At 50.3% G+C, this 144,179-nt stretch overlaps 1 long non-coding RNA gene across 3 annotated transcripts; it reads left to right on the forward strand.

Moving 5' to 3' along the window:
• The first annotated feature begins 980 nt into the window (after nucleotides 1–980).
• Nucleotides 981–60,524, forward strand: LOC143442316 (uncharacterized). Of its 3 annotated transcripts, XR_013110379.1 has the most exons (8): nucleotides 981–1,127; nucleotides 1,387–1,424; nucleotides 16,831–17,367; nucleotides 46,537–46,713; nucleotides 54,799–58,349; nucleotides 58,444–58,630; nucleotides 59,317–59,497; nucleotides 59,594–60,524. It is a non-coding gene; the product is annotated as an uncharacterized LOC143442316 (long non-coding RNA). The 3 variants fall into 3 exon arrangements; XR_013110378.1 differs by having other exon boundaries at nucleotides 59,317–60,524; XR_013110380.1 differs by lacking the exons at nucleotides 981–1,127; nucleotides 1,387–1,424; nucleotides 16,831–17,367; nucleotides 46,537–46,713 and adding an exon at nucleotides 42,346–42,402 and having other exon boundaries at nucleotides 59,317–60,524.
• The last annotated feature ends 83,655 nt before the right edge of the window (nucleotides 60,525–144,179 follow it).

The following is a 144,179-nucleotide window of genomic DNA, read 5'->3' on the forward strand; positions in this document are numbered from 1 at the left end:
AGTAGGTGTGCTGATCTTAGACCTGCCAATCACTCATTTCAGTAAAGTTTTAAAAATCGGTTGACTGGCTGGAGCTGTGGCTCGGAAGGTGAAGAGATTGCCACCCCAGTAGAAGGCCCAAGTTTGAGTCCCAGCACCCAGGAAATAAGCCAGATGTCATCGTGTGTTCCAGTTTCCTTTCTCTTGCTGCAATAAATCCATGACCAAAAGCTACTTGGTGAGGAAAGGGTTAGCTTCAACTCATAAATCACAGCCCACCATTGAGGGAAGTCAAGGCAGGAGCCTGGAGCAGAAGCTACGAAAGAATGCTGCTTACTGGCTTGCTCCTTGTGGCTTGTTTAAGTAACTCTGTTATGCAGCCAGGACTTCTTGCCTAGGGATGGTGCCGCCCACAGTGGGCTAGAACCTCCTCCTACATCAATCAGCAGTTAAAGGAAACGCCTGGCAGATGTGACCACAGGCCAGTATGATGGAGGTAACTCAGTTGAGATTCACCCTTCCCAGATGACTCTGTTTGTGTCAAGATGACAGTTGATGCTAACCATGACATGGTGGCATGTGCGTGTGGTCTCAGCATTGAGGGTGTGAAGCCAGGAAGATCCCTGGGGCTTGCCGGCCAGCCAGCCTAGCTTAATTAATGATGTCCAGATCACCTGCCTTAAAAAAAAAAACAGAAACAAAAAACAAAAAACAAAACAAAACAAAAAACCCAACAACAACAACAACAACAAAAACCAAGGTTGAGACCAGGCAGAGTGGAATAAATTTTTTTAATTCTAGCACTTGGGAGACAGAGGCAGGCAGATAGATGTCTATGAGTTCAAGGCCAGCCTGGTTTACATAGTGAGCTCCAGGCTAGCCAAGGCTACACAGAGAAACCCTGTCTTAAAAAACTAAATACAACAACCCCTCCCCTCCTGGAAAAAAAGGCCAAACAATGTTGAAGGTCTTTGAGAGGTGGATCCCTGGCCTCCTGCACCTGCACACATAAGCAGAAGCCTCACACACATCAGTGCAGATGTCATGACAGGTCGTGGATGCTTCCATCTGGATTTTTATTCTTTTGCTTTCTAGACCTGCCTTTTAATGGAGTCCAGTCTGGCCACCAATGCCCAGCTAACCACGAGGTGAGTTTCTTCTGGTAGCTATGGCAGCAGCTTCAGGACCAGGGGACTGCTTACCCCCTAGGGGACACAGAGACTGCCAGGGGACCCATTACACATCTGGCTGCTACTGCTGGTGCTGGTCTGGTTGTGAGGCTGGCCCCAGCTGAGTGATCCTTGGGGTTGGGCTGTTACATTGACATGATGCTGTTCACAGACTGGGTGTCACTTAGTTTGAATGACAGCCCCTGGAGCTCAGCTTTGCCACATGTTCTCTGTGCAGGTGGAGGAGATGTGGTCGCTCATGAAGACAGGGAACAGGTGAGCCTCCTGTGCGTCCTGGCTGAGTATCTCTCAGAGTGATGTGTGGCCTTGGTCCTTTCTGCCCTGAAGACTTAGGGAGATGTTTGCCCACAGTTTTACCCCCAGACCTCCTCTTCCCGGGTCCCAACCTAAGTCCCCAGATGTAAGCAGGACAGTGTGGGAATGTGGCTGCAGCCATAACGAGTTTATTCCTGAGGTCAGCAGTGTAAATAGTAGAAAAATGTATTTCCTGTTCCAAGTCAAATAAGCAAGTGGCAGCCAGTTGGCCAGGGGCCACCAGTGGGATTTCAGCCATGCATGTGCCCTGCCGTTGGCTGGGGAGGAAGCAGCAGAGGTACCTGGCACAGCCTCATCTTCTTGCTAATGGTAGACTTCTGCTAATGGAAGCCCCTAGTGTCTACTCAGTGGGTCCTGCTGGAATCATGAGGGGCAGTGGTGCATAGGGCTACCGGGGTGTGCCACCAGGGTTGGCTGGACCAGCTGACAAGCACACTGGCTCCTGGTGCGGACCTCACTGTGTGATTGGTGATCAGGAGACACTGATAACCAGGGAATGCATGGAAGGGAGCGGGTGGCCTCTCCGTGGAAGAGACTAGATGCTCACATCAGCCATCGATGTGTGGAGCCACTGTCTGCTACTTGGGGTTCTTTGGCAAAAGTAAAAACTTCCAGTTGGGATAATCCAGCAGATGGCTGGGCTGCCTTATGCAAACTGTGTGCAACGTCTAAGTGGTGTCCTCGTAGGTAGGTGGATACTTTCTCTGTAGTATGTGGGTCTGTATTTCTCCCCCTCCTCCCCTTCTTCCTCTCTCTCCTTTTCTTTTTTCTTCTCTTTTCCTTTCTTTTGCTTATTTATTTACTTATTTATATTTTAAAGACAGGGTCTCATGTGTCTCAAGCTGGCCTCAAACTCACTAGGTAGCTGAGGGGGTCAAACTCAGGGATTCAGGAATGCTGGGCATGTACTCTTAACTGCAGCCGGGTACCCAGCCTTCCCCTCACTCCTTTGCAGGGATATGTCCGCTGCTAAGAGGGGAGGGGTGCTTCGTGCCTTCACAGCCGGCAAGCCTCAGTGGACCCCTTTGGCCACCTGTTTGTCATCTTTCCAATGATGCCTTAGTGGTTCCTCTCACTGAAGAAATCCACCCATGCTCCCTTCTCTTCTTCTGCCCTCCAGCCCTCACGTGGCCTCTGGAAGAGCCTCACTCAGTCTGGCTGGTCCTTGTTTTCTGGTCTGCATGCTTTTGTTAGGGGCAGGTTTGGTTCTCTGTTGTAGCTGTGGCATGGCCTCTGACTAAAGGGGGGAGCTCAATTGGTCACTGTTACATGTGTGGCAGAGTGGCACACAGTGGGCAGACTTTATACTCTTGATGACAACCTTCTTCCAGCCCTAAAATCCCTTTGAATGAAGTCCAGGGACGGATCTCTCTGTCTTGAATATGGTTCGCCGAGCTGTTTTATCGAGAGCACTCGCCATTGGGCAGGTGGGAGGCGGAAGTCGCGCCATCTTTAAGACACAGCACATCGCAGGTCTCCACAGTTCACCGAGCTGTTTTATGGAGAGCACTCTCCTCCTGTAGGGCAGGAGACCTACTTCCTTCCTTTAGCATTGTTTGTTCATGGACTAAAAGCAAGGAGGGAGGCTGGGCTGAGGTGGTGTATACCTTTAATTCCAGCACTCAGGAGGCAGAAGCAGGCAGATCTCTGTGAGTTCAAGGCCAGCCTGGTCTACAGAGTAAGTTCCAGTATAGCCAGGGCTACATAGAGAAACCCTGTCTCAAAACAACAACAACAACAACAACAACAACAACAACAACATCCCACCCAAACAAACAAAACCAAAAAATAAAAAATAAAAACAAAAGTAAAAATAGAAAAATACAAAAAGTGCTGAGAGGATGGGCTGACTGAGTTGACAGGTCATGACTGGAGTTCCTGTGGAAGCCAAGTAGAACATTGGGGTTCACTCTCAATGTGGGAGCCGGTGATTCAGGTTGCTGAGGCAGAGCAGGGGTGAACACTTGGAACAGATCTCAGGGGACCCCCTCTAGTGACTCTTGGGTATAGTGACAGAGTCCTTTCTCCTGTGTGAGCATGTGTCCCCTCTGGGTCTTGGGCCCCACTTCCTGCTGAGCAGAGGCCTACACTTGTCAATTGAGCCAAAGATGTGACCTGGGACTGAAGACACTGCAGTTTATGGGCCTGACTGGGCCCATGGTCGAGGGATCCTTACCCACCTTTCTCTCCTCTGTGGGCAGGACATAACTTCCCATGGCTGCCAGGCCACCCTCCTCCTCAGCCTCTTTCGAATCCCACCTGGCTCTTGCCTCAGTTTCCCACATCTGCGTGGTGGAACCTGGACAGCATTCTTCTCTACAACCTTCTCCCTGGCACCCACACACCACTGTCTTGGGCCCGAGAACCCACAAACCTTTGGACTCAGTCACCATTTTTGGTGAAAGATGTCCGTTATGTGAGCAACATAGGAACCTGTCTGACATTGTCGTGGGGTTACTAAAGGAGACAAACACCATTTGTCCCTTGTTCTCTGATAAAAAGACACAATCCTCTATCACCTGAGATCTGTGGTGTAGGGTGATTGAAGCTGTGTTCAGCTCACTTCTCCACTGTCTCCTCCCCTCCCCCTCCTGTTTCTGTCTGTGTCACCCTGCCTCGTGCTCAGCACTAAGATGCTGCTAAGGTCGGGGCTCCTGCAGAGGGGCTGGGTACCAATGTTATACACAGGGACCGTGGACACTGCTGGCTGTGGTCCTCCCTCCCTCTGCTAGTCCAGGCTGGTCATGGGCTTTGCTAAGGGAGCAGCAGCTCAGACGTGGACTGGACACGGGGCCTCCTGGGTTCCCAATTCCCAGCTCTTCTGGTGGTAACATGGTATTCTCAAAGCTGTGTGGCTCCAAGCCATGGGCCATTTCATTGTAGAGCTCACAGAATCATGTCCACTGCTCAACAGCTCTGTCTCCCTCACACCCCCACCCTGGGCTCCTTGCCACACTGGGGCAGCCCATACTTCTAGGCCATGGGGGAGCATCGTTCCAAGCCATGACCAGGGAGCGACACAGACATGATCTCCCTGTCTGGCATCTCCTGACCCTGGAGGAATCTGCCTGGAGGACAGACGTCGGCAGCTGCTGCTGGACTATGTTCTCAGCTGGAGCGGGGGGCAGCTGAGAGGTTGCATGAGTCTGCCGACCGACCGACCGACCGGGCTAGGATTTGAAGTCTTTAGATGCTCAGCTTCCACGAGCATCCAAGAATCCAGGATACAGATCCCGTGGAGGGTGATAAGTCTGTGGGCTCCCAGTCACTCACTCCATCTGGAGTTGTGTGGAACTTCTGGTGTCTGGGAACGGAGCTGAAGTGCCTGAGCTACCCGGGGGAGTCCACATGGGATCAGGAGGAGAGGCTGGCATGGAAGGACAATGGTGACCTGCCCAGTAACATTGGCTGGCTGTGGCTTCTGCACAGTCTGATTTAATCCTCTAGGGCAGCGGTTCTCAATCTTTCTAATGTTACATACTTTTAATACATACAGTTTCTTATGTTGTGGTGATCCCCAACCATAAAATTATTTTTGTTGCTACTTCATAACTGTAATTTTGCTACTGTTACCAATTGTAATGTGAATATCTGTGTTTTCCCATGGTCTTAGGTGACCCCTGTGAAAGGGTTGTTGCCACTCTAGAGAAAGTTACTCTAACCTAAAGCCTGGAGGTGTCTTGTCTGAGGGCCTTCAGGGAACAGGGGCCTGTCGCACATCTGGCCAGTCTCTGGCCAAGCTTCCCCCTTCACACAGATACTCTGTTCTCCACTCAGCTCTCTCTGCTCCCCCCAGGCCGGTGATGAATTGAAAATCCTATTAAGGTTAAATTAATGGGCTTTTCTTGTGGGGCAGCGGGCTGGAACGAGGCTGTGTTTGTGTCTGTGTGGCAGAAACCGAGGACTGGGTGGTAGACCAGGCTTTCCAGGGCTCCCTGCCTCTGTGAAGAAGCGCCTCATCCTCACTGAGTGGCCTTTTATCTGGGAAGGGGCAGAAGTGCTATGAACCTTGGAATTAAAATCTGTTGGGGCTTGGGACAAAGCTTGAGCTCAGAGACCATACCACACCTCCCCCGGCCATGGGATTAGTCCATGGGAAGGCCTGGAGCCTGGTGGTTGGTTCAGGTCTGTGACCCCCCCCCCCATCCCACCCTGGAGGCCAGGGGATGTATATCCCTACAGGGGAGCTTTGTGCTTTTCTAGGTGGTGGGAAGGGTCAGGCCTGGTGACAATGTGTTGTGGAGCTGGCATGGGGGAAGGGGTTCTAGAGACTTCTCTCCCTGTATCCCACCCAGACAGCAGTTCTAGAATTGTATAGTCTCTCTGTGTTTATGAGGTACCTGCTCTGGCCAGCTCCACGTAGTTTCTGGGGACTGAGCTGTGACGAAAGGGGGCCTCAGTCTAGTTAATAGAAGGCCGATGTTATGGCTGCCCTGTTGGGTGTGGATGGATAAGTGCTGAGATCAGGAGGAAACTGGCAGGAGAGATGGTCAGGGAAGGCCCCCTGGAGGAAGTGGCACTTCCCTGGAGGAAGCCATGCAGAGATGGAGCTGGGCAGAGAGAAAGGCAAGTTAAAGCGTGGGGACCAGAGTAGGAGGAGGGTGAGGGGTCTACAGGGAGAAAGAAAAGAGGCAGGAAGCTACCTCAAGTGGATCTGATTTTCTTCAGCTCTTAGGTAAACATTGTTGTTTTGGTGTGTGTGTGTGTGTGTGTGTGTGTGTGTGTGTGTGTGTGTAGTGCTGATACAGGGTCCCACTGCGTAGCTCCGGCTAGATCCAACCTTGCGATCTGTATTAGCATCCGAGTTTGGGGATGGTAGGCATGTGTCTCCACACCCAGCTAGGGAGCTTTATTTTACGGCTCCATTTCACAGTTCAGAAGACAGGGCCCAGTGAGGGACAGAACCGTGCGGTGAGCTAGAGGCTGGGGACCAGAGCCGGGTCTCTTAATGCTCAGTTCACCTGTGAAGACGGTTATTGATCCTCAGTCCCGACTAGGCTGTTGTTAAGCATTTTATAGTTGTTTTTGGAGACAGGGTCTTACATAGTCCAAGATGGCCGTAAACTCTATGTAGCCAAGTCCGGCCTCAAACTTGCCATCCTGCTCCTACCTCCCAAGAGGTAGGATTACAGGCATGCATGGACCACCATGCCCTGCGGTTACTTAGCCTTTTATATAAATTGATGATGAGCCGGGCGGTGGTGGCGCACGCCTTTAATCCCAGCACTTGGGAGGCAGAGGCAGGCGGATTTCTGAGTTCGAGGCCAGCCTGGTCTACAGAGTGAGTTCCAGGACAGCCAGGGCTACACAGAGAAACCCTGTCTCGAAAAAAAAAAAAATTGATGATGAGATTGTGTATTATCTAACCAATCTCATTACATTGATTGATTGATTGATTGATTGATTGAACGAGTTAGTGATTGTGTGTACACACATGCACACATGTGTGTCACTGTGTGTGTGTGTGCGACAGTCAGAGGACATTTCGAGGGAGACAGCTCTCTCCATTCACTGCGTGGGTTTGAGGGATTAAATATGGGCCACCAAGCTTGGTGGAAGGTATCTTTACTTGCTGAGCCATCTTGCCAGCCCTGAGGTGGTAGATTCTTTGTGTGTACACCTAGAGAGGACTTGTGGACCCACTACACAAAAGTTGAGGCTGGGATACCTTGCAGAAGACACTGGTGGTGGCTGGGCTGGGCTGGGCTGGGCTGGAGCACTCGATGCCTGAGGACTGAGCACCTCTTGTGTCATGCCAGACAATTGGGATTCCCAGTATAGACAATGGGTTCAAGTGCCAGGGGAACAAGGAGCTCAGGCCAGCAGCACGCATCTCTCCAGGGTCCAGAGGCCTATGGGTAAATTCATCTCCTCAAGCAGGGAGAGGAAGAAGCTATCTTGTCACAGAATTCATGCCCAACGGCAGCCCCTTTGCTGGGTTGCAGGAGAGGCTGAGGATTAGATACAAGACTACCTTGGGGCTAGCCTTCCATATTTCCCCACCTCTCTGAACTGTCTCCGATGCTGTTTCTGGCTCCTGCTACCCTGTGTACTTGTGGGAATGTCAGTGGCAGGGAAGGACAAGGGGCCTGACAGGTGCTGTGTCCACCTCTGGCCCTGCTCTGGCCTGGCTCACACACAATGCTTGTGCTAGCTGAGAGGCCTGACTTCCGGATGGGGATCAGGCACTGAGTGGGTAGAGAGAAGGAGGTTGGAGAGCAGAACTGGAAGGCTCAGCTGAGATGGAGTGAAAGGCAGGACAACTGGAACCCCGATGAAGACAGGAGGGGACAGCCACACTAGATCTAACTTGCAGGGAGGCCTTGAGGCCAGAAGGAAGCAGACACCGGAGGATGGGTGTGGTGGCAGGGGGACCTGCTCACTAAACTTTTCCATAAGACATAGGTGTGGACAGGAAACAGTGAGGTTGGCTGGCAGGAAGGACTTGGGAAGTGTGAGAGTGGGGATGCTCACAGGCAGGAGAGTACAGCAGGCTGAGGCTGAGGGGTGAGCCACAGGTAGGGAGACTGGAGGGAGGCACAGGTCAGGGTCAGAGCATGGGCTTCCAGGTCTGGCTCTCTGATTCCCTAGGGTAGGGAGAGTAGCCTAGAGTCCTCCTGTACCCACAGAGATCCAGTGCCAGGGTGACTAGAAGGTCCCGGGAGCAAGGTGGATGCCTGAGTCTTGGAGCCATTGGCTTCTGTAATTTCATTTTATTGTTGATGTTGCTGTATATGTGATGTATTAACCTCTCTCTCTCTCTCTCTGTGTGTGTGTGTGTGTGTGTGTGTGGATGTGTGGATGTGTGGATGTGTGGATGTGTGGATGTGTGCATGCACCCTTGTGTGCAGATGTGGAGGCCAGAGAGGTCGGTATAGAATTCTTCCCCACTTATCTTAGTTTTTAAGGCAGGGTCTCTCACTGACCCTGGAGTTGATGATTGGGCAAGGCTGGCCAGCCATCATGAGCAGGCTGGCAGCAGTCTGACTCTGTCTTCCCAGCTCTCCGGTCACAGGTGCGGGCATTGCCACACTAGATTTTATGTGGGTCGATCGGAACTCAGACCCTTCTGCTCTTGTCTGTGTGCATGTTGTAGTGGCTCTCACGTGGACTGTGCCTCTGTCATTTGATGGTGGACCTACCTTTCTTGTCTTGTGTTACTGACAAGCTTCCAACTGCTCCTTTCTCTCCTGTGTTGTTAAAACCCCATCTCCAAACACTGCCCGCACCCGATGGCTTTCCAGAGCCTGACTTCCCTCATTGAGCCTCACAAGCTGATGCTGTGTAAAACTTCCCAGGATTCCCTAGCACCGATAGGGGGAGTTTTGTGTGAGTTAACTTTTCCAGCCTCAAGTATACTACCCCGCCTCAGACCTCTGCTTTGGCCACAAGTTTCACTTTACCCCGCCTACCGTCCTTCCCATGGTGTCCTGTGGGAACTTTCCTCTGCTTTCAGATAAGGGTGTGTTCTTTTTCATTAGGGGACCTTCTTTTTGTCACTGCACCCTCATTCTCTCCAGGACATCACACAGATGTGTTTGGTGGTGCAGCTGGGGCACCTCCTGTTTAGACCGTGAGTCCAGAGCAGAGACAAAGGTCAGTCACTATTGTCTGCAAAAACCTGTCTCAAAACTATGCTCTCAGAAGGCTCTGAGTGGATGGTGATAAACCAGCCTCAGGTGCTTGGTGGAGACACCCCGGATTCGGGGACAGTTCTAGGACGAGGCAGGCTCTCAGCCTTCCTGGGAAAGGTTATTTTGGTCATGGCAAATAAGCCCCTTTGGAAAATGTGACCAGTTTCTGATCTTGGCGCCTTGACTCTCAACGCCCTCCTGCCAGCGTGTGATGGGGCCTGTTAATAAAGAGTAATTATGAATGGGATTAGAGAGCTTATGGGGACAGGTGGGGTCCCTTGTCCCACCTGCTCCCTGCCAGAGGCAAGGATGACCTCACATTGTCCCTCCCTTTTGAGATGTGCAATGGGGGCCCAGACAGGCTGCTTCCTTGGGGAGGGGTAAGAACCCTCCCAATGGTGACTTCCCACCATCCCAGGTGAAGTCCCTGGGGATCCATGGGACAGTTGCACTGCAACACACCTCTCAACCCTGTGTGACATCCTTAAACCCTGGTTAAGAAAGCAGGAAGGCAGAGGGAGGCTGGAGGGGAGGTTTCTGCCAGGCCTGTGGGAGTCTCTTGCTTCTGTTTCACAAAGAACCAATGCTTTGTGGTTGGCTCTGTAGAAATGGATCCTGGGTTTCAGCTTAGAGGCTCAGGGAGGTAAGACGAAGGGAGGTGAGAGGCAGAGGCAGGAGGATCTAGGATATCTTCTGGAAGAGCTAGGAGAGGAGAGAGGAACCCAGAGGATGAAGGAAAGAAGCCAGAACCAGGTCCATTCATCCTGTTTTCATGTGGGCAGGGAGACAGGGACCCTCTCTGTAATCCACGCTGGCCTCAGCTTGGAGGAAAGTAATTATCCCACCTAAGCCTCCTGAATGCTGGGATTGCAGGCGTGTGCTACCATGCCGCCTCATTTGTCTCTGAGACAGAAACCAGGGTGGGCCTGGTTAGGGAAAATGACAACTGTGGAAATGAAAGAATTGGGGAAAATCCTGGCATGTCTGTGTGTCAGTCTTGGGAAGGAGAAGTGGACAGAAAGAGCAAAGCAATTGGAATACACTGGGTTCGTCATTAAGAAAGAGATGCCAAATATTGTAAATTCCATGAATGGCGTAAAACACGTTAATTACAGAATCAGTAGTCACAGGGAAGAAGGAAAACATCAGGTTGCCTCCTGAGGAGCTGTGTCAAGAGGAAGCTGAATGAATATCTCTTTCCCAGCCACCAGCTGTCAGAAATTCATTCAACTAGACGAACACAAGCTTCCCACTTTCTCTGAGAAGCTCATGGCCCCAGAAGTGGAAGGGTTGTGTGGTCCGAGTCAGTGGTGGGAGCGACAAACAAGGTCTTCCCATGAAGCCAGGGGTCTGACCACGGGAGACAGGAAGCACAAGTCTCTTCAGGACGCATTGGGAATGTCAATCTGAGTGTTCTCAATAAACAAAGGAGAGAAAGCTAGTTTTGGACTAAGAGATAGTACCACACCTCAGCGATTGAGGGCCCAGAGAACTCAAGGAGGCCGAAAGCTTTTCAGTGTTTCAGCCTGGTCTAGATAGTTCCAAGACAGCCAGGGCTACACAGAGAAACCTCATCTCAAACCAAACCAAACCAAACTATCTAAGCCAAACCAAACCAAACCAAACCAAACCAAACCAAACCAAACCAAACCAAACCAAATCATCATCATCATCATCATCATCATCATCATCATCATCATCATCATCATCATCATCATCAACAACAACAACAACAACAACACCCAAACAAAACAAAACTCACAAACAAACAACCACAAAATAATCAGTTGGCGTCCTGGAAGGGGAAAAAGGAAGGTTGTACCATTGCCCTAATAAATCATTTACAACATAACAAGAAATTAACAAGACATGGAGCATTTCCCCACCATCTCCACATCAAAAAGGAAATCAAAGGCCAGGGGAGTGGCTCTGGGGTAGGGTGCTTGGGTAACATGCACAAAGGCCAGCAGAGTGTAAACTGAGCTTGGTGGACACTACAATCCCAGCACTTGGGAGGTAAAGGCAGGAGGATCAGGAGTTCAGGATCATCTTCTGCTCCATAGTGAGTTAGTGGCCAGATAGGACTACATGAGAGCCAAGGGACTCAACAAGATGTCAGAAAATAGAGCTAATCACCTCATCCTTGTCACCATCTACAGAAAACTGCCAGATCAGAGCTCAGAGGAATGCTTATGGCTTCAGGCTAGACCATTGTATTCCAGACTGGATTTCTAGCTTCTAGATGATTCTCCCACCTGTCTCCCCATAGGAATGCTGGGATGGTAGATGCACACCATCACATCTGGCCTTTTACATGGATTCTGGGCACTAAGGGTGGGTGGCCAGGCTTATGTGCCTCATGCATGTATCTGATGAGCTATTTTCCCAGCCAGTATTTATTTATTTTTAAGACAAGGTTTCATTCTAGCCTTGGCTGCTTTGAACTTGTGATCCTTCTATCTCTGCTTCTCAAATACTGGGATTACAGGTGTGTGTCACTAAGCCCAGTTATAAAGATTACTCAGAAAATGAAATGATACAATTTATCATCTAACCCAGAAAAAAAGGAGAGACTCAAGTTCATAAGAAACAACTATAGAAAAGCAATCCATTTCAGAAGAAATAAAAAAGAATTCAAGGGGCTAGGGTATAGAGGAATTTTGGTCCAGCAACATGGCTGGTTCTGGCTGGAATACAGACATGTCTTTAGTACAGATCTTTAATCCCTAACAATGTAGGTAAAAGTTAGTTTTGGGAAGGAAGCAGCCATGTTGGATAGTGAAGTCTAATTGAGGGGTAGACAAAGTGATGCACCAGAGAAAGATTTGACAGAATGAGTCAGAGATAAGAGATGCCCAACACTCACCAGAACAGCATAGGAAAGAGAGGCAACTTAAAGAGTAGGACACACACAGAGAGAGAGAGAGAGAGAGAGAGAGAGAGAGAGAGAGAGAGAGAGAGAGAGAAAGAGAGAGAGAGAGAGAGATCAGTTGAGGCAATTGAGTGCAGTGAATCAATGCAGTGGAGTTGCGTTCATGCAGTTCAGTGCAGGTCAGAAGAGGCAGCTGAAGCTAGAGAATAAGGAGCCAGATTAGAACAAATTGCCAGAGTTTGAGGCCAAGCAGAGCAATTCAGTAAGAAGCTGAGAAGACAATTTGAGTCAGTCAACTTGGAGAAGAGTTTAAGCCACAAAGGCTGAGTTGAACCAGCTAGCCAGAGTTCAGCAAGAACTAGAAAGGGTGAGTTTATTTAGCAGTAAGCCTTTGAGACAAAATTACATCAGGTGAATAGAAGATACTTTTACACTAGGGAGAGGGCACAGACATATTTGCTACTATGTAGCTACCTGGGATAAATCTGGGTAAATGTCTAATAACCTGGTAAGAGGGGCTCTAGCTGGAGTGGTGAACAAGATGGCCACAGGGCAGTGTCTGGGTGAGAGTTGGAGATAGTAGATTCAAAATTGCTCTCTCTCTCTCTCTCTCTCTCCTCCCTTTCTCCTCCCTCTCTCCCCCTCTCTGTGTACATTCACATGCACGTGTATGCATATATGCTTGCCTGTGCATGTAGATGACATAGGTCAGTGCCTAGTGTCTTCTACCAGCCTCCACTTTGCTTTCTAGTGTGTGTGTTCACATGTATGCATGGGCTGCATGTCCACATGTGTGAATGTGTATGAAGGCATCTTTTTCTATCACTTTCTGCTTAGTTTTTCTCCACCCAGGACTCACTGATGACAAGATCCTCCTATCTCAAACCCCTCATCCTTAAGTTTACAATAAACATGACTGTACTTGCCTTTACATGTGTAGCAAACACTTTACTGACTAAGCCATCTCCGATTCTCTGAAACCTGTCCTTTTGTACTTGTTGAGTTTTGTATCATGTTTGTGTGGTACTCTTAAAAACCTGGATTAATCAAGAAACTATTCATACATTTTTATTCATACATATCTTTTCTTTTTTGAGATAGAGTCTCACTTTAGCCCAGGCTGGCCTCAAACTTGCTATGTAGCTGGCCTCAAACTCCTGACCTTCCTGCCTCTACCACCCAAGGTTTAGAATTACAGGAATGTACCTCCACACCCAGCTTCTGATTAATTAATTAATTTAAAAATGATCAGGATGTCTTGGGAGTACAGGACAAGGACCAGAGTTCTGATCAACAGCACCCATGTAATGCTGGTGGGCTTAGTGGCATGCTTATAGCTCCAGTGACAATGGAAAGTGAGGAGCTCTACAGCAGGCTAGGCAGGCACCCTGGCCTTGTCAGTGAGTTCTGGGTTCAATTGAGAGACCTTACCTCAGTGATTAATGCAGAGAGCCATCGAGGAAGCCATGACAGGAATAAACATGGACCCTCTGCTCCGTGGCCCGCATACTCTCTGTGTTTTCCAAATTTATCAGGATCTGAAAAACACAGATTAAAATACTTTTGACTCACTGGCTTTTTGAAACTGATTCTTAATCCTTACCATGTGATGCTGAGGATGGTGGGAGCCCCCAAGGGCTTTGATGTGCGTGTCTTGCTGACTAACCATCTTCCCAGACTCAAACCCCACTTTTAAAAGGTTTATGTAGACCTGCATCCCAGCACTCTAGAGGCTGAGGTGTGAGATTAGAAAGTTCCAGGCCATCCTGGGATGTCGTGTGAAACCCTGTCTCAAAACACAAAACAACAACAACCGAACCCAACAACGGAACCCTGTTAGAATTCTGCTGACCATACTCTACCATGTGTAATGAGACTAGCATGTAGGCTGATTAAACAGGTACCAACTTCTGAGTGTTAGAAACTTTTGCATAAATGACATCACATGATCCTCACTAGGCCATGTAGAACTCAAGATGTCCATTCTTAAATTGCAGATGAAGACATGGTAACTTCCCTCACTGACCCAGCTAGACAGGATGGGGCTGTACTTGAACCTGGGACTATCTAAATTCTCACTGGTGCTCTGGTCTGTCACACACATGCATGTGTAAGCCATGGTGACATGTAGAGGCAAACACGTGCTGGTTTGACATGAATCTGCCCCACTGCACCTACCTGCTCACTCAGAAGGATCCACACTCTGATGCCTCCACTCCCTGAGCCTGCCTGGCTCCCAAGGCCAGAGTTAATGACTGGGCACTGAAAGCCCACGCAGCTGGCCAGGCAGAGATGAAAGACAGAGAGTGTGTGGGCCACCGAGCAGAGGGTCCAGTTACCTACTAGCGTGGCTTCCTCCCAGGTGATGGATGACCGGTAGATACTGCCTTATGGGTCAGCTCCCAAGGCCCTCTGTCCCTCAGTAAAAACATCCCTTGATGTTAGCAGCCAGGGAGGAGACTACCAGGGACAGAGGTCTCTGTGGTGCCACCTGGCTGGCTCTGTGTCTTGGCTGACTGGGAGCTGGCTGGAATTCTTATTCCCAGGGGAACCCTCACCCCCATTGCTGAGTCCTGCTGCATGGTGCTTCACACAGTCTGGCTGGTCGGTGAGGCTGGGCAGAAGGCTGACAAGTGAAGTCACAGGAAGCCAGAACCTGGGACAGGACCCTTGGGAATAGAGAAGAATCTGGAACTTGTGTTCTTGCCCCAGGTCTTTGTGTGGTGTCTTGTATAAGATCCTCTTGGTTTGAACTCAGACTTACCTTGTGACATATGACCCCTGGGGACCTCTGCCCTCCCACACTGTGTAAGACAGATCTTGAAGATTGTTGCCTTTTGTAACCTCCTTCTCCTCATGGCTTGAGTGGCCTTCATGCTTCTGAGTCCCTCCACTCCCCTGGTCCTCCTGCATCTTCTGTCCTCTCTGCTGACTGGCTCAGCTAGGGACTTGAGTTCTGGAGCTGGGATACTGGGGGCTCAGGACGTAGCATCCTCACATATCACCCAAGAGATGCTGTGCAGCTTCAACTCTCAAGTCCTGTCTCCTCATCTCTTCTGCTTTCCTTGAGGGCTGCATGGGGTTTTTACAGGCCTACTCCATAGCAGGTCTGGAAATGCAGGCCGTCAGGGCCGCACCAGCTCTGTCCATGCTATCCTGGCAGCCATACTCCATTCCCTAACTCCTGAGTAGGGCATCCACTCCAGGCCCCTGGGTGTGCAGAGCAGCAGTGGATGGACTCTGCCTGAGCCTTGAGGGACTCCTGCCCCTATCCCGTGACACTGGTAGCAGAAAGTACACAGTCTTCTGTGTGTCACCTGCCAAGGGACTAAGGAATTCTCCCAGTCCTCTCTCTCTCTCTCTCTCTCTCTCTCTCTCTCTCTCTCTCTCTCTCTCTCTGTCTCAATCTATCTATGCATCCATTTATCTGTATATCCATCCATCCATCCATCCATCCATCCATCCATCCATTCATGTCCATCTGTCTGTCCATCCATCATCTACATCATCTATCTGTCTATCTATCTATCTATCTATCTATCCAATCTCCTCTCTTTTCTTTCCTTTTCTTTCCCCTTCTCCTTCTCTGTTTGCGTTTTGAAGCCAGGTCTCATGTGGCCCCGGCTAGCCTTAAGCTCACTATGTAGCCAAAGTTAACTTTGAACTCCTGATCCTCCTGCCTCCATCCTTCAACTTCTGGGATAACAGGCTTGCATCATGCCTAGTACCATATTATCTACTCATCTACTCCTCCCCACACCTGGCCACTGCCTGGCCCAGGCCACTGTCCTTTCCTGCCTGGATGATGTGGTCACTACTCTTTTATTTCCTACATAATATTTTATTGATTATTTGGGAGTTTTCACATAATGTACTCTGATCACACTTACTTCCTAGTACTCCTGTGTCTGTCCCCCACCTTCTGAACTCCCTCCCCCCAAAGGAAAAAAAAGAAATAAAAAAGGTCGTATTTGTGTTGCCCACATACTCACTGGAGCATGGTCAGACTCCCAGTGACCAGCCCCTTGAAGAAAACTGAGTCCTTCCCCACCCGCGGCCCTGCCAGAAGCCATCAGTTGTGGAGAGCTGTACAGTATTTATGAACTTTTTATGGATTCTTTGTGAATTTTACATCATACACCCAAATCCCACTCATCTCCTCACCCCTTCATATCCACCTTCCACCCTTGCAACCCCCCCCCAAAAAAAACCCTAAACCAAAACAAAAACATATCTCTGCAGAAGCTGTGGTGTGTCACACACAGTCTACCCTTTTGTCCACATATCTTTACTTGGAAATGTTCATTGCAATGAGTCATTGGTCTGTCTGGAGGCCTCTGGCTTCTGCTATGCTCTCTGGATAGCATATGCTATCCTCTCTGGGGCTCCTCTTGAGTATCCTGCTGTTGCCGTGTGTCAGGAGATCCTGCAGCTTTGGATCTGTCTGCAGAACCAGGGCCTCCACTTGTTCCAGATGTTCATAAATGGTGTAGATGCTGTGGGCCAACTCAGAGCCCTGGACCTGTGCCTGGGTGGAAGCTGAGTTGGTCAGCCCACAAGCTTTCCTACACCCACCCCACCAGGGCCAGCTCTCCCACTTTGCCCAGGTGAGGGGCAGGGCCAGCTCTCTTGCTTCCTGCTCTATGACCTTGTCACAATTTTCATGAGTTCTCTTTGATGGCTTTCTGTCTAGGCTGTTATTTTTTTCCTTTCTTTCTTCTGGGGGATGGGATGGGGGTGGAGGTAGTGTTGTCAAAGGAACTTTCTATGATTCCCTTTCTCAACTGTGAGTCTGCAGTCATCAATACCACTGCAAAACTGTGTCCCTTGCCCTTTACAGTCAGGGGAGCACAGACCATCAACTTCCACATGGCTTCTGATGACAGCAGAGAACCATAGAAACCTTCAGCATCGGCCATGCCATGGACTTCAGCATGGTCTCCGGGGGCAGAACAGACCACCAGCATCGACACAGCCTTCTCTGCCAGCATGGGCTACAGACACTATCATGGCCCTTGGCAGCAGAGCATTAGTCCAGCCTGTGGACATCAGCGTGACTTCAGGAGGCAGCACAGACCATGGACATCCACATGGCCTTTGATGGTAACATGGATGACAGACATCAACATGCCTTTCTGTGGGATCCCAGAGATGTGATCACGTGGGAACAGACCCCCTACTTCCAGAGTTCTCTCGGGTCTGATCTAAGGTTCACAGACAAGCTGTTACTTGTCTCCCTAGACCAACACTTGGTCATTTTCATGTCTCCAGCCTTCTGTTCAACATTCAGAACCATTCTGTGCTTTCGGACATTTGGTGAGACTGAGGTATCCACGGCTGACCCAGCTCCAGCTGACTTTTTCTCTTTCGGCAACAGGTGAGTGGGCAGCCTTGTTTCCTGCTGCACGGCCTTCAGACAGTCAGATCTCTGATATTTCCCCACCTATCTGATCCCACATCCCCATGTGCTGGTTGTTGAAGGCCCTTATGCTCTTGCTGTCTGGGACTCCCATAGGGGAAGGTCATATGAACACTTTCTTGCTGTGTCCCTGAGCAAGCCTTCAGACCTTTCTGAGTCTCAGCTATCTGTAGACCAAGCTGACAATACTACAGATATACAAGGATGGAATGAACTAAAGCCATGGAGCCAGACATAGCTAAGTAGGGGTGCTGAAGATGATGACTGCCTATACCCTGAGCCCTCCTGATGGGGGTTCTTTTCTCGCTCAGTCATGAACATGCTCTCTTCTTGTCTTCTTCCTGGAGACTTGGGAGCCAGGGATGACTACCCAAGGTCCAGGCAGGTACAGCACTGGAGAAGGAGCTGAGAGTTCTACATCTTGTTCCAAAGGCAAACCGTGGCGGAGGTATTTGCTATGTCCTCTCCTATTCTCAGGATGGACAGTGGCCACCAAGCCTAGGGCTATTCTGTAAAGGACAGCTCCTGATTCCTTGTCCCTTGGCACTCAGTTTCTCTCTAAATCCAAATGTTAAAAAAGCAATTAACCTGGAGTCAGGTACTGTGCCAAGCATTTTGCATGTGAATTAGCAAGAGTCCCTGGATTTTACATTTCCCTTGTGGTATGGTAATCCATACCGCAAAACCCTGGGCTGGTTACAGCACAATCCCTAATTTACAGTAAGCACACTGAGATCCAGAGATGTTAAGGCACTTGTCTAAGGGCACACAGACCTGTGTCTCTACAGTAAGATTAGAGATGGGTTGTCTCCTTCAGCCCTGACTGGCCTTTTTCCTATTCTCACCCTTCTCTTGCCCTGTCCCTGCAGCTCTGGGTTGCAGATCCCACTGGGGCTGGGTGTAGCACACTCCGTGCAAAGAGGCTCATAGCCACGCTTATGCTCATACAAACCACTAAGCAGTTGTCTTCATTTATGTAGAACTCAGTGACTAGCCTGAGATCAGAAGAAGGTCATCTACTGGGGTGACAGCATAGGGTCTCTCTTAGTTAGGGTTTACTGCTGTGAACAGACACCATGACCAAGGCAGCTCATAAAGGACAACATTTAATTGGGGCTGGCTTACAGGTTCAGAGGTTCAGTCCATTATCATCAAGGTGGAAGCATGGCAGCATCCAGGAAGGCATGGTGCAGGAGGAGCTGAGAGTTCTACACCTTGTTCCAAAGGCAGACAGGAGAAGACTGGCTTCTAGGCAACTAGGAGAAGGCATCTCAAAGCCCACTCCTATAGTGATACACCTACTCCAACAAGGCCACACCCACCCCAACAAGGCCACACCCTCCCCAACAAGGCCACACCCACTCCAACAAGGCCACACCCACTCCAACAAGGCCACACCTACTCCAACAAGGCCACACCTCCTAATAGTGCCACTTCCTGGGCCAAGCATATTCAAACCTTCAAACCTCATAGGGCCCTTCAAACTCCCTCAGTTTACCTCTTTCTGCCCTCTCTGAATCTGTATTCTAACCATTTGTGCTTATGTCATACTGTTTGGGGTTGACTTTGGGATACACATAAAAACATTCACATACAGGAAAGTAAGCAAGCGTAGGGTCTGGTTGGATGAATGGGGGATGGATCCTGTGCTAGTGGTGCGTGCTCTGCATGAGACATCCGGCTTATGTTTGCAATTCCCCTGATGTGAGACCACGTTCTACACCATGGTCAATTCCAAGCCATCAAGAGGAAGCTTTGAGTATGGAGTTACAGGAGACATGCCCTCAGCTGCTGAGATGGAATTGCCCCTGTTCATCACTGTCTCCTGTCACCTAGCCTATAACCAGAGTGATCCAAAAGCACGGTGCACACGTACATGGGATGTCACATTCTGCTGGCCACTCAGGCCAGGCCACTGCCTCCCACCCATGTGCACACTCAGGCACACGCTTCTTGGCTCATAGTCGCTGGTGTGTCTACGAATGTCTTCTTTCACCATCTTGCTCACACATGCACACAGACATTACACAGACCACCCCCAAACGGCATGCACACCCCGTTTATCTTGCACAGACATTCTCACTAAGTCTGCACATCTCTGCTCGCTCTAGGCTGGCAGTGCATATGTTCAATTTCTCTCTCTCTCTCTCTTTCTCTCTCACACACAGTATGATGCACACACATGCACACAGTGTCTCAGCGTCACAAGTATGTGTGTCCTGGTGCACAAAGATAGATATCCATTTCCCAGAGAGGACGTATGGGGACGCCATGCACACTAGAACACAGCTTTCTCTTCTTCATTTGTGCACACTCAACACCCTGGATACCTGGGTAGCCTGCCCTCCCCCCATCCCCATATTCTCAGCAGGCATTCCTCCCACCAAAGTCTCAGCCAGTGAAGCTGCTGGGCTGGGCTAGGCTGGTGGGTGTGGTTGCTGGTGTCGGAGGAATTCCAGGCAGGCCCCTTCTGCTCCTGGCCAGTGCTAAGTGCCTTCACACAGAAAAGAGCCGTCTAGAGAGGCTTTTCCGGCTGGAGATTAATGTCACTGAAAAATGCGGGTCCCAGGCGATTAATGCAACCCTCTTTGCCACACATTATCCGAGCGCACTAAAGCCAGAGGCAGCTCACTTTTGGCATGTTTTTAACCTGCTTGGCTCAGAGTGAAAGGAGTAAAGATGAGTCAGGGGTGGAGGTGGGGGTGGGGGTGGGGGTGGGGCAGGGACCTCTTGGGCATTGGTGCCCCAGAGGTCAGGTAGGGGAAGACTAGGCCAGTAGATATGAAGGGTCCCAGCCAAGCTGATTCAAGGCTTGAGGCTGTGGTAGCAATGGTGGGTCCACCCTCTCCCAGAGCCCAGATCTTCTGGGTGTGCTGTGTCTTGAGCCATGCAGATCCAGGAGCTGTCAGACTGTGACCCTGACTCCCGGAGTAGCTGTGGGTATCCAACTGCACCTTCTGGGGCCTCCTCCCCTGCACCTGTCAAGTGTCAGCCACTCATTCTTTCCCTATGGGTGTGCAGAGGGGATGAAGTGACATCCTGTTGAGCTTCAGGGCATGAGACACAGGGTCAAGAGGGAGGCAGCTGCAGTGTGTGTGCGCACTGGTTCTATCATGTGACTTTAGCCAACTCTGATCTATCTAGAGCCTTAGCACCTTCACCTGTACAGGGTAGTAGAAGCCTCTCTCTGGCTTTCCTGGTGGACCCACATGGGTCTGGTATGGTGCCTGTTGCCATGGGGACCCAGAGATTGGCAGCAATAGTGGCCGAGGGGCTCAGCCTGCAGCAGCAGCTGCTCTGTTCCCTGGTGGCACCTGTGGGGAGGCTGGCCATGTTCCCACAGTCAGTCCCTGAAGGCAGCTGGGTGACAAGACAGAGTGACAGGAGAGAGACACACAGGGGTTTTTGCCCCCATCAGAACTGGAGGAGGGGGAGGAAGAGGGCTGGGGAGACAGCTGGGAGGGACACTGCTGAGACTCATCTTCTGTGAGAAAGGTTACAGGTCCAGCCCAGAATCAGTATGCGCATTGGTCTCCACCATCCGTTTCTCTTGGAGACTATGAAGGTTTAATCTTATCTATAAGGGAAATTGGAGCACAGAGTAGGCAAACTGCTGTGTTCAGGTCACACAGCAAAGCAGGGGTTAAGTTCCAGTTCATCTGGTGTAGGCAGTCTTGTGATGGGTCCCATGGTCAGGCAAGAGTAGTCAACATTTGAGAGGAACCTGGAAGTCACTGAAGAATGTGTCCCTCATGTTGAACAACTCAAAGCAGATCGGGCTATTTCTTATTTACAAGTATCCCAAGCACTGCCTGGGTCTGACACACGCAGGCCTGTCCCTCCCTCCAGCAGATATCCTATGGCCACTGTTGCCTCCATCTGGACACCCACTTCCTGGGTTTCGTTTCTCAGAACCCAGCCCTAGGTGGTGGGATTAGCTCTTGCTGTCCTGGTGTTTGGTAGGGCAAAAGCTGTCACTATGTGAGGTGCTGGCAACAGGAACAGTAGAGGCAGAGGCATGCCCCAGCCACAGCCCAGTCACATGACACGGTCTAGTCACTGAGCTCTTTCTGCATTTGCGGGAGAGGAGAAGCCAGATGTTGAGAGGTTGGGCTGGTACCAGCGTTCCACAAGGGGAATCTGGGCCCCCCATACTCAGGGTCACAGTGACAGTACAGATAAGGTGACCAAGTGGTCAGAGCTGGCTAGCTGAGGCTGTCAGCCACACCCAGCAAGGTGGAGTCGGTCAGGAAATAATCTTGACCCACTGCAGAGTTGCACCTGCATACCACTCTAAGGGACCTGGTGACTCGGGGAGGGAACTTTCTCTGGTGGGATCCTGTATTGAGAAGAGACCTGGAGGACAACATGGAGGACGACATGGCTATAGCCCCTACACAGGCACATTCGGGGCTGGAGAAGGTGTGCCTCAGAGACCAGTGTAGGTTGTAGCAGCCGCAGGGTCACTGGAGAGCGGTGGTGGCTATGGCAGTGACAAGGCAGGGACATGATTTCCTTTCTGAGGACCCAGCACATCGAACTTTGTACACACGGGGTGGTTTGCCCCTCTGTGCTGTCATATGAACAAATTGTCCTCCATACTTTGGGTGGGGGGACTGGGGGCAGACTCCTCATGTCTGGGATATAGTGGGTGCTCTGGGACACTTGAGAGGGCTCACAACCTTGGAACTCCTTTCTTGAGAGTTTCCCTTCCTTACCCGAGAGAAACCTGTTGGGTTATTCAGACAGTCACCCGGGAGACATCCTGTCAACCCCTGTAGCAGTAGGGAATGTCTTGAGAGCAGATCTTCCTGTTCCAGTCAGGTTTTCCATGACTACAGCTATGGCTGCCACCCTGTGTGCAGCCTAGGGAGGAAGGACCGTCCCAGAGTCCTTCCTCCTGCTCAGCTCTGTGGTCTATGGGACCCTAACCATAGAGACAATGACAATGTTGTCATTTTCCGTGGAGAAGTTAGGGATCATTTGTTGCATGGCCACAGATAACCAACTACACTCGTGTTGGAGGCAACTGCTCACATGTCCATCAACAGTGGATGGGGGTGTGGTCCTGGGGTGGGATACTATACGGTGGTGAGAAGGAATGAACTGTCTCTACAGACAACATGGCCAAAACTTACAAGTCAGTTAAGTGAAGGCGGTTGTTACTTTCAGCCCACTAAAGCAGCTATTAGCTTTGAAGTCTGGATGGAGGTCATCCTTGCCCAGGAAGAGCAGAAGGGGGTTGTAGGAACTGCTTGTGTGATTATATAATTTGTGAAAACTTGTAAGTGCTATGTTTATGATTCTATTTTGTATGTGAGACCTTAGTAGCAAGCTCAAGGAATATGCTGCATAGAACCTGGTGGACTCTTAGCTGGCTGGGACATATTTACCGGTAAAGAACTCTGACAGGGTCAGAGGTGGGACAGGAAAGACTGGGGGTGACCACATTGAGACCCCCACCTAGGGCTTTGCCTGGATTCTCCCCTCCCTGGCTCCCAGGCCTCCCAGAAGATGGGCAGAAAGAGACAAAGGCCGGGCACCTGCCTGGAGTTAGGGTCAGCTGAGGGCTTTTCCGGGGCAGCAGCGAGGGCGTGGGGAGCCTGGCCTGGCTTTGTGCTTCAGAGGTTTGCCCTAATCCCCATTCATGGGGATGAGTGTTCCCAGCAATGGACCTGGGCCTGAAAGCCTCCCAGGAGGCAGGCCCTGTTCCTCCCATGGACAGGTCAAGGTGTGTGTGTGTGTGTGTGTGTGTGTGTGTGTGTGTGTGTGCGCACGCGCGCGCGCACGCGCTTCTTAGGGCCTGGCTGCACCAAAAAGTAAAATTATTCCTAAATTTCTTTAAAAAAAATAATTATGTTTATTTATTTATGTGCGTGTGTGTGTGTGTGTGTGTGTGTGTGTGTGTGTGTGTATGTGTGTGTGTGTGTTCAATGGCATGCATATGGAGGTCAGAGGGTAATCTATGAGAATTGGTTCTCTTCTCCCACAGTGTGGGTTCCGGGGCTGGAGCTTGGGGTTCAGTTTGGTGGCAGGTGTCCTGTCTTGCCAGCCCCCTACAATGCCTTCTTTAACCTCACCATTCACAAGCTCCAGCCTCCTGGTGATTTTTCTTCCCACCTCTTCCAAGCTAATCTCTGCCTCAGGACCTTTGCACAGACTCTCTGTGTCTGATACATTTTTTCTCTGATCTTTGTACAGTGACACTTACTCGAGGGTGGTTTTGGCTCAAATGACACTCACTTCTAGAGACTCCGTGAACCACTCTGTCACATCTTCTTATGCCTTGATCTTAATTTATTGCCTTCTCCTGTCACTCACTGGAATGTGGGACACTAATGAATCAGGTCCTCAAGTGCTGAGCACCTGCTGTGCTCCCTGAGAGTGACAGAGGTTTTAATGAATGAATGGCAGATTAGCGAGGGTAGCTTCTGGAGGAAGCTTTTCTGTAAGACTTATACAACCAAGTCAGGACTATCCCTTGTTTCATGTAGAGACTATGGGGTCAAAGGGTTAATATGATCAAGACTACATCCAAGGAGGTGAGAGGGGGTGTGCATTCGCTGGCCTTGCATTTTGATCTTTTACATGAGTATTTCACTCTTAGACATGCATGGTAGGCATGAGAGGAATGTCAGAAGCTGTTTCAACCTGCCCACTGTACAAGTGTGGATACCAAGGCCTAGGAAGCAGGACAGGTGTCCCTCAAGCTGCCCGATAAGTGCCTGACCATGCTTATTGACACCATCATCATAAACTCAGGCATTGCAGACCCAAGTGACATGGGTCACTTACATGATTGCACTCCCACAGAGGAAGCAGCTCGTCCAAGCACAGAGCAAGGCTGGGATTTGAACTTGACTCTTTTGTAATCTCCATGGACTTTTCTAGAACTCTCACCCGAGGGTTGAACAACTCACCTTACAGCCCTTCCCAGGAATCTGTGGGCTGGTCCATTAGGATACAGACACACTGGTCAGAGGTCAGAGCTGGTACCAAGCTTGCCCACAGTGTGTGTGTGTGTGTGTGTGTGTGTGTGTGTGTGTGTGTACCTGTCTGTGCATGTACATGTGCCTTTGGGTATACATGTGTACACACACACACACGTGTGTGTATGTGCAAGTGTCTTGTGTATGTGATGCCACACCCTGCCACCCTGGAGAAGGTTCTAGCTGCAGGTTGTGGGGTACAGCGTGCCAACTGTGATCCCTACCTGGCCAGGAGCCACTTACCTATTCTTCCAGGTCTGTACAGGCATAGCTGCCTGTGACAGGGTTTGCTGCTTTGGCATTAGGTGAGGCTGCCCCCTCCCTGTCCCTCCCTGCTGGAGTCCTTCTAAAGCAGCTGGGGGCCAGATGCTGACTAATTCTATACAAAAGGGTGAACATTTGGAAGAATGTTGCTCTGTAAGAAAACAAATATTTAAAGACTTGAGGCCCAGCCCTGCTCACTCTCAAACCCAGGCCCACTACCTGCCAGCTGCTCGAAGGTGTGCCTTGGGGAGGCACACCTGGAAGTCCCCAGGGAAACCTGTGACCCTTAAGGAGGAGTGGAGGGCTGGTAGATCAGTCTCCTGATTCAGGACACAGAGGGGGACTGTGCAGACACCATGAACAGGGGCTTGCCAGAGGCAAAGGGGCTTGGTGAGCATAGGACAAGGTTCCCAGAGAGACTGCCTGCCTGCAAAGACTGTCCTGGGCTCATGTCCTACAAAAGATAGGGACAGAAAGCCACAGGGAGTACCAGGTGCCATGAGTTCTGCAAATAGGGCTCCACACACTTCCATGTCAACCCCGGAAGTGGGCATTCTTATCTCTACACACACTCAGGGAAACTGAGGTTCATAGGGGAGGAGCCTTATCAGACACAACACCACCCATGACAGTCAGTACTGGGATGACCCTGGACTATAGTCACAGCTTCGTGTGTGTGTGTGTGTGTGTGTGTGTGTGTGTGTGTGTGAGTGTGTGTGTGTATGTGTGTGCACGCGCATGCCCACGCACATGTACGTGTATATCCACAAGGCACGTGCGCACGTGTGTGTCCATGAGGCTGTTTTATGTGTGTGTTCATATGTATGAGCACATACGTGTGCAGGTGCATGTGGCAGTCAGAGGCCAAGATTCACTGTCCTCTATTATTTTAATTATGTAACGTTATTTACTTATGTAATATTATTTTAATATTTTTTACATGTCTTTATTGAATGTGTCTGCATGAGTCTGTGAATGCCTGTGGGTGCCAAAGCACACCTGTGGAGGTCACAGAACAACCTGTAAGAGTTGGTTCTCTCCTTCCACCGTGTGGGTCCTGGGAATCAAAGTCAGATGGTCAGGCTTGGCAGCAAGTGCTTTTATCTCCATAGCTTATGCCTTAACACCTTTGCTTGAGCAGGGTCTCTCACTGGGCCTGGAGCTTACCCATTAGGCTAAGCTGGCTGAGCAGCAAGCCCCAGAGGCTGTCCTGCGTCTTCCTTAGCAGATCTTGGATTTTAGGCACATGTCATGGTATACAGGTTTCTACTTGGGGGGCTGGGATTCACTCATCAGCTATGCTTAAACTCATCCACCCATCCATCCAATTACCTAGTTCTCCATTGTCCCTCCCCCATTCTTCCATCATTGATTTTCTCATATATCTATCAATTCACCAATCCACCTACTCACCCACCCATCCATCCACCCATCCATCTATCCATCCATCCACCCATCTACCCATCTACCCATCCATCCATCCATCCATCCATCCATCCATTCATCTACCCATCCATCCACCCATCTACCCACCCATCCACCCATCTACCCATCCATCCACCCATCTACCCATCCATCCATCCATCCATCCATCCATCCATCCATCCATCCACCCACCTATCCACCTATCCATCCATCCATCTACCTATCCATCTATCCATCCATCTGTCCATCCATCCACCCACCTATCCATCCATCTATCCATCTATCCATCCACCTATCCATCCATCCATCCATCCATCCATCCATCCATCCATTCATCTACCCATCCATCTACCCATCTACCCACCCATCCACCCATCTACCCATCCATCCACCCATCTACCCATCCATCCACCCATCCATCTATCCATCCACCCATCCATCCACCTACCTATCCATCCACCCATCCATCCACCTACCTATCCATCCACTCATCCATCCATCCATCCATCCATCCATCCATCCACCCACCCATCCACCCATCCATCTATCCATCCATCCATCCATCCACCCATCCATCTACCCATCCATCCATCCACCCATCTATTCACCTACCCATCCATCCATCTCCAATCCATCCACCTACCCATCCATCCACCCATCCATCCACCTACCCATCCATCTATCCATCTATCCATCCATTCATCCATCCATCCATCCATCCATCCATCCATCCATCCATCCACCTACCCATCCATCCACCCATCCATCCATCCATCTACCCATTCATCCATCCATCCATCTATCCATCTATCCATCCATCCATCCATCCATCCATCCATCCATCCATCCACCTACCCATCCATCCACCCATCCATCCATCTACCCATTCATCCATCCATCCATCTATCCATCCATCCATCCATCCATCCATCCATCCATCCATCCATCTATCCATCCATCCACCCACCCATCCATCTACCCACTTATCCATCCATCCATCCTCCCATCCATTTATCACCACCACCACCACTACCATAACCACCATCATCACCACTATCACCACTGTCACTACCATCACCATTGGCTTGGCCTAGACAGGATGAACAGTTCTTCCTTCCCCAAGGCCCAGTCCTAGAGTCTTGGTCAGACACGTGACAGGGAATGCTAGGTCTGCATGTGATTGCTGAAGGCCATAGTGGCATGACAGAAGGAGAACAGTTTTGGAATGGGACTGACCTGGGACCTGGTCTTGACTCTGCCTCTCCCTGCTATGTGATTCTACCTTGGCTCACTTTCCTGTGGATGGGAGAAGTACACATCTTTCTAATAGAGGAGAGAAGAGAGAAGGGAAGGGCAATGATGGATCAGAATGTGTGGAGTACTCCAGGGTCTTTGCTGGGTCCAGGCAGTCCATAACTATAGTCAGGACCACAGGATGCATGTTCTAAGCCTAGAGGAGCTAGTTCCAAGCCAGAGTCTGGTTGAGAATGAAATCTCGGGTCTTGGGCATACGTGGCAAACACTAAGCACTATTCCATCCTTAAACCAAGGGAGCCTAAAGAGTCAACTCGAAGGCCAGGGCCAGACAGTCAACCACCAGCCTCTGAGCTGTGTGCTCTTGGGGACACCCAATCTCCAGAGACTGACCTCCTCTCCATTCATAGCACCAAGGACACGATAAAGGGAAAATGGCAGGGCGGGAGAGGGCGGCGGGGTGGGGGACGGTAACAGAGAAAATCTGGGTCCTGGTGTGCACCAAGGATGAGGACGCTGTTCATTGACCACTGTGACACACTGATTTCTCTGGCCACCAGTTTTGTACTCCTTGTGCCTTTCACCATAATGAGTGGGTGGCAGTGGTGGCAGTGGTGTGTAGAAGGGGAAACTGAGGCTGCGTGTTTTGTCATTGCTGGGAATTGTCATTGCTGGAGGCTGTAATTCCAGCGAGTGACTAAGCTGGAGTCCCATGTTACCTCCCTAGCTCGGCTGAGCCCGTGGTTTGGGGCCACAGGATTACTTGCCAGGCAGTTGGCACCTATGGAGTCCCTGTCCTTCAGGGCTCACTAGGGATGCTGGCTCTATGATGGATGGATCAGAGTATCACCTGGGTTGGCCACCCAGGCCAAGGGCTGCCAAGACCCATCCCCCCAGCCTCTCCCTAGAGGCCCAAGCACTGCCTGGGCCTGCTCTCCCCTCCCCCCTCATAGCTCACATTCCTCTGTAGCTCCCCCCCAAACCCCCCCCCCCACCGCCCAAGCCTGCAAACTGGATCATCATGGTCCTACTCATGGTCTCCCCTCAGTCCTCCCAGCTCTCAGCAGTGAATTCTGGGGTACCCCTGGATCCCCATCCCTACGTGGTTTCAAACAGCTCCCTAGTCTTTCCAAGAATGTATCCAGATAACTGCATTGGGTAAGGAGGTGTGAGATCTGGATAGGATCTGAAACACAGACATGAGAGGGCCAGGAAGCCCGTGTGGGACCATTGAGGACGGCTGCCACCCAGCTGACAGGCCTCGCCAAGACTCAGCATCCTCATCTTCCAAGCGGAGCCATAATACCTGCTTCTAAAGCGGCAGTGTCCGGAGAGGTCAACATGGAGGGACTGATCTCGTGTGGTGTTTCCTAGATCTCACGAAAGAAAAGGATGCTGGGAGGGACCTTCTAGGCTGATAGGATGGCTGCGCAAAGGCAGTGGCACGGCACACAGCATCAACACCGTTGGACATAAGATGATGATGAGTTCAAAGGATCAGTGAAAAGGAAACTATTTAATGTGCAAATTTGCAGACGTGACCTGGCATAGAGAAAACGCCCAATCAGTTGCCACACTGATGTTGGTTAGTACACTGGTTTGGTGCAGGACAGTTTTGAAAACCGTGGGAAGTCTCTGTTCTCTTCCTCTGTAGGAGGGAGCTTGCACTTCTCCCTATCTCAGTGGCCCAGGACACAAAGCCTCATCCAGTGAAAAATTTAGGACTTAAAACTTTCCACCCCCAACCCCTTTTCTAAGGGTGACATCAGCGGCCGTCCAGGGCTGGCCGTGCCGCTTGCCGAGGCCGATTGTTAAGTTCTCAGGCGTTTGCATGCCAGTTCTTCCAGGTTCTGCACAGGCAATGCTTATCAGCACGCCACACCCAGCAAAGGTGACAATCAGCTCACCAGCTCGCAGATCCTTCTACCATCTGTCCACTTGGGGCAATTTACTCTGTCCTGTCTGAAGGGTGGACAAGCCACAGGGGAGGGCAGGCTGCTCCTTTCTGCTTACTTGGACTGAGCGATCTTGGCTTGAAATGGGTCATCATTAGGGCAGTAAGGGTCTTCTTGACACCAGGGGATGCTGCAAGCCAGCCCCTCCCCCAGCCACAGCCCAATGTTAATGTTGCCAGCACAACACCAGTAAGCACTTAGCAAGCCCTAGGTGAGCCAAGCTCCCTGAGATCAGTCTGTCTATACGTGATTATTTCTTCCTCAGTTACTTCTCCTAGGGGGTTGGTATGATGACAACACCCCCATTTTGCAGGTTTGGAGACTGAGGCTCAAGGAAATTTAAGGCATTTGCCAAAAGTCCGTAATGCACAGTGGATCCAGGAAGGATTCTTAAAGTTGAGGTTTCTGGGAGAAAGGATGTTGGGGTACCCTAAGGTCTGTCCTTTTCCTAGTCTTCTCCTTACAAGGAGAGGGACTGGAGTTGACCTTCAGAGAGATGGTGATGAGGAGACTTGGGGGTGTTTTGCAGTGTGGTCCCAGCCATACCTCTGCTCTCTGTTTCAAGGACTCAGACACTATGGGGACTCCTGAGGGGTGTCACCAGCTTCCCAGCAGTGGTTCTGGGGAGGGGGCAGATCTGACCTCCAGTTGGTAGGAAGCCACTACCACAGCCACTTGCAGGTTAACTGCTAGCTGCCCAGCTCCGTCAGTGACCTATGTCTTTCTTGGCATCTTCTCTCCAGAGGCTATGGTCATTGCTTTGTCCCACACATGACCACCTCTCCCCCATCATTCCTCACCCCAGACGAACACTCAGGAAGTATTGGGGTTTATCTGAGTCATTGCTTTGGATGAAAGCTCTGGCTCCCTGTGTCTGCCTTCTTCTCTGATAGTGCTTGCTGGTCCTGCCAACCTGGGCCCTCCCTCAGAGCAGCTGGGGCTCTGCCTCTGCACATAACGGGTTAAAACCATACCTCTCACCAGGTCCCCAAGAGCAGGGGTGGGGACCCAGTTTTTGGCATCCCCAGTACTTGGTCTGGGCTCTGGTATTGAGTTTGTGCCTAGAAGGAGTTTGCTGAGTGAATGCATGTCAGTAACAGAGCCACACCCCAATTCTCCAAACTCCATCTGTCCCTGTGGGGTGAAGCACCTGGGGCTCTGGGCATCACCTCTTGGGATCCCTGGTTCCCCCAGGCCTGCCTCTGCCTGCCTAGGAGGGAGGGTTCTAATACCCAGCTGTCTCCACCCCTCCCTGATGTGTGCAAGAGAGAAAAGGTGAGGGCCTGGAACTTTCTGGGCCATGGCTGGAGGGGTGCAGCTAAGACAGTGGCAGGTGGAAGGAAGAATTTCCACCCTCCTTCTTCCCTTCCTCCCTCCCTCCCCTCTTTCCTTTCCTCCCTCCCTTCTCCATTCACTCTCTCACTACTCACCCACTCAGCTGCTCAGTCTTTGCCTGCAGATCCAGGTAAAATGAGGAGAAACTGAGGCTCTGCCAGGTGCTACAGTCTGTAAGAGGTGAAAGGATTCCCTGTTGGAGGAGCCGATCTGAATGAGAAAGAGAGAGACAGGGGTGGGGGGAAGAGAGAGAGAGAGAGAGAGAGAGAGAGAAAGAGAGAGAGAGAGAGAGAGAGAGAGAATGAACATTGGAGGAAGTGGTGGCTGGTCAGCTGGGAGGGTGGTTACCACTAGGAGAAGGGGATGCTGGGAATGTTCACTCTCACCCGCACAGACTGGTCCCACTAACTCTCACTTGTTTGCTTGTGGCCCGGTGTCACTCTTCCGTGGGGTTGCTTCAGTTTCACAGGCTGGCCAACACAGTGTCTCTAGGCTCATATCTGCACCCCACCCCTCCACCACTCTTCCCTCAGGGCCAGACAGGACATGGGAGCCGCCATCTCCCTCCAGCCAGCACACTTAGCTGAGACTTCTCTGACTTGCACATTCCTGCACTCTTGTCACACGCCCTGGGGCACACGAGGTAACCTAGTGTACATGCCGTGCCACTGAGCAAGCCCTGAAAGATCCCTGACTGCTGGGCAGGTGTTCCCAGCTGCCCAGGCTTGCCCTGAGGGTGGGGATGCAGGATTGGCTTGGGCACAAGGCCAGGACGTGTTAGGTGGGCCTCTGGAGCCTAGGTGTCCACACCTGTAGGGACATGCCTGGGGCTGGTACAGGCCTGGTAGCCTCTCCTTCCATCCCTCACATCTGGGAGGGCAGCCAGTGACAGGCTATGGGACAGCAATCCCATGTTCCTGGAGTGTGGGAAGGCCAAGGGGTGGCCAGGTGGGCAGGCCTGGGCAAGTTAAGTCTCTGACTGCAAATGCCAGGTTCCAGGTAGGTTCCCCTGTCAGCTGCCAGTCTTAGCCTGTTCCCTGAAATGGGCAGAGGACAGCTTTCCAGGTGGCTTGGTGGTAGACTACCAAGGCATTCTGAGGTCTAGAGTAGTCATCATGGACTCCCCTTGGGGGGCATTTACTGCTGTGCTTCAAAACAGCTGGATGCCGCTATAACTGGTGCGCTGGCATCCAGCTGTTTAAAGCTGCACTGCTCAGTGGCTTTCATTCCATTCATAGTTCAACCATATGGCAACCACAGAGCATTTAAATCACCACTGAGAGGGATCCCTTAGCTCTCACTGCCCCTCCCCTGTCTCCACAGATGTGTCTGCTCTGGTCACGTGAATGGGTGAGGGAGCACCAGCTCACTGCCTGCCTCCTTCTCTTGGTCCATCATCCCCTCTGGAAGGCTGTCCTTTCTCTTTTTCATGGCTGAGTTCTATTCTGTGGCATGGACCAAGTGCCTTTCTGTTTTGTTTTCTTCACAACATATGGGACAATAGGATGCTAATCCGATAGTCTGGATTTGTTGAGCATGTGACCTGTCCCCACACCGAGAGGGAGGAAGACTAGGGGACTGGACGACAGTAAGACATACATACTCAGACTGAGGCTGAGTTCTGGAGGTACTGGGGAAGGTGGCCAGTCTTGGGGTGGGTCTATCACTTGCTATTGTAGTACCTCCACTTTCTGCTTATCCTGTCTCACTTTGTATAGAGTCTGATAGACACAGGTAACACGACACCAAAGCCTTTGTACGTATAAATGCCAGCAGACCCTGCAATCAATGACTGGATACCAGAAAAATGGATGCTGTGGCCATATCCAGTTTATAGATGGAGACATAGATCCCCAGGTGGTTGGAAGGCTTTCCTGAATCATGCAACTGCTGGGTGTATTTGAACCCAGACCTAGAGACTCTAGAGAACCTGACGTGATCTCCTGATCCTGCCCATGTGTCACAACATGGGGTCTCAGTTCCACCCCACCCCACACTGATTCCACTTCACTCTAACTCCCAGGTGCTCAGGTGCATGGGGTCAGGCTGAGGAGGGCAGGGGAGTGCAGAGGCAAGGGCTTGCTGAGATTTATTAAGCACCCACTCTGCCTTGGACTCAGAGTCCTGCTTGAGCCAGACACTGCTGAAAGTCAGAGTGGAGGAAGGGGCGAGTCAGGGCAAGGTGGCATGGGAGATCTGGGGAAGCTGGGGTAAGGAGGGCCTGTGGGGCTTGTCCAGGTGGAATCACTCAAGCTGGACTTCCCAGGGAGGCAGCATCTACTCTAGATCCATATGGCTCCTGCTAGCTCCTGAGGGAGAGTGTTCCTATCTCCAGATGGAGGGTGCTCCTAAGGGAGAGTGTTCCTGTCTCCTGAGGGAGAGTGTTCCTGTCTCCTGAGGAAAGGTACTCCTGGCTTCTGAGGGAGAATGCTCTCCTGAGGGAGAGCTCCTATCTCCTTGGGGAAGGTGCTCCAGTTGCAGGAGATAGACTGGGAAAGACAGAGAGGGAGAGAGACAGCAGTTGCTTTGTCTAGAGCATCCTTATGGAGCCCAGGCAGTGGCAGATAAGGCTTGAGATAAAGAGGGGTCAGATCAGGAAGGTTCTAGAACATCAAGCACAAGGAAACCAAGACCTTCTTCTAGGGGTAGCAGGGAAGCTGTGAGATTTGTGAAGAGTGACACACACTTAAAGTCACTCTGGTGACTATGTAGGTGCCTCCTAAGTCACACTGAACACCTCACAGAAGTTTGAGAAGAAGCCAAGCGGATCCTTGTGCTCTGGGTGGGGATCAGTGGCAGCAGGCCATCAGGGACCCTTGAGTGGAGAAATGTTCTCTTTCTTGCTCATGGGAGAACCTGGGCCTCCATCCTGATCAAAAGATCCATGTCTGTGTAGGGAGCACCTCACAAAGAAAAGAAGAGAAGCCTGAAGCTAAAGTGTGTAAAAATAAGCCAGACAGGGGGGTGGCTGGGGTGGAAGGGGGGGGGGAGAGGGGGAGGAGGCTAGGGTCCTAGATGGGCATGGCCTCTGTGCCCTGAGTCCTGAGCACCATAGAAGGATGCCTCTTGGCCTCCATGACCCAAGAAGAAACCTGTGCTCAGTCAGGAGATGGGAAGCCTCCATTCAGCCTCCCTTCCTGTGACTCCCTGAGTGTGTCCCCAAGGGGTACCCACCTGTCTGCTCAGATTACTGGCTGGCAACAGCAGAAGGGTGCTGGTGGGAGGGGTGCAGGCAGTCCCTCTGCAAATCCCTAGTTAATGAATTCCAGGAATCTGCAGCCAGGGAACAGCCCCTTCTTTGGGGTTTGGTGAGAAGGGTGGGGGGATTAGGGCCTGGCAGCAGGGGTGCCTCCTCCTGGGGGGCTCAGTTTTCACCCCAGGAGAAATCTGAACTGGCATTGGCCCCCACTCATGCTTCCCCTTCGCAACAATCCCCTGTTCTTACAAGAGGCATTATCTGTCTAATCCCTGGCTGCCCGGGCTGGCTCCTGGGGTACAGGGGTGCTGGGACCCACATCAATTTCCCTCCCATCTGTCCCCTACCTTGTGTGTATGACATGTCTCCTCCTCAGCCCTGCTGGTAGTGGAGTGTAAGAGGAGGCAGACCGTGGCAAGGTTCCCATTCTAGTCCCGACCAGCAACATCCAATTCTCTCACACCTGCTTTTACGGGCACAGTCTGGTGGGTCCTTGGGTCGGTTGATGTGGACAGCATGGGTGGTCACTGTCCCTCGCTTAATTCTGAAGGTCAGTAGGCCAGACGGACTGAAGGCCGGTGCACTTTCGATGCACCCTGGGTCAGACATAGGCCTTTGGGTCCAAAGTGCAGCACTCCCTGGTTGTTGATCTTTTGGCAATTTCCTTAGGAGAGAGTTTTCCCTAGAAAGGATACTGTGTAGAGCACAGTGTTTCCAATACGTGCCCTGCAAATGGCAACGGGTTATCCTGACAGCTCTGTAACAGTCCCACTTCCCCTCTGTCCCCAGCAATGTTCATGGCTTGGCCAGAACCCTGGTCCTTGGTTGCTTGACTTCTGATGGATCTCTGTGAGCTCCTCTGAGGTTTGGATGGCTGTCGTGGCCTCTGGGAGTTACCAGATACTGAGTATTGGCATGCTGGCGGTAGCAGCCAGTGAGGCAGGTGCCCAGCCGGGCCTAGCTGACACCCTAGGGCTGATGGGAGAGGGCTCTGAGATGGCACCAAGGGGTCAGATAGTCTGATGGCCTCTGAAACTTTTCAGATGGCCAAGGTGACCAAGGTGGCCAGGGTGGCCAGGTGAGGGAGAAGATGCTTCATGAATCTTGACAGAGTTTGAGTAGCTAGGGACAGGCAGTATGCCAATGCAGGGTCCAGGGACAACCTTGATGCAGGCTCATGGCCAGCCCTGCAATTCCCTATCTGACAGAACTGAAAGGCCTCCATTAGGAAGGCTCAGCCACAGCTTTGAGGCTCACCTTCAGGCCCATACTGGGGTGACAGAGTCAATGTCATGATAGACAAGAGATTCCTTAACAGAAAGCTTCATGAAGGAAGCTGTGTGACCTCCAGGGATATCACCTTCTCTGGACCTCAGCATCCTGACCTTCAAGGCATGGGAAGCACGTCATTGCTGGATTAATTCCAGGTTTTTACTCTCCCATTGTTCCTGTCCCCTGCTCTGGAGTATGGAGTCCAAGAGAGAACCGTAGGCTCTGCCTTTCCAAACCTCAGTTTTCTCTCTGGTCAGAGAAGGCAGCTCTCACTCAGCTCAGATGCTAGGACCATAGGGTAAGAGGAAGGGAGGGGGGCAGTGACCAGTGGGGTGGGGTGGGCGTGGCCCTGGCTCCGGGCACACAAAGGGGCATGTGTCCTTGGTGGGCAGCAAGGGGTGGGCTGGACGACATGCTCAGGATGGGGATTTGGTCCCAGAGATGGCTTTATTATGTTTCCTTTTTAATTACAATGTCCCAGCTCCCACAAGGACAGCTTTTGTCAAGCAGCTTAGGGGAGGGCGGGAAGGAGACTGGGCTGGCCGCTGGCTGAGGGGTGCAGTGTTGCGGGCAGTGCTAACACCCACAGGGAGGGAGGTGTGGGACATGGGAGGGGAGGCAGCTGGTAGAGTGGGGGACAGGGAGCTGAGTTTGTCCCAACAGACATCTTCCTGCTCCACACTCTTGATTTTGACACCTGAAGTATTGGGTGGTTGACCAGCTCCTGCCCCTTGGTGTAGCTCAAGGGATCAAGCGAAGCCTTTGTACTTTGTTGACTGCTTCCATTTTCTGGGCTCTTCATTCATTCATTCATTCATTCATTCATTCTATTATCCTCCCTTCCTCCCTCCCTCCCTCCCTCCCTCCCTCCCTTCCTTCCTTCCTTCCTTCCCAAACACACCACCGAACAGTCTCTGTGGCAGGCAGCACTGCCAGGTTTCTCCACAGTAGTCAGCACATGGGTCCAGGCTAAGTTCTAGGGACAGAGGACTCATCTGCTCAAACAGTGATGTCATGCTTCAGGAAGGAGGGTCATGCTGCCAGCCTTCCCTTTACAATTAGGTTTGGCCCAGTGGGCTCATGGGAAACTTGTGTGTGAGCGTGTATATGTGTGCTTGTATGTATCTGTGTGCTGTGTGTATGTGTGATGTGTTTGTATGCATGTGTAGTGTATGGTGTAGTTTGGCATATATGTATGTGTGAGTGTGTGTGATATGTTTGTGTGTGATGTATGTATATGTTGTGTCTGTGTACTGTGTTATGTTATATACATCTGTGTGTTGAGTGTGTGTCATGTGTGTATCTGTTTGTGTGTGTGTCATGTGTGTATCTGTTTGTGTGTGTGTCTGTGTGCGTATGTGTGTGTGCACACATGTGTGTCTATTTGTGTGTATGTGTGCATATGCATGTGTGTTATGTGTGTATGTTTTGTATGTGTGTGAATGTGCATGTACTCAGTGCATTGTCACCTGGCCTGCATGCTTTTTTGTTTCTTTCTTTGGAAGCAACATGAGACACCTCAGACGGACAGAGTGAAGCAGCCACCACCCCTGCCAAGGCTGCAGCAGCAACCCATGTATCAGACTTTTAATATCAGACTTTTAAAAGCCTGGACAAACGTAGCTTCTCACATCTGCAACTCCAGCAGCCCAGAAGCAGAGGCCAGAAGATCATGAGTTTGAGGACAGCCTGGGTGACAGAATTAGATCCTACCTGAAAGAGCAAATATAGAACGAACCATCTCAAAGCGAATTCACCGTTTTTTAAAACCCAAGGCCTGTGAAGCCGAGACTCAGGCAGCCAGAGCTCTGGCTTCCCAAGTGTGTGACCCTCTGGTACTGTGGTCACCGCAGGCTCTATCCCTGCCCTCCCCATTGCTGCTGTGGACTTGGGGAGCAACGCTTATGACAGCCAGTGTACCTCCTCCTGGACAGAACCCCCTCACAGTGACACACATCCCCCACCTAGAACACCAGCACTCCTGTTGTACACAGTGTCCCTAGTCTGGGTCACCACACCACACTCATGAAGCTGGAAGTGAGGCTTGAACCTTAGTCCTTAACCTTCTGCTGGGCTTCTCTGAGTGGCAGGAACTGGGAACTTGAGAGTCTTAGGTGCCTCGGGCCACTAAGTGCTGGAAAGTGCTTTAGCTGAGGCCTTTGGACAGGAAGCTTGGTTCTGCCCTGGGTTGGGGGGAGGGTGGCTCCTGGGTTCCATCTCTCATGCCCATCCTCTAGCCCAGGAAGTTCTCTGCTCTCTTCACAGATCTTCTTGGATTACTCTAAATGAAATAGCAAAACAATCCTCCTGGCCCTTGGTACCCACTGACATAAAGCTCTGGAATCTGGTGACCAGGGCTAGAGCATGCTGGTCCTCGGGATGGAGACTCCTCTGGGAGGGGACTTTGGTCCATTTACTGCTGTGTCATAGCCTTTGGATGAGCTAGAACGCTGTGCCCACTTTACAGATGGGCAAGCTCAGAAAAGGCAAATGGCCCTTCTGAGGCATAGGAGTTCTGCGGCAGTGCTCTCCCCGGCTCTTCAGTGAGGACCCCTCCAGCATCTCTGTTATCAATGTCACCTGCTGCTCCTGCCCAGATCTGAAGACCACTCCCATTGCCGCTGTCCTTCTGCCTCTGGAAAAGGCTGTGCCCTCCAGAGGAAGGCTGATTTAATGCTGGCCCAAGTGCTGACAGGTGAGGAGAACAGGGGCGATGTGAGGGGAAGCGCTTGCCGCCCTGCCAAGAGCCCCATCTGGATGGCCGGGCTGCAACCCGATCTGAAGGCGCGAGAGCTGGGCTATTTTAGGGGTTGCACGGAGGCCCAGGCACCTTGGCAGGGGGCAAGGGTTCTTCTTGACCCTGATACAGCTTGGGACATAGACTCTGGCTTGTGAGTCATTCCAGAGGGCTGAGATGGGGTAGGTAGGGATCTTCCTTCAGTAGACAGGCTGAGGGGGCTGGTCCAAGGCCTTATGGGAAGTCGTGACTCCAGAGACTAGAGGCTCCAAAGCCACAGGTGTGAACAGAAGGGTCACATACTGGGGTCTTTGCCCCAGCTCGGCCATTATCTTGCTGCGTGACCCGGGGGAAGTCACCTTTCCTTTATTGGCTGCAGCACCCTCATTTGCTTCATTTGGAGACTTCAGGTCTTATGCACTTCTGGGCTTCTAGTGTTTTGGCAAAAAAAAAAAAAAAAAAAAAAAAAAAAAAAAAAAAAAAAGAAAGAAAGAAAAGAAAAGAAAAATAAACGTTTAGGTAAAGTTGTAGGAACAGAGGACACGCTTCAAGGTTCAAGAGGAAGAGAAGAAATCTCAGTTTTGAGGACTCTGAGGGCTGACAGAGCTGGGCTTATTACAGCCCACGGGGCAGCCCAGCTAATGCAGTGTTCAGAGCCCAGCCCACGGGGTAGAATTCCCTGGGATTGAGAAGAAGGTGATGTCTATAAGGATCAGGGAGGATCTGCAGTAGACACCAGGGGCACAGGTGGACCCCAAGGCCTTGCTTTCTGGTCATTGAGCCAGGCCCTGCCCCCTGCTGCTGGGCTGCTGTGGGCAGCAGTACCTACTAGAGACACGGTGCAAAGGGTGAGTGTGTGCACAGAGTCCATAAAGACAACTGGGCCTGCCCCTCTTGTACCCACCAGCCAGAGCCAGTGCTTCCCCACCATGGCCCAGGCCCTGGGAAATGTCTTCTTGGGTGTGCATCTCTCTTGCTAAACTACGAGGTCCAAGCATGGGTGTCATCATGGGGTCTGGACAGGCGAGGACCACTCCCAGACCAGCCATACCACCCGTAGCTCATGCTATAGGAATGAATGCAGCTTAGCTCTTTGTGGCCCTGCTATTCTGTCATGTAGAGACCAGACCTCCCTGGATACCAGTAGACAAGACAAAGGGTAGTGCTTTGCAACCTCCTTGGCCTTGGGAGTCTACAGGACAGAGACAGGGACGAGGCTATGCAGAAGGAAGAAGTAGCCTCTCAGGCCTTGGGCTGGAGACCCTCAGCAGTTCCCGAGGCAGCAGGTTTCTGGGCCTCTTCTCTGACCCCCAAGTGTTAACAAGGAGTCCCCCAATCACCAGTGAGTTGGGAAGCTGGACCCCACAGGAGGAGGGGACTGCAGGCATCATTTCCACCCCAGAGGCTGGGGGAAGGCAATGGTGTCAGGGGAGAGCTGGGCCTCTGGGATGTGGAGAGTCAAGGTGCTAGAAAGTGATTTGAGGTTTTGGGAGCCCCAGGATGTCTTGGGGTCACATTATTTTAGGGTTTATGAGTGGAAGGCAGAAGGATTGTCATGAGTTCAAGGCCAGCCTGGACTATATAATATGTTATTATTTTGAAGAGGAGAAGGGAGAAGAAGAGGAAAAGAGAGAAAGGAGATGGGGGAGAGGGAATAGGAGGAGGGGGTGGGTGGGGGGAAGAGAAGGAGACAGAAGTAGAAGAGGAGGAGGAGGAATAGGAGGAGGAAGAGGAAGAAGAAAACAGAATGTAGAAATTCAGAAGTGTCTGGGGCTGGGATTGTAGCTAAGTCGGTAGAGTATTTACTTAACATGCACAAAGTCCTCAACGCTTTTACAGAGCAGGGCATGGTGGTGCATCGTGTGATCCTAGCACCAGGAAGTGCAAGCAGGATGATCAGAAACTCCAGGCTGGGACGCAGAGATGGCTCAGCAGTAGAATGTGAGCTGCCCTTCCAGAGGCCCCGAGTTCACTTCTCAGCACCTGTAGCTCCAGATCCAAGGCCTCTGATTCCTCTGATCTCTACAGGCACCTGCGCCTGTGCACACACATGTCATTAAAAACAATAAAAAAATCTCTAAGGAAAAAAATGAGGCTAACCTAGGCTACACAGGACTCTGTGTCAAAGTAAAACAAAACAGAACTCAGACACCTATCTGTACAGTCAGGGTGACTGCCTGGCTAAGGGCTCAGAACTCATAAACACTTTTGAGCTGTATGGACAGACTTCCCAGCACTGTGGGAAATCATGGACGGTGAGCAAGTATATTCACTTTTGTGATGCTTGGCCCCCACATCTGGAAGATGGGGACAGTGGCTCCTGTCTGGTGCTGTGCTTTGGAGTGCAAGTCATGCGAGGGGCTTGACTGGTACTTGACACAGTGGTAATGTCCTAGAAGGCAGGGCCACTGGCATGCTATCACAACTGGTGTTCTGGGAACAAGCCATCCAGACAGACTTCTGGGAAGAGCAGAGGAAAGGCGCTGTGCCTTTGGGGACCTGGGTAGACTTGGGGAGCATCAGGAAGTGTGGATGAGTCCCAGGGATGGGAGAGAGAGCAGTAATTTGGGAAGGCCTAGACTTGTAGGAATAGTTTAAACCTGGGGCATGGGAGTAGAGTGAAAGAAGACTCAGGGGTGACCCCACTTTACAGGTATGCAAACTGAGGCCCACTGAGGCCCTCAATCAGGTGGGCTTTACTTTCTAGGGCACATGTGGTAATCTGGAGGCCTCACTGAGCCTCTCCAGATGCCTTCATGAAGACCATGCTGACTGGCAGGGAGAAGGTGGGTCTAAGCCTCACCCAGGACAGTTAGCTTGTGTGTCTGTTGAGGTTCCTCACGAGCAAAAATTGGATCAAAAATTATACGACAAAACCACCTAAAAATAATATTTTGAGAATGAAAGAAATGCAGGCTGGAAGCAAGCTTGATGAGTCACAGCCAGCACACAGCAGACTGGGGCTGGGGTCCCTTGGCTGCACACACAGCCTGGTTCCCTCTCGATGATGGCAAGGCAGGGCCTCCTGCTCAGGGTAGCAGCCGGTCCAGCAGCCCCTCCATGGTCTTTATTGGTTCCTTAATGGGCTCTTGGAGACCTGGCACCTGCCTCTTTTTCTGTTCTAATAAAAGGCAGATGCCCTGGGGTTGTGGGGGTCGGCATGGTGTTGGGGGGTTGGATCTGGCTCGTGGCCACACTGGGCGACACATTCCTGAGACCTGACTCATAGGGAAACGTCTTCTTCGTGTCTCCTCAGTGCTTTGGGGCCCTGCAGCTGTGGGTACATTTCTCTTCTGTCAGGATCTCTTCTCTCCGGTCAGAGCTGGGGCTTGGGAGCCCCGGGCCCATCCTGGGCTGTGGAGACTGAGGACAGAGAGGGCACAGGTGTCTCAGTGGCACACTGCAGAATATGGAACCAAATGTGCAGGGAAAGTGGCTTTCAACCAGGTGGACTTTGCCTTCCAGGGCACATGGTACCAACTGGCAGTGTGGGTCCCTTCTTATGCTCTTGGCATTTAGGAAGGAGAGGCGAGGGGTGTGGCTAAAACTTCTATGTGGCCAGAGGATGTCTCTACAATGGAGAGTTGTCAGTAGGCTAGGAGATGGGGTAGCCTGGGTCTAGGACTGCCTCAAGGGTTCCCAGGTCTGGGCCATGTCCTCTCCCTGTGCCTCTCTCTGTGGTAGGCTGGGATAGGACACGGCAGGCTCCAACCTGTCCACTGTCAGGCAGGTCTGGATGCTTAGCGAACCTTCAGCTCCCAGCTGGAAGACACCAGGATCCAGCTGCATCTCTGTCACAAGATAAGGGAGCTTCAAGCAGGAGGCCAAAAGGTCACAATCAGAGGACACCAGGGTGCCAGAAAAGCTCTGACCGCTATGGGAAGCCCAGCCAGGTGGCATCGCTCTGTGGGCCTCTGCCCAGTCTTTTGCTCAGTATTGTGTGGCTCTGTCTCTGAGAGTCCCAGGCTGGGGAGGGGTGGGGGGGTGGCGGCTGATAGTTTGGGTTTCTAGGCTGCATTTGTGTGTTGCTGAATCTGTAAATCAACACAGGGGTGGCCAGCTCCTCCAAACCCACCTTGTCTCCTGATTTTGTAAAGAGATTTTCCTGACACCCACCCATGTCTCTTTGGCTTTAAGATCCTGGTTATTCTCTATTTGTCCCTCAAAAAGACTTCGTGTGTCAGTGGGCTGATTTCAGACTGCAGTCGTTTGTCTCTTGGGAATTGGAAGGATGTCATTGATTGGGGTCTCAAGGGACAACAGGAAGGGACTAGTTCACGGATCAGGGTCTCTACTTTGGCTTCCTCTCCTGTGCCTCAGTTTCCCCTGGTGACGTGGAAATGGCCTTACCTGTCTGACAGTGAGGGCTACATTGAGGCCCAGCATGGTGCTGGGTAAGGAGAGAAAGTCATGCCCTGGCCAAGCTGGCTGAGCTGCGTTATTTATGGGTTTTGGCCGGGAGGGGGCCGTGGGCCTCTGGCTGTGTCTGACCTAAATTCTTACACTTACAGGAAATTGGAGCCCTCGGAAGCAGGTGCGCTGGTGGCCAAGGGTGGGATGGCAGAGGTAAGGGGAAGGAAGTGGGGGCTGACCCAGCTCAGAGCTGGAGGCAGGGCTTGGGCTAGTGCCTCTTTCCCCAGGAACAAGGACTATACCCAAAAGCCGTGCTTTGCTTTGGTAACCCTTGCTGCAGGCCTGTGCAGGAAGATTGTATTCTCCATCTTGCAGATGGGAAGACAGAGACCCAAAGATGCATTCACTCGTCTGTGAGCATGTATCAGATGTAGGCTCAGGAAGGGCTGGGTAATTTCACCTCCTCTGTTCTCTTGTATCTATATCACCCTCCACTATCCAGTGAGAAGTTTACCTGACATTCCACAACGCTCCGGTTTTGGGGTAGGTTTGGTGGTTACCTGCAGAGTGAGGGGGCAGAGACTGTGGGATATTGTCTGCTGTGAGCAACTGTGGGCTCTCAGGATGCAGGTCTGGAAGAGCCAGGCATCAGCAGGCAGAGTGACAGGTGTGACCTGAGGCCTGGGGCTGCAGGTGCCCTGTTGTCACCCATCTGTCAGGAGAATGGAGACGGCCCTGTGATTGACAGAGGAGGGATTTCTGGGCCGAGTATCTTGAAGTTTGTTTGGAGGGACTGAAAAAGAATTCACTGCTGGAGACCTTCCTCTCTTATCAGGATACAAAGTTGCAAATACTAGGCTTTCCCAGTGGAGAAACCACAACAAACCCCACACTACATAGAACATGTTAGGAGAACAGATAACCAGAACAGCACCCAGGCCAGGAAATTGCCATCTCTTTATTTATTGTTACAATTATGTAAAAGCATTTTTTATCTTTAGCCATTGATTGGTATGTGTGTGTATGTTTATATTTGTGTGTATGTATGTTAGTGTGTGTGTATAAGCATGTATGTGTGTCTATATAAGTGTATATGCATGTATATGAACATGTGAATGTGTATGTGTCTGTGTATGTGTGTGTCTGTGTATGTTTATATTTGTGTGTATGTATGTTAGTGTGTGTGTGTATAAGCATGTATGTGTGTCTGTATAAGTGTATATGTATGTATATGAACATGTGAATGTGTATGTGTCTGTAAGTGTGTGTGTGTGTGTCTGTGTGTTTAGATCAGAAGACAGCAGCTCTGGGGAGTTCATTCTTGTTGAGGCTGGGTCTGTCTTGAACTCCAGGCTAGTTGTTTCATGAACGTCTGGATTATTCCTCTGTCTCCACTTCCCTGCTCACTGTAGGAATGCTGGAGCTATAGAGGTCCACCACAGCATCTGATTTTTAAATGAAGATTCTCGTTCCAGGCTTTTGAAATTAGTGCATTATCCGGTGTCACGGTCAGTGTTCTAGTGTATGAAGAGACACTGTGACCACCGCAACTCATTTACCCAGGGCTGGCTTATCGCTGCAGGGATTTAGCCTGTTACCATCATGGCAGGAAGCGTGGTGGTATAGCGGATGTGGAGGCTGAGGGTTCTACCTCTGGGTCTGCAGGCAGCAGGAAGAGAGAGACACTGGGTCCTGGCTTGTGCTTTTGAAACCCCAAAGCACATCCCCGATGACGATGACGTACTTCCCCCAACAAGGCTACACCCACTCCAAGGCCACACCTCCTAATTCCTCTCAAGCACTCCCTAATGACCAAGCAATCAAATATTCGCGTTTATTGGGGAGTGGGGGGGCTTCCTATTCAAACCATCACATCCAGTGAGCCCTTTCGTTGTGTTATATTATTTGGTTTTTTGAAATAGACTCTCAGTGTGTCTCAGGCTAGCCTTCAATGTAGCCAAGGACGACCTTGAACTTCTGATGTTTCTCCCTCCACTCCCATGCTAGGATGATTGGCATGTGCATCCTGGGTTGTGCCACACCAGGAATGGGACCCAGAGTTTTGTGCACACTAAGCAAGTTCTTTGTCTACTGAGTCACACCCCAGTCCCGCATCGTTTTAATTCCTCCACTTTGCTCCTCTGTCTACTGCTGATTTCCACCCCACCCTTTCTTGCTTTAACCGTGCGAACAAATTACTGGGGTCTTGAGAGGAGCATGCAGTGTAAGGCCTAGGGCGCAAGAGTTTGTGGGGATGACTGGGCTCAAGCACATGCGTCTCGGGATGTTAACGATCTCATGGAATCATGTTTCCCTAGGGAGTGAGAGAAAGAGACTTGGCATCATAACAGTGGCTCAAGGAGTGTCAGATGACTGAAGGAGAACACAGTGTATGTGAGTCAGAGAGCACAGAACACATGTGAGTTGTGTTCGAGTGTGGACATCCATGGGAACACACGGGCACGCAGTTGCACCCATGGACAGGCAGTGTGTGCTTCTCTGGCATTCTGGGTTTGGAGGACTGTTCTCCTCTCGCAGCTCTGCCCCACAGCCACCCCACCCACAGACAGATGGGCAGAGCGCACTGTGGCATTTGGTGTAGGCCTTGTGGGGACAGGCTGGGTGTGTGGAATTCACAGCTCCCTCTCTTATCCTGCCCCCTTCCTCTCTGCCGTGACATGCTGGCAAGTTGATCCAAGAGAAGCTCTGGGTACTGCAGAGAGGCTGGCTCGGAGTGTGTGAGTGTGTACCCCCTCCCCACTGTGGTGCTTATGCTCACTTGTACACAAGGGGAAGCTGAGGCCTGGGGGCAGAGAGGAGGATAGAAGCAGACGCCTGGGACCAGCTTTGAGCTCTCCCGGCTTGGAGGTGCTTATCTAGCTGACAGCTGTTGGGCACCAGTGCGGTGAGCTTTAGGCCAGACTCAGGGTAAAGGTGGTGAGGGAATGTGGCCGTTGCAGGCCTAGAGATGCTTCTAGAAAAGTAGAAGAGAGAGGGAGGGGTTTCTTGGGAAAAGGAGCAACAGTGGATGATCTAGGAAGTAGGTTCTGAGGGCCAGCCTGAGGACCTCGGTTTGCTCCTGAGTGAGTGAAGGTAGGGTAGACACACCCCTTAATCCCAAATGTATAATAACCTTTTTTTTCGGCTTATTTCTTTTGCGATGGGGTCTCTTACTGAGACTGGAGCTCACCGTTTCAGTTCAGCTGTGTGGCCAGTGAGCCCCGTGGGGTTCCCCTGCCTCTGCCCCTCTGCACTAGGGCCACATGCATTCACTTCTCCTTTATGTAAATACTGGGGATCTGACCTCAGGTCCTCATGATTGTGGAACAAGCTCTTTACCCACTGAGCCATCTTCCCAGCCCTAAACCTGCCCTTTCAACCCCATGGACCAGGTCCCTAAGGTTTCCCTGCCCTGGAAGGACAGAGCTTTGATTGGAAGTTACTGCCTTCCTTTCCCTCTCATCCATTGGCCTTTATATGTAGGTGACAATGACCTCAGACTCCTGATCACCCTCCTACTCCAAAGTGCTGGCGTTATAGGTCTGTGCCTCCTTGCCCTGCCTGACTTAGGGACAGAATGGAGTCTAGAACCTGGTGACCTCCTCTCCCAGGGAGCATTCCTACTCTGCCAAGGGGTTTTAGGTGGCTTGGGGCTTTGGGTCACTCAACAGTCCTGAGAGTTGGCTTGAGGTCTAGGCTTGTTCGCTGCTGGTTGGATTCAGCCAGAGGGGAGGGTGGGAACTGAAGGGCCATCTCCCTCTTTGCTAAGCCCTTCAATATCCAGCTGCAGCTCTCCTATGGGCTCCAGGGCTCGGTCCCCACTTTAGCCTCCAGGCTTGAGTGTGCTAAGCCCTCCTCACCCTTTCCACCTCACACTCTGGAACCCCTTTTCTGTGAGTTCTTCTGATGATTCCATTATCCATGGTTACTCTGAGAACCCGCTCCCCTCCTCTGTCCTCAGCTGTCCCTCCCTCCCTCGGTCCTCTGCTGGCTCCTGCCTTCCCCTTGGTTTGGTTGAGGAATGCCACTTTCAAGTCCCTGGTTGGGGGAGAGCCCTACTCCAGAGTTGTTTCAGACAAACAGACTCCGTGGTCTCAGTATTAAACAAATAGGGGCTTGCCTGATGGGGCTGTTTGGCCCTGGGGGCTGGGAGGGGTTTTGCTGCTGGCTGGATGGCCTGGTTTGTTCACACACCACAGCTTGCCTTAGTTCTGGGGTTTTCTGGGCCTACCCTGGGTCTGAGCCCAGGATCCGTTGAAGCTTCCCTGAAGTGAGGCTACAGGAAGATTCCAGGAAGTTCTTCCCACATGTGACCACCTCCTCTCTTGCGTTCTGTCCACTTTATAGGGCTCCTCTCATCCGGCCTCAGCCACCCTCAACCACCTCCAAGATACAAACTTGTTAGCTGCTTGTGGGAAGACTGAAGTGAGTGAGAGTAGAGGAGGGAGAAGAGCCAGGACACCACCAACATCGTTGAGCCAGGAGGGGTGACGCCTGGACCAGGACCAGGTGGTAGCTATACAGGTGGGGAAAAGCAGCTGTTTTCCAGAAAATCTTCTGTCCTCAAATCGGCCCTGTGTGGGAAACAGTCTAGGATTCCTCAGTGGACCTATGGCTCTTGACCTTGGCTACTTGTTCCTGTGAGACCACCCATTTGTGGTCCTTCTTAAGGGTGGGCCACCCAATGTCATGGATGGATGTTGTGCATCTGACCCGTGGTTATCCACCCTCCGTGGAGGTGATGTGTCCAGGGACTGGGCTCCCCTGCTGCTGACAACACCCTGAGCCACTGGTACAGGTCACTAGAAAGACCTGGCCCTATGCCACCTTTCCTCGTCTTCTGCCTTCTGCAAAGTGCCCAGTGTCAGGGACCAACCTCCGTCCTGTTCCAGCATGCATTGCCTCTGCAACCTTCCATCCACCTGAGAAGTTGGGGTGCTCCCAGTGCTGTGGCAGGTCCCGAAGAGGTAGCCCTTAGCTGAATGGGGCAGGTCTGGGATGGGAACCCAGGTGGCCTGACTTCCAGCCCTGGCCCTGTCTTCTTAGTCTGAGCCCTCCCTTGTCCCTATCCAAGCTGAGGCGAGCCAGAGTAGGGCTCCAAGTCTTTCTCATCCACAGATAAATATTTGTTTCTTCCAGTGTAAATACCCCCTCGTGTTTAATGAGGCGATCCCAGGCCATTTCCTGGCACGGCTCAGTGCCTAGAAATCTCTCACTCTGGAAGGAACAGGCCTAGGCAAAGGGAGGGCTACTAATGAGAGACTTGGGTCCTCTCAGCCAATCTTATTTACAGACAGGGAATTAGCAGCTCAGAGAGAGCAACTGACCACCCAAGGTCACACAGCCAGAACCCACAAGGCCCACCTCTTGTCTCCAGGCTCGAATGCTCTCTTTGATGGCCTCTGGTAGCTCCTGGATATTTTGTCTAGGGCCCAGGGTTCTTGGTCCACCTTCCAGCTTGCTGACAGCAGGCAGGTGAGCCACACACCCCACCTCTGCCTTCACTTGGCATCTCCAGTCAATGTGGCACCCCCACCCCCGACCCCACTCCCACCCCTGGGCACGGGCCCCCTCCTGCCATCCCACTTAAAGTGATACTTGTATGAATTACGCTTTTATGTTATTACACGTGGGGCTATAAAAGCAATGTTCAGGGAGGCTGAGGTAAGGCCCCCGCGACTTTGCAATTTCCTGGTCTGGCCTGGCTCTGCTCCGCGTCGAGAATTTTTCATTAATGTGTGCAGGTGACGCCATGGGGGCAGCAGCAGGCCAGGTATGCTCCCATGACAGGGTCCCTTCCCAGACTTCACTGGGCTGGCTTGGCCTGTCGGATGGTGCATACAGAACCAACGTGTGCTTGGCATCTGCATCACACTGCATGTATGTGGCTTCCTTGAATTCTCAAGCTCAAAAGAGAGAGAGAAAAAAGATGGAGTACATACCTCTCAGGTTAGCCTCAATTCTGTCTGAGCATCCTTTTCCCTCCCAGGTTATGGACCCTTTCCCATGCGCTCACATTGTGTGGTACACCTTGCAGTCTGTTGGAGGAAGGGAACCTCCCCTCCAAGTCCTGAAGTGTTGGTATCCCTATGTGTTCAATGGAGTCCTCAAGTGGGGCATAGTAGCACAGGCTACTTGTGGGAGGCTGAGGCAGGAGGATCACCAGTTCAAGGCTATCTTGAATTATAAAGTGAGTTCAAGGCCAACCCAGACAATTTAGTGAAACCGTATCCCAAAGCAAATTAAAAGAGGGCTGGCAATATATCTTCGTGGGAGAGTGTTCCCTTGCACAGATGAATCCCTGGATTCAATTCTCAGCACCATAGAACCAGAGAGAGAAAGAGAGGTCCAAATGGACACATTGAGACTCTGTTTTCTAGAAGGTTCCAGAATAGACAGAGCAGGAAGAGGAGTAATGGGACAGTTTGGGAGTGTGTGTGTGTGTGTGTGTGTGTGTGTGTGTGTATGTGAGTGAATGTCTGTGAGTGTGTATGTGTATTTGAGTGTGTGTAAGAGTGTGTGTGACTGTGTGTGACTGTGTGTGTGAGTGTGTATGTGTGCGACTATGTTAGTGTGTGAGTGTGAGAGTGTGTGACTGTGTCAGTGTATATGTATGTGAGTGAGTGTGTGAGAGTGTGTGACTGTGTGTGACTGTGTGTGACTGTGTGTGTGTGTATGTGTGTGTAAGTGAGTGTGTGAGAGTACATGTGACTGTGTATATGAGAGTGTGTGAGCGTGTAATCTGCATAGGGGCTGATTCTCTCCCATGCACAGGCCTTTTTGACTCCACTCCCACCCTAGCAGGAAATCATCCTGGGAGCTGCAGGCAAAACCAACGCTGAATTAAACACCCAGGTCCAAATGGCCCAGGCTTCAGCGTGAGTGGGTCTCTTCCGAGGCTGCTGGCTTCCACTCCAGGCAAACACAGAGTCGAGCACAGAGTGGTGGGGGGCCTTTCTGTCCTGCATTGACCGAGGTTAGCTGAGCACAGAAGGCCAGCAGATGTCCCCTTTCTGGACTTGGTGACTCATGGCCTTCCCACTGGAGTGAGGGATCCAGCCAGCCTAAGCCCACTTGGCTGGTGGGGATGCAGGGCAGAGTTCAGGGTAAACATGACGGTCAAGGAGGGAGGTTCAGTTGGGGGTGAAGATGAGGACAGGATGTCTTGCTCTGCAGACAGTAGGCGTGGCTATCCTAAGATGGGCAGGGCTGTCTGCAGAGGGTTGCAAACAGTGCCAGAGGTGCACAAAGGAGGGTCATCATCACCCGGTGGGCTCAGGACAGATCTTTCCATCGTTGGACTCTGCTAGAGGGACAGGGGACACTTTCTGGGAAAAGACAGAGTGACAAAAACTCTGACTTGTGTAGCTGACACTGTTTCTGCTACAATGGTTTCAGAAACTATAGCCTGAAAAAAGCTCTGACACATCTGACACAGATGAGCGTGGCCAAATTCTAATAAAACTTTATTTGTAAGCACAAGCAGTGGGCCAACCTTACAGAGCCTATGATACGGGCTTGTGGGTAGGGCTGGAGGCATTGGCCTCTCTGTGGGTTTTTGGCTTTATTCCACTTAAAGGGGCTCTCGTTTCTTTCCACCCTTTCAGAATCCTTAACTCCAATCTGTCCCCCATCCCACCCCATTTTCTTTTCTTTTTTTCTTTTTCTTCTTTTTTCTTTTTGGTTTTTCCAGGCAGGGTTTCTCTGTGTAGGCCTGGCTGTCCTGGAACTCACTCTGTAGACCAGGCTGGCTTAGAACTCAGAAATCCGCCTGCCTCTGCCTCCCAAGTGCTGGGATTAAAGGTGTACATCACCACTGCCTGGCTCCATTTTCTTTATTGTACCCCCCAAATCTGTTTTATCTAGCAACTATGTCCACATGTTGCCTCACACCCCGGGGATTCATCCAGCTTCTTATCTCTTCATCAGTTCTTCGGTTCAGTCCCAAGCAAATCTTTGCTTAAAAATGAAGTCCTGTCTCTGTTCCACCCTCAGCACTAGGAATGCCCTGAGGGAGCCTGGCATCTTGTCAGACTGAATGGTGGGAATGGCAGGGACAAAGAGCACAGGTGAGTGGATGAAGAGCATCTGTGGGAAACTCTAGTTATGCCGAAGGTGCGACAAGTGGGACTTGGTTCTGAAGAACCTGCAGTTCCAGGCTCAGGAATGGGGGTGCCCAATGCAGGGTAAAAAGCAGGGGTGTGGTCAGACCTAGGCTCTGGATGCATCAGTTTAGATGTGGAGAGGGCTTGCCGAGTGGGTGGCTAGAGCATCTTCAGCTGGGGTTTCTCCCATCTCCTGTCCCTTCCTACTTCTGGTTGCCATAGATAGAGGGCACCGGAAGCAGTAGCTTCCAGTGGTTTCTGGAAACCTAGCCTGCCCAATCGGGGGCAGGACATAGGAAGCAATGGCTCACTTCTGTCCCCCCTCCCCTACTTCCCTCCCTGATAGTCCCTATCTGTGACTCACCCTCCCTCTTCCTGCTCCTGGGGCCTCTTGCCCTGCCTGTGTTGGCAATCAGTGATGTTGGTCTCCATGGAGCCACTTCCAGGATCTCCCACTCTGGCCACACAGCCCACAGCAGCCTCAGTTCCGAGTTCAGCCTGCTGTGTACTTCTGGGGAGCCTCTACTCTTTCTCTCTCCTCTGTTTCCTGGATCAGTCCTCAGTTCTGACCGACCTCACAGAGTCCAATGATGCCAGGCAGCTGCCTTAACCTTCCCTGGTCGCTATCAACACATATCAGTTGCTAACTGGGGTTACTCAATGTTGCTACCAAATGACTCAGAAAACAATGGATGGAGAGATGGTGCTATTGGTTGCCTGGGATGAGCTGTGGGAAGAGCTGGCAACCTGTTATGTGCTCGGCTAAAATAGGTGGATCCCCAGGTAACATACGGTTAGTCACTCACTGGCTGACTGTGCTATTTAGGAAGCCTCTGTCTGTCTGTCTGTCTGTCTGTCTGTCTGTCTGTCTGTCTGTCTCTGTGTCTGTATCTGTCTCTCTCTGTTTCTCTGTCTCTCTCTCTCTCTCGCTCGCTCGCTCTTTCTCTCTTTCTCTCTCTCCTTCAGTGATCCGAGGATGGCAGCAAACCCCATATCCTAGAATGCCACATGCATTCAGAGAAAACAGACCATGACAGTGTCTGTCCTTCACCGAGCTCAACTCCCACTTTTATTATCATAAATTAGTACCCTGTCTTGTGTGTCTGACAGACTCAGACCTTCATAGCTGTCTCTGTGGTTCCTGCTTGGTGGAAGAAGAGCCAAGGTTCAGAGAGGTGGAGCGCTTGCTTCAGGTCACACAGCAGCTGGGCCCAGGGATAAAAACAGAGTGAAGATAGTGAGATTTGAGGGTGACCACTGATCTTTTTTTTACCTGACCCCAGTCTCAGACCTTGAGCATCAAGTGTCTCAGCCAGCCAGTCCCTGGGCCCCTTCCCACGATCCCGGGCCCTGACCTTCCTGTCCCACTGGGCTCCTGATGTTCCACGTCTGGAAAGTTCCTGAAGCCTAGGAGAGATAAGGAGTGTCTTGCCCAGGCTTTGGGCAGAGCCTGCCTGTGGCCCTTTTGATCAGAGGCCACATGGTGCCAGCCAGCTGCTTGGCAAGCAGGTTATCTATGGTGGGAACAGCCTGGGAGATCCACCTGGACAGCTACTTCCCCTTGACACTGCAACAGTGCCTGTCCCTGCAGACAGGAAGCTGTCCCTATACCACTGGTGGAACCAGAAGGCTTGGCAGCCAGCCAGCTCTTTTATCTTCTATGGGAAGTGGACCAGGGGAGTGGGCCTGGCTTGGTCCACTGGTCCATTTCCCTGGCAAGTGTGGGAGCAGGGTACAGTAGGGTCGACTCCCAAACTGCACTGATGTCTAGATCCTGATGGAGGATAGACTATAGACAGAACTTCCCTGGGGAACTCCATCCCAAGGGACTGGGCAGACCCGTTTCTAAGACATCTCTGAGCTGCATCCTTCCGGGCCTAGGTGCCACATTGTCCTAATAAGGTGGCAGCTTCGTGTCCTGGCACTGCTCAGAGCTTTCTGGTCTACTGAAGGACCCCAGCCCCAACAATCCTACGGTCCTTGCTGTTGGCTGGGTACATATGTGAGTTTCCATTTGCTTATTTATAAAGTGGAGACCCAGGCTCCGCACAGAGCAGTGTGGGAAGTCCAATAGATGGTGTAGGAGACTTGCCAGGTCAAAATGTCATGTTTGGGCTCCATCTCCAAACCCCAACCCTGGAGAGAGCCCCCCCCATACCATCTCCAGAAGCCATGCTAAGATGAAGGCCACTCGGTTTATAGGACCAGTCCCCAAGGCAAGTTATATCCTAAGGGACATTCCCTGTTGCCCATTTTATCCTTCCATCCACTCAAGGAACAGGGTATGATGTCCCTATGTTTACAAACAGGGAAACTGAGGCACACTAACAGAAACTCAGCACCTCGCCGAGTTCTCTCTGGAGGATGTCAGGTGTCCTGCTCGATCACTCTCTGTCTTATTCCCTTGATACAGGGTCATCATGAACCCAGAGTCAGGCTGGTAGCCAGGAAGTCCCGTGAGCCTCTTAGCGCTGCCTCAGCATGGGTTGCAGCTGCATATGTCTGCACAGTGGTTTGCACAGGTGCTGGACCCAGGCTCAAAGCCTGTTTATACTGCAAGTGCTCTCATACACTGTGCCATCTCCCCAGCACCCCACCACCGACCCCCTTTCTCCTGGGTCTACAACATCCTCTGGCCATCCTGGGAGCTCTGGCTTGAGGGTGGGACAGTATTCGCAGGAGACCTCAGAGATTCAGACATGACTTCTGCGTGGCCATAGTGGGTTGCTGTACAGGAGGGGCTGGGTCACCACCTTAGGCACTTCGCCCTGCCCTGTCATAGCTGTTTGTATGTGTGTGATGTGTATTCGTATCTATATGTGTGTGTGTGTGTCTATGTGGTATGTGTGTATATGTATGTGGGCGTATGTGTTTGTATATGTGTGTCTATATGTGGGGTATGTGTGTGTGTGCAAACATGCATGTGTGCACGCGCATCTGTGTGGGCACAGGTGGAGTGAGGTCAGAGCTGTGAAGGGGTTGATGGGAAGACAGTGTGTGAATAATCACACTGTGTTGGTGGCACCAGGGCAGTAACAGGGGACATGATATTAGATGGTGACAATGATTTTGGTGATGATATTGGGTGGGGGTGCTAGAGACTCTGGCCCAGTCCTTCCCCCACCTGCTCTGTTTGGATGTGCCTTGGTACTGGCCTGCACCTGGCATCTGCCCCCAAAGCTCCCATGATACTATGCTTCCCTCCTTAGGGTCAGAACATAAAGTCCCTTCTAAGCCTCAGTGGCCCAGGCTGTCAGAGATGGCAAGCCAGGGAAGGTAAGTGGTTAGTTCCAGGTCAGAAGCCAGGAGCAGCAGACCCAAAACTCCAGCTTAGTGCAAACCCTCAGTCGCTGGCTCCTTTCTCAAGATCCTGGAGGAATTCCTGGGCCCAGGACCTGTGGTGGGAAGGAGCATGGGTAAAAAGGTACCACTGCACTCACTGCTCTTAAAGACTCCCCCTCCTTCAGGAGGCAGAGCATCACCCAGACAGAATGACACAGGAGGGTTGGGCAGCGGAGGTTGTCAGAACCATCTGGGTGAGACCTGGGAAGGAGGTAGCAGGGTCTATCTGCCTAGAAATGAGGGACAGGGCTCAAAGCAGAGGCAACACGGGGGCAAAGGCCTCGGTTTTGAAAAGTGCAGGGTTTCCATGAGGCCTGATCCGGGGGTACAGAGGCAGAGGACAGGGTGGAGTAGGCTGGGGCTCCAGGTAGTAGCACAAACTTGGAAATGGCTCTGCTCTGAAGTGGGTCCCTCTGTTCCTTCCTTGGCCACTTCACAGCCTTTCAGGAGACACAGTAGTGCCCCCCCCCACCTCGCTGAATAACTGGTATTGTTTAAAAGTACCAGCAAGAATTCAGATCTGCAGGTTATACTAGTCAGGGGATGGAGCTGGGGCCAGTGGAAGCAGAAACTAGGGTTGGGGAGGACCAGCTCAGTGGGAGTTGGTGGGAGAAGGTAAAAGGTTCCAACCTTGGTCTGGAGAACAGATTTTGAGAGAGACAGGACCAGATAGACTTTGAAACAGAGCAGGGGGTAGGGGGAATAGAGTTGACCTGCCCTTTCACCTGGAGAAGGATGTGGGACGGGTCATGGCCACACAAGGGCTGGCAGGGACTCTATGTGTGTGGGTGCATGGCTGCTAGTGTGCATATATATGTGCATGTGTGTTAGCATACGTGTGTGGGTGTGCTAGTGTGTGTTTGTGTGTGCATGTGCGTGTGTGTTAGCATATGTGTGGGGGTGCATGTGTGTGTGTGCATGTGAGTGTGTGTGTGCATGTGTATGTTAGCAGAGCCTTTGCCTGTGGCTTCTTTTGTGCATGCTTTTCTCCATGCCTACACATGCCTGGGCGTCCACATGTACATGCATGCACACAAGATGTGTCTAGCTCTGCACATGTGGACACAGGCTTGGGATCTAACATATGCATAGCTTTCCCAGTTCTTAGCCCTATCAGGCCAGAGTGTTCGCGCTGTCATTCGTCTCTTCCTCCACTCACCAGGTGCCCGGCGCTGCTCTCAGCTTTGAGCTCAGAGCCTGGGAATTCGTTCTCTAAAGAGGTGCACGTATCCTCCAGGATGTGACAGACTTTACACATGAGCCAATGGGGAGCACTCAGAATCAAGTACCAGGGAAAGTATAAAGCATGTCGGGAAGGGCTGAGGTGGGGAGGACGGCTTCCATGGAGCCAAGAGGGCATTGCTGAGAGGTGGTGGGTTAGGGTAACTGGCAGGGGGTGACTATCTGGGCAGCCATATCCCAGATGAGGTCTTAACACATACAGAGGCCTTGGGGTGGGACTGTGCTTAGGGGTTCTTGGGATAGCAGAGAAGCTGTGTGTGTGTGGAGTGAAGGGTGCACCAGAGAGAGGGGGAGAGAACCCTCTGAGGGCCTCAGCGGGGGCTTCGGTTTCCCTTCTGAGCGTGATAGGGTATGGCAGGACTTGCAGTGGATGAGGGCCCTGGATGGTTCACTCTTCCCACCTATGGGCCTCAGGGTGACGCTCTCCATCATGTACCTAGAGCCTCAGGATTCAGGAAATGAGGAAATGGAGGCCCAGGGAGGTTCATCAACTTGCCAGAGGTCACACAGAAGGCAAAACTGGTCTTGGCTAGGTGCTACCCTGCAGTGACCCTCCCGCCTAGGAGCCTCTGTGAGGGAACAGAGGAGCTATGGCTAGCCTGCCCTCTTCTTGTCCCCCAGGTTTCTCCTGTGGGGATCTTGGTGCTTATTCGAATCCAATTTTACTAGCACAGAAACGTTGGCTCTCAGGAGAAGCTACGGAACCAGGCTCCACTTCCACCACCCCCGAGGTAATCCTAGCGTGGGCAAGGATTTGAGATGGTTACAATAGACATCATGTCACAGTAGAGTGGCCCTTGCAAGGTGGGTTATGTTCATGTACAGAGTTTGCATATGTGCCTGTAGGGGCATGGGCGTGTGTTGCCAGGATAGGAGGTGCCCATGTAGTAGGGGCTCAAGACTGATGGAAGTGCCTCACCTGCACTCCTTGCCCTCGGAGGGACCCAGGCTGGGTGGGGATCACCCAGGGTCTGTGACTCACATCTGAACAGCTCCGGGAAACTCCATGGTACATGGTGAGCCAAAGAGGAGGCTCCTGCCTTGTTTACTGGTTCTTCAGTAAACAAGCTGAATGTTGATGTTCTTGCTTCCCTGAAGAGCCACCCATTCCACACCTGGGGTGCCTGGCAAGGTCTTGCCTGGCCTAGGCCACAGGGCTAGTGGCCATGGGCAAGCAATTTTCACTGTCTATAGATTTATTGGCTCTTCTTCCCCTGTACATGCCAATAAATGTTTGGTTGCTATGGCACAGGGGCTGTGAGGTACCTGTCAAGGTCAGTAGCTCCAGCTGGCACCAGTTTTCTCGTCTTCCAGGCTCAATCTTCACTTCTTTGGTCCATCTATTTATTCATCTACCCACCCATTCATCCATCCATTCATCCATCCATCATCCATCCATCTACCTACTCATCTATCCATCATCCATCTATTTACCTGTCCACCCATCTATCTATCCATCCATCCACCATCCATCCATCCATCCACCCATCCATCCATCACCCATCCACCCATCCATCCACCCACCCATCCACCCACTCATCCATCCACCCATCCATCCATCATCCATCCACCCATCCATCATCCATCCATCCACCCATCTACCCACCCGCCCATCCATCCATCCATCCATCCATCCATCCATCCATCCATCATCCATCCAATCATCCATCCATCATTCACTCACCCATCCATCATCCATCCATCTATCCATCCAGTGCATGTGCACATGTGTGCCATATCTCATGTATAGAGGTCAAAGGACAACTTGTGGGAGACCTTTTTCTTCTTCTACCATGTGTGTTTCAAGGATCAAACTCAGGTGATCAGGTCTGGTTGCAAACACCTTTGCCCATCTACTCATCTCAATGGTTCTCTCTGTCTTCCAGGTGCCTTAAAGACTGGGTGCCATGCTGGTATCTAATTTCTCTGCTTCTGAAAGGTAAAGAAGTCAGTTGTTGGGCAGCATCTGCACCTGGCCTGCACCAGGAGTGCATGTGCAGTGAAAGAAAAGTGGTCCTGATGGAGCAGGATTGTAATGCTAGCTGCTACCTTGTGGGGTTACAGATGAGTGCACTGCTTGGCTGTGAAGATCTCTACAGAGGTCCTACGAGGATGCTGAGCCATGCTGCCAAGGCCACACTTCCAAGATGTGTCTACCAGGGGTCTACTGGTGCAGAGCAGAGTAGGGAGACCTCAGGATTCCCTCAGGCATGCCCATCATGTCAAGACAAGGGAGCCTGAGACATGGCCAAGGTAGAGGTAGTGTTTGCAGCACAGTGAGCCAAGTACCTAAAGGCAGGGGCATGGTGGGACATTTACCCCCACACCCAAAATAGGCTCTGTTTTCATTTTCAAAGTCAACATGGAGGACAGATATCAAGGTAGAAGAAGTGGGGTACCTAGAAGGAAAGCTAACAAGCCAGAGACAGCTGGGCCCCAGAGTCCCCTGAATTAGGCAGCAGGCTAAGGAAACAGGGGCTCAGCCACTGTTCTGGTGTATACCACTCAGGTTTGAGCAGGGCAAAGCAAATGACATGGTTGTGGATTAGTGGGGGCAGAAGTAAGGGGCCATGTAAGGTACCGCATTTACTTCCCTCAACCCTGCCAGTGCCCTCTTATTGGGGTTCTTCTTCTTTTACCCCTCCCACCCCCTCCTCCCTTCTGCTCATCCCACCTTGCTTCTCATGGTTAAATATTCTCTCATTTAAATTGGCCAGTCTTTTGTGGCTTCTGGGTTGGGGCACTTGCTGAGGCAAATGTCCTCATACAAGATGGCCAGTGCTTCCTTCTAGTGTTCTTTGTTCCCCTTAGTCTTGTTTACTTGTTCCTGCCCTGGTGATCCCTGGGTAGACTATTGTTAGTCATCATTGCTGGACAAAGACGTCTTGAGAACAGACATCTTAGTTAGGGTTTCCATTGCTATGCAGAGACTCCATGACCAAGGCAAACATTGGATTGGGGCTGGCTCACAGTTTCAGAGGTTCAGACCATTATCATCATAGCAGGAAGAATGGCAGCCTTCGGCCAGACATGGTGCTGGAGAAGGAGCTGAGAGTTCTTCACCTTGATTTGAAGGCAACTAGGAAAGACCGGCGTCCTCAGGCAGCTAGGAGGAAGCTCTCTTCCACAATGGGGAAAGTATGAGTGTAGTGGAGTGTAGACCTCCAAAGCCCACCCACACAGTGACAACTCCCTCCAACAACACCACACCTCTTAACAGTACCACTTTCTATGGGACAAACACATTCAGACCATCACAAGGGATTGCCTACCCTGTTCAATGCCGTGCTCCCATCACTTGCATGGGAGTCACGCTGTACAATCATGCTGAACAAAGGACCATGACAGGTGCAGGACCCCTGAGCCAAGATTGAGTGCTGCTGAGCCAGAGACTGGTCTGGAGTCACGCGCACGGAAGCCGATGGCTGTCCCTCCTGAACACATGCACTAAGCATTTCCCTGTGTGAGCAGGTAAGTCACTTGCCTCATGCCCACTCTTGCTTGGCATATTCTCTCTGCCTTTCCTCAGAGCCCTCTTCTCAGTAATCCATACCTGTCTCAACAGGGGCAGTGGAAAAGGCCTGGGAAAAATCCACTCAGCTGTGTCTGCGGGAAACCTGTGTTGTGGTGTGCAAAGCCACGTTATAGGAAGTGGGGAGCTATATCCTCCATGTCCTTTCTTTGGTTTCTCAGACAAGTGTCATACCCAACTCCTTTAAAACTACCACTCTTGCTACTTGAGACCATGCCAGGTAAGGGAGCTGGCTAAAGTCATAGATCTTTATAGAGAATCTGTCATTCCTCATTGTTCACACATGAGCCCCAGAATGATGCGGGGAACTGGATCTGAAGAGGGCAGCCGGGGCTGAGGAGGTGCCGGCCTGCAGTGGAACACCAAGGCAACTAAACCCTGCAGGTCTCTATCAGCCTGTGTATCTCACAGAGGACACAGGAGAGTCCTGAGCCAAGGTGGCGCCAGGGCTGTTCATCCCAGACCATGGCAAACACTATCGCATGCACACTGGGATGGCAACCCTCACAGGCCATGGGAGCTGCTTAGAGAGACTAAGGAAGAGGTGATGACTGGCTCTGCAGATGTGTAACTGCACATCTGGGATGGGGTGGGCAGTGACTGATCACGGTCACAGATTAGAACAGGAGAGATGACCCAAGGAAACGCAGAGAAATCGAGGTGAGAAACATTGAGTTCTAGACAAATCCCGCTGCCTCTTGCCTGCCAGTCTGGTTGAAGCCTCAGCCTTGTGACAAGCAAGCAAGCAAGCATCGCAGCATAATTTGCATAGTTTGCTTAAGGCCTTGCTTCATTCCCGGCTTTAAACCTACAATTTTCTAGGAATCTCACCCAAGACGCCATTTACAGTAAGCCATGTGCTAACCCTCTTGTGCAACCTGGAGGCTCCTGTTTTTGTCTTATCAGATTATGATCCCACCCAAGGCACCTCCAGAGTCACCCTCTAGCCTCACTTATCAGGAAGAAATCCAAGGAGGAAAAAGAAAAGTGGCTTAGCAACCCTTTGAGATGTGACACCAACATGATATGGATGGCAAAGGCTGAGACAATTAGGGTTCTCCGTTGAGAAGCTCAGTTCCACACTCGGGTGTGTCTTTTGTTTGGTTTTTGCTTAAAGGGTTTTGTTTTGGGGGGGGAGAGTTGTTTCTTTATTTATGTGTGTATGTATGCCTTGTGTGTGCAGGTGCCTAAGAGGGCCAGAAGAGGGCGCTGGGTTCCCTGAAGCTGGAGTTACAGGCAGCCATGAGGCCTGACATGGCTACTGGGCTTCAAACCCAGGTGCTCCTGTGGAGCGATGCACACGCTTCAGCACTGAGCCCTCCCTCTCTCTAGCCACTCAGGTTCTGTCATATTCTTTCCCAGAGTCTCAGTTTCTCTCAACTCTCACGCTTAAAAATCTGCTAAAAATGTCTAAATCAACTGTGGCTGTCTTTTCAGAAGGCCATATCTGTGTTCTAGCTCAGTGATCAACCCTCGTGAGGCGGTGGCCCTTTAACACAGTTCCTTATTCGTAGTGACCCCCACCCCCAACCATAAAATTATTTTTGTTGCTACTTCATAACTGTAATTTTGCTACTGTTACGCATCATAGTATAAATATCTGTGTTTTCTGGTGGTCTTAGGTGGCCCTTGTGAAAGGGCCATTTGACTCCCAAAGGAATTAGGACCCACCGATTGAGAACTACTGCTCCAGAATGTGTTTTGTTCTTTCCCTAGACACCTTTCTAGTTTTGTTTGTTTGTTTGTTTGTTCATTTGAGACAAAGTTTTTCTATGTAGTAGACTAGGCTGGCCCTGACCTCACAGAGACCTGGCTGCCTCTGTGCTGTGAACAGAGGTGTGCCAGCACTTTCTACTTTTAATAAACTTCCAACTCTGCTTCGTCTTAATCTGTTTTACCCAATTCTGGCTCTTCCTGAAGTTTTTTTCTGCATCAAACCCAAGGGTCCCCCTTTACCGGAGTCTAAGTCCCAAAAGAGGAAGGGAATTCATCTGTCTGGTTTGGGGAGCACCATGAAGCTACACCTCTATTTCTGACACCTCTGACAACATGACTTTTCTGAGCCTCAGTTTCCTTATCTGTCAAATGGGATTAAAAGCCTCTACTCCACATCATCTGAGAGTGTGAGTATACATTGATGAGTTCCTAACACCACTGATTTAAGATACTCCTCTTTAATTACATTCTGGCTGGCTTAAATTCAGGAGATGCTATGTACTTATCTGACCCTAAGACACTGGGCAGAGAAGTGGGCACTGACTCCTGTGGCTGGGACTTTGTTCCTGTAAGAAAGAGCCTTCAGACAATCTTATGGGGCAGCAGTCAGGGTTCAGTAAGGTCTAGATCCTTCCTTGGGGATGGGCTGCCCACTGAACTGGTGTACTCCCAAAACTTTTAAAGGAAAAACAACTATTCACTTCACAGTCAACCCCAAAAAGGATGTCTCTTGCAGAGAACAGCCACACAGAAGTGAAGCTGCAATGTTAGGAACAACAATGGTCCAGCCTTGGCATAGCAAGTCTCAGGAGGTGGGTCTTCATCTGCCTCAAAACTGAGGAACTGTCCATAGCTGAGCACAGAGGAAGGTGTCTTGAGAGACAGCTGGGGTAGAAGTGAGGCTGGCTGATGCCTGGGCTTGGCCACGAGGTCAGGGGCTTCATCTTCAGGTGAAGAAACACAAAATGAACTAGCTCTCAATTCACATTTATCTTTTCATTTTAGTAAAAGTTCTCATTGTGTTGGTGAGTCTTGCTGTGTTGGTCCAAACTCCCGGGGCTCAAATGACCCTTCCACCTTTGCCTCCTGAGGTCTGGAATTGTAGATACACATCACAGTGCTTGCACAAATCCACATTTGTTAGTTTCCAAAGGGATTGCAAGACTCTCCTTGCTTCCCCAAGTGGAGTCTGGATATCACTGTCCTCTCCAGCTGAGCCTTGGCATCTCCTCAACCACATTCATTTACCCACCCACCACCCACCACCCACCTACCCATCCATTCACTCATCCACCCATCCACCCGTCCACCTATCCATCCACCCATCCACCACTCATCCACCCACCCATCCACCCATCCACCCATCCACCCACCCACCCACCCACCCATCCACCCATCCACCCATCCACCCATCCATTCACCACTCATCTACCCATCTATCCACCCATCCACCTATCTATCCACCCATCTACCCACCCATCCACCTATCCACCTATCCATCCACCCATCCACCTATCCATCCACCCATCCATCCATCCACCCATCCACCACTCATCCACCCATCCATCTACCACTCATCCACCCACCCATCTACCACTCATCCACCCATCTATCTACCACTCATCCACCCATCCACCTATCCATCCACTACCATCCACCCATCCATCCATCCATCCACCCACCCACTCACCCATCCATCCACCCATCCACCCATCCATCCACCACTCATCCACCAATCCATCCATCCATCCATCCACCCATCCACATGCCCATCCACCCATCCACCTATTCATTCACCACCCACCCACCCATCCATCCATCCACCCACCCACCTATCCATCCACCCATCCACCCATCTATCCACCACTCATCTACCAATCCATCCACCCATCCACCCATCCACCCATCCACCCATCCACCCATCCACCTATCCATCCACCACCCACCCACCCATCCATCCATCCATCCACCCACCCACCCACCCATCCATCCCATCCACCCATCCATCTACCACTCATCCACCAATCCATCCATCCATCCACCCATCCACCCATCCACCCATCCACCTACCCATCCACCCATCCATTTACCCATCCACCCATCCACCTACTCATCCACCTACCCATCCATCTATCCATCCATCCATCCATCCATCCATCCATCCACCTACTCATCCACCTACCCATCCATCTATCCATCCATCCATCCATCCATCCATCCATCCATCCATCCATCCACTCATCCATCCACCCACCCACCAATCCATCCACCAGCCCATCCACCCATCCATTCATCCACCCATCCATCTGCTCATCCACCCATCCACCCATCCACCCATCCACCCATCTATCTATCCATCCATTCATCAATCCATTCATGCATTTTGTGCTCATTCACTCATCCATCATCTATCTATCCATCCACATATACCTTTTCACACAGGCAGCAGGCATTCATTCATTTTCACTGTCCATTCATTACTTATTCATTCACTAATCTAGTCACTGGTTAATTCATTTACTCATTGATTAGATCATTTACTTCATTCTTTCACCCACCTGTTCATTTGCTCACCTATCCACTCATTCATTCATTCATTCATTAATTCACCCAGACATGCATTTATTCACCCATGCACTCATACACTTATTCATTCACTCATTCACTCATTCACATGTTCAATCACTCACTCAATCACTTATTACTTTAGACGTTTATTTAGTCTAGTTAGTCAAGACTAGCAAAAAAACAGGAACATAGACAAACAAAACTAGGGTATATTAGCCAAGAGTTTTGAAGAAGCAAGGGATTGAGGTAGGAAGCTACAGGGTCTTAATTCCAGCTGTGGTACTCAGGGAAGCCCCTCAGAGGAGGTGACTGTCCAGTTAAGACCTCCAAGGATAAGCAGAGGGAAGAAGCTAGCGCAGGCCCCTCTTAAGTGGGCATAGCTTGGGTATTTGAGAAACAGTGCTCATAGCTGGCTGGAGGAAAAGGCTGGGGGAGGCTTGCAGACCTGTAGGAGAGAGACACAGCTCACACCCTTTTCATCCCTGGGAAGACTCTAATCCAGCCTCTTTCTTAGGGACATGATAAGGCAAGACAGGTCCTCAGGTCACTTCTGCCTTATGCCCCAGGCCTGCCAGAGGTCTCTGTTGGTCATGTATAAGGTGAGATGCACCAGGTTTAGTCCCAAACAGTCCTTCCCAGAATCTTGCCAAGCCCATTGGGCAGCTTGACAGGGTATGGTCATGGCCATGGCTGTGGGATGGGAGGGGGTGAGAGCTCACCGAGTCCTGGTCAAGGCGCCATCGTCGGGAAATTGAGCAAGAAATTCTGCCTCAAACCCACAACCAAAATATTTCATAAGCACCCTGCCTTTTTGTCAAGTGAAGGGTACACACAGCCTTTCAACTTGTAACCTGGCCAAGAATAATTTGTGGCAGGAAAGTCTGAGCATTTGTCAAAATAAAGTAAAATGTTAAAAAAAAAAAAAAAAAGTCTAAGTACTGAGTGTACATTTGGGTGAAAGCAAGCCCAGGGAAAGTTATTTAGGTGGTAAAACGCCTTTGCATTTCCCTCTTGCCCTTGTGCCTGCTGCCTGGCCCCTTCTCCAAGTGTTGAAATCCAGATTGTTGGCCTGTTTGTTTGGTTAATCTCCCACCAGCGCTGAGGGGCTGCAGGCCCAGTTTCTTCTTGTTCACACAGGGATAGGCTGCCAAGAGTCCCCCTCTCTGCACCTAGCTCAGCCAAGCATCCTTGCACCTGATCCCTGCAGGGGGAATAGGGGAGCATGCCTATCTCTGGGAGTATAGCTTTGCACCCCTGAGGCCCCCAGTTCCTTGAAGAGTACTCAAGTGGAGAGCTGAGGACCCCCCCTCCCGCCCCTTGCAGCCATGGAGGTGTGGCCTGGGACCACACCTGGGGCTGCCCAGCTGGGGTGGAGTCTGTTGCAGGGCTGAGGTGGGCAGAGGGACAGACAGGCTGGTCTGGGTTTGAATAACATTGTGTCCAGGATTGGATGAATGATGGCCTCGTTGTGCCTCAGTTTTTCATCTGTAAAATAAGGGTGGTACTAGCCTTGAGGCATTATGGGAGGGGCTGAAGAGGCTGTCTGGAGGACAGGCCAGGACAGTCCTTGGTCGTAGTTCTTAACCACTGCACCTGAGGGAGTGCTCAGTGCAGTGGATTCCCCTAAGTACAGGAACCTCAGAGGGACACTGTGGCACCTCTCTGTGCACTTCTGCTTATCTCTATTTGCAGCTCATGAGAAGGAAGCTCAAAGAGCAAAACCCCAAGCCAGTGTTGGCTATTAGCTCCACCTGCACTTCGGTATCTCCCAGGACTTTTTCTGTCAGATTGTATTCGGTGAGAGGCGGGACTGGAGCTGGGGCTGGGACTGGAACTTAGGACCTTGCTCATAAGAGGCAAGGGGTCTAACCACTTTGTCACATCCCTAGGCAAGATTTCATTTTAAAATGTGTGGGGCTGAGCAGAGGTCAGGAGGAGGGCTCAGTGGGCAGCTAGTGTCTGCGTGTGCCTGGCTGCCTGGATGTGGGTCTCTAAAACATACTCAGAAAAACAGGATGTGGGGCTGGTGGGATGGCTGGATGGTAAAGGTGCTTGCTGCCACATCAGAGGACCTGAACCTGCATTGTAGAAAAAGAGAACTAACTCCTGTCTTCTGATCTATATTCAAATGCCATGGCACAACTTCGTGTCTCCCCCAACTATCTGTATCTGTATCTGTATCTGTATCTGTATCTGTATCTGTATCTGTATCTGTACCTAAGCTTATATACATCATATATATCTACTGTATATTCCAGCTTTTAATATACGTTATATAAATAAATACATATTTACTATAGCTAGATATCTCCTAGCTTTTAATATCCACATATACATATTCACAGACATACACATATATACATACATGGGTTTGAATCTGTGCATACGGGAATGGGTGAGTGGTGTTCTCTTTGTGTCTCAGTTACTCATCTGTAAAATGGGGACATTGTAGAGAGGACTGAAGAACAAACCCATGCATGTGTTGTTTTGTGTGTGTGTGTGTTTGTGTGTCTGTGTGTCTTAAAAACCGAATGTGACTACCTCAGTGCTCCGATGCTGAAGTGAAAGGTGGAGGAGACAGGAGAATCACCTAGAAAATTCCACACTAGCTAACCTGCCTGCCTCAGCAAAGCAGAAGATGGCAGGTTCTTTGACCTCCTCTGTGTGCCTCACCCCCCCCCCCGAACATAAAAAATGCAAATGTGTTTGTGTATCTCTTCCTCTGACACGCTCCACCTTAACTTTTGAGGCAGTCATGAAACTAGGGCCCATCTATCTTGCTAGAGGGTGTGAACAGCAAGCCCAGGGGTCCCCCCAACTCTAGAATGATAGGTACCTGTCACTGTGCCTGAGTCTTCATGTGCTGGTTAGGGGTCAAACTCAAGCCTTCATTCTTACAAGACAAGCACTTTACTCACCAAGCCATATCCATGACCCCAAGATCTCATTCTGATGTCATCAAGAAGGAAGGAAATCCGTTCTCTGGGACCATTACCAGGCCCCACCCTTGGCAGTTTTCTGAGGCTGAGCTTCCCTCACACACTGATCCATTCTCAGTCCCACTTTGCTGCCTCCATTTTGCAGATGATGTAACCAAGGCAGGAGCAGCTCTGTGGGTATGTGGCATGATGGCTAATGTCAACTGTCAAACCAACGGAACCTAGAATCATCTTCAAGGGAGTCTTGGTGAGGGATTTCTAGATCAGGTTGGCCTTTGGGCATGCCTATGAGGCTTTATCTTAATTATGTTAATGGATGTGGGAGACTGGTCTACTATAGGTGGCACCATTCCCTGGGCTTGGATCCTGGACTGGATAAAAAGAAGAAAGCTAGCCAAGCACAGCATGCATGCACCCATCACTCTGCTTCCAGTCACAGATTCAGTGTGACCAACCCCCTCCAGCCCAGCTACTGTGGCTTCCCAGCCATCACAGTCTGCAGCCTGGAACCATGCACTGAAACAAACCCTTTCTCCCTTAAGCTGCTTTGGTCTCATTTTTTTAATCACAGCATCAGCAACAAAAACTAAGACAAGACAGTGACACAGCTGGGGAGCTCACCTTTCCCTCAGCTGTATCAAGTCTGACATTGTAGGTGTTTCTGTTATTAGACCAGATGGTTTGCTCGATGGCTGAGACCAGACTGGAGGAGGGGACAGACAACCACAGCAGTGGCCCCACTACTGATGGGGACAGTTTTGTGAGCTGGCAGCTGCCTTGTAAAGCCTGTTCTATACCTTCCCACACATGGCTTACCTGCAACCACACAGACAGTTACGGAAATTGAGAGACAGTCAGCTAGGGAAAAATGGTTCCCTTTGCCCCTGAGCATCTGGTGACATCTTCCTTGCATTGCTCGGCGTCACCAGCCAGGAGCCCAACAAATGGCCATGGCAGGTGAATGATACTCGAATGCCACCGTTTATTTCGCTTGGTATCTGGTTCCCACCTCTCCCCAGAGGAACCAGACTATGAGAGCCAAAGGCCAGATCTGTCCTGACTCACTTAGGCATGCAGAGAAACAATTCTGAGGCATGCATGTGCGTGCGTGTGTGTGTGTGTGTGTGTGTGTGTGTGTGTGTTGCTGCAGAGAACTCCCTACCTGGAGGGCCAGAGAACTTTTTTGCTAAAATGGGGGATACACAAGGGTCGAAGCTGCTACTTTAGCCGACCAGGGGACAGTAAGGGGAGCCAAGCAGGGGTCTAGGTGTAAAGAAGCCCACCCCATTGCTTCCCTTCCTTTTACTCTGCCCACACTGTATGCCTACCTAGGCACCACCCAGACTTATACTCTGGGGACCCAGGTGAGCCCCATCTTCCCCAGGCCCTGGGCAACCCCCTAGGTATAACAGGAGCAGTGATGGGCGTCTCTGAGGACACTTGAGGTGATGCAGGCAAGAGGCTGGGACACAGACCAAAGGGGAGTTGCTGTTATCGTTATTATTACTACATCGGGTAACTGGTTGGACCACATTTTTTCTCCTTCTGCCCCTGGGCTCTGCAAGAAAGGCCTCACCTGGGCTGGAAATGGCTGAGGACATAAACCAGAACAGCTCCACCCTGACACGTGGGTGCTCTGTAGAAGACCTGCCCTTGCTCTGTCCTCCTGTCACCAAGACCCCAGCTTGCTTTGTAGGGTCTCAGCTCTTGGCTTTGTAAGGTTTGGGAGAGCCCAGTGGGGCCAAGGAAGAGGGGAGTGTAGGCTGGGATGGTCCTCGGCAGCCCCTCCCCTCTGGTGCCTAATCTGGTCTGTTCACCTGGCTAGCTTCTTCCTGCATCTCTTGTTTTCTCCATTTCCAAACCATTTCAGGGGAAGGGAGCTTGGTTCATCAGAGTTCACACCACGGTGGTGGAGGCTACACCATGGTGGCCGCTACCGTCTGGGGGTAGGGAACTCACTCAGTGGGGACAAAACGCTGACAGATACCTGAGGCTGCCAGAGAGAAGGGGGGTTGGGGTGGAGAAAGGTATCAACAAAGTCCTGAGCAGGTGATTTGCCTGCAGGGCTGGGGAGATAAGTGTGCACAGCGCCACCTAGGCTCAGATGAGGGCAACACAACTCCTGCACACTCCAGGACTGTTCCATTTCGGAGAACCTGATGTAGTATATGTGTGGCAGTGTGGGGCATGGGGATGGGGACAGTCTGGTGTCACTGGTGAAAGCAACATAGAAGTCGGCTGTCGGGTGCCCACAGTGCCTTGCCACTCAGTCTCAGAAAGGCCAGCGCCCCCTGGAGGACATGTGTGCCAGTTTGCCTGCTACCTTGCTGCTTCTATACCAGCTGAGGAGCAGCCCAAGGAACCGAGTACCACACTTGAAGCTTCAGTGAAAGATTGAAGGATGCCCCTGGGATGGTGGTCAGAATCCTGATGGATTGTGGATGGATTCTTCCCAGGGAACCAAGAAGAAGTTTAAACGCTTGACCCTGCTTTCCGGCATGCATCTGGTTGGCTCCATTTCATGTCTAAGACCTGGTAGATCTTCAAAAGGCTACTCAAACAGCAAGCAAGGGGAAGCTAGCACAGCCAGGTGGAGAGGTGAAGAAGGGAGCAGTCGCTGCCTCGGACCTGTGCAGCCCAAGCAGTAAGAGTTGCTCCTTCTCAACTTCTCTCCAGGTTTCTGGAGCAGAGTCCAACTTGCCCCTTTCATGGGCTGGGAAGCTCTGGGTGGCCCACAGTCTGGCTATGTCCTCTGTCCTGGCTTCAGAGTGCCTAGACCAACTTAATTTCAGCCACGTGACCCCAACAGTTCGATTTGTGTTTTATTTCTGCCCCAGTTTCCCCACCCACTGCTCCAGGTGTGGCTACTGAGCCTCTTGTCTCTGGAAGGGGCTCAGTTCAGGGCCTTCCTGTCATTGTGGCTCATAAATGAGACTCTGCTGCTGATCAGAGTGATGGCAGCAATCCCATGTGAACTCTCCTGTCCTAAGGTGACAACTGTCCTGGTGGGTCTCCTTCTCTTTAAGTAAAGCCACTTCCCAGGGAAGCTGTTTCCCTTGGTGTTTCCTGTACATGAACAGCGACTAGTCCTGCCCTCCATTAACGTCAAGGACACACTAATCCCCTCCTGTCAATTATTGCCCTGTAGCTTCTTCACGGAGGCCTTGGGAAGCCCCACCCTGCAGATGAGGAGGAAGGCCCCAAATCAGAGACTGGCCACTCAGTTCTGACTTACAATGTAAGTCAGCTTGACAGTATTAGCTGCTTGCCCGAGAAAGCCCTCCCAGCTCATGCTTGGTGAAGGTTGGCAGAGCATGGAGGCCAAGGGTTTCTCAAGTGGACTGGAACTGGGTGTGTCTGGGGAGGCACCTCAGGGGCTCTATGGGGTTTCTCAGAAGACAGGCACTGGCACCCCATAGTGTCTGTGGCCGAGTGGGCTCCAGTCCCTCAGGAATGGCAGGAGAGAAATGAAGAGGGCAGAGAGGACTGGCAGATGACTCCACACTGAAAACTGTTCTTTCCACTCTGTGGAAAGTCAGCATCAGTGAGTTTGGGGCTCCATGGAGAAAGGGGTGCACAAGGGAGGGATCCATAAACCATGGCAGGAGAGGTGACTGGAGCTGAAGGTTCTTAGCTAGAGGGGGTGACTCCATCTCCAGCAAGTTTTTCTGCTTATCATGAGGCTTAGGGACCATTCTCCCAGCACTAGATGTTGGACCAGTGTCCCTGGAAACACGGGAGCCCTGTGCTTCCATGCTATCCAATCAAGGCATGGCAGATATGTTGCAGTGACATGGACCTACACTCCCAACACTCAATAGGCAGAGACAGAAGATCACAAGTTTAAGGAGCAGCCTGGATTACATAACATGTTCTAGGCCAGTCTGGGGTTGCATAGCAAGATGTGATTCCACACCCCCCCCCCCAAATTAAACAGTTAAATCCTGTCTCATACCTATCTATACAGCTGCTGTCTAGAATAGACAGCCAGTAAACATTGGCAAGAAGTCTGAACTCTGGTATGTTGCTGAGGAGGCAGTAAAATGTGCAGCAACTGCAGAATATAAGCAAAGGCCACATACTTATCCTGTGACCTGGCAATTCTACATTCAAGTATACACTGCTTCTCCCAAAGAATTGAGAGCAGGATCTGGAAGAGATGCTTGTACAGACATATTCAGCATTATTCACAATAACCAGATGGTGGAAGCCACCAAAGCATCCACTGTCAGGTGAATGGAAATGAAAAATGTGGTATGTCCACGAAATGGAGTATTACTCAGCCTTCAACAAGGAAATTCTGATGCATGCTGCAGCAGGGATGAGACTTAAGGCTATCATGCCAAGTGAGACAAATCCATCACACAAAGACAGATGGGGATTGACCCTATACCCTGTGAGTCCTAGGGGCAGAATGAAAAACAGGAGGGGTTGAGGTGGGGGTTGGGCTGTGCAGTGGATACAGCTTCAGTCACAGACGATGAGAAAGCCCTGGAGATTAAGAGGAAAGTTTTAGCAACACTGTAAACTTAAACTTAACTGTAAACTTAAAGATGGTACCCAAGGAAAATTGTGTCAGGAGTGTTTTTCACAGTGAAACAAAAAAACAAACAAAAAAACCACTAAGTCCCTCTTCCACCAAGGCAAGAGGTTGAGTATTTTGCTAAGAACAGCCAGAAGCTGCAACTCTTTTGGGGTCCCATATCAGATAGCCTGCAAATCAGATTCATAACAATATCAAAATTACACAGATGAAGTAACAACAAAGACAATTTGATGGTTGGGGTCACCACACCATGAGGAACTGTAGTAAAGGCAGCAGCGTTAGGAAGGCTGGGAACGGCTGCTCCAGAAGATACATACATGATCTACATATTGGTTATGAGCGCTCAGGCGCTGTGTGAGGAAGGGATGCTGTGGGCAGCCAATGGTCTGAGAGATCTGTGGTGACAGGAACCAGGACATAGCTGCAAAGTAGGTGACCTGGGGGAGAGTTCCCAGATTGCATGGGGAGGTGAAGGAAAGTGTTGCTCACGTGATTCTCCTCCAGTCATCAGGGGGCAGCCTGGGGAGGTTGTCCTTAACCATGATTGTGTCAGCTCAGCCCATTTGAGTGTCTCAGGGGGCCTGAGGGCTCTGCTGCACAGCTGGGGAAACTGAGGCAACTTCTGGGTTCATGTTTGGCCTCACAGCCCAGAGTAGGACCCGGAGTGGGGGGAGTAAGGGAGGGGCCCAGCCAGGAGAAGCAGGGGGTGGTTACTGTGAATGGAGTCTGGACCCTGATATTGAAGTGCAGATTCAGTTGCAGAGTTTAAGCAAGGTGTTCAGGGAGAGCGTCCTGGAGGAAGGGGAAACTCAATGGAGACCTGTAGAAGAGCAGGAGATGGCTAGAAAAGACTAAGAAGCCATTCTAGAAGTTTCTGTCCTATGGAACTCCTGGTGACATGGGAAGACAGGACACGAGCCATTTGTTTGTCTCTTGTTCCCCCTTCCTCCACCCTGAGGAGGTATTCCTCTGGGAGATCTCTACCTGGATGAGGCAGAAAGGGGTGGGGACAAGGCTCAGCTGTTTGGCCACAGGCAAATCTTAGTCAGGCTTGTTGCTCACTTGAGCAGAAGCCACAGGACCCCAGTCCTGTCTCTCTCATAGTACATATCACTTCAAGTCTTGGGGGGATGGCTCCCCACAGTGTTCTTGCACTGGCCTCACCTCAGGGGACACCCCTTGCTTAGAGTCCCCTGGTCAGGTCAGGAGATCATGGGGAACCAGCCTCAGTAACGTTTGGCAGAGAGGAAGATGAGGGCAGGAAGGGATTCAGTCTGTAATCGAAATCAGAGGTGGGGTTTAAGACCCACTTTAGCTATTGTCTCCTCTTGGGTGAATCCCCACCCCCCAGGCCTCAGTTGGTCCCTGTGTTTGGACGGGAGGTCAAGGCACAATGCCAGTTCCACCAGATTATGGGCTTAGGCCCTACCCTGGCTAAGCACGGCCTTGAGCACTGTGGTGGTACAGTGGGGCTGAGGTTGAGGTACTGGGTGCCTGGTTCTTGGCCGCACTGGCCACCACCGGGGTCCTGAGTCATCTTCCAGGCAGTAGTGACCGATCCGTACCCCTGGCTCCCCCAGGCCCCGTGACCCTGGGAGGTTTCTCGGGGCCAGGCCGTCCCAGGCAGGCAGTGCGCACGAAATCTCAATGCTGACCCAATGCAAGCACAGGAGGTGGGGAGGCCAGGCTGCAGGGGTTCCTGGATGGGGGAGACAGCTGCTGACTGATGAGCCCCTAGCCAAGCTCCCCCTTTTGGGTCACCTACTGCCCGTGGCCAGCTATACCAGCCACTCCTCTGCACTCCAGGCCCTCTCCCTGGGTCTCCTCCTCCTCCACATTCCGGAGAGGAGCTGCTGGTCAGGTCCCAGAACTCGGGCCCTGTAGCCCCTGCCTCTCTCCAGCTGCAAGTTCTTTCCAAATGAGAAGTTCGCCTTCCTGTGCTTCTGTCCCCTTTCCCAGAGGGAGAAATTAGGCTTATAAGTTCTTGACCAGCATTCAGACTCAGCTTCAAAGGATCCCAGGCTAGTGCTTGGCCAGCTTCCTAGCAGTATGCCGTGATGACTACGATTAACAGCCCCGTTAGCATAGCCTGAATCTTCTGGTAGTCACAACTGCCTCCAGGGATCAGGTTGTCAAGTTGAGGTTAAAGATGGAAGGCTCAGAGGAGAGGAAGACAAAGAACTGAGCCTGCAGTGAGGGATCTGAGCTGAGGTGAGATCAGCCACTGACTTCACAGGCTGTGTGGTTAGGAGGGCCTGTCCTGATCCAGTGCTGTCTGTCTGTCTGTCTGTCTGTGTGCAAAGGAGTCCTCTGGGGCCAACCTAACCATCAGCCTTCTGCCTCAGTGGTGATTCTGCCTGCCCCTCAAGGTTCATTTCCTTCTAAAGGGCAGGGTTTGGGGACACCTATGATGGACCACTCTCCAAAGATCAGTGGTGGCTTGCTTTCCTCTTGGATTAGGTGGGGTAGGAACAGGGTCACATAGGCTCTTATGGGACCTTCCTTGGCTTTTATACCCTGGGCTGGCCCCTATAAGGCATCACCAATCAAACCCATCAATGTTCTCCATCCAGGCATCAGCAATCAAACCTGTTGATCTAGGGTTACTGCTGAGGAGTTCCTGGTTCATCACATGGCTGTGCTGAGGAGCCACAGGAAAGTCTCATTCAAAGTGTAGTGCAAACAATTTGTAGCAAGCCTGAAGGCTGCTATAATTGTAGACCATCCACACTGGTTGTGTGTATACAGCTGTGCCCATGTACAAGTACAGACTCACCTGCATGCTGTCATCTTACCCACTGTGAGGATCAAGACTAGTGCTGAGACACACACCAGCTTCTGTGACCCAGCTTCCCTTTCTTTCTCCTCCCTCAGCCCCAAACCTTAATAATGACCATTTATTGAGCACCTAGTGTGCAGCAGGCAAGACACCAGCCTGCTGATTCATCTCCTATGCACCAAGGTTGCAGGGGTAGAGGGGCTGACTTTCCAAACCATATCATAAATCCTATCAATTATTAATGTCTGTTGTAGGTACAGGAAGGGAATACTGGTAAAGTGTCACAAGTCCTATCGATTACTAATGTCTGCTGTGGATGCAGTAAGGCAGTACTGATAAAGTTGCTTCCTGTGCACCTTCACTTGTGAGGCATATAATACTGTATGCTTTCTATTTAATCATGGGTCATTTAATAAGGTTTGCCTCCAAACCTTTGTGGAACAAGACTTTTTGTAACTAAGTAATGACCACTCGTTAATAAATAAGTATTGAGTGATTGGACATCAGTTATTTCTGTAGGTTAAAAACCCACAGAGGTTATTGCAGATGGAAAGAGCCAGGTTCAAGGGCTAGATTGCTGTTAGCCTATAGAATGAATGGTTCTTGTATGTGTCAGGAAAGAGTGTCTGAGGTGTCACATCTTGGAGTATAGCACGGCATGGATTTTAGCCTTCTTTACCTCACTATCCCAGGCACTCTTGTTTAGTGGACAACTCGAACAACCATGCACAGTGTTCAGTGTCCTGCAAAGCCCACAATTAATATCCTCCATGCTAAATCGAGAGCTCGTTTTACTGTGTGCAGTACAGGGCCCAACCACTGTCTGGGTATTGGACACCTATTTGCATTCTAGGGCAGCTGGTGCTTGGTCTGAGGTGACATGAGAGGGCAGAAGGAAGACCAGGACTAACAACTCAGCCTGTGTTTGTGCCACACGTGGGCAGGATCTTTCTGGTGCCATTAGCTGCAGCCAGATTCCGGTGTGGGCCCCAGGTTGTGAATAGTCCCAGTGAAGGGCCTTTGGGGACCGCTGGATTCCACCCAGGCCAAAACCTTGGCCACTGGAGATTTGGGGGCGAGGCCTGCTTGGCACTTGTCCCATAAGCTTCTAACTGCTCCTCTTTCACTAGGACCCTGCTGGGCTTGGGCTTGCGCATGTGGCTGTCGCTTGGCTGAGCAAGGGGTGCTTGAAAAACACCTCCTGAAAGCAGAGAAAGTGTGAGCCATCAGAGGGGAGGGTGAGGGCGGAAAGCAGTCCTCTGAGGCTGGAGATTTACTGCGTTCATTTGGCTAGGCCCAAGGACATCAGGAGGCCCAGGGTGAATGCCTTCCGGAGGCCAGCTTGCTATTTCACTGTTCAAAGTCACTGTCAACATGGTAGCACGCTTGGGACTGTTCTACCTGACACCCTCCTGTGGTCAAAGAGAAAGCTAAGGCCAGGGATAGAGACTGCTTGCTGTTGAAACCTGTCTGGTCAGGTCTCTGGGTACTGTATCAGGTTGAGTGTGGCTACTGCTCAGCCAGGCTTCTCCATGGACTCTTGCTTCCTGTGTGTTTCTATGCTTTTACAGACTGTGATAGTGAGACTCAGAGAGCCTGGATGGCTTGCTGAATTTCACACAGCTCCACAATGGAAGAGGATAAAAAGTTACAGAGACAAAACTTCACAGCCCCAGGGACACAGCCTGGGTCTGAAGCTAGGATTCCAGCCAGGTGGTTTTGTGTCTCAGGGCCTCAATTCCCTTGTCTCTAAAGTGAACTAATGACTCCCAGAACGGTGTGAAACTTGGCACTGTGTTAACCATATTTACGTTCAGACAGGCTGACGTTTGGTGGGGTTGGCTGCCAGAGATGAACTTCTGCATCCTCTGTCTCAAAACCCCCTCCCCCGAAACTACCCCCCCAAAACCCCAAACAAACAAAAAAAAAAAAAAAAAAAAAAAACCCAAACCAACCAAACAAATAAAGAACTAGAAAGTCGAGGGCCTTGCTGTAGAGGGATGTCAGAGTCACAGGGGACCATATCCACATGGCACAATGAAGCAGACTATGCCGACTGTTTTGAGACAGAGTCTCTCATTGGTCAAGACAGTTCCTGTTGGTTCCTTCTTGTCTTGACTTAACTCCAGTTCCAGGACAGTTGGAGGCTGACACTGTAGCCTGAAGTCATGAAAAGCTGTGCCAAGCAGAGGATCTCAGTCTTACCTTAAGCATTTGGCCCGCGATGGGCTGCCTGCCTTTCCTCTGAGTTACTGCATGTGGAAGAAACAGCTGATACCGTTGCCAGGGTTTCCAGGCCCGGTGCTAAGGGGCAACAGGCAGATCTGTGGATCCCTACCCTCAAGGACTTCTCAGAGGAGGGCTGTTTGATTCGGATTTTAAAGATACACAAGAGTGTGCCAGGAGGCAGAGCGGTTCAGGCCAGGTGAACATGGAGGCTTGGGAATTGCACGGGGAAAAGGGAAGGGCATATCCTTCCAGAGGCCTGAAGGGCGGGATGGGAGCAGCCGGAGCGCTCCAGCATGGAGGCCCTCATTCCCTTTATCTGAGGCAGTAGGGGCCAGGAGCAGGTTGCCTGGTTGACACATGGAGACTGTGCTGAAAGAAGGCCCTAGGGGCTGATCACAACTAAACAGCTGAGAGGGTCCAGGAGAAAGAGATGGGTGCCAGCAGCAGCCTTTGAGGTGGACTGTGGAGTTCACTTAGGTCCCTCTGGTCTGGTGGCCAAGTTGACCTCCGCCCTGGCTTGAGGCCGCACTCCCCAGGCCTCGATAGCTGCAGGAGAGGGGCTCAGCCTGCAACAGAAGAAGAAATATTTTCTCAGCTGTAAAGCCCAGCTCAGGCCTGGTCTTCCACACAAGGGGAGGACACGAGCCTCGAGCCTCAAGCCTCGGGTGAGACTGATGCAGGGTTGGCCCCTCCCTCTGTCCCTTCCCCTCTCCGGATGCCCATTCTGAACCAGCGACTGTGACCCCTCCCCCACTCCTGTTCCTCTCCCATCAAACACATCCGTTCTTTCATCTTTTCCCCACGTGACAAGGACTGGCCTTCATTTTTTATTATTAGAAAAACGTCCAAACTCAGCAGCCACTGATTTGCACAGAAGACACCGCCAGGCTTTGGGGACAAAGCTTTGAAGTTTGGGGAGCCCGAGCCAGGCCACTGCTGTGCGACCTTGGGCGAGTCACTCTGCTTCTCTGAACCTCTTTGGGCCTTTCTCAGAAGTCTGCTCTTAAATTGCTATCAAGATTTAGTGAGCAAATACGTATGAAGGCATGTGGGATAGCCTGGCACACCTCAGATACTCAGAACACGGAGTCAATGATTCTCTGTCTCCAGAGCCTTCGGCCTCACTGTGGCTCCTTGAATGCCATGGCACGAGGTAATTGTGTCTTCAACTATGGCCAGACCCTGACATATGCCCTGTGGTCCTTCACTCCTGCGCCTGCTCTTGAAGAAAATAGGGTTAGGTCTTGCGACTTTGTATAATCCAGGGAGGACAGTGAGGAAGGGAGAAAGTGGAGAATAAAGCTGTCTTTCTGCTCTCTTTAGACATTGGGCAGGCATCCTGAAAAAGAGAAGGGGGGGGGGTCCATGTGATGAAGAACAGAAAGTAGTGTCTGAGCCACAAGTGACAGGACTCCTTGCCAAGGACAGACCCTGCTGGGACACTGGGATGGCAACATTATGTACACAGATACATTTCATCTACCTGCCTTAATTTTGGGGCACAGGCTCCTGAACACTTTTGCAGGTTCCCAGGTATCCTGGCTGAATGACATCATTTGCAATATTTGGTTCTGGTCCCCAGCTAGTGGCACAGCTTTTTGGACCCTTGGACTCTCCAGAATTCTTTCTAGGTTCTAGTGAGATGTCAGGTGATGAGGGACCTCCAGCTTTGGGGCGAGGGAGGGTGCAGACTGAGGCAGTCAGTCAGCAGTGACAAAATCAATCACACATGTGTGTGACCCCTGACCTGAAGATGGTGCAGTGTCCACATCCAGGAGATTGGTAAGGGCATTGTGGTGCAGTGGGTATGGACCCTGTATGCTGTGTACTGCCCTATGCAGCTCTCCTGTTGCCCTGGACCTGTACCATGCCCTTTTATGGGAAGCTGGTAATAGCAAGCAATGTGCCAGCAAGTCCTTGAGCTGTTCTAGAATATTCCAGTGCACAAAGAGGGCAGGAGCATGCAGTTTGTACTTGGTTGTGGTTGTTGCTCATGCAGTGGGAAGCTGGGATCTGTGTAAAGGGATGATATACTTTGTCCATGGTAGCCAAAGCCAGGGCTGAGGGCCTAGAATCAAATTCAACTCAACCCAATGGTTTCCCAGGATTCCTGGGGCCAGAGAAATGGCCACTGGTATAGAAACCTACAAACAGCTCAGCTCTTTCAGTCCACAGAGATGGAGCTTCCCCAGGTGGTGCTTTAAACTATCCAGGCCATTAGATGGTCCTTCCAGAAACCAAAGGATGGGGCACGGACCATTCATAGGTGTGAAGAAGTCACAGGGACTGAGGATAACTCTGGGATTGGATGATAACAGTGGATACACATTATGATGGACAGCCTCCCTGGCCAACTGCAATGCAGAAGCCTGGAAAGTCAGGACTACAGCCAGGGAAGAGGCATCCAAGTGTCTATAGCTCACATGGGAAGGAGGGGTGAGAAAGTTGGGTGGAGATCAGGGGAAACTTGACCTCTGAAACTTCATCTGAGGACTTGAGCTTTCTGAGCCCCAACAGCAGTGAGCTGTGACCTTTTAAACGCCAGAGGAAAGCACTGTGTTTAGATTTCAGAGACAGGATTGTGTGATGTAGCCCAGGCTGACCCCAAATTCCAAATAATTCTGCCTCAGCCTCTGGTGTACTGTGGATCACAAGCATGTGTGGTTCCATGAGGCAGGAAACATTTTCTACTTAATTTGTGTCACTCTCTGGAGGTCGCAGCTTTGGCACGGAGGTGGCTGATCAATAAATTATTGAATTGAATGATATTCCAAAGGGATTTGCTCCCTCCTGGAAAGGAGACAGGGACCAGTGGACTTCTTGCTGTCCAAGGAAGTTCCAGGACCCGAGAGACATGAAGCCACCTTCTTTCCCAGCAGGTGGCCTTGTTGAACCCCCAAAGAGGGTGCTGGCATTTGAAATGCTTCCTGCATCCTCTTACCAGAGGTCAACAGTGCCCCAGTCCTCACCCAGGAGAAAGCAGAAGCAGGGAGAGACAGGGAAGGAGGGTTTCCCGTCTATGGGCTCTGGATATTTTGGGCTATTTTGAAATGCCCCAAAGGCACACACACACACAGAGCCGATTTAAACATACCAGGAAATGCTCCGGGGTGGAAACGGGAGTGGGAGGCATGCTGGGGCCCTGCATGGCTGCTCTGTGCCATAATCTGGAACAACTGCCAATTCAGGCCATTCAATGCCTTACTCAAACACACTTTCACCGGAAGGGCATTTGAAGGTCGTCTAGCTCACATCTTCTCCCTTCACCCCAGCAGAAACCACCGAACATTTCTTGGCTATATCCATGCCTCTGCTGTGTCTTTTGGTAGAAGAGAGAAAGGGGGGAAAAGGCTTTCAAAGTGAGCTCGATGAAAAAGGGGGAGTTTGGCTTCAGGTTTGGCTGGATCCAGCAGTTTCCCCTCTGCATTGTTAAAGCTGAGTCTCTGAATACTCCCCTTAGTTCTACTGCTTCCACATCAGATGTGCTCTCAGAACCATAAAAAGTTAAGACGTCTCCCATCAGCCTCAGATGCTCCTCGGCCCCTCGGAAGATCTTGGCATGAGCTGTTCTTACTGACCAGCCTTAGCCATGCACCCAGTTCTCTCTCTGCCAGTGCAGACTCCCACAGACCGGCACGTGTACTCTCCTTATGCGATACCAGCATGGGGCAGCCCTGTCCTTGGTAACTTTATTCTTCCTATGCTTCAATGTAGTTTCAGGGTGTACCTGAGTCCTTTATTTAACTCTTCTCTTCCCGTGTCTCTGGTACCTGGCATAGGCCCACTAAGAGAGAGATGCTCAGTAATTGTTCATGGAATTTCAGAACTGGCAGGCTAGAATTCTACAACCAGAAAGTCCATATGGAGTACTGGGAATGCGATGGATGCTTCTCGTGGACTCCTGTGACCCTTGTCTTAGATACATTCTTCTGTGTAAAGACACCGAGGTTCTGAGAGGTGACAAAGTTGCATTCAGAAAGGTCACCCAACAACACGGTGGCTGAGACGTCCTACCTTTTCCTTTGAAGTGGTTGAAGCAAGGAGAGATCAGCAAAGAGGAAGGAGGAAGGAGAGAGAGAGAGAGAGAGAGAGAGAGAGAGAGAGAGAGAGAGAGAGAGAGAATGAGAATGGAGAGGACAGAGGAGAGGGAGGAAGCATGGAAGGCTCAAATTTCTCCTCTCTTTTAATTATTCTTAACTTGCTTTGTGGCCACAGTCTCCAGAGAATCTGATTTGTTAGTGCATTTTAGTGGAACAGTGGAACAGAGAAGCACAGGACCATTGTCATCTGTACTGATACAGAGTGTCCAAACATGGAGAAAGAGCTGATAGAGTTTAAATATTAGTGTAGTTGAGAGAGGACTTGGCTCTGGGAGCTGACATGGAGAATGTTTCCCCTTAGATGTTGCAGGGGATCCTAGATGACTAGGGGCTTTGGATGATGAGACTCAGATTTTTCTTACCTGCACTGGCTTCTTATTTTATATATATAATTTTTGTTTATGTACAGTTCCCATAGCAGCCAGCAGAGGGTGCTGGGTCCTCTGGAGTTGGTGCTGCAGATGGTTGAGTTGCCCAGGCAGAGGTGCTGGGAACTGAACTCAGGTCTTCTGCATCTACAGCAAGCACTGTTAACCACGGAGCCATCTCCCCAGCTCCTTATTTTAATAAGACACTTGTTATTTATTGAGCTTGATGCCAAGCTTAAGAGGTAGTGACAGGGATGTGAGTGACAACTGCTGGAGGAGGGCTGCTCCTGGCTGCTTCTCAGCGGTCTCAGTTCACACCATAACTGGATTTTCTTTTACAATGCCAATCAAGTGGTTGTTGGAGGGCTTGTCATGGCTGTGAAAGAAACACAGAAAGAAGGACAGAGACCCTGGATGGCAAGTACATGTGCAGGAATTTTTAGGAGAGTAATTTTAGGATTCTTGCAGATTCCCCTGAATCTCACAGACATGGATGTGATGTGAGCAAAATGGGAAAACCCACTCAAGACATCTAAAGAGACAGCGCCCGACTTGCACCTGAAGCACAGCATGGAGCCCAGAGCCACTGAATGGACTGGAGAGCTCAAAGTTCATGGGTGCTGGGTAGAGTTATCAGGATGCTCTCACCTAACCAGTGGCAGCGGTTACAATATCATCCTGGTCCCTCTTATGGATGCTCTAAAGCTCAAACTGCCTTTGAGCAATTTGATTATGCCCCAAAGATAAGCATTTTATTTTAATAGAAATACACCACAAAGTGCAGAAGAAAAGAAATACTCACAAGGTCAGTCAGGTAGTACCAGACGTGACAAGCAGCAAGAAAAGCCGACTAGTGAGAAGAACAGACAAAACCATCAAGACGGACACAAACCTTAGACTTAGACAAAGACATTCAAAGTAGTAACTCAGGGTTACATGGCTCCAGGTTAAGAGCACTGGCGGCTTTGCCAAAGGATCTGGGTTCAGTTCCCACCATCCACATGGCAACTCATGTCTGAAACTCCAGTTCCAGGCAGATATGGCGCCCTCTTCTGGTCCTCACAGGTACTGCATGAATATGGGGCACATACATACACACAGCCCCCCCCCCAACCCTCATACACATAAAATAATTAAGAAGTTTAAATCATTATAATTCTACTTTACATGTTGAAAAAAAGTAAAGAGGAGCTAAGAGAACGGCTGGGTACTAAAGGGCTTACCATGCAAGTATGGGAACCTGAATTTGATCCCCAGCTCCTATGTAAAGAAAAAAATCTGCATACAGTGGTATGTGCCTGTAATCCCAGCTCTGGGAGTGGGGCAGAGACAGGAGAGGACCCTTGAGCTTGTTGGCTGGGCAGGACTATCTAGAGTTCAAGGTGAGCCTTAGACTTTTTCTTAAAAAGAAAAAAAAAAAAGAAGGAAAAGAAAAAGAAAAAAAATCTCACAAAGGGACTGGAGAGATGGCTCAGCAATTGAGAGCTCCTGAAAAGCAATAAAGCTGTCATCCCCCACACACCAGTAACCGCAGCTTCAAGGGAGAGTGGAGACTGGAGAATGGCTGGACTTCTGGCTTCCAGCCTAGCTGAGCAAACACAAACTCCAGGTTCAGGGAGAGACTCTGCCTCAAAGGGATAGACATAGAGCGGTGGTGGAGGAGGTGACGCCCTCCTCTGGCCTCTGCGCACGCTCACAGGTATGTAACCCCTCCCCCATCTTTATTTTTAGAAAGAAGAGACAAATCTTACAAATAACTCGGGGGAGGGGGGGAAGGACATAATATTCAAGGAACAGAGAAAAAGGCTCAGTAGATTTTTTGATGGAGACAGTACAGGGAGAAGATAGAGGGGCTGTGTCTTTAGGGCTCTGGGGAAGTCAAGCAATTGATTTAGAAATCTATGCCTAGCTGGGTAGTGGTGGCGCACACCTTTAATCCCAGCACTTGGGAGGCAGAGGCAGGTGGATCTCTGAGTTCGAGGTCAGCCTGGTCTACAGAGTGAGTTCCAGGACAGCCAGGACTATACAGAGAAACCCTGTCTTGAAAAACAAACAAACAAAACAAAACAAACAAACAAACAAAACCAAAGAAATTTATACCTGGACAGGAAAACAGATTTGAAAAATTAAGGTGAAATAAAATTTTTTTCCAATATGTAAAAAGCCAAAACACCCTCATTCAGCAGTTGTTCTATGGATAGGAAAGTGATAGCTGGCAAAATACAGCTGTACAAAAGAGTAAAGAACGCTGGAGACAGACAGAGAGAGAGAGAGACAGAGAGAGAGACAGAGAGAGAGAGAGAGAGAGAGCACGCTGGAGAAAAAAATACAGTATTTCAGCACTGGAGAGATGGCTTGGTGACACTGGCTGTTCTTTCAGAGAACCTGGGTTTTATTCCCAGACCCCACAGGGTGGCTCACAGTCATCCATGACTCCAGTTCCAGGAGATCCAACTCCCTCTTCTGACCTGCACAGGTAAGCAGGCACACACACGATATACAGACATACATGCAGCTCAAACCATCATACACATGAATAGGTAAATCTTATGTAATTACAATAGTTCCATTATTATACAAGTCCCCCTAAAGACAGTCTTTCCAGGAATGGTGGTATGCATCTGCATTCCCAAAACGGAGGGAGCCTGAAGCACGGGTTCATGACTTTTGAGGCTGGTGTGGACTATGTAATGAGTCCCTGTCACTCAACTTCCCCACCAACTCTCAGCCCACAAGTAGATTTTAAAGGCCCGACACACACAACTATGTGCTTTGACAAATGCAATAATTAGATTTACTTTATCATTCCAGATGCATACATGTACTAAGACATCACATTGTATACATATACACAATTATGATTACAAGGACATTCACTGACTTTGATGAAACAATCGAATTACTTGACAGGTACAAGCTGAAAGTAGGAAGTAGGAAGTGAGGTGGCATGATGTCACACGCCTGCAATCCCAGCATCAGGAAGCAGAGGAAGGAGGATTCATGTAAGTTCCAGGCTTCTAGGCAAGTCAGGGTTGCATAGTGAGACTTTCGAGGGGGAGGGCAGGCAGGTGGGGGAGGGGAGGGGGAGAAGGAGAAATACATGTAAAGGTTCTAGTAAAGAAACTGTATTATAGCTAAAAACCATCTCACAGAGGATTCACTCTTGAGTTCTATGAAATATTTCAGGGAAATGACATTAATTCCATAAAACTCTTCCTAGAAACTGAGGAGGAACTGATTCTTCCTGACTCCCTCTGTGAATCTAGCATCACTCTTTGACTGTAACCAGAAAACCACACACATACACACACACACACGCACACACGCACACGCATGCACATACACACACACATGCATGCACACAGGCATGCACACACGTACACACATGCATGCATGCAGATATACATACACACATGCATGTACACATAACACACATACACACACACATGCATGCACATGTACATGCACACATGTGTGCTTGCAAACACACAGTGACTATCTCCTGTGACCACAGATGGGAAAGACTAACAAAATCTAGCCAAACCAAATCCAAGAGGGTTTAAGAGCCAAGTAGTGTTTAGTGGTGCATGCAAACGCAATGGCCTGAGTCCATCCCTAGAACCCACAGAAAATGCCAGAGGCCATGACTTATGTTTATATTCCCAGTGCTAGGGAGGTAGAGTCAGGAGGACCCCCAGGCAGGCCAGCCTGATTCCTGAGCTCTAGGCTAATGAGAGACCCTTTGTCAAAGATGGGAGTGGCTTTTCTAAGGAACAACCCTCAAGGCAGTCCTCTAACCACCACCACCACCATCACACACACACACACACACACACACACACACACACACACACGTGCATGCTTACACATATGCACACACAAACACATGCAGACACATGCATATACATGCACGCACAGACATTTTTTTAAAGGGTCTGGGACTACTCCACCCAACCAACTAGATTAAGGGTTGTGATCTTCAGTAGAGTCATCATGCGACATTAAAGCTGTCATGTGGCTTTTGGAAGAAAACCTAAGGCAGTCGAAGATGCCAGGTACACGTCACAGGACAGAGATGTCTGACTAGAAAGAAGGGCACATGCAAAGGTCCTGAGGTAGAAAAGCATTGGTTAATATAGATGTGGTGAGAAGCATGGTGTAGCTGGAGCGTCTTGAACGAGGAGGCGGTAGGCAGAAGATGGGTTCCAACTTAAACAGGCCAAGTTCAACTATGGGAAGGACTTCAGCTTTTATATACATGCGATGGAGCCTGGAGATGGAGCAGGAGCTGTAGACTTTTTGTACGCACAGCACGTGCCTCCTTCTCTGTACACATTCGATGGGCTCCCTCCACCGGAAGTTGGGAATCAGAGGGGCTGCTCCATCCTATACGGAGGGCCAATGCCGCTCCAGGGCCTGGGGCACGGATGGCTTCTCAAAATGCAGATTGAGGATGGAGAGTGGGACAGACTTTGCTAGAGGGAGATGCTTCAGCTGGGCTTGGAAAGAGTCCTAGCATGTTTTACAAGGAATGATCGAGGGCCTTCTGGAGGTGGGCAGAGGGGATGCTCAACAGGGCGGCTGCAGAGGGTGTGATGTTTGCATCTCCTTGGCCTTGGCAAACGACGGCACAGGTTGCTCTGGCCATAGACCCCCTTGGCCTTGTTGTGAGTCTGCACAGCTCACAACCTGCAGCAGCCTCAACACACATGTTGGTTGAACAAATATATGAGCAAAGAAAGAAGGAAGTCGTAAAATAGAAGCATGTCTGGGGCAAAGGCAAAGACAGACCTCCACCTCCTACCCAGCCCTGTGAGACCCAAGCTCCCTGACACAGAGCACCAGGCGTCAAACCCTGGGCCCCACTGTTTTCCAAGCTAATAAGGACGCTGCTTGCTCCATACCCCGGTTCTACCCTCAGCAAGAGGAGGCACTTCCCACGCTGATTATGGAGACAAATCAGATGCTTACCACAAGGGTCTTGCAGTGGTGAGTCCTGGGTACTCACCGGGCGGCAAACCTGGGGTTTCTGGGTCCCTCCCAGGTGGCTCTCCATGGGTTGGTTCTCTGTGTTACAACAGCCCTATGAAGCAGGAAGTGTATTATGAACATACCTGGCAGAAAAGGAGCCAAGGCTCAGAGAGGTTCAACAGCTTGCTTGTGGTCACACAGTTCGCAAGAACAGAAACTAGGACTTGAACCAGATTCTGAGCACCTATTCCTTAAGGGTTGTTCTGTTGTGTTGTCTGTGTTCTCTCTCATTCCCCTCTGTCTGCCTCTCTCTCTCTCTCTCTCTCTCTCTCTCTCTCTCTCTCTCTCTCTCTCTCTCTCTCTGTGTGTGTGTGTGTGTGTGTGTGTGTGCATGTGTGTTTTTCTCAGTCACTCTCAACTTTGTATTTTGAGACAGGGTCTCCACACTGAACCTGGAGTTCACTCATCAGGCCTCAATGACAGGCCAGCAAGCACCAGGGGTCCTCCTGTCTTTGCCTCCTTGCTGCGGGGATTATTGGTGCACACAGCAGTCTCTGGCTTTTGTACATGGATACCGGGGAATCTGAACTCAGGTCTTCATGCCTGTGGCTAGCACTTTACCCAGTCAACCCCTCCCCAGCATTATTCCAGAGTGACTGGGGACCTGCCAACAGCCTGTGAGGAAAACACACCTTTTCCCTTGGTCCCTTCTCTCTCTCTTTTTCAAGTCTAGGGTTATACTCAGAAATGGGATTTACACAGCGGGGTCTACTGCCAGAGCAACCTGCTCCATTGTTTCCTACCTGGGCCTGCAGACACCTCAAAGGGAAGTAGGGCCTTTCAGTGCCCAGTCACATGGCTCCTGAACTGCATAAAGCCATCTCTACTCAAGTAGAGTTGCTTGGGGTTCCTTAAAAGTCCATAACTTCACCCCCAAGTGAGACTTCTGCTGGTGTGCCCTGCTTGGTCAAGGAAGAGACCTGGGAAGTGGCTAGAGATGATGGACTTGGGCGGGCCCAGAGCAGCCGTAATTGCTGGGCACCAGGGCCCAAGCCAGGCCCTCTGACAGAGACATTTATAGTTAGCTAGGCTGGGCACCATTTAAGTGGTTTTCTCTCTGGTGTATCCCTTTAATAAGTGAGACAAGCCCTCCAATTACAGCAGGTTCTGGGGCAGCTTGGCCTTACCGTGAAGTTCTTCAGAGGTCAGGGGGAGGCTACTCTGTTCACTGACCTTGAGGTCTGGACTCTCGATCTCATACTTTTAAACTGTAGACTCAGCTGTTTGGGCTACTCAGGTCCTTGAAGTCACTCAAGCCAACCAGCTGTGTGCAGTCATCCTGTGAACACCCACAGTTTAACTCCAATGGCAGCCTTATAAGGATGAGGGACTCACTGTCTGCTAAAGTAGCCATAGGCAAATGGTTCTTGAGACATTCTCTCTTCTTGGGGACGTTTGGAGTTAATTCCCCACTGTGACATTCACCTCTGTCAACTTTAGATGCTGAGTCAAGTCTATTATCTCTTGAAACTTAGCTTCATCTTCTGCCATCCATCCACCTATCCATCCATCCATCCATCCATCCATCCTTCCTTCCTTCCAATAAATATATTGTCTCAGGCTGAGCTTCCACAAAGCAGACTAGTGGTGAGGGTCTGAATGAAATTGTTGGGGTGGTGCCATGGGGAAGAGGAGATAAAGACAGGGAAGCCATTGTGAACTGAATTATGTGCCTCAGAAGAAATAAATTCAAGGGCTGAGGGTGTAGCTTGGTGGTAGAATGCACAAACCTTGGGTTCTCCCTCCAGCACTTCAAAAATAGATAGTTGGTAGATAGGTGATATCTATGTCTCTATCTCTATGTAGATGATAGATGGACACATATAGAGATGATAAATTATATGCAATAATGTATATGATCTCTCATATATATGATACATAGTATGGTGGTTTGAATGAAAACAGCCCCCATAAGCCCCTTTAAGCACCATTAAGAGGTATGGCTTTGTTTGAAGAAGTGTATCACTGGGGGTGGGCTTTGAGGCCTCAGATGCTCAAGTCAGGTTCAGCCTCTCATTCTCTTCCTGCAGCCCGAAGACTGGGTGTGGAACTCTCCGCTACCTCTCCAGCACCATGTCTGCCTTCATGCTACCGTGCTTCCCACCATGATGATAATCGGGTAAACCTCCGCACTGTAAGGCAGCCCAATGAAATGCTTTTCTTTATAAGAGTTGCTGTGGTCATGGTGTCTCTCCACAGCAATAGAAACCCTAAGTAAGATAGATGATAGATAGATAGATAGATAGATAGATAGATAGATAATAGACAAAATAAATGATATATAGGTGATAGAAAGATGATAGATGGATGGATAGATAGATAGATAGATAGATAGATAGATGATAGATAGATGATAGATAAATAGATAGATAAGCAGGTGAGTCCTAACTCCTGACACCTGCGGATGTGAGCATATTTAGAAAGTGGGCCTCAACAAACTGGTCAAAGGAAGATAAATCATGAGATAGAGTGAACCTAACCCAGCCACTGATACATTTATAAGAAGAAGGGGGTATACAGACATACATGGCAGATAGCCATGTGAAGACGCAGGGAAGCAGGGGACTCCATCTGACAACAGATACAGACCAGATCCACACCAACATAAGTCAGGAATGTTAGCAAGCCACAGAAGCCAGAGAGAAGTGAGAAAGGACTATGCCTCCACACCCTCAAGAGGGGCCAAACTTGCCACCATTTTGATTTCATACTGGCTCCCAGAGTGTCTTGCCTGTGGGGTCCTGGTTGATGATTTGGGTGGTGTGGCAACTTCCCTGCTGTAAAATGACCTGAGAACTGTGTTCATGTTACAGAGCTGGTATAGTGATTTACACAGCTTATCTTGTCCTTTAAAGGTGGCATAGTCTCCTTGGGGCAGAGCTGTTGGCAGATCCTTTAACTGGTATGAAGCTGGTGCATCTTTCTGCCTTTAATGTTATATTTAGTGCATGCACATGTGTAAACATGTATTTGTATTGTATGTGCATCCATGTGGAAACTGCTGGGCAAACTCCTGTGACATCCTCAGAAACAGCTTCTTTGGGCCAGTTTCTCATTGTCATGGTACTCGCTAAACTAGGCTGGCTGACCAGACAGTCCCAAGGGTCGGTCTCTCTCTGTCTCTGTCTCTCTGTCTCTCTGTCTCTCTGTCTCTCTCTCTGGCTGAAGCTGAATATTAGGTGACAGCCACGTCCCCTGTCACTGTCTCAGGATCCTTCTTCCAGCCTTTCCTGCCTTTCTTCTGTACAGAAAGAGGAGTGAGAAACTACTTGCTTTCTTTCTTTTTGCTGTTGTTTTTAACAAAGGGGGGTGTGGCTGCTGATTTCCCTTAATGTACCATGGTCACCTTCCTTTGCCGGGTTCTCAAGAGAGGTAGTGCTGCCCAGTGTCCCGGCTGGAGACAGTCACACTCTGGGGAGGCCTGGGAACTCTGGGGCCTGGGGCCGCTCTGCCGAGCAGAGCTTTTAACCTGCCTCAGTAGCTCAGCACCAGCTTGGAAGTGGAGCTGGCTCCTGAGCCTGGATTGAGAGGTTCTGGAAGGAGGAAGGAGAGACTGTGAGATTCAGAATCCTAGGTAGGGAGTCGAATCTGCCTAGCAAGGGAGGCATGAGCCTTCTGTGGGTTGGGGCAGGTGGTGCCAGGAGGGAGGGGCCCAGGGCCCCTGCCAGCCTCCCAGCTGGCCCACACCCCTTCTTGGTGATGTCCTCATTCTCTTGTTCATGAGCGTCTTTGAATTCCTGAGTCCTCTTTGGTGGGGCTACCTGGCCCACAGGCTCTCAGCACCCCACCCACATAGCTCAGCCTCACTTGGGTGAGGTGAGCACTATCTGCCTTTTTTCAGAGGTTCTCAGGTATCAGCCTGCACATCCCCCACTGGATGCTGGGACCCACCTAGTGGCCATTCAATGTGGGCTTGTATGGCTCCAGAGACAGGCGACTCATTACCTTCTAAGAAAGCGGAGAGAATTCCCCTTGAGAGAATTGTGGTGGGGGTGGGGAGAGGAAGGGGACGATATCTGGGTGGAAAGTCTATTCAGGTTGAGTTGGAGGTGAGGGAAGAAGGCTCAGTGAATCTCAATTTCCCCATCTGGCTTCCTTGGCTCAGTGTTTATCAAACTGTACTTCTCCCAGCTGTTAGTGAGCCTTGGCATTGAGTTAGTGGGTTTTGACGCCCAGTATTATGAAGACAAAATAGACCAGTATGGAAGGCTCCAGTGTGGATAACTGCCTTGAAAGGTGCAGTCTGAGTGCAGCTGTGCTGGGGACGGAGAGGTAGCAGGTTACATGGGGGCAGGATCTCCAGCTATGCTGAGGGTGGCCATGAGGAGCTCTCAGAAATAGGACTGTCTTCTTGTCCACTCTGTCTTAGTGCCTGAGCCCAGGCAGGGGCCTCAGAGGCGGTGGGAACAGGGAGACCCCCTCATCTCTCTCGGGTGCATCCCTTGGGCTGTGAGAGTCCCATAAATCGTCTGCTGGGAGCCAGGGGCATAGAACTTTGTGATTTATGCCTTGCAGGGACCGCCCCCTCAGCCTCCTCTCTGGCTCTGTGGGGCCAAGGCCTGGCAGGCTGGGGGCTCCAGACAGCCCTGTGGTTGCCTTGGTGACAGGTTCAGGCTGGGCCATTCTGCTCCCTCCCTCATACCCCTTCGTTTCTGCTTGCTTTCCTGGCTTCCCAACGTCCCTGCTGGGCATCCATCCCCCTCTACAAGTTTCTGCGGGGGAGGGGAGAGGGCAAGCCCTGGTGGCCATGTGTCCATGACATGAAATGAAGTTTCAGGATACGCTCAGGGTAAAGTCCTGGAGGATGGCTTGACTTCAGGGTCTTGAGTGGGATTTGAATGCCGTTCTGCTTCTGGTTGCCAATCATAAGGTTAGCATAATGAGTGTGTTCCAAAGAACTGGTGAATGGGGAATCAAGGCAGAGACAGTGCTGGGCCCTTCTGTTGGCCCTTAGATCTTCATAGGTTTCCTCTACCTCCTCTGTGAAGTTACTGAGATCTGAGTTTCCTGCCCTCCCACTGCCTCCAGTGGTATCTTAGAGCACACATAGTAGGTGTTCACTAAGCCCATGGTGTGATGGCTTAGTCCATAAAGTGCTCACTGTGCAAGTGTGAAGACTTGTTCAGATCTCCAGTGCCCACATAGGAATCCAGGTGCAGGTGTCTGTGGAAGCTGGCATTGAGCACCGGCCTTCGCTCACATGTGTGCACAAGCACATGTACCTCCACGCTCACACTCACACGTACATATGTATATGTGCACACAAGCGAGCGGATGAGTCAGGGTCATGTAACTGTGCAGAGTCTTAAGAGAAGACGGTACAGTGGATCAAAGACGGCACCATCCCTTGAGTGACAATGTTCAGGTCCCTCCCCCTTGAGCCAGGATGGTTCTCAAAGCTCAAGTCTCACCATCAAAGGGTTGCTCTAGGCAGCTTCTATTCTAGGACGCTTGGCCAGCATACGGGGCATCGATGCTCCTGATGGTGCTGTGCTGCAAAGGCCCTGGCAAGAGGGAGGTGAGGTCTGTGGATGAGCCTTCACAGACCAAGGTGAGTGGCAGGGGTGGGGTGGGGCGGGGCGGGGCGGGGTGGGGGCGGGGCAGTGAGCTGTCAGGTTCCTCATCTCCCATTGGACATCAGAGTGCAGGTTCTCCTTTCTCACAGCCTCCAGGATCATTGCTGGAAGGAACAGAACCGCCTTCCACCCGTGTGACCCTCCTGCACACCTGTGCATGGCTGGGGCGCTGGCAGGGTCTCCGGTTGATGTATCGTAGGCTTTACAAAGCACTCCAAGGCCAGGCGAGATGGCTCAGCTGGTAAAGATGATTGCAGAGCAGGATTGGTGACTGACTTTGATGCCCAGAATCTTTTTGGTACATGAGAAAAATGGATTCCTCCAAGTCGTTCTCTGACCTCTACATGTGTGCTACACACACAGATACTAACAGTAATAAATAAAATAGGCCTAGTGAGATTGCCCAGTGGGCAAAGGCACTTGTCGCTTGGGAGAGAATGGACTCCTGAGGCTTGTCCTTTGAGCTCCATATACATGCCATAATGGACCAACCTCACATACACATATAAATAAGCAAACATAAGCATGAATAAAATAAGGAGCTCTGAGTAGCTCCATTGCAGATCTGAGTACAGGTGACAGTGATGGGGGACATTTGCCTGGTGCAGCTGAGCTACAGAGAAACTTCTGGAAGCCCAGGAACTTGGTTCCCTGATGGCTTCCTCTTGTATGAGCCCCCAGGGAGGATGGAGAAGCCTCTCTGTGCCTCAGGTTAAGGCATCTCCCCTCCCCTCGCCCCCCGGCCCACCTTTGGCCACCATCAGTGTTTCAGCCCGAGCTGCCCCATATTGGGCGCCAAAAATGTTGTGAGCTGCTCTGCCCCACACTTGGGGGCCAAAATGTTGGAGACTGCTCTATCAATGTTGAAACCCACACTGCCAAAAGCCTTGGGGGCTAAGTTGTTGGCCCCCACTGCCCCAAGCAGCTCCAGTCTGCCGGTCGGGGTTCAGCAAGAGAGAGAGTGAGGACAGACTCGAAGAATGGAGACTAGGCAGAGTGTGATTCAATCCCGTTTATTCTTAAGTCTCTTCCTCTCTCTAAGTCCCAAGTCTTGAGTTCCTAGTCCCTAGTTCCTGGTCCCTAGTGCCTCCAAGTTCCAAGTTACTTCTTCCAAGTGCTAAGTGCCTAATACCTAATACTTCTTTTTCCTCAATGCCTAATTCCTACTCCAAGTTGTACTCTAAGTTGTTCTCTCTAACCTAATTCCTAGTTCCAAGTTGTACTGAACTCTTCTGTCTGCCTCTTGCCTTTTATATGTCTCACTTCTAAGCCACGCCTCTAAGTCTCTCCTTTAAGTCATGCCCTTAGGCCTTGTCTCTAAATCTGATCTCTAAGTCACGCCCTTAAGTCTTGGCTCTAAATCACAGCTTTAAGTCTCACACACCCAAGGGGAGATCCTGGGTATCTAAAGCAAGATGTTATCAGAGTGTGCTCAGCTGTTGTAGGCTATTGTAATCAAACCTCTTATCAGGGTATATGGTTCAAAATGGCTGCAAGGATGATATCCGCCTCCTGTTGGCTCCCCACACACCAGAATCTTCTATTTCCATGAGCATATCTCTCATTGTATGCAGTTGGCAGCAGGGAGACCAAGTGACTCTCCTGAGGTTACAACTGAGCTCAGGGTGAGAACTAGGGACAAGTGGCTGAAGCTGATACTTAACATATGAAAGCAGGCCTGGCTGCCAGGTCCTCCCTGCATCCAGCACCTGTCACCTGATACAGTATGGCTGACATACCTCACCCATTACCCGACACTCCAGTTCAGGGATGAGCTGTCCTTCTCTTTATAATCCAACCATTTTGGTTACCTGGTCCTTTTGTCTGCTCTCTTGGACCTCCTGGCTGCTGCTGCACCTGGTTCCCTTTCTTCCTTCTCCCTTTCTCTCACATGGCTCAGGATCAAGTCTGTGCCAGACTTCCCCAGATGTCCCTGCCTCTGGCTATGCTCTCCCATATGTTTATAAGAAACCTTCTCCTCCATCATACCTAGGAGCAGTCATGTTCCATCCCTTCCCTTTTTCTTTCTTTTCATTCATTCATTCTCTTCTAGGCCCTCACCAAACAGGCCATCTCTGGTCTCAAAATCATGGCAGTTGGAGTGTGCTCTGTTTACCTAGCCCTTAGAGCAGCAGGCTTGCCCTTCCTGCCTGCCTGTCTTCCCCGAATCCACAGTCAGGGAAGACACTGTGTTTGTTTGTGTGTCTGTCTGTCTCTGTGTGTGTCTGTCTATCATTCACCTTTGTGCATGGGCCGCTAGACTCTAACAAGGGTCTTGCTAATGGTGTTATCCAGCTGATGATTACGGAATAACGCCCCTTTCCTTGAGGCGGCTTGGACTTCATCCTGCCATGGCTGTTCCCACAGTGGGCATCCCAAGATGAAGAAAGCAAGCTAGTGTCTGGAAAGGACTTTGATGGCACTTCCATTACAAGCTATGGGTCCCCCTTCCACAGGACTTGAATCGAGAGAGATGGGACAGAAATCATGATGCTAGAAGTATTTGGCTCTCTATGTTTGTTTACACTGCCTCCTGCATCCCAATGTATCCACGAGACCCAGAAGAGGGACCAGAAGACAGGAGTTCCTTGGTAGACCAGAATCCATGTCTTCGTGCAGGAATGGACTGAGCTCATCCTCTGAATCCTCCCCCACCCCCTTCATCCTCCCTCCACCAGGAACCTAGAGGCTGAAGCTAGGGAGGGGGAGGGGTGTGGAAGACGCCTCTGCAGCAGCATCGGAGGCCTGGATTTGGACCCCAACTCTGCCCCCAGGGTTCTGGATGACCTTGGGCAAGTCACAAACATCTCCGTGGGTGTCAGCAAAAGCTAATAAAACCAGACCCCGGCTTTTCAACTTGTGTCATGTAGCCCCTGCGTGTGACTTGCTTTAATTAAGATAAGAGTGCAAAGCGATGTTTGGGCTAAACGTTCTTTGATGTACTGCGGCCTTCGGTGGTTGTTTTTGATGTCCAGGGCTGGGGAACTGGACTGCGCTTCTCCACACTCCTGGCTGGCTGCCTGCCTTCTACTCTTGGCCTTGTTAAAAGTCCGTATGATCTAATAAAGGGAGTTTTGATGGAGTTCCCTCCCTAGGGTGGGAGACAGTTCCATTCTCCAGGTTGTCTCCGTGAAGGGCCATTATTGAGCACCAGCTGAGAGCCATACTGAGTTTGTCCCCGTTCTACCTATGAGAAAACTGAGGCAACGAGAAGCCAGAGGACTTGCCTGGGCTCACGGGTCAGCTGAAGAGGCCAGCGTATAGACTCTCAACCAACAGGAGGAGTGGTTTTGTGGGCTTGCTGGTGGCACTGGCTTTGGAAGTGAAACCTGTAGGGACTTTGACAGGAGGGAGCATTTAAAACAGGGACTCAGCCTAGCTTGCTAAGTTGTTTACTTAGTGTCAAGTCCGAGAGAGAGAGAGAGAGAGAGAGAGAGAGAGAGAGAGAGAGAGAGAGAGAGAGCTGTCCCGAGGAGGATTGTCTCTGGGAGCACCCATTTTCTAGATGGGAAGACAGGGTTAGAGAAATGGTGCATAAAGGGTCTGAAAGACAGAGGATGGAGGAAGCAGGTAGGGCCCTTTGTTGAGCTCAATGCCCAAGGTTAAGTCATGTCAAGATGTCAACGGAGGGTTGGTCTCATTCTTTATGAATGTTGACTGGAGTGGCTTTGGTGTCTCGCTGCCCAGGCGGAGGGTGGAGCTGGGCAGACTCTCACTGTACCAAATGGTTGTCAGAGATGTGGTGTGTCCTGCATCCTCCGTTTGGAGGAAGTCCTGGCAGGAGTGACCTTCCCTATGCGTGCACGGTGCTTGTGGGTATCCCTGGGAGCCCAACTGCTTCACTGAGATGCAGGAGCCCCAGAACTGTCTCCTAGACAGAAGCAGAATATGGGCTAGAGGAAAGGCAGGGCTGAGGTCATCATATGTCTAGAAGCTTCCGTTTCTTTTTAGGTCCCTTCTGGTTGTAAGGCATGGATCCTGGGACAGCTCTCTAGGCAGAGGAAGCTGCCCCACTGTAAACTAAGACCCAGCCACAGACCCTGAGCAGGACCTGCCATGGTTGGTATCTGAACCCCGACTCTCCCCTGACCTCACCTGTGCAGTTGCACCGATGTCCAACCAAACCCAGCCCCCAAAGGTTCCTATATTTTGTCCCCTCCCAACGTCCTACTCTCTACTCTCACTAGAAGGCTAGGTGCTTTCGGTGTTTTCTAAGCAAGGCGATCTCTAGTCTACTTTCTCGACCTCTGCATATGATATCTTAGTTGTAGGGACCATGAAAAAGAAAGAAAGAAAGAGAAAGAGAGAGAGAGAGAGAGAGAGAGAGAGAGAGAGAGAGAGAGAGAGATAAAGAGAGGACAAACAGACAGACAGAAAAGAGGAAAGAAAAATGTTGCTAGTAGTGTGGTCTGCTGTCACTCTGAGCCTCCAGGTGGCAAATCCAGGAGATAGTCAAGGGATAGAATGTGTCACCTGGACCCTAAAACAGTCACCTGGGTCCCTGCTCTGCTCCTTCACGGCCTCCAGAACAAAAGTGTAACAGTCCTTCCCCACACCTTTTCTCTATCAGGCTCTGCACCAGGGCTGGCAGGAGACAATCCAAGCCCTCTGCCCATATTCCTTCGTCTTTGGGCCATCAGTTCCCAGTTCCCCCACCCTCTGTATATCCACCAGAGACGACCCACCAGGCCATCATCAGCCAGAACCCCAGTCCACATGTAGCTTTAACTAGCCCTAAGCAGCAGGGTAGGCTAACCAGGCTTCCGGTGCTGTGTGACCTTGGGTGGCTCTCTGCCTTCTCTGGGCTTCTTTGGCTTTCTGTGGGCTAGTCCATTCCTCTAGCCCATTGAGCTCTGGTGTTTTGGAGGCTGGTGTTTTCTCCATGTCTGGACAGCAAAAGGGAAAGACCCTTTCTTCATCTAAGCCAGGCCTTCGGAGCAGTCTGCAGGCCTTATCATGGATGGCTATCTTCATTGTCTGCATAGCATCCATTTCCTCTTGGTTAGGAAAATATGCTTGCAAAATCTGATTTCCCTGGAAGGCGGTTAAAAGCAGAGGAAAAGTCTGGGTTCTGGAAAGCCTGGATTGAAGGCAGGGGGTTGGGGGAAGACAGGTGTGTGCGCGCGCGCGTGTGTGTGTGTGTGTGTGTGTGTGTGTGTGTGTGTGACTTTTGCTCTTGATGAGAGGAAGCAAGGCCTGAGTTTGAATTCCAGCCCAGGAGTCCCACCCACCCCACACAAGTCCGGTCCAGTAGCAGAGGCCTGGAGAGGTTGAGAGCCTTCTAAGGGTCACGTGATGAGAAGACGCCTCTTCTCTAGAACCTTCCATAGCTCCCACTGAGGAAAAGTTAAGGCCACAACTTACAGTCTGTGTTGAGGCTCCTTCTCCATCATTTTGCTCTTTAGCTCCAGATACCCTATAAATCCAAACATTCATGTCCAGCCATCCCAACCCTGCCTCTGTCTGTCCACTCGCCCCCCACTCCTGCCAATAGCAGTATCGGAAGACCTTAAGGGGGTCACCCAAAGGCTGGCTTTCCTTCCTTCCTTCCTTCCTTCCTTCCTTCCTTCCTTCCTTCCTTCCTTCCCTCCCTCCCTCCCTCCTGTTTTCTCCCCACCGCCCGCTTATAATCCTGGAGGCAGTGCTCAGGGCCGTGCGTGTTCTGGAACTATGTTCTATCACAGAGCTACACCCTAGCGCTCTTGCTTCTAGTGGGTGCTGTGTCTACTCTTAAGAGTGAGCAGACCCCACCTCTGGTTCCATCAGAGCCCCACAGCTGTGGCAAGGAGCTACAATGGCTTGCACACATAGGAAGCTGATACCTCAGAAAGACACACACATGTGCACCCATTGTCAGCAGAGAGACCCCTGGGTACAGCCGGGGTGAGCTCAGCACTGGCCTCGTGTTTAAGGGAGTTGATTTTCTCTGTTCTCATAGTGTCCCTGGGTAGGGGTGCTGCAGGGACCCCATTTACAGATGAGCAAGCTGAAGTGTGGAGGTAGTTGCAAGTACATCTCCAAGCCAGTGCAAGCTCCAGGCTCATCAGGCTCCAGAGATGTGCCTTAAGTGCCTGTGTAGGCTTCCAGAATGTTCTCTATGTTTCTCCTCCTTGTGGGTACATGGAGCCCAACCCAGAAGAAAGTTGGCTGGATGCTCCTTGGTCTTGGAGCTGTGTGAGGTGGGAAGCCTCACTCCCTGCTTCTTCTACTGTTTGGTTATTGTATTAGTGTCATGGACCATAAACTTTAAAAATAAGAAAAGCTGCCTGGTGGTGGTGACACATGCCTTGAATCCCAGCATTTGGGAGGTGGAGGCAGAGGCGGAGGCCAGAGGATCTCTGAATTTGAGGTAGGGGCTAAAGGATTGTTCCATGTCCAATGTCACCAGCAAGGACAGCAGCCTTCAGCACAGGTCGAGAAGCCTTTAAAAGCCAAGAGCTGATCCCCAAAGAACACGGCAGCCATGTCCAGCCAGCCTAAAGGGGCCTATGGTGGAGGCATGGGTCGGAGATGCCCCGCAAATGCAGGACTCTGTACTTGCTAACCAAGACTGAGTGAGACTCTGAGTCATACTCATGGTGGCTAGAGAGCAAGAAGATATCATGGTGTCTCATGCTTAGCAACAACATGAGGAGCCTTGTGCAAGCCTAGCCATTCTCATGACCTCCTGGGGGCGGTGCATGTTTTTGTGGGGACTCACTGCCAGGGTCATAGGCAGAATGTTTTACAGAGCAGATGGTTGAGCCAGTGGCCTTGCCTAAGGCTGTCCAGTTTCCAGAATTTCCAACTCTGGCCTGGTGGGTCACCTCCCACCTATGAGTCTCATAAGAAAGTCTCTAAGGTCTTGCTCCTTCCTGAATCTAGGAACTAGGCTGGGTTGGTAGGGAGGGAGGCTGGGTTCCCGCCTTGCTCTAGTGGTGGGTTCAGGTGAATCCTAAGCCCTCCCACACGGGGTTAAATTTCTAGGGTTTTTTTGTAGCCTGAACCTGTCTGGGTCTTTCCCCAGTTACTCCCTTTCTTAGTGTGTCCTCTCACAAGGGGCCCCGCAGAGACCTGAGCTGGACAGTGGAGAGGGAGGATACCCTGGGGCCTGGACCCTTCCCGCAAGCCACAAAGATTTATGGAACCATGGTCCTAAACTTCCATTCACTGTCCTCACCCCAGCTCTGGGTCAGAACACAACAGCCACGATGAAAGAGATGAAGCCTGAAGATGAAAGAGAGGAAGCTGACCTCCCAAAGCCTGCTGGCTTTGGGCCAGCCGCCTGCTCTCGTCCAGGCCAAGACAAGGCTGATGAGTCTGGCGACATCCCGAGCAGGCTCCTGTCCATCCACGGGTCCTGGGCTCTGGGCACCTCCTCAAAACGTCTGCTGAGGGTAGTTGGATCCTCTTTTAAAGCCAGGTCTCTGTCTCCCTAAAGACCCTAGTACAACTTAGTGTCAGTTACAAGACTCTAAACAACCGTGTTCTACTAACTCAAATGAGTCCGAGAATAATGAAGAAATTCATTACTTCAAATAATTTCGCTTAATAAGTTATTTAATGACACCACAAATTCCTTGGAAGCTCCGTGAGTTGGCTTTGTACTTGGGATTCAGGCATTGCTCCTCTGATGGTAGATGTTTCGTTAGTTACCCAGGTGCAAGGATTGTCCCCACGCCCCAAGGGAGCACTCAGAGGCTGAGCGAGATGAATGCTGTGCTTTGGCCACAATCCCAACACAAGGCTGTGTGAGCCTCAAGCAAGGAAGGGGCTCACCCCTTTGCCCCCCAAATAGGTTGGGAAGAGAAGAAGCAAGGCCACTGCCATGGGAGAAGCCACTGCTTCACATGAGTGAGCTGAGGCAGACGGCAGCATGGCTTTCTCTTCTCTCACCTCACCGCCTCATCTCTCATCTGTGGTGACTGAGCCTGGGGGACAGGCCCTCATGGACCATAGGGACATGGCTGGTGGGTATCCAGTGCACTGTGCATTTGGGGTAGAACTGAGGCTCAGCCCCAGGGTGGTTGCTTCTGTCCCTTTTGGGTCCATTGGCTGAGATGTCTGTCCTCCGCGGATACCTCCCAGAGGAATTGGCAGAGGCAAGGACGTGACTCTTCCTCAGTTCTCTACCAGACTCAAAATCCTGTGCTTGGCCCCTGCCTGGACTCAGAAGACCAGAGGGGGTGCTTGAATTAGTTGGTAGATTTTGCGGGGAGGACAGAGGAAGCTGCCGGATGTAGTTGTGCACAGCATCCTCCACTGGGGGTTCACGTGGCTCACGGGGCAGTCACACCACAGCCTGTGTGACTGGGTGTGAGGAAAGGAGGCTCAAACCTGTCCTGGGGTTCTCAGGCTGTTGTCTCCATTTTTATACATGTTGAGTTTTCTATACTAAAGAAGAAAGGAGAACAGAAAGGCAGGAAATTCCAGTACTTAATTCAAGCCTATGTATGTGTGCTTATGAATATGCATAAGCTGAGCCTGGGAAAGTCCATTCAAAACTGCCAATGACTGTTATGGGCTACAGGTCTCCATAGACTGTTTTGAATTAATGTTTCCTGTAGCCCAGGTTGGCCTAAGACATGTAGCCAAGGATGACCTTGGACTGCATACCTTGGGAGGGTAGAGCTAGCTAGCAGACAGGTGCCACACCCCTGGTTTATGATAATTTTCGTCTTCTTCATGTACTTTTACTTTGCAATTAGGGTGAGGGGCGTGGGCAGGTATTAAGAGAAAACAAAAAAAGAAATGCCTTAGGTTGCAGACTCCTATGCAGCCTGTCTGTCATGACCTCACCTCACTGAACCTCATTTCTGTCCCCAGAAAAATGGAGACCCATGAGGTGCAATGGGGACAAAGTGTCACTGGGAGTGTCCTGCCTCTGAGTGGGTGCTCCTCACACACTCAGGAAACCCCCCCCCCCAAGTAGTACAAAGCCCACAGGGGTTGGAAACCCAGAAAGGTTTCCTAGTCCCATGGGAGTGTGAACACACACACACACACACACACACACACACACACACACACACACACACGAGCATGCACTGGAAGATGCATGCATGCGTGGGGCAGCCCTGTCAGCTGCCCGGGTGGGTAAGAGGCAAGACTCCATCCCTGTCCAAGATAAACACAGGAAACGAGGATCCCACGGTGCAGGGCGAGGTTGGGAGCCATCCATAAACTCCAGGCAGAGATGGGGGGTGGTGCAGAGCCCGCAGAAGGGAGGGAGGGTGTGGGAGTCTGAGCAGGGGCCTAACGCTGACATCTGCTGTCTTGGGTTCAAATGTGAAAAGTTGAACCAGTGACTGGGCTTGGGGGGCCGCCTTGGCTTGGTCTGTCTTGTTGTGGGTCTGTCTGAGATGACACTCACCCACATCTACCTCTCACTCCCCAGCCTTGAGCTCAGCAAGGCCCCCACATTCAGTAAAGACAGAACCTGGCTCAGCAAGTGCTGGCCGAAGCATGTGGGGATGGAAAGAACCAGTCACTGGTGACCAGAGATCCTCCAATTTGGCTCCGAGTCTGCACACATTTCCGTCCAGGCTGTATCTTTGAGAGATTACATCAGAGGAGCTGCCAGTAACAGCCTTTACCTGAAGCCCCCTCAGTCCCAGAGGAGAGATAGGATGAGTCTCTGGCAGCTCTGAGAGCACAGGACCCAGCACTTGGGGGTTGCTGGAGAATATGTTTGGGTGAATTAGCTCTTGCTTAGGGTAAGCACTTAAACACCAGCTTTAAGTGCCTTTCCTGAACCAGCGATGCCAGGCAAGGAAAGGGGGCATTCTCTAATTTATCCTTAGTCATCCTCATTTAGGCACCTTTCCTGTGGCCTCCCCCTCTCCACACTTCTTCCACGACGGTGACCCTGTGAACAAGACACCAACCAGTACAGGGTGGGGCAAGGGGGGCAGATGGAACCTTCTAGGAGACATCTTGCCAGTGAGGAGACAAGCCAAGATGTCTTACCTGAATGTCACCACCACCTTCTTCCTGCTGCCACAACAGCCTCTGACCCCAGAGTTGGGCCCCTGGTGGCCCAGAGTCCTCCTGTCCCACCTGCTGCGCTCTTTTGGCAACTGAGCGGCACTTCCCTTTCCCTGAGCTGGCTGTGGCAGCCCCATGGATTTCTTCAGCTTCCAAAAACATCCCTGGGCCCCTCGCCCAGGCACCTCTCATGGACTTCTCAGAGCCATGCATCCCCTTGCTTCCCTCCGCAGTGTGAGGATTACAGACTTCATCCATTATGCTAGAAGTAATCTGAGCCCAGGAGGCCACACGGCCCATGAGAGGTAGCCCCTGGTACATACTCCAAATCTGACTCTCTATGTTCAGTGCCAACTCCAGGTCCTGCCAAGGCTGCTGAGTCCCCTGGAGTAGGGACAGAGCTATTGTCAAATGGTCTAAGGGTCCTGGCTTCCTGTGGCCAGAGGGGTGATTAATGAGATGGATGGGTGGACGAATGGATGGCTGAATGAATGAGATAGATGGCTTGGTGATGTAGTCAGGAGGATGGACTAGAATGACCAAGGACTGGTGTGCAGGCAGGGCTCTGCTTCACAGAAGGAAAAAACCCTTCTTTCAGCCTCTGCTCACCTGTGGCCTCCACCTTTTTCTGGCTTGGCCTGGACTTCAAACTCACAGCTTCTAGTTCTCTGTGGAACAGTATTCCTGCCATGACTTCTTGGCCAGCTCTCCTTCCCACTGTCTTGTCCAGACCACCTCCTACTCAATGGTTCTTCTTTCAAATCCTCAAACTACTTATTTTTCTCCCCTACCTGAGAGATTTTTTTCCCCTGCTGCTTCTATTTCTTTCTGTACAAGTCATATTCACTGATGGGTGCCTGAGCTGCTGGATGGGTGTGCAGGTGAACAGGTGGACAGGTGAGAACTTTAAGGTGGGAGTCCTAGGTGGAGAGGCAGGTGGGTAGACAAGCAGGGTAAATTAAATGGACAGATGATTGAAGGAGAGGATAAGGAGGGAGGGAGTAGATCGATGGACAGGTGATTGACAATTAGGAAGGGCTGTGTGGATGAATGGGTGGGTACATGAAGTAGATGGATTGTTGAGTGAATGGATGATAAATGGTGTGTGGATGGATGGATGGATGAGATAGGCATGTGGGTGGTGGACCAACAGAGATGGATGGACAGATGGGTGGACAGATGGATGGGTGGGTAGATGGATGAATGAGATAGGTGTGTGGATGGATGGATGGATGGATGAGATAGGTGTGTGGATGGATGGATGGATAGACGGATGGATGGATGGATGGATGGATGGATGGATGGATGGATGGATGGATGAGCTAGGTGTGTAGATGGCAGACTGACAGACAGACGGACAGACAGATGGATGGACAGATGGTTCGGTGGACAGATGGATGGGTGGGTGTATAAATGAGATGACAGATGGATAGATAGATGGATGGATAAATGAGATAGGTGTGTAAATGATGGACCAACAGACAGATGGACAAATGGACAGATGGGTGGACAGACAGATGGACAGATGGATGGGTCGGTGGATGGATGAGATAGTTGTGTGAGTGAGACAGAAGAGATGGAAAGGGACATAGATAGAGGGGTGATAGATGGATGGTGCATGCATAGAGAGATGGATACAGGGAAAGATGGAGTAGATGGATAGATGGATGAGATAGGCATGTGGAGAGATGGGTGGATGGATGAGTAGATGGATGGATGGACAGATGGGTGGACAGATGGATGGATAGATGAGAGGTGTGTGGATGAATGGAAGATGGATGGACGGATGGACGGACAGACAAATAGATGGATGGGTGAGATAGGTGTGTGGATGAGGTAGATGGATGACAGATGGATGAGATATGGGTGGATGAGACTGATGGAGAAGATGGAAAGGGGGACACACAGGGTGATAAATGAGATGGATGGGTGGATGAATGGCTGGCTGGCTGGCTGAGATGGATGGGTCGATGATGTAATCAGGTGGGTGGACTGGAATGACTGAGGACTGCTGTGCAGGCTCTGCTTCACAGAAGGAAAAACACAAGATCAGTTTCTGTGGTTCCTATGCCAAAAGGGTGGAAATGCAGGGGACAAGCTGTTGAGTTAAGTGGACTTCTGGAATCATGACAGCACCCCCTCTTCTCATCCCTTGTCCTAACACAGAGGGACTGAAACACACCTCTCACCATTAAGCCCCTTGTCCAGGGTCTTGGGTCCTGTGTCTACCTGTGTACACTCCTCTGATCCCTTCTCAGGCCATGCCCTTCCCACCAGTGCTTCACCTGTCCTCTACAGACACCCGAACTGTCAGATGCAGAAACTGAAGTTCCACACCAGGAAGTAACAGATCTGGGATCAATACCCCTTCTTCAGGCTTGCTATCTCTTATCTCTACAAAACAGAGGGAGAGGCTGCCATTCAGAGTAGCTCAAACCACACAGCCTAGCAAAGGTGGATCAGCCCTCAGTTGTACCAAATTATGGGATTGTTAGGTGAGTGGGGTGATCTGTGGATGCTAGAACCTTGAAAGTGGTGAACGGGGAGGAAGGCAAAGGAAGATTGTTAGGAAGGGCTTCTTGGTCTGACAGGCCCGGAGCTCTAACTCTCTCTCTCTCTCTCTCTCTCTGTCTCTCTCTCTCTCTCTCTCTCTCTCTCTGTCTCTCTCTCTGTCTCTCTCTCTGTCTCTCTCTGTGTCTCTCTGTGTCTCTCTCTGTCTCTCTCTCTGTCTCTCTGTCTCTCTCTCTCTCTGTCTCTCTCTCTCTGTCTCTCTCTCTGTCTCTCTCTCTGTCTCTCTCTCTGTCTATCTCTCTCTGTCTCTCTCTGTCTCTCTGTCTCTCTGTCTCTCTCTCTCTCTCTCTCTCTCTCTCTCTCTCTCTCTCTCTCTCTCTCTCTCTCTGTGTAGTAGGGCCAGGGGAGAAGCCTCTCTAGACCCAACGTTGAGAAATACCCTACCCCCTACCAGGGCCAAGGGGGCAGACATGGCCAGCAGCCTCCCATCAAGTCTGGACGGGAGTTGTCACTGTGCAGAGCCCACAGGGGTGGGCGGTCCTGTCTGGGCTGTTGCTAGAACCATCCATCTCAGTGAAGGATCACCCAGATGCCTTCCTTCCTCCTCCCCCTCCGACCTCCATCAGACAGTCTCTACAGACCTAAAGACCACCATGGGTCTCTGAACTGCCCCCCTGCATGGTCACTCTGCCCCAGCTAGCCTTTGCCCCTCACCTAGACCCTCTTTCTGCCAGGGTTTCCTCATCCTGTGTTTCCCTCATCCCTGACCACACTGGACTCGTGGAGTACCACCAATGATGCTCTGACAGTCATGGTCACTACAATCTTGTGTACACGAGGCCTGCCTAGTAAGCCCTTAACCACCTTTTCTCTCCTTACCTTGTGGTGTCTGTGGAGAGAGCGGGGAGCAACAGTATGGTTAGCAAGGTGTGTGTGTGTGTGGGGGGGGGTTGTGGATATATAGTGTGAGCTGTCATCCTCTCACGGAACATGGGCTGGGGTGAGATGTCTAGGATGTACTTGATAGAAAGAAACATTAGTGTGTATGAAAGGACCAGGGAGGGCACCCTTGGGCAGCACAGACAAGTGACCCGGGAGGACTGGAAACTTCCTTGAATCCCTACCTCCCAGAGATCCCTGTGCCCACCACCCCATCCCAACTCCTGCAGGAACTTCAGGCCAGGTTCTAAAGCTCTTCATGCTGGTGAACTTCCCAAGAGACACTGGAGGACAGGGTCATGCCTCCATCTCCCTGATGCTTCTCACCCACACTCTCCCACCTCTGCCCTCAGCCTGTGTTCAGAACGGTTGGGAAAGTGCAGTGCATGGTGACTGGGATCCATTTGACAGTGAGGGGAAGCCATTGGTTTCTGTGGAGGGAGAGATGATGGTGAGCGGAGAGGCACCAGATGCTCAGAACAAAGCCGGCTCCTTGACAAGACAGTGTAGGCAAACACGTACTTCTCACTCTGCATGGTTCTCTGGACCCGACCCACAGCCACAGGCAACCAAGGTGGTTGGTGAGGTACCAGCCCTCTCCTGTCCCCATATGGTTTTTGAGTTGAGTGGTATACACACACACACACACACACACACACACACACAGAGAGAGAGAGAGAGAGAGAGAGAGAGAGAGAGAGAGAGAGAGAGAGAGGAGTGTCTCACTCTGTGCTCCTCCGTGTCCTAGAACTTGCTGTATAGACAAGACTTGCTGGCCTCAAACTCACAGAAATCCACCTGCCTCTGCCTGAGTGCTGTTATCAAAGACTTTTTGTTGTTGTTGTTTTAAAAGATTGTTATTTGTTTGTTTGTTATTTACTCATGTGTGTGTGTGTGTGTGTGTGTGTGTGTGTGTGTCCTACTACATACATGCAGGTGACTGTGTAGGCCAGCATAGGGTGTCAGATCTTCCCTGGAGCTAATGTTACAGGCGGTTGTGGGTGCTGGGAACTGAGCTTAGGTCCTCTGAAAGAGCAGCCAGTGAGCCACCTCTCCAGCCTCACATGAGTCTGAACACCGGAATCTCTTGTGCATGGGTGTGAAGCTTGTGACACTCCAAAGTTAGCAAGCAACAACTCCCTGTTGTCCCACTGGGAATGCTTAGGACAGCCCTGCCCTCCCCAGGCTATTGTCCTGTAACTCCTGACTTTGCTGTGTGTCTCTGGCCTTTCAGAGTGCCAACATGGTGGACTTTCATTCCAGGCTCCACACATGAGCCGTCTTCTCCCAGGAGGCCCTCTGCCTTCCCTCAGCCATTGGCGGTTTGAATGCTCTTCACCTTCCTCAGCGGTTCCAGATCTGCACAAGCCCTGGACTCTGAATAGATCTTTCCTGGTCTCTGCTCCAGCTGGAAGGGTCTAGCCTGGCCACTTCCCTTTCTGTTGCTGCCTGGCTATTTGGGGGCCTTGGTGAACACCTTTTAGATAGGAGAAGGACCCAAAATCATCGCCCTGGATTCCTGAAGACCCCTCAGGATGTGGGTGTTGGGGTCGGTTGCTCCTCCTGGAATCCTTGTGCTGAAGGCAAGACACACTCCTGTGTTATACTTGCAGCACCTTGCCCTCTGGCCACCTCACCCAGTCCCCTGGGGGCCAGATCCTTGTCATACTTACTGGCTGTGGCTTTGGGGTACCTTGTGTCGTGTGCCGCAACAGGGCTGAAGGATGCCTTGTTCTTTGACCTCCTCTTCAGAGTCCAGCAAGCACTCTATCTTGTACCTCAGCTGGCAGAACTGGGTAAGAGGAAGGGACACTGAAGGTAGGCCAGGTTGTGCTGAGGGAAGAGGGGCCCTCAGTTCCTGGCTGGTGCTGCAAGAGGGAGCTCCTTCTTGTGGTATCCTTGGTCACAGGCCTGTGTGTAGGCCTGAAGACGGAAGATCCCAGAGAGCTGTGGTCCTCAGATAGAAAAGCTGAGCGGCAACCAGTGGTTCTCCCTGACCACCAGATCATAAGCATCTGCCTCCACCCCACACAGTATATCCTCATCCCAACCTCCCAGGCCCAAGCTCTCAACTCTATAAGCCTCTGAAACAGGTCTCCAGAACCCTCCCTGGGAGCCTCAGCTCTGCACACAGTAGGGGCTTTACTGGATTAGTGACCACGGTATCTGAATCCTCTCTGATAACTTTCACAGCCACCCTTAAAAGCAGGCAGCATCTGCCCCATCTCACAGATGAGAACCCTGGGCTTTGAGGAGGTAGCGAATCTGTTTTCTCCCTTGGTGAGGGAGCTGTCTGCAGCCCACACCCCTTGACCGAAAACCTGGCTGCATGTTTTGGCTTCTGATGTCCTCTCCTCATCCGGGTGGGTTTGTTCAGTCTTGTATGATGTGTCCATATACTCTGTGAATGGCTGTTTTAGAACTGACTGCCTAAGGAAAGGGGTTCCCAGGAAGAGGGTGCAGACCTTCCTGCTCATGGCCATCTTGCATCAGACACCTTCTTTCCAAGGCACAGGCTGGAACTCCGAGTAGGCTCTTTCCGCCTGTGGTGATAGCCTGGATATCATGTCCACCTCCTGCCCATGCTAACTTTCTGTGGTGCTCTCCAGTTTATACGTGCCTTTTCCTTCCCCACATCTCACATCCTAGATGAGGACACTGAGGCCCAGAGAAAGGAGCAGCTGACCTAGTCACAGCCTCAGAGTTCAAGCAAGAGCCAGGTTGGGGGCTTTGGGTTTGCTTGTGGCTTGGAGACCTGGGACCACCTGTCCCTACTACCCAAGCTCTGGCCCCTGGGCCTGACTGGGAATGTTCTTGCTAGGCCTCTGCCCGTGTCAAGGCTGTGGTAAGTGTTTTATTGTTTGCCCGAAGAGGTGTGAATGAAGTAACGGGCCTTCTCCAGCACTCCATCTGTCTCGGGCTGACAGGCGTGCTCTGAGCCCGGGCTGCTCTGTAAACGCTGTCACCCTGCCATCCCAAGCAGGCAGCTTCCTCCGGGAAACCTTAATCGGGGGGCCTCCCGCACCCGCAGCTGGCCCTGTCCACAGCTCATAAATCACCACTGCCTTCCCGGAAAGCTGAGGGAGACAAAGAGGGTGATGGGGACAGACAGGGCTGGCAAGGAAGGGAGGACAGGCAGGTGAAGAGAAAGAGACGATGCCACTGGACAGACAGACAGACTGGGAAGGAAGGAAGCTGAGAGGAGGCAAAGGTGGGAGAGGCCAAGGGAGGAGTGGGCAGGTGTTGGGAAAGGCAAAGATGGAGAACAGTGAGGCTCAGTAAGAGGCCACACAGAGGCTGCAACAGATAAGGCAGTGAGGAGGGAGGCACTGAAGGACAAAGGGACAACCAGGCAGAGGAGCAGGGTGCCAAGGGGAAGAGACATAAAGAGGGGCAGGTTACACAAGCAGGCGACATGGACAGGCACAGTTCCCAGCCGAGGAGAGCAGAAGTGGTGAGGTCTACCCTCCTGCTTACACCCACAAACCTCCACCCAGACCCTGAGAGAGCACAGTGGTCCTCAGAGGGCAGGAGGCTTATCTAGCCACCACAGGACACCTGAGCCTGGGAGCCACCAAATGCAAGGTCCCACACCTCCTTTTGTGTGCATACGTACACACCTGCAGGGGAGCCTCAGGACTGGACTTAGAGATGAAGCCAACCCTAAGCCTCTGGCCTACTTGCTGTAGGCACAGGAGAGCCTTTCCTGAGCCCAGAAGACCTAAAGCACTCAAGTCAGCATATGTGTGGTGTGTGTGTGTGTGTATGAATGTGTGTGTATGTATGTGCAGTGTATGTGAGTGTGTAGCCTGTGAGTAGTGTGTATGTGGTATGTGAGTATGTGTGTGTGAGTGTATGAATGTGTGTACAAATGTGTGTATGACTGTGTGTGTATATGTGTGTATGTTTGTGTGGTATATGTGAGCATGTAGCCTGTGAGTAGTGTGTATGTGGTATGTGAGTGTATGAATGTGTGTACAAGTGTGAGTGTGTATGAGTGTGTGTGAGTATGTGTATGTGGTATATGTGTATGTGAAAGTGTGGTATGTGTGTGTATGTATGTGTGAGTGTAGTGTGAATGTAGTGTGTGTGTGTGTATGGTATGTGTGTGAGAGTGTGTATAGATTTGAGTGTGTATGAGTGTGTGTGAGTGTAGTGTATCTGTGAGTGTGTGTGTGTGAAAGAGTTGTGTGTGAGTTATGTGAGTGTGTGGTGTGTGTTTGTGTATGGTGTATGTGTACAAATGTGTGTATGAGTGTGTGTATGTGTGAATGTATGTGAGTGGTGTGTGTGTGAGAGAGAAGGGGGAGTAGGGTGGGGGAGGGGAATGGTGTGCAGGACAGCAGGCCTCTACTGTACTCCAGTCTGCTTTTGTGTCCGGGTCTCTCAGCTGTTCAACTGGCCTGGGTAGAGAGCCCCTGAGCTCCTCCAATATCTGCCTCCCTGGTCCTGGGACCAAAGGCACGTACATACATGCTTTTTTACATGGATGCTGGGGATAGAACCTGGTTCCTCAAGCCTCACTGGAGACATTTCACTGACTGAACTATCTCCCTGGCCCCTGTTTGTTTGTTTGTTTGTTTGTTTTTTGAGACAGGGTTTGTCTGTATAGCTCTGGATATCCTGGAACTCACTCTGTAGACCAGGCTGGCCTCAAACTCAGAAATCCGCCTGCCTCTGCCTCCCAAGTGCTGGGATTGATTTTTTTTTAAATCATTTTCTTACCAAGCTCTGCCATTCTGGACTTGCCAACTATACTGAGACACAGTAACTTAGAGCATAGTAGACATGTGTACTTGTGATATTATAGAGAAGCCTATGCAGGGACAGAAGGGGGCTTTAGCAAGACCTCACACAGTGGGGGACCTCTGAGCAAAGACTTGGAGGGAGTGAGGGAACAGAAAACCTTAGGTACTGAATGTCATGTGCAAAGACCCAGGGCAGGACTGTGTTTAAAGACCAGGAAGATAGACAACAGCTGGATCAAAGTATGGAATGGGGTGGGGGCAGGAGTCAGAAAAGTGGGGACCATGTCAAACAGGCCTGGGGTCCTCAAAGGACAGAAATCATTAGAAGTGAGGCTGACCTGGCAGGACCTGTTCTTGGAGGCTCCTTCGGCCCATTGGAGGATGAGCTGAAGGGGCAGAACAGAAGAGCCTGGGCCTGCATCCCAGCCCGTCATAGGGAAAGACCTGAAACTGAGGCAAGTGCAATTAGAACAGGAAGGAGGGTATCAGTGTCAGGGAGACAGCAGGGTCCTGAAGCAGGGCCAGGCCCCTTGGCCCGAACCAAGGATGGTGAGCTGGGAAACAGTTTAAAATTGTGTGTGTGTGTGTGTGTGTGTGTGTGTGTGTGTGTGTGTGTGTTTTGCATGTATGTGGGTGTGCATGCCCAGGGGTGCACATGTGGAAACCAAGTCAGTCATCTGGGGTATTCTCTTACTCTTCCCAACATTGCCTTGACATGAAGTCTCTGACTGACCCAGAAGCTCACCAGCTCTGCTAGGCTGACTGGCTACTGAGCTCTCAGGATCCACCTGTCTCCTCTCCCCACTGCCGGGGTCATAGGTGTTCATAGCTTCACAGGGTGTGAGGTCTGGAACTAGGGTCCTCGGACTTTTAGAGCACTGAGCAGCTGTCCAGCCTCAAGTCCACTGGGAACTTATACAAGCATCTTAGGCTCTGGGGCCTGTGACAATTTAGCTCGGATATGCATTCAGAAAGAACTAGAGAGGAACCTGAGGCAAGCGGGTGGGTAAGCCTTCATGGGGAGGGGGTGACAAGTGAGAGGGGACATGCCTGCAATTACGGTGGTCAGGATGTAGCAAGTTCAAGCCGGATTGAACTAGACATCAAGCCGGTCTCAAAAGAGGAGAGACATTGGATCAGGAAAAGGTTTTTATAAAGTAACCTTCAAACAGAGCCCACTCTCCGTCACGCCCCACCCATGCCAACCCCTTCCAGGACCTCAGTCCACTGTCACACTGGGACGTGGGGATAGCACTGTTATCTGTGCCACAGGCTCCCTCAGAATCCTACAGGCTGTCTCCACGTGTCCTGTTCAGGATCCTGTCCCAAACCAGGGTGCCATGCTGCAGTTAGAACATATGATCTTCATGTTGTCTTTAAAATGAGATAGCCTCGACACCAGAGTCTGTTAACAGGACTGGAAGCCAACAGCAAGGAGGGCAGAGTCGCCCTGGTGAGTGGGAACCCATATCTTCGTACCCTTCCTCTGTCCAGAACCTGTGATTGGCTGGGAAGCCGTGGGCTTTACAAACACACACAGAGGTCTCAGGAACGAATGGACAAACTTGTGGCTCTTGCAGAGGATGTGGGTTTGGTTCTCACACCGTGCCCACACCGTGGCTCATGACTGTCACAGTGTAACTCCAGTTCCAGAGGATCTGATGGTGTTCTTCTGGCCTCCTCAGGCAACAGGCAAACAAGTGGTGTGTGCACATACAGCAGGCAAAATGGTCATAAAATAAAACAAATGAATCCTTTAAAAGGAATGAATGTGCAGAGGATGAATGAATGAATGAATGAATGCATCCCTTCTTTGTAACGACTAAAGCTGACATTATGATATTTGTTTGTGGAGATTAAGTTCGCCACTCACTGGAACCCAAAGCAAACTCGTGAACACAGTCCTAAATGGGCACACACAGACCCGTGAGCAGTCACACAGTAGACACACAGACCTGTGAGCAGTCACACAGTGGACACACAGACCTGTGAGCAGTCACACAGTGGGCACACACAGACCTGTATGCAAGTCACACAGTGGGCACACAGACCTGTAAGCAGTCACACAGTGGGCACACACAGACCTGTATGCAAGTCACACAGTGGGCACACAGACCTGTGAGCAGTCACATGGTGGGCACACACAGACCTGTGAGCAGTCATACAGTGGACACACAGATCTGTGAGCAGTCACACAGTGGGCACACACAGACCTGTGAGCAGTCACATGGTGGGCACACACAGACCTGTGAGCAGTCACACAGTGGGCACACACAGACCTGTGAGCAGTCACACAGTGGGCACACACAGACCTGTGAGCAGTCACACAGTGGGCACACACAGACCTGTGAGCAGTCACACAGTGGGCATACAGACCTGTGAGCAGTCACACAGTGGGCACACACAGACCTGTGAGCAGTCACACAGTGGGCAGACACAGACCTGTGAGCAGTCACACGGTGGGCACACACAGACCTGTCAGCAGTCACACAGTGGACACACAGATCTGTGAGCAGTCACATGGTGGGCACACACAGACCAGACCCGTGAGCAGTCACACGGTGGGCATACATGTCTATGAGCACAAAGTCACAGGACTTGGGGACCTCCTCTCCTCTGCTCTGGGAAAGAAGACTTCTTTCTAGTACAAGTATCAAGTCTAAACCCAGGGGAAACAAGCAGGTTTCAGACACTGCCACAGTTAGACTTTAGGGGGAACTGAAGACACCCACGGTATTACAGAGTCCTCCCAGGGCCTGCACCACTTGCATGATGTGAACACTGAACAGGGAGGATCAGGAATGGCCATGTTAAGGGGTCTACCTCAGCTGACCACCTTCTTCTTAGAGACAGGCTCTTTCATTGGCCTAGGAATCACCAGTAGACCAGGGTGACTCTTCAGTGAGCCTCTGGGATCCGTCTCTCTCCACTCCCCAGTATCACGGTTATAGGTGCGTCACCATGAACAGATTTGACTTCTCTGTCTCTGTCTCTCGGTGTCTCTCTCTGTGTCTGTCTCTCTCTGTCTGTCTCTGTCTGTCTCTCTCTGTCTCTCTCTCTCTCTCTCTCTCTGTGTGTGTGTGTGTGTGTGTGTGTGTGTGTGTGGCGCCCCCTTGGTTAGTACATGGCTATGGAACCCCAGAGCTTCACCTGAAGAAGCAGCAGCACACAGAAAGGTGATCGCTTAAAAAAAAAAAAAAAGCCTGCTTTAAAGAAGAAAGCAAAGCAGTCACCCAGTTTCTGTCTTTGTAGCAACAGAGGCGAGGACGGGGTGCCTTTAGTGCGCCCTCTGTGTCGCCGAGGAGTGGATTGTTGCATGAGGATGTAAAAGCAAGCTATTTATTCCTTAAGCAGCATTCCTGTGACAGGGAGGAGAGGTGACAGAGATGGCAACGCCAGCCCAGCCGGCCTTCAAGAGCTGCTGGTCCAGCGAGATGAGGCTCTTGTCGACCCTGGAGTGGCCCTGCTGTGGGGAACTCAGAGCCCATGAGTCAGCGGCCGTGTTTCTAAGAACAATAGTGCTCTTTCAATAAACATTTGTTCAACCAGCAAACTTCTGGACATTCAACAAACATTGGTCCCTTCAACAAATATTTGTTTGCCCAACAGTGTTGATTCAGCTCGCACCCTGTGCACAGAGATTGCAGACGTGTTAGGGACAGAACACCACGTGGCAGGCAGCCAGGCTTGTCCTCTGCAAAGGACTAAAGGGGACAGAACGTCTTTCAGTGCTTCCTTTCATTGGCCCTGGCCCCTCACTTTCAAGGGGGTCACTCCCAAACTCCTCCTTTATTGACAAACCCCTTCTTATTATGGCTGGGTTTTCATGTCCTTGGCCAAAGTGACCACCCTGATATATAGAAAAATAATTTTATGAGAATTATGGGACATCCTGAGTGGCGATTTCACCTCTAGGAATTTAATCTAAGCAGTTTATCGTGGGCAGAGACGAGGGTTAGCCTCAAGCATTGTTCAAAAACAGAGAACAAACCCTTTTGTTTGGACAGAATTGCCTGGAGTGGCAGCGGAGAAAAGAGCCTGGCACATCAGGCAAGAATATCCCAAGGTACCAAGGACAAACCCCAGTAGGTCAGTTTTCACTGGACAGTTCTAGTTTTGAGGAAATACACATGTACACAGAAGTGTCTGGCCAGATAGACTAAGAGGTAAAAACTGGACTGTCTCTCCACAAAACTGTTACTTGTGATTTGGGGACAGTTTTTCTGTTATTACTTTTGAAAAAAGTTTACATTCAGTGTGTGTTTGTGTGTGTGTGTGTGTGTGTGTGTTTGTAGGCATATGTGTAGATGTGTGTGTAACTGTGTATGTGTCTTGTGTCTGTGTATGTGCAGATGTGGGTGTGTCTGTGTGTAGATGTGTGTGTCTACTGTGTATACATAGATGTGTGTGTAGGTGTGTATGTGTCTGTGTGCAGGTGTGTATAGGTGAGGTGTGTATAGGTAAGTGTATGTAGGCATGGGTAGGTGTGTGTGTAGGTGTATGTGTGTGTATGTAGGTGTGTGCGTGAGTAGGTGTGTCACTGTGTGTAGGTATGTATGTGTGTGTGTGTGTGTGTGTGTGTGTGTGCATGTAGGTGTGCATACCACAGCACATGTGTGGAGGTCAGAGGACATTTCATGGGATTGAGTTCTTTCCTTCTATCTTCTGGGTTCTGGGTATCAAACTCGGGTCTTCAGGCTATCAGGGAGGACCTCTGCCTCCTGTGGTAGTTAGTCATCTTGACACAACCTTGAATCACCTGGAAAGAGAGTTCCAGTGAGGAATTATCTAGACTAGATTGGCTTGTGGGCACATCTGTGGGGGAATGTCCTGATTGGCCCTCTTCTTTGATGTGGGAAGATCCAGCCTGAAAGCAGGCAGCATCACGCCTTATTCTCTGGGTACGAGCAGAGAGAGGCAGCCGAGCACAGACATGTGCTCGCTCCTTTCTCTCTGCTTTTGACTGTGGGTGGAGGAGGCTACTTCAGACTCTGCCTTGATGTCCCTCCAGGTGGAACTGCTCCCTGGAGTTGTAAGCTGGACGAAACCTTTCTCCCTGTATAGCTTTTCGTCGGGGTGCTTTATCGCAGCAAGAAAAGCGAGATCAGGGCACAAACTAAGCCAGCCCACAGCCCCTATTTTTTTTTTTCTGATATGATTTGGTTTTAGGCAGGCTTTCACAGTGTAGTTAAAGCTAGATTTGAATTTCCCATCCACATGCCTCCACATCTGGAATGCTGGGATTCTAGGCATTATCTATCTATCTATCTATCTATCTACCTATCTATCTATCTTGGTTTGTTTGTCTTTACTTTGAGATAAGGTTTCATGTATCCCAGGCTAGCCTCAAAGTTTCTATGTAGCCACGAATGATCATGAATTTCTGGTCCACCTGCCTCCACCTGTCAAGTGCCAGGATTGCAGGTGTGTACCACCATGCTTGGTTGATGTGGTGCTGGGGATCAAACCCAGAGCTTCATGCAGTCTGCCAACTGTACCCCCTCCCCCATCCCCAGTCCCTCTCTCTTGATTTTCTGGCTTTCTATACAAATGGGCCAGAGTTAAAATCAGAGAACAGCACATTGAGGTGGGCCCCTCCCGTGAAATCCCACGAAGCAGCGTTTGTAACAAGTTCTCTGGCACAGACTACACAGCACTCAGCAGCTTCACCTGGATTACAGGCTTGACACCATTTCCAGAAATTCACCCAAGGAAAACATGGACACCCCGCCCCAGGAACCCAAGGGGCAGTTCTGATGACAGAACTGTGGGGCTTCATACTTTTGGGCCCCACATATGTCCCGCCTGTCTGCAGACTGATATGTGCGAAGATGTAGAACACGCTGCTGGTGGGCGAGGTGGTCATCTCAAGCCCAGGGAAGAGAATGACTTTAGCTGGTATGCCAGCTCTCCTCTGTTTAGTTTTGGCACAGGATCCAAGCTGGCCTTGAACTTGTGCTTCTCCTCTCTCATCCTGCTTAGTGCTGGGATTGCAGGTGTGGGACACCACAGGTGGCTTCATAGATGGTTATAAAGGTTATTTGGATCATTCCCAGGAGACTGGTGTCCCCAACTCCCCTTCCGGTTTGTGTCTTCTTTCTCCACCCCAAACACTCATTCACAAACTCTCTCTGGACAAGCAGAAATGCACTCTGTTTGCAGCTGAGTCGGCTTTCCCCTGTGAAGAGAGAACTAGGCAGGAGAGTTAAAATATACCATGGTGTCCTTGAGCATCTCCAGACTTTGCCAGAAGCCCCAGCCAAGGACACATGCCAGCCTTCAGGTACATACGAACAGCAGGGTGCTCTTCGGAGAACACATGTACCCACACACCAGCGAATCATGATCTGATAACTACAGGCAGTGTCTGGTTCCCAGTCCAGCCTGCCACTCATTGGGGAGACTGAGCAAGCCATGGCCTCTGGAGCCCTGTATCTTTGTAGACATGGGAAGGCTGGGGAGGTCACTATACAAAGCATAGAAGACCAGAGCATTAAAGAGTATGCCTTTACATAGTCCTAAACTGAGTGTCCATAAACCATGTGTCTCCTGCCTCTCACAAAATCTGTCACAGCTCACTCTACTCTCTCTCTCCATGGGTCTTCTCTCTAATTGGGTCGTGTTAACTATACATTTTCTTTTCCAGTTCCTAATGGGATCCCGGGATTCACATAGTCAAAGACAAGAGCCATTACCCTCCCAAAGTGATGATTCTTTGGGGACGGGGCATGTGGCTTCAGCCCATCTAAGAAGGAAATGGGGCTCCAGTTACCCAGCCAGCTCTGGAGTCCCAGAAAGAGGGAGCATACAGACTCAGGAACTCTCACCACAGACCCCCACCCCCACCATCCCACCCCCGCCCAGCAAAGGGCAGGCAGGACCAGGTCTTGCCTCAGGGCGGCCAGGCAGGGATTTATGGGCCCCTGCTGGACACGTTAAAGATCACATTAAGTACAATAAATGTAGATCACGCTCGTACATAAGCTGAGATTTATCCCCCAATCCTTTCCACAGGGGCCAGTCTCATAAATCCGCCCACGCCTGTCTCTTGGCCTAGGGGGGAAGGGAGCATGTAGGGAGGGCAGTAGAGGGTGGGTCTAGGTACAAAAAGATTGGCGCCCAGAGGGGCTGCCACTGCACCGGCCTGGCCCGGTTCTCTCGCTAGATCAGGTTCCTAACGAGGCCACGCCCTCTTTTCGCCCCGCCCCTCCTGCGTGTGTATAATCTCTGTTGCGGACCTTAAAACAACGTAATGATTGAAGAAAAAGGCAAGCGTCTGAGGCTTCGAAGCAGGGCGCTCAGCCACAGCTGAGACTTTCTTTGTCTACCCCCACCCCCGCCTCGAGGGAGGCCCACGTGAAGAAAATGCAGATTTCCAGAGCCATAAATTAAGGGGCGATTAGTCACGTTGCAATCTTTCTTCAAAGGATTCTTTAAAGGCTTCTTCACTGAAGTGTTTACAACACAGTAACTTGCAGACTGAAAAGCTGGGTCGGGTGGTGGTGGAGGGGGAGGGATGCCATCAAGGGAACAGCCAGAGAACAGAAAAGACACTGGGAGAAACACTGGGAAGGCTCTCCTATGGGAGCCACCCTGAGGAGGGGACATCCTCAGCAGGACCTGACAGACAAGATTGCATGGATTCATCAGCGGGTTGCCCAGCACCTGCGCGGTGTTGCATCTGGTCCCCGTGCTGGGGAAGTGAATAGGCAAGACCCTCTCTCCCCTTCCTGGAGAGACAGGGTACTTGGAGGGTTTGAGTAGGTACCCAGTAGGTGACAAGATCAAATCCACACTGGGTTTGAGTTGATAGGATATGTGGTTCAGAGGCAACCTTCTCTATCTCCAAATGTCAGGGACAGCCTACAGGAGGGAGAGCCTTCGGGAGATAAATCAGTGGAAGAGGGTTTGTTGTTGTTGTTTGTTTGTTTGTTTTTGTTTTCCCAGAAGAAAAACAGCAGTGCCACCTCTTCTCCCGCTTTTTCCTGGAACTCTGACGTTTGGCTTTTGTTGGATTAATTACCCTTAAGTTCCCACCTCAGTTTCTGGGATCAAGTCCCTTAGCCACTCAGCACCTTGGCCCACTGGGCAGCAGGCTGACAGTGAGGGCTGAGCTCACCTGGCAGGGGTAGAGAGCTCGATGGAGTCTCCCTTGAAGGTGGAGACAGGTCAGCTGGAGCCCAGACTCACCCCCTCTGGAGTCATCACACAACCTGCTCTGGTTCCATCTCTCCTGGCCTCGAGTCTCTGTTTCAGTTTCTGTTGTCTTCGTCACCCAACAAACTCCTATTCACCTTACAAAACCCTATCTTGTCAATCTTGGCATTACAGCATGAGTTTGCTGTCTGGGGCCCTTGGATCGTAGGCTCACTTCCCAAGGGTAAGGATTATTCTTGTTGGCTCAGTTCTTTGAGCCAATTTCAGTGTCTGTCATAGCTGTAGAATGGAATACTTCATATCTGTAAGGAAGGAAAGCCAGCCCTACTGAGACATCTGGGGACATCTGAACACACAGGCCCTGCTGTGTGCCCTAAGACTGTCACTGTAAACATAATGCCCTTTTTTTTGTCCTGTCATAATCCTTCACTGTTTCTGTGGCTCCACCCAACCTAGGCCTTAAAATGGGTGGACAACCCTGTGTCTTTGGGTCTGCAGTCCTGACTCCTGTGTCTTGCAAAGCTATAGTGGGATTAGAGTGTCTTGCTTATCTTTGTCTTTTGTTCTAGTGACATTGACCAAATCTCTTTAAGATAAGCAGGAGAAGGAGCAACCAGTTTGCCCACCTCTAAATGATCAAGTCCCAGGCACTACACACCAAGGGCTTTAAATGTGTATCATCTTGTTTCACCCCACAGCAAATCTACAAGGAACAGTTTTCTTTTTTTTCTCTTTGAGGTGTTTTTGTTGTTGAATATATTGAGTTTTATAGCGTGAGTGTTTTAATTTTAATTGGTGCTTCATTTATGGTGTGCATGTGACTCTCCATATCAGCACACCGTGTGTAGCAATCAAATCCTGACACACCTGCCCATCATTCGCACGCTTGGCAGCGTTCCTTTATGCTGGGAATGTTCCTGAGAGCCTCTCTTCCCATGCTGTCCTTAGTCACAGATGCTTGCGGTGGCCAGAAGAGGACATTTGAGTCCCTGGAACCAGGCTGTTATGAGCCTCCCAGTGTGGGTACTGGGAACTGAGTCTGGGTCTTCTCTGAGGACAGCAAATGCTTTCAACTGCAGAGCTTCCTGGTCCCTAAAATCAACCCCATTTACAGTGTAGTTCGGTAGTAGACATCATGCAGGTCCTGGGCTTGTGCTACAAGTGCCCAAACCAGAATGCATTACCTGAGACACCAGTTAACTTGACTATTGAGGTCTGGGTGCCTCTTGAAATGTCACGCCTGACACAAGTGTCCTCAGGCTATATACACTTGCACAAATAAGCAGAACATAATAATTTTAAAAACAGCCATTTTCTTTTTGGCCTAGTGGAGTTACACATCCCGTGATGTACCCGAAAATGTCCCCTGACATGACAAAGCTGCTGTCCACGAGGCCATTCCAGTTCGTTGTTTATCACGTGGTAAGTCTGGCAATCACCTGCCTGCCAGCAGCAGGAGACGGGTATTTTCAAACCCTGCTTATGCCCCGGATGACACAGAACACAGCTGTTTTGAATCATGTCTCTTCCAGAAAGCATTTTTGAAGACTAGTTCATGACATGGGAAAATACTCACGGTGCCTTTTGTGGAAATGCAAGATAAATGAGTGCACTGTCTTATTGTGTGTTTGAAAATCCCTTCGCTTTAAAACGAAATCAAACACTTGAAGCTGTTCGTGGTGGCCTTCTGCAGGTGATGGGATTAAGCATCTTTTTTTTTTTTTTAAACCTTCCTTGCTATTTCTGATCTGAGTTTCTTTCAACTTTGTGTTCCAGGAAGTTTGATTTATAATAATAAAGACAACCTGGTTGACTTAGTTTCTCCAGTGAGTCTATGCTTCCAACAGGAGGGACAGACATCAGAGAATGTGGGCTTTATTCATCATCATGTTTTCGGGGGCCCAGTGCATAGTAGGTCCTCAGCAAACATCTGTGGAGTTGTCATTTATTATTATTATTTTTTAAATGGCTCAAATGTTCTTATCAATCAAAACTCTCTTGGTTACAAACATCACTTGGCTCACTGTTGATAATGGATGTTAATGGTTTAAGCATCGGCTTTAAAGACCACTTTGGGGCTGATCATGGGAACTGGTATGTCCCCTTGCCTGGACCCCTCGTGTCAGCAGAGGAAAGGTCTGACAGCTCCTAGGTGGCCTGCTCACAGCTCTGCCTGAAGCTGTGGCTGGGGAGAGATGGACACCAGAGGCACAGGTTTGGATTCAGGTCCCCAACTGTTGCCCTCTTTGCCACCACCCCTGGCCTTCGATCTACAGCTGGCACGGTGCAAAGCTTCAATGTTCCCAAATACAGCAACTCTTTAAAAGTGACTCTCTTTTGTGTCCTCTGCAGTTTTAGACTGGGGTGTATAAGGCTTGGGTGGCATTTAAAGTTGTAGTAGCATAACATGTCAAAGGTTTTGAACTTGACGTCTGAAGGTCACAGAGCAATTAGACAGAAATAGACGCTGGACAGAGGGGTGAAAGGTTCCTAAGGTTCCAGGGCTTGGCTCACATGACATCTGTCCTTCACCTGTGTGCATCCCCAACCTGCTAACCAGAGCCCTTCGACCATTCCCAATTTTAATACTCCCAGTGACAGAGATAGAGAAACCAGTCTTTTAGAAGACAGTGTCTCATGTAGCCTAGGCTGGTTTCAAACTCACCAGTTGAGAATAACTCCTGGTCCTCCTGCCTCCACCTCCAAAGCTTTGGGGTTACCCAGTTCATGTGATGCTGAGGATAGAATCCAGGGCTGTGTGTGTGCTAGGAAGGCACCCTACCAACAGAGCTACAGCCTCACCCAAAGGCACCAATCCTAAAATGCTTGGCACAAAAACTGGGTGTGATGGGACATACATGTAACCCTAGCACTTTGTATACGGAGACAGGAGGATTGCTTGGAACTTGAGGCCAGCTTTGGTTACTGAATGAGATCCTATCTTAAAAGAAGAAGGACAATGAAGAGGTAAAGGTGGTGATGGTGAAGGAGAAGGAAGAGGAGGAGGAAGAGGTGGAGGAAGAAGATGAGAAAGAAGAAGAGGAAGAAAAGAATGAGGAAGAGGAGGAGGAAGAGAAGGAAGAGGAGAAGAGGAAGAAGAGGAGGAGGAAAAAGAGGAGGAAGAGGAGAAAGAAGAGAAGGAACAGAAGGAACAGGAGGAAGAGGAAGAGGAGGAAGAGAAGGAGGAAGAGAACAGCAGATGGGGAGAAAGAGAAGGGAATGGAGGAGGAAGAAATGAAACACTATCCTGGCACAAACAGGCCATCAAGTTTCCAAGGTGATCAGAGTCCTGTGCTTGAGGACTCCTTGTGGGGGACACACCTTAGACCAGTACCACCACGGCACTGTTCATCTTTGACAGTTTAGCTATGAGAGCCATGTCATCTGAGGACACCTCCCCAAGCAAGGTCTTCTGCCGACGACTTGTATCACAGAGCTGGAGAGAATAAAGCAAGAAATTCAGCAATGGTAACTGTTCCATTGTACAGCATTGGAAACTGAGACCCAAAACATTTTTACACAGAAAGGACACAGCACAGCCAGATAGCAGAGCAGAGAGCTAAGTCAGATGCTCTGTCCCCAGGTCCCATCACTTCTCCAGAGTCTCCCACAGAACATGGGATCTATTGATGAATGCCAAAAGAACTTCTTGAGCAAAGTGTTTTGGGAAATGTTACGACATTCTTTTCTCCTTCTGGGAAAGACTCGGGATTTCGTAAATCTACTAAAGACCCTGAGATACTCTTCATGGAAGAAGCTGGATTTTTTTTTAAATCTAGAGTTTGTCTCTGTTTATCTAAGCACCTAGTTTATCTATCTGTGACATCACATGACATATCTCTCAGGCCATGGGATGGGATTCACTTATCACAACCCCAAGTAGTCCATTCACAAGGAGAAGCAGTTGAAGCCCATGGTAACTGAAGGAGTTGTCTTGAGTTCTCCAGGACAAAGAGGAAGAGATCCTGAGCTCACTGTGTGATGGTCCATGCTGTCAACTTGACAGGATCTAGAATCACCAAGGAGACCAGCCACTGGGCATGCCTGGGGAGGGATTTTTCGATTGGATTAATTAAAGTTGGAAGACACTTTGAGTGGGTGCCACTCCCTGCTCTGAATTCTGCAGGATATTTGATCACACTGTGAACCCCAAGATTGTGTTATTTGCTGAAAAACAAATTCCGTTTCTAGTTGTGGTGTGGCTCAGCCCTTAGCACACACCTTAATCCCTCTGGCTGAAATACAGACACACCCTTAGTACACACCTTTAATCACAAACAATGAAGGTAAAATTAGTTTGTAGAAGGAATCGCTGTGTTTTAAAGTGATGTCTAATTGAGTGACAGACAAAGTGACAAATCAGAGGAAGATTTGACAGAATAGGATACGCCCAACTATCACAGGAGAGGAAAGGGAAGCTACATGAGGGTCATTGCAGAAGGTGGGGCAGTTTTTATTGGAACAGTTGTACAGAGAGAGAACAAGCTAGAAACAGGTGAAGACAAAATGAGTCAGAGACTGAGAAGGAGCCAGAAGATTAGACCAGATTGTTAAAGTTAGTATGAGGCCAAGCAGAGCAACTCAGGAGAGGCCCAGAGAGAAAAGCCAGAGTGAATCAATCAGCTTGGAGAAGAGTTTTGAGCCAGAACAGCTGAGATGAAGCACCCAGCCAGAGTTCAGAACGAACTAGAAAGGGTGAGCTTATTCAGCAGTAAGTCTCAGGGGCTGAAAACACTGTAGGTCTAGATAAGATTGTATGGAGGTTAGAAGCTTCCAGGACTAGTCCTAGGTTAGCAGACACAGGCAATAAGCTTTGGAGACAAGTAAAGCAGGAGAATGAAAGTTACTTTTACAGGGTTTCTGCTGACTAGAAAAGGAAAAGAAAGCCAAGAACCAGCATTAATCAGGCTCTACTTCCTGATCGAGGACGATGCCTGGTACTCCTGCTACCCTCAATGATGGATCCTCAAACTGTGAGCCAGAAGAGACCCTTCCTCCCTTAAGTTACTTCTGTTGGGTATCTTGTCTGAACAGTGAGGAAAGTAGCTATGACATTATGTACGGTTCTAGCCCGTTCTCAGAGAGCTTCCTGAACAGAAGAGGAAGCTTCGGTTGGTAGCGTGGGAGAGAGTGTGGGACAGATCACCACCCAACACACTACTGACTTCACAGAAGCGTGAGTGAGGTATAGAAACAGAGACAGAGCTTCCAGGGAGTGGCCTTTATGCCCACTGGCTTCCTTTGCGGTTTGATGCATGTCTAAACCTTCAGCCAAAGGAGCAAGGGCCACCTCTTAATGTCCCACACGGTTCCTGTAGAGCTGTCAGCACAATGTCCCCCATCATGCCTCCACTGCATAGTATCCACCCCTCTCTACCATGTGTGTCTGAAGAGTACACAGCTGACCAAAATGACCCATCAGATTCCTGCCAACCAGACAGATCCTGGCTCAGAAGCAGGGGAGGGTATACGTGGGCTTGGCAGAATGTCCTTCCACTCAGTGGAGAAATGCTTGTCTGAGACGTTAAGCCAAAGATTATGAAAATTATGGAGAGTGGAACCTTGGCACTTAAGTCCCTGCATCCCCAGTGTTCGCAGCTAGGTGAGCCACTACAGGGCTCTTCTTGCTCGACACTATTAAGGCTGTATTTCTAAGTCCTTAGCAGCTAAAGGATTGATGTACTTAGGGAACAGCCCCACAGTGGAGAATTATGCATGACAAACTGAACTGTGGGGTGTTCTAAGAGGAGATGGGATTGTGGGAAGGCTCCCCAGTGTCTGCTGGGATTAGTGATAATTTTCCCCTAACTAACAGACATTTAGGCCACCCATACATACCTGCTGTGGACCTAGGCTCAGATTATGCACCTTAAGTGCTAAAAAGCCTTAGGGAATTTGGGAGTAGGGTTGCATGGCCCGACTTGCAGGAGAGAGCAAGTCTCCACCCAGCCACTTAAGGAGAACAAGGTTGTTGACTTGTCTTTCCCTGATGTGATACCCTGCAGGGAGAGCCAAGTATCCTGTCCTTCTGAGCCCAGAAGAAAAATTCACGTCACAGATGTTTGGAGCCTGGGGGGTTGATTGGGGGTTGGGGGGAGCTGGGAAGAGAATGCTTTATCCCCTGGAGCAGAGGCAGACAGGAGTCAGTACAACCAAGGAAGGGGCACTGTCAGAGCCCACCCCTCAAATCTGCATCTGAAGCCCATGTCCCAGGCTTGGTTATGTGATGAGAGCGAAAGGAGAGGTGCCTGTTTCACTCTGACTCTGCAAGGAAATCAGCAGGTGGTCTATAATGGTGAGGGGATTGGGACTTCTGAACAGGGCACCTGAGGGTAAGTGAGAACCAGTCAGGATTGGAGCATGGCATAAACCTAGAGGGAATGTTTGAGGCATGGGCCCTGGGATCGGAACTGTCATGAGAAGATCGGAGATGTTGGTGCAGGCGGTAGGAAGATGCTGATATGAGGAGCTGAAAGAGACATGGAGGAGCAGGGCTCTGGGTGCTGTAGGCTAAGGTCAGGTTCGGGTTTTATTCTAAATGCTGGAGGGCATCAGAAGTGAGAGCCAATGTGTCAAACCGTTCTTGTGGTTGATTCAAAGAGGCTGCTGGAGGCAGAAGTGCAACCGACTGAGACTAGGAAAGAAGCTGTGAGACTGGCATAGGCATGAAACGGGTGGTGGTGTGGTCCAAGGTAAAGGTCGCCATAGCAACTGCTGATGACAGGTCACGATGGAAGGGGGAGATGGCTGCCTTTGCTAATGGGCAGCTGTGAGGCAGGACACAGGGAGGATGAATAACAGCTAGATGGGCTTCCTGCAGGCCCGTCACCATGGACCACCTTAGCTGTTCTAAGTGTGGCTTCCCCTTCCCTGGACAACTTCTGTGTGCTAGCAGGCCCCACATCACCTGGAGCCCATATACCTTCAGCCATGACTACAGAGGGCCCAGCACTCTGGCCACCCTGCCTCAGTGAGCCCGTCCCTTCTGAGGCCATTGCTTCCCTCTGCTTGCCTGCCCTGTCTGCCCTGCCTCCCCCTTGCTAACTCTCCCTGTAAGAACCATAGCTGGTCATCTCTCAGCCCCTCTGTTGGGGACCAGAATCCCTATCTTCCTCCTCAGTGCCTGGGAGGGGGTGATGCTGCCAGAGGTGGGGCGAGCAGGCTGAACTGGGCTGGGAAAGAAAGTACTGTGTGACTACAGACATGACAGGTTTAAAGCCTATTGAAGGAAGCATTTTCTGAGAAATAATGGGCAATCTGAAAATTTATAAGAATGTTCCACCCAATGTCATTTAGAAATCTTTTTTTTTTTTTTTTTTTTTTTTTTTATTGGTTTTTAGTTTTTCAAGACAGGGTTTCTCTGTGTAGCCCTGGCTGTCCTGGAACTCACTCTGTAGACCAGGCTGGCCTCGAACTCAGAAATCCGCCTGCCTCTGCCTCCCAAGTGCTGGGATTAAAGGCGTGTGCCAGCTTAGAAATCATTTCTTGATTTTATTTTTTACTCTAAATGTGTTCGTTTATTACCATACAATTTTAACTTTTCTAAGTTTTATTTATTTCTTTGACAACTTCATCCATGCGTACAAATACATTTTGGTCACATATATACACTACCCTCCCATACCCCCCCTCCCCCCCATTCTAACACAGTTTCTAGATTGGGTTAACTGAGTTGAGAAGACCCACCCTGAATGTGTGTTAACAGCATCATGTGGGCTGAAATAAATAAATGCGCGCACCCTGAACTGAATATATGGGGGAATAAGCTGTGCACTAGCCTTCATCTCTCAGCTTCCTGATGGTGGGTACCTCATGACCTGCTGACTCGAGGTCCTGCCACTGTCATTTCCCCACTGTGATGGACTGCATCCTCAAACTATGAGCCAGAATAATCTCCCCCTCCCCTAAGGAGCACTGGCTGTCTGAACACTCTGAGGACTTGAGAAGACCACACAATTATAGCTGCTTGCTCCAGATCCTGAAAGCCCAGCATCAGACAGAACTGCCTGAAGTTTGTACTAGACTTTGTGCTATCACAAACCACAAAGATGATCCTCTGATCCTTTCTACCCAGGCTAGAGAGGATGCACTTCCCAGCGAGGTTTAGATGAACCTGCTGGGACTGGTACTCAAGAAACAGTGCTGTGAGTGCTACAAACACTGACTTTTAGAATATAAGGTGTGTTGTTATGATTGGTGAAAATGCAAACCTTCATTTGCATAGAAGGTGTGTTGTGATTGGTGGAAACAAACCTTCATTTGCATAGAAAGTATGTTGTAATTGTTCCAAACACACCTTCTTGGGCTATATAAGGCTTTTGTCTGGGAGATGCCTCCTGTGTTTCCTGGGCTGATGTTGAAACATTAAGCACAATAAAAGGCTTCTCTTCAAGGACTTTTGTCTACTTTTAGCAGCATATAACAAAGAAACAACTATCAGAATACATAGAGTGACAGTTGAGCCACCAGCCAGTTGAGCTGCAAAAAAGTCAAGGTGGCTGGTTGTTAAGTATTTAGGACCCAGAGTCTCATACACCCCACCCCCCCAAGCCCAGGAATTTATCACTGGCTGCTGTCAATGTCTGTGGAGTCCTAAGCTCATATAGGCACCACAACAGCTAAGGTGTTCAGCTGCCTGAGGCCTGCAGGAAAGCTGGGGCACTAGAAAGCACAGCCTGCTACTGCCTCCGCTTGCCTGCTGCCACCACCATTCACCACAGTCAAGTACTCACTGTGCTTCACGCTACCCAGGATTTCCATCTAGGACAATGGTTCTCAACCACCCTAATGCCAGGACACTTTAATACAATTCTTCATGTTGTGGTGATCCTCAACCCATAAAATTATTTTGTTGCTACTTCATAGCTGTAATTTTGCTACTATTATGAATCATAGTGTAAGCATCTGATATGCAGGGTATCTAATATGTAACCCCCAAAAGGTTCCCAAGAACTGCTGATCTAGGTAAAGCAAAGGATCCCCAGCTACCTAATGGTAACAACTCCCCCACACACTTCAGTGATTGGCTCAGGGGTGAGCATGTGACCCAGACTAGACTACTAAGAAGCCTCTTTGGGATATTTTACTGCTCCCTTAGAAATGAGGTGTCTTTTTAGCAGCCACGGTGATGAGCTGGCAGGACCTGAGCCTGGAGCTGCTGGCCTACAACCTGACAGGAAAAACAAGAACAAGGGACCAGCCCCAGGGTGAGGTTAACAGGAAGAACGCCGAGTTGAGGGTCACACAGAGGCACAGTGCTCACAGCTGAATAGAAGAAAAGGAGGTGACTTCAGATATTTTAGATAAGAGGGACCATAGTCCTTTTCTCTGCTTGAACCAACTTGTGCTGTGTTTCTGTCACTCAAAATGAGAGAGACCCGCTGAAGGCAGGTAGGGGGTTAGGCTTCTGAAAAGGAGCAGAGAAAGTGTAGAAGCTACTGTAGGTTACCCAGAGGGATAAACAGAGTCATAGTGCAAGTGAGCAGAGGTGTTTTCTAGGCAGTGGGCTGCCCGTCCTCAGATGCCAAGGTGATTAATATCCCAGTCAACTTCACAGTATCTAGAATCACCTAGAAAACCAGTCTCTGGGCATTTCTGTGATAAAGTTTCTAGACTGGTTAACTGACTTGGGAAGACCTACCTAAATCATGGGTAGCATCACCCGATACACTGAAGTCCTGATTGGATAAAAGGAGAAAGCAAGCAAGCGGCTCCCCAGCATTCATGTCTCTCTGCTTCCTTGTGATGTGACCAGCCATCTCACACTCCTGCCATGCCTTCCCCGCTGTGATGGACTGCACCCTCAAACTTCGAGCCCAAACAAGCCTTCCTTCTTTAAATCGACTTTTCCAAGCATTTTGTCACAGCAAGAAAAGTAACATGGGGCCTGGAGAGATGGCTCAGCAGTTGAGAGCATTTGTTGCTCTTGCAAAGGATCGGGGTTCGGTTCCCAGCACTGACAAGTGACTCACAAGCACCTCTAGATCTGACCACTTCTGACCTCCCCGGGGCACCAGGCACACATGTGGTATATGCACGTGGGGTGTGCACACATGTGGGCAAAACACTTTTACACACAAAATAAATGTAATACTTTAAAAGCAATAACATGTCTCTTCGTGCTGAGATGGGTGATTCTGAAGCAAATGGCTCACAGGCTTGACCTGGAGAGACATCTGTCAACCATACAGTTTTAGAGGAAATGAGGTTTACAGGCAGGTGCAGGAGGCCAAAGTCACTTACTGGTTGCATGGTATAAGCCTGGCCTTATACACCTCATAGATCTGGGCCCACCTACAAAGTGGGGCGCCCCAAGCTTGCTGTTCTGCCCACAGTACCTGTCCACACAGCCACGACTGACTCCGGTCAGTGCTCAACAATACCTACCAGACTATGGGTGAGACCATGGCCACACCAAAGCCTTCATCAGGTGTTTTGGGCAAAGGGGTGCAGAAAGCATGTGGATGACCTGGTAGGAGAGTGATGAAACCTTCAAAACCACACTGAGGGAAAGCCCTGGTCACTTGCAGACTCCTAAAATCCACAGTTTCTGCTGCGTTCCTTTCTTCTGTCAGTGGGAGAGCGACGACATGGACAGCTGTTGCACGAGCTGGCTGCCAGCAGGGAGACAGCTTGCCTCTACCTGTACTTCCTGCTGTCCTGCATGGTATGCCATAGGAGCTCAATAAAGGCTGCTGAACTGCCAGAAAATAGTCTGTAAACTCTGCTTATCAACTTGAGTCTTGGGTGTGCATTGTAGCTGGTGTGTCGTAGTCTCTGAGCTTGCCCCTGCTCCCTTCCTTGAATCCTCCTCCTGCTCTCTGTGAAGGCAGAGGTGGAGGCTCAGGAAAGGTCTCCAGCCAGTACTGCCAGCGCCAAGATACTTGGGATGCACTCACGTGTAGGGTACCTGGGATGTGCGCATGCGTGTGGGGGGATGGCTTAGCGTCTCTGCTGAGCTGGGTCTATTGCACAGTGAGCTTCCCGTCACTGACTCGCTGTCACTTTTTCCCATCAGCACCTTGGCACTGCGTCCCCAGCTTGGTCAGATGAGATTTGATTGAGACTTTTTGGGGCTTTGCAACGGAATCTTAGCCAAGAAGGAAGCCATGAAAGAAGAAAGGATGGCCGTTTTGTGGGTGGGATTTGAAACTATGCAAGACCCATCACTTCCCAGAGTCTTTCTCCGTGTGCTACACCCTATGCTGATGATTCCGGTTTCTAGAACTTTCCTGAATTTTGTCTGATCCATGGGGATGTCCAAGGCTGGGCTCTTTGGATGAAACAAGCCTGTTCGAACATTCTTCTGCAACTATGTGCTGTGGATGGTTCTCATCTGCTCCTGATTGTGAGACTACTTCTAATGCCTCCAATAAAAGTGGCTTGGAAGAGAATTTCCTGTATCCCTGAGTAAGTGGATAAAGATGTTTCAGGAGTCCGGGGTGGTGGGAGCGGGAAGCCCACGTGCTCTGCACAGTTGGCCCTTTCCTTTGTGACTTAATGAAGACCACAGGCCAGTCCTCCTCCATACTCTGTCCAGAGATGTCTCTTCTCTTGAGTTAATTTCCTGCGTGTAGCCTGTTCAGCCTGAGGCTGGGGTAACCTGCATCTCTTAATTTTGGATCAAGGTCTGGGGGGAGCTTCTGACCATGTCCAGAAATGGTTCTCCTACCAACAAGTGGCATTGGGAGGGTGGGAGGTTTGGGGGGCATGGGGTAGTGTCACTTCTGAAAGCTGGTTTGTAGCTGTTGTGATCCAGGCACTAGAGATGGATTTGAGCCCCAGATGCACAGGGCTGTTATCAGGGACGCAGTGAACATGAGATGGGTTTTGTAGCAGGAAGGCACATAGTAAATATGACTTGTTATCCTGTTTTTTTTTTTTAAAGGTATTTATTTAGTGTAGGCATATGGGTGTGTGCATGCCACAACCTGTGTGGTCGGAGGTCAGCATGCAGGGGCTGACTCTTTCGTTCCACCATATTGGAAGGAGAGGATAGAAAGGTTAGCTGACTTGGTGGCAAGTGCCTTCGCCTGCTGACACTCCTGAAGACTCCTGGCTTGTTATTTCTTAATGTCAGCAGTTAAGAGTTCTAAAGAGCACCTCAGACACAAGAGAAATGAATCCATACCTTCCCCATCCTCCCCTTCCTCCTCCCTATCCTCCATCTCCAGCTCGTGCCCTATGGGCCTGGGTGAAAGGAGAGGATATGTACCGAGTCAGACTTTGATGACTCCCAAGGGAGGAGACCATGAAATGGGCCAGGATTTGGGAGACCTCATCAGAGCCAGGGTATGGCCAGGACATTAGCATTTGACCTAGCGACTCCACCTCCTGTATGTGGCATGGAGATGCTTGGGTGGCTCTCACTTCCATCACACTGATCAAAACAGACAAGGAAGGAGCCCTTTCTGTGTTCTTTGCCCTCAAGGGGCACCTGTGGGACTTGGGGCCCGACATGCCTCATTTCCAGATGCTTTGCTTGGTGTGTCTCAAGGGGTTGATACATCTCAAATCAGGTCAGGGCTCAGAGAGCTAAGCTGACACCCCCAACTATCCAGACAAGCCACAGCGTAGCCCAGTCTTGCATGGACACTGGGCAGACCCATCCAATATGGCAGAGGCTCAGAGTATAGACAGAGAGTACAGCCATCCCTCACAGGGGCCCTCGGAATTTGAAATCCAGATCTAATTAGGGTATTGGGTTGCTCACAGAAAAGTCTTCAGTATCCAGAAGATGATTGTGGACCCTATCTACACAAAATTATATCATTAACAAAGAAAGTTTGAGGGTCCTCTAACTAATAGCAACTGAGGGCATTCCTGATGGAGACAGAATATGCCCTCTCACCGAGGAAGCTGACCTTTGTGCCCTGCATACAGAGGCGGTCAGAGTGGACCATGTATCCACAGAGAAGACATGAAAGAGCAAACATTCTACAAGAAACACATTGCGAGTTTTGGTTCAGTAAAGATGTCCTCAATCCAGCACCAAAATATCATCTGTGAGATTAAAGTTGCACAGGGGTGGGAGAGTTGGCTCAGCAGTCATTGTTCTTGTATGAGAACCCAGGTTTGGTTCCCATCACCCACATGATGGTTCACAACAATCCGAAACGCCAATGCCAGGAAGACACCCTCTTCTGGCCTCCACAGAGAGTAGGCATGGAGGTGGTACACATACACACATACAGACAAGACACTCACATGCATAAAATAATCAAATACGTCTTTTAAAAATAATAAAATAAGGACACATTGGGCTTCACCAAAATCAAAGCATTGAGCTTTGAAAGACTATTAGGAAATGAAATAAAACACACACACACACACACACACACACACACACACACACACACACAGACAGAGACAGAGAGACAGAGAGTGAGTCTGACCCTCCAGACAGATCACCTCTTAAGCCAGCCACGATAGAACACACCTGTATAGCTAGCACTTATGAGTTGGAAACAGGAAGATCAGGACAGAAAGCTGAAGGAGGAAGTCCCATCCAGAAGCTGTGGGCAACTGTCATGGCGGCCGGACACACCATCTGTGAGGCTGAGGCTGTGGCTTAAGTGGACCATGGGAAACTGAGCACCAGAAAGGGGAAAGACTTTGAAACAATGACCAAAAGTAGACAGTGGGTGGAATCAACCAGAACCTTGCATGATAGAATTCCATTGGGTCTTTTTTAACCCCCTGCTCCTATGGGCAATCTGTGTCTTCCAGGACCCTAACTAGAGGGTATCTGTGACTGCGGTTATCTGTGATTGACTTGTATAGTGGCCTGTGACCCATGAAGCTGAAGAGTTGGCTTTCTCCATTGGTTTTGCTGAAAGAAGGTCTAAGCCAGGAGCCTCAAGGACTGACATCATACCTAAAGAGGTCCTGAAGAGATAGTGTACTGAGAGGTGAGCCAGGGATGAAGCAGGGTCTGGACATTGAACTAACACCTGACTGAAGCCCAGCACTGCCCTTAACCTTAAATTTACTCTCCCAACAACCTCCTTGTTCTGTTAGGAGATTCTGAGTTGGGCTCCCATCTCTGGTGACCCATGATATGATGTTCACTATGTGCTCCTTGAGCAACAACCTGAGTTCAAACCTAAACTGGGCCAGTTACTAGATAGACATTTTAGCATCCTCTTAATGCCTCTGTTTCTCCATGTGTAAAATGGGACCCATTTTCTACTTATGTCATAGGTCACTATAACCCTTTAAGTGGTGTAATGCATGCATGCAAAAAAAAAAAAAAAAAAAAAAAACACCTTAAACTTGAGCCTAGCATGTGTCAATCAGTGAGAGTTGGTGTAGCAATGAATTGTATATCGAATCTGTGTATCGACTCTATGGTCTTCTGTTGTCCAAGCCAAACAGGCTGCTCCAGTCAGCAAGATCTAAGGTAGAACTCAGCCCACCTCCAAGTCCCAGGTCACCGAGAGCCCCAGTACTTCTCAGAGAACCCCAAGCCTCTCAGATGTTGATGCTGGACACCTGGAACTCGTCGCCTTTACCCATCCCACCCACGACATCTGGGCACCGCCAGAACCTCCTCCACTCCCTCCTAACCAAAGTGTGGTCCTCGGCTGACATCAGCATCAGGTCCCTGCCTCGCCCCAGGCCGGCTGTTGTCTGCACTTTCACAGCCTTCCCAGATGAGTCACAGTTTCTCCAGTTTCCTCCACTGTCTAATTATCTTAACCTTGCCTGCACATTTACATCACCCGGGGATATTTACAAAATGCCGGTGTCCTCTGGCCTACCAAACAGAAGCCAAGCAGTTGCTCATTATTCTCACCCCAGCTTGCTCCGAGTCCCCTTGTGGGGCTGACCTGGGGATGACAAGCACCACCAGTGAATGACTCTGCTGATACAGGTCTGTCTTCCAGCCCACCCCCTCTCTCCCACTTCCAACCCTGTCTTGCCCTTCTGAGACCTTGCATTGTGGGCAGGGGTGGCTGCTTGTCTACATGGGGCCTATGGCTACCTCTCTGGCCTTGGGTGTTCTGACTCACTGGTCTTTGAGCTCTAGCCTCGGACTTGGCAAGCACTGCTGTGCTGGCCTGGGCCTCTCCTGGCCTGTGGCATGTGCCCACATCCCCTGTTGCTGATGGTGGCCCAGCTATCACCTCCCTGTGGCTTCCTTGTCCTGATCCTGTCCGGTGCTATGGACTCCACCCTGGGGATACTCAAGGTCTTACAGTTGCCAGAACCAACAAGGGGTTCTGAGACACACTGCCCTGGACGCTCCCTTGGCGTTTACAAGAGCCGATGGCACAGGGCAGATTGGCACAGTCCAATGTTCTCAGATATCCTGGGCACATTGCTGGGTCCCCCTGCTGCCTGTCTGCCCTATAGTAGGCCCAGCAGTGACCTTGCCCCATCCTTTCTCCTTCACCTGTCCTCAGGTGCCATTCTCTCAAAGGTGTTCTGCCCTGGTCTTCCCCAGTCTAAATACATTAAAGTAAGTATTCTCTCTGCTCCAACCTGGTCAGGCCTAACCTGTGACTACAAAAGACACTTTGGACAGGAAACAAACCCAAAACCACTTCATTCCTTCTGTACAAGGCTGGCTTTGGAAACTGTCAGTCAGCTCTCTGTCACTGTCACAGAAGACCTGAGAAAGTCAGCTTGACTGAGGAAAAGCATATTTTGGCCCCTAGTGTTGGAGGCCTCAGTCCAGGGTTGCCTGTGTCCAGCTGCCCTGGGAGCTGTGATCAGCGTGCAAGGCAGGGCAGGAGGGCAGAGCTGAGCAAAGCTGCTCACCACTGGCAGCCAGAAAGCTGGACCACCTGTCATTACAGACTGCCCCCCAAACACTGAGCCATCAGTCTGTCATTACAGACTGCTCCCCAAACACTGAGCCATCAGTAATAGGTCTGTCTACTGGAGTCAGTTCTCATGACCCACCCCCACCCCAAGTCTCTCCCTTTCAGGACACAAGCTACTTGGGGGGGGTATTTGAGATCTAATCAGTGATAGTCTCTCTACCCCTCCCCTCTCGCCTCTCTCCTGGGTTTCCACTGTGTAGTCCTGGCTGGCTTGGAACTCACCATGTAGATCTCTGCCTGTGCCTGCTGGGTACTGCTTTCTTTTATTTCCCTGCGCTTAAGGAAAGCAGCCTAGACTCTCTGTTCTTTCCTTGCTCTCCCTGTCCTTGGGAAATGAGTCTCCTGGACTTCTCTAGAAGAAGAAAAAGGTGCCAAGGACAGGAGTCTTGTGATGGAAGCAGCTTTCTCTAAAGATAATGTCAGTCTACCTGTTGAAAAGGTAATCAAACCATCAAATTGTGAGCTAGGACCAGGGAATATTCTTCAGCAGTGGAAAGGGAACCAGCCCCAATGCACAGGGTGAAGGAATGTCGGAAGTGTTGGTAGCAGGGAGAGAATGGGACCAGATGTGCATAGATCTCCATAGCAGTCTAGACAAGGCAGTTCTGAGGGGTTGAGAGCTGCTCGGGGCTGGGTGAGAATCACTGGACGGGGACGTGAAGGCTTTGGAAGTAATAGGCGTTCTGTGTTTTGCACAGCTGAGTGACTGCACACTTTTGTCCGTGATCGGGAGTGTACACTGGGAAGGATGGATTTCGTTATATGTGAATTCTACCTCCGAGATTCATGGCTGTCGGTCAGTGGAAGAATGCTTGCCCAGCATGCCAAAGAGCATGGGGTCCATTCCCAGCACTGAAAAATAGTTAGGCCTGGGCACAGTGACTTTCTTTTTTAAAAGAAACTCTTTAAAATAAGCAGTTTTATATTTTAAAGCAAGAATTTAAAGAAAAGAAAGCACATCTTTTCTGAAACTATGATTTTTCTGAATCCTCTCAGCTGCTTCTCTGCTTCAAACCCAGCGCCCCCTCCTCCTCCGACCCCTGTGGCACAATCTGCCTCCTCTGCCTGTTAACCCAGCTCCTGGCTCCTCTTGCCACCGACTCCTAGCCCACAGCTGTCTTAAGGCTCTGTGTTCTGAATCAATGTCACTCAGAGCCTTTTCCTCCTTCACCCAGGTGACAGCTAAGTCCTTTCTTTACACTCCAGTCCAGGTCCTTCTAGGTCATACATGTGTGGTCCCCCGACCCCAGCACAATGTCCACTTCACATCAGAGTTTGTTGAGCCACTCTGTAAGCTGTCAGCGAGTGTTGGTTGACTGAATGAGTGAAGGATGGGAGGTAGTTTGATGAGGCTGGAGTGGTTGAACAGAAAGCGAGGCAGAGATCTAGGGAAAGCCACATGAACAAGGCTGAACCCTAGAGTACCGAGGGAATTTGGAGAGGAGAAGGCAACCTGAGAGGTCTGCTGGGGTGCTGCACCACCCAGGCAGGGGTGTGCAGTTGACAGATCACAGCATGTGCCCTCCAGGGACCAGGAAGAGACTGTCTGTTCCAAGCCACACTCGGGCGTCACTAACAGTATTTACCAAGTGTCAGTCACAGACTTGGGGTACGGGCTGTTCCAGAGAGTTCCATCACTCCCCCCTTCTCACCCTTGCACATTCATCTCTTCCCATAAAGATTGGTGTTGTATTGACAGTTTCTGTCTGCACCTAAACAGGCAGGAAAAAAAACCAGCCCCACTGTGGGGATGAGTGGGTTCTCAACAGCAGCTAAGTTAATCATATTTCCAAGGACTCAGGCTGCCAAGACCCACAGGCCCGATTGGCTCCCACCTCGGAGGCACAGAATGCCTGCTTGAAAATCAAAGATGGCTTGAGGAAGACACAGCCAGGCTAAGCATACCCACATTTTGCCTGCTGCCGAGGACAGAGTGAATGGAGCTTGTCACCCCTGCCACGCGTGGCTCCTAGCCAGCCAACAGCTGTCCCAGATGCCGTCCATGTGTGTTCCGTTGTGTTTGCTGAGCTGTCACTGGTGAACAATCACTTGAGTTGTGCTTAACATCCGGCAGGACTCATTCCAGGTACTTTACAGAGACGAACTCACTTCATTCCCCGACAGGGACCTACAAGACACCCATTCTCCTGCCGAGGAGACCAAGTCAGAGAACTGGGAACTCAACCTGAGATCACACCACAGCAGAGCCAGAAAGCAAGACTCGGGTGGTCATCTCCAGAGCTCATGATGACGTTCCCAGGCGGTGTGGCCTTCGTTTCCTCGTCGAACACTTTCATTTACTCGTTCAACGTTGCTTGAGTTCTTTCTGAAAACGAGGCATTATGTGAGGTGCCAGTGACGCAGAGAGTAACTCGATTCCCACTCCAAACCCTGAGGACAGGGCAGGGTCTTACTTGCCTCTGCCCTGGGCACAGGGTACTGAATTATAGAGACGAGATTCTGTTTGTTGAGTGACTGAAAGTGCCGGCATTGGAAAAGGTTGTTGAGTTTGGAGCCTGAGAACTTGGATCCCCCCTACTGGGGGAGGAAAATGTTTTGACACGCTCATCTGCATTCAGGTATGCTGCCGTCCCGAGGGGCTTATATTTAAAGAGCAGAGCCCAGATAAGACAATAATGTCCTCCAAAGGATGACGTCTTCATGGTGGAATCTCAGGCACCCACCAAGGAGATAATTGGGTGGGTGGGTGGCCCCCCTATCATACTGTCACTGCTGGGTCTCCTCTGAGGGCCTGGGAATGCAGAAAGCTGCCGGCTTTGCCTGTGCCAAACACTCTGTTTGGAACTGTGAGTCACAAGCTGACCGGAGGGGAGCCTGCTCTGTGAAGCCAGGACTTGTGTCCACCCTTCAGACAGATAAGCCCATGGGGACCACGCAAGGGTTGTGGGAGCCAGGTCCAGGCCCTCCGTGCCATTGGGGGAGGGGCACCAACAGCCTTGCTCTTGGGCCTGGGCTGGAATAGGGCTGTTTCTCTGAGCTGCCAGGGGCCAGAGAGGAGCTGATGGAGGCTCCAAAGCTCCCAGCACTACTCCAGGGGGATGAGCTTACCTTCAAGGGGATGCCTACCCTGCACTGTGGGTTTCCCAGTTGGCAGCTGAAACCCAGGGTACAGACTTGTAGTGCACTGCCCCTTCAAGGGACAGAGCAGGCTGGATCCTGTTGTCCCCCTCTATGGCTTGACCTCATGGGCCCCAGGATACCAAGAGAGATAGCAGCAACAGGATCTTCCCAGACTCATTGGCCTCCTTGAAGCTTTCCTCTGCTGGTAGCCTTGCGTACTAATGTACATGACAAAGGTGACACTTGCCTGCACTTAGGAACACTTGACACATGGTGTCTCAGCTAACACAATCCTCTCTCTAGCTCTCCTGCCTGCTTTTCAGATGAGGAGTGAGGCCCAGAGAGGCAAAGACAGTTGCTCAGGGTGGCTCAGCACAGATGCAGTCAAGCTTCTGACCTAGAGGCTAGTGCAGATCCATCCTGCTGTGTTGCCACCCCCCCAGGGGACAGCAGCCACCTCACCCTGCCTATCACCCTCAACCTAGGCCCTGGCACAGTGGTGAACAAAGGCCATGGTTCAGATATCACAACAAATACTATAAATGACAACAAATACAGCAAACACCAACAGTCACTCTGTGATCAGGTCCTTTCAGTGCGATGATTCATGGAAGTCAATGTCCTGCCCAACACACACATAGACATGCACATAAACACACACATCCATATGCACATATGCATGCATACACACAAATACATATACATAATACACATAGCACATATGCATGCATACACACAAATACATATACATAATACACATAGCGCATATTCATGCATATACACAAATACAAATGCACATACATAATACATATAGCACATATGCATGCATATACACAAATACATATACATAATACACATAGCACATATGCATGCATATACACAAATACATATACATAATACACATAGCACATATGCATGCATATACACAAATACAAATGCATATACATAATACATATAGCACATATGCATGCATATACACAAATACATATACATAATACACATAGCACATATGCATGCATATACACAAATACATATACATAATATACATAGCACATATGCATGCATACACACAAATACATATACATAATACACATAGCGCATATTCATGCATATACACAAATACAAATGCACATACATAATACATATAGCACATATGCATGCATATACACAAATACATATACATAATACACATAGCACATATGCATGCATATACACAAATACATATACATAATACACATAGCACATATGCATGCATACACACAAATACATATACATAATACACATAGCGCATATTCATGCATATACACAAATACAAATGCACATACATAATACATATAGCACATATGCATGCATATACACAAATACATATACATAATACACATAGCACATATGCATGCATATACACAAATACATATACATAATACACATAGCACATATGCATGCATATACACAAATACAAATGCATATACATAATACATATAGCACATATGCATGCATATACACAAATACATATACATAATACACATAGCACATATGCATGCATACACACAAATACATATACATAATATACATAGCACATATGCATGCATATACACAAATACAAATGCATATACATAATACGTATAGCACATATGCATGCATATACACAAATACATATACATAATACACATAGCACATATGCATGCATACACACAAATACATATACATAATATACATAAGCATATACACATGCATACACACAAACACCCATGAACACATACACACAGCTATGCATATGCATACATATAATATAGTCGCACACATACATGTGCACATACATGCATACACACATGTATGCACCCAAAGAAGTGTGCCCACATACTCACATACTCACACATGCACACATTCACTCATGCACTGATTCTGTCATACATATAAGCATTATGTACCCATGTACATACATATGTAATATATGTGCTCATATATCTGCACACACATATAGACTCCCCCATGCATATATGTGTACACTCCCATGCAGTGTTAGCTGTGCCCTCCTACTGTGTCTCTAGCTTCCCAGGATCCACTTGCCTTCCCACTCCCTTGGCTCTGCAGGAATCCCAGCATACTGACTGTTCACAGTTGTCCCCACAGCTCACGGATTTGAATACCTGGTCTCCAGCTGGTGAAGCTGTTCTGAGAGGATGCGGACCATTAGGGGGTGAGGCCTAGCTGGAGGCAAAGGTCACTGGAGAGTGGTTCGTGTGGGCTAGAGCTGGCCCTGTGCCACCCAAACTCTCTGCTTCCTTACTTTGTAAAGATCTGAGCAATAGTGCCCTCGTGTTCTCACAGCCATGGAGCTACATGGGCAATGCTGTGCCCATGGCTTCTGTGTGACAAATACTCTGATAAAGGCAACTCATAGACGGAACAGTTTACCTGTAGCTTCCGATTCCAGAGGGATAGCAGCCCATCATGGAGGATGCATGGCAAGAGAGGCCGAAAGCTGGCTAATCACATTTTATCTACACACAGGGAGCAGAGAGGGAGAACAGGAAGTGGGGGTGGGGCTATAAACCTCAATGCCTGTCCCTCAGTGACAGACATACTTCCTCCAGCAAGCCTCCACTTCTTCAAACAACACTACCCACTGGGACTGAGCGTTCTAATACATAAGTATAGGGGCTATTTTTCATTTAAACCACAATATACTACCCCTGGTCGCCACAGGCTCACAGACAATGGAAACTCTTGAAGTTAAACCAAATACATTTGGTTTTTAACTTCATGGGTTCCCATCGTCTCTAACAGTCTAAACATCACTCAAAAGCCCAAAGTTTCTTCTGAGATTCAAGATAATCTTTTAACTGTGACCCTCTTTAAGAATAAAATTACATACTTCCAACATATAATGGCACAAAATATATATTTCCACGCTGAAAGAAAGGAACGAGGACATAGTGAAGAAAGATTGTGAGAAAATCAAGACTAGAATCCAGCAGGGCAGACACCACATCCTATAGCTCTGTGTTCAGTATCCAGGGCTTCCCTTTCAAAGAGCTTAGGTGGCCCAGCCCTCTCCAGATGCCTATAACATCTCTCCTAGGCTGGTTCCACTCCCTGTGGTGCATTTTCCTTAGTGGGTGTCCTCTGATACTAGCATCTCCAACATCCTGGGGTCTCCACGGCAACCCAGTCTTCACTTTCACAAGTGGCCACTCAGGGCCTCCTTACAGGGACCCTGACCCTGCCACATGTTGCCTAGTCTCGATGGCTCTATGAAATGGTGGAGTAAAATTCTATGACCTCCTCAATCTTGCATCTTGCTTGTCTCCAAAACTCAGACCAAGTGTGTGACACTGTCCAGTCCATCTGGCAGCTCAGGTTGGAGCTCCGCCCCATTGGAGCCGGTAGGAAAGAGGTTTTATATGCAGAAGCTGGTGAAAAGCTTCTCTAGGTGTTTGCTTTCTGGGGGAAATCCCTTAGACTCACCCCTTTCATCAAATTGGAGCCTTAGCTGGGTATGGTCTTGCCCTCAGGGAATTTACAGAGATGTTCAGTGCTGAGCAGGAGGCTTCCCCCTCTGGACACTAATCTCCCTAGCAGTTAAAGCCTCTTGCGATCTTAAACTTCCTCGTGCTTGTCTCTGCTCCACACTGTACCTTGTGTCTCTTCCTGCTCCGCTTGTTGCTCTTTTTCATTGTAGACCTGCTTAAGAGTAATCAGTAAAGATAATGTCACAGACATTACACTGCCTTGGAATTCTCTGGACATAGGCAGAATGCAGCCAGACTTTTAGCCAGAGTGTCACACTAACAGCCCCTAACCCAGGTCCTAACATGTACTTTCTTCTGAAATCCTACGAGCTGAGCCTTCACTTCCTTTGTTTCTCTCAGCAATGTTCATTTCTAAGCTCACCCAAGAACAACCCATTAAGGTCTGCCTGCAGGACTCAGTGACTCTTCCAGCTCAAACTTTCAAATCCTTCCACAGAATCCTTCAAAGCATAAAAGCCGCGTGGTTAGCTTTCTCAGAGCCCCACTTCTGGTACCAATTTCTATATTAGCTACTATTGGTAACAAAGGGGCTTGTGTTGGATTGTGGTTCCAGAAGGGATATAACAAGACTGTCATGATGGGGAAGGCGTGGCAGCATGAGCAAGAAGTGGGCTTGTTACATTTAACACACACAGGAAGTACAGAGGTGAACAGGAAGTGGGTGTGGCTACAAAACCTCAAAGTCTGACTCCAGTGATGTACTTCCTTCACTAAATGTTCCATACCTTCCCCAAACAGTAGCACCAAGTGGAAACCAAGGGTTCAAATATGTGAGCCTATGGGGGACATTTCTCATTCAAACCACTCACTCGCCTTCTGCCATAATGGAATTATGTTCACTGACTAACACGTTTCAGTTGTATTGTCAAGCATTTTATCACCGTGACAAGGAACATGCTTTTTGGTAAGCCCACACATCTCCACAGTGACAGTGTCAGGAACATCAGAGACATGCTAATAGTCACTCAGATCTACAGTGGCAAACAGGCAGGTCTCAATAGGCCATTGTGAAGAAATGAAGGTCCATCCATAGCCAGGAGCTCACTCTAAGTCACACTGTGGCATCCAGCTGGGAGCAGAGTCCATGTCTACCCAACCCATGCCAGAGCTCTGCCCTACCCCTACCACGGCTGTGCCCCATCTTGCCAGGGTACCATGCCACAGTCCAGCCTCAGGAAGCCAGAGGCCTCGAGTGACACTCAGCACAGATACATTGACCCAGGACCACTAAACCTTGGACCACTGGTGGCCAGGGCCTGGTGGCGGGCTCTCCTAACAATTCTCCTCCTATCAGACAGCCTGTACTGCTGAGAACCTCACACACCCTCTTCCTGGCCCCAGAACCAGAATAAATATCAGCTTATACTTCATCACCAAACACATGAAGCTAACTTGCCCTGTGACATGGCATATACTTCCTCTCTGTCCTGAGGCCAGCTCAGCTGTGATGGCAGCCCACATGTACAGAGAGACAGACCATTCTCAGTGGGAACCCAGTACTGGAGTGTCTTGGCTTCATCAGGCATACTGAACTCTGTGCCATGCAGAGGGCAGGAGAGAACTCTCAAACTGTCTCCAAGATTGGGCTGGAGCCAATGGAACCCAGATAGTCCTCTGGCTAGAAAGTTCAGCTCCTCCATGGGGTAAGAGGCTTGTCCCAAGACAGCAGATTAAGAGTAGAAAGTTTAAAGTTGGGAGAATGTACAGATGCCAGGTGGTCAGCATGCAGCAGTTTTAGCCAGAGCCCAGCCTGGCACTTAGCCAATCCAGCTGGCACTGCGGAGCCAGGACCCCACTGACCATCTTCATCTCCAGTGTCTCTTTACATGCCCATCCTCATCCCAGGGTGGAGCCTGCATCCCGTTTCCTCTGCCTTTCTAGCCCACTTCCATGTCTGACTCGCACTCAAATCCCGCATCACGGCTGGGGAAAGATTCCTCTAGGTGTTCCTTCTCTTGGACTCTCCAGTGTCTCGTTCATTTAACCACCGTTAGTGCATACATAAGCATCAACAGCCTTGGAGGTGAATGACCCACAGGCATGCAAGTGCCAAGCAGAGCTATGGAAGAGGCCAGTGTATAGGGACCCAGGCCTCCACACTGTATACATGTATATATGCATACACCTAGATGTATAGCCATACAACAGATGGAGAAACCTGGGGAGATCTGGAGATGTTCCAGGGAGGCTGTCCTGAGGTTCTGTCATGGCAGACATGCCATGTGGATCCAGAAGAGAATTCTCACAGGTCATGCTCTCTCCTCCATCCCCTGGCCCTGACTCTATGGGAAGTCCGTCAGCAAATATCCAGCCTCTGCCCACCCTACTGCACTGTGTGTGTGATGGGGTCTGAGCCACTGTCCCATCTGAATTCCCCACAGCCCTCTTTGCAAGGGCAGTTGGAAGAGCCCTTTTCCTTCCTTTTGTTTTGTTTGAGACAGGGTCTCCTATAACCTGTGCTGGCCTGGAACTTGCTGTGGAGCTGAAGATAACCTCAGACTTATGATCCCCCTGCCTCTGTCTCCAGCAGGCTGGGCTTAAACACACACCTCCACATCTGTTGTATGTGGTGCCAAAGACTGAACCCAGGGCCTCACGGATGCTCAGCAAGTACTCTAGCCCCCGAGCTACACCCTCAGCCCATGTTAGGACGTCTTTTAAAGTGAACAGGAGGGTCTCTTTGTGGGGCAAAACTCCTCTTTGAAGTGGCCACCACTGTCCATGTGACCTCACCCACAACTTTCCCAACACTCAAATGTTCTGAGTTTGCCCAGCACATTCCCGACACAGGGCCTTTGCACTGCCACTCTCGCAAGTGCTCCTGTGATTACAACCACTGTCAAGCACTCGCTCTTCACAGAGTCCCCCTCAGACTGCTCTGCCTAAGACAGCATTCTGCCACTCTGTCCCCTTCCCGGTCCGATTTTCTTTCAATCACAAATTTCTGACATTATATTTTACCTGGTTTGTGTGACTCTGGGTAGCAGGCTGGGTGTGGTCCCAGGTGGCCTCTGGTGAGTGTCCCCTTTGTCTCCAGTGGACAGAACAGAGCCTGGGACACACAGAGTGTACTGAGTGTTCTGTTTCACATGCACTTGGCTGCACAACATCTCCTACCTAGAAGGGAGAATTGAGAGAAGGTGCAGGACCCCCCAGCGTGATGCCCAGAAGGTGGGCAAGCAGCTGCAAGCACGGGCCTTCAGACCTCGCTTCAGGGCAAGGGAGCATCAGAGCTGGCCCTTCTTGCTGTCTCCCCTTCTGTCCTCATAACATGTGCTACAGAGTGGAGACTCAGTGGTTCTCAACCTTCCTAATGTGCCGACCCTTCAATACACTTCTCCATGTATTGTGGTGACTCCCCAAGCGTAAAATTATTTCTGTTGCTACTTCATAACTGTCACTTTGCTACTGAACCATATTGTAATATATTTTGTAATGTATTTGTAATGTAACACATTACACTGCAATTATGAATTGTAAGGTAAATACCAGTGTTTTCTGATGGTCTTAGACAACCCCTGTGAAAGGGATGGTCAACACCCTAAAGGGTTGCAACCTATAGGTTGAGAACCGCTGGTATAGTCTCATTCTTTTCCTCCCTCCGAGTCGCTTGACATCTTAAAAAGGTGAGACAGATGATTGAATGACCAATGGACCTCCCAGTGGATACAATAAGCCAAAGATCAAGCAAATTTGAGTGTTCTCGTTTGGTTTCTGTTGTGATGAACACCAAGATGAACATCAGCTTGGGAGGAAAGGGTTTCGTCCAGCCTAGAGTTCACAGGTTGTCATGGAGACAGGTCAGGGCAGGCACTCAAGGAAGGAACCTGGAGGCAGGAATTGAAAGAGGGGGTGGGGGAGCACTGTTTATGGGCTTATTCCTCATGCCCTGCTTGGTTGAGCTCGCTTGCTGTAAAGAACAGTACTACGGGAGCCCTGGGGAGCCACAGTCACGGGAGAGGGAAAGCCAGCCAGGGGCATTTGCTTTGCTCAACTTACGTGGTGGGAATGAACGAAGCAGCTGCACAGCGTTTTAAATTATTAAATTATTTAAAATTCTTTGGTTTATATTTTCAAATGATTGTCAGTGCTTTTATTTTTTAAAAAAAAAATAAGATGTGCTTGTTATAAAAAAAAACAAAAGGCATCAAGAAAAACATAGTGTAAAAAACTCATGCAGTATTCAGCTATATGATGGGCCTGCAAATCTCTCATGAGTCCAAGTCAGTGTCTCTCTCTCTCTCTCTCTCTCTCTCTCTCTCTCTCTCTCTCTCTCTCTCTCTCCTCATTCCCTGGCAGCTCCATCTCTCTTTATAAATCTACAAAAACATTTTACGCAAGTGCATCAAACACTCATGCTGATTTGCAGCTTGGTCTTCCCCTGCCCTTTGTAATTTTATGCTCATTGTAAACTTTCCACGCTGGGCATATATTACTTTTATAATCTGGAACATTAAAAAAGCCAAAGACCACAAGAAATAAAGCAAAACCCACAGACACAGGATGAGGGTGCACTGGCCGGCTAGAGAGGCAGCAAAGGAAGGCTTTGGGGTTTGGCCGACCACAGGCTCGGCGGTGTGAGCTGACGGCATGGAGTGGACTCTGATTTCAATGTGGGCCATACTCTTGGGCGATTCCTTATTTCCTGGTCTGGGAAAAGAAATGGACCATGCAAGTAGACTTCTCTGGGCTCAGCCTGGAGTGGCACTTCATTTGCGGGGAGCCCAGCCTTGTTGGTCTTAACATAGCCCTCTGTTCAAAAACCAGTGTGATCATAAGACTGGGTGTTTCCTGGGTATTTACTTTGTGCCAGGAAGTGTTCTCATGGTTTTACATGAATTCATTCGTTTATTTGTCCCACTAACCTTGGACACGGGTATCCCAATAGTGTCATTTTTATACACCAAGAAATCGAAGTCCAGCGAGATGAAGTAACTTACCTGAGGTCACACAGCTTCTCGAGCATCATAAACAATACCAGAGTGAGAGAGTTATGAATATATCATTAAGCAACCAATGGCTAAAATACAAAACCATAACCTCACGTTCATTCATTCAACAAACATGCGGGAGTGTGGGACTTGGGTGAAAACATTCACTCAATTCAGCCTTGTGAATGGTCATTTATTGAAGCACCTGTTTGAGTGCTTTC

This window comes from Arvicanthis niloticus, chromosome 5, assembly GCF_011762505.2.
Source record: "Arvicanthis niloticus isolate mArvNil1 chromosome 5, mArvNil1.pat.X, whole genome shotgun sequence".
NCBI classification, from domain to species: Eukaryota; Metazoa; Chordata; class Mammalia; order Rodentia; family Muridae; genus Arvicanthis; species Arvicanthis niloticus.